Source organism: Opisthocomus hoazin, chromosome 1 (assembly GCF_030867145.1).
Source record: "Opisthocomus hoazin isolate bOpiHoa1 chromosome 1, bOpiHoa1.hap1, whole genome shotgun sequence".
In the NCBI taxonomy this organism is placed as follows: domain Eukaryota; kingdom Metazoa; phylum Chordata; class Aves; order Opisthocomiformes; family Opisthocomidae; genus Opisthocomus; species Opisthocomus hoazin.
The window spans coordinates 108,908,214-109,018,562 of NC_134414.1; the positions used below are offsets into that span (position 1 = coordinate 108,908,214).

Sequence of the window (110,349 nt, forward strand, 5' to 3'; positions counted from 1 at the left end):
CTCCGCCTGAATAGGAGAAGAGCTCGAGTCCAGGCTCCATATGTATGCCTAGCTCTTGTTTACATACAGCAAAGGCAAGAGCACGATTGCATCTGCAGATACAAATGCATTCAGACTCAAGGGAAATTCAGGGTTCAGACTTGCTGCTGGCCCCTCTTTCCTACTGTAAGCTGAAGGGAAATCCACACGCCCCACGGAGCAGCTCTGGCTCTGGGTCTGGATCTCACATCTGGCTGTATTTAAGACACGCCTAGAAGTAACCGAATCCCGTTGTGCGACTAAGATGATCGTGACGATAACAGGAACATGCTCCACTTTTCCTGAGCAGTCAAGTTCATAGCTCTGCGTGGGATGCAGCAGTTTCACAAGAGAAAATACAATTTATGAGCTGTACGTTGTATGTCTACGAGGGTAAGACTTCATAAACAATTTTAACAATTTAAATCAACATAATCACAAGTTTTCCTTTCTAGGGTGAGTAGCTGCTTCTTCAGATGGCAATAAACACCCTCTGCACAGTAGACCTTAGTAATCAGGCAAAAGGAGGCCCTCAGAGAGTGTCACCAGTGCGAGGAAACTCCTTTTGGGTTTAACCACCAAGTATCTCAGTTTTATGGATAACTCTAATGTTGGCTATTAAAAAATTTGCTGGTGAATGAAAGCTTTAACCAAGACTGGTTATGAGCGTAGTAAAGAAAACAATATTAATGAGGACCACGCTCAGCTTCCTGCTATGCTTGGTGGCTTCCCACCCAGACTGTTTAATGTCCTTCCCTGCAGTGGTCATGAAGCAACTGGAGGGCAGTGAGCCAGCCACTGAAGTCAGCAGGAGCTTTCCTCCGGCCTTCTGTAGAGCAAGGCACTTGGGAATTTGCCTGGACTTCCCAATAACAAAATCACAGAGCCACAAACAGGACCTTGGTATGAAATATTGAAGTGTTTTTGGTAAACAAGGGAGCATAAAGCCACCTGGCACATTCACCAGGTTTGCTCTACGTACTTCTAAGGGCTCTCTGAGGACAATGCCAACATGATCTCTTTGAAGTTGTGCAATAGCTGTAGGCAAATCTGAACCACCAGCTTGCTGCAGGAAAGCCATGGGAGCACCTCACCAGTGCTCACCCTTGCTTCCCCCCTTCACGCCTGCCAGATGCCTGTCCAGGCTGGACAGCCCTGCACGACGTGCGGTGCGGCTCCAGGCCGGTACGCTCTATCTTGGCTGTACCTCGTGCTGCCAAAAGGCACTGGAAAGCGTCCAGCCGCCTCACGAGCTCCCTTCCCCACGAATTACCACAGCACCGATGACGCAGCCAGGTGGACAGTATGTTGCTCCTTGTTTTTGGGAGGCGAACAAAGGACTTGACTGACTTCCAGCTAGCGCTGCAGCACATCAGTTATGTTGGTGTGTGGAGTATTTGGCAGGAGGAATCCCCCATAGCGAGAGTACAAACGCACTGGCCCGAAGCCCCAGTATTTATCAGAACCAGGCGGGAGCGGCTGCAAGGCCGTCCTCCATGGGGGAACCGCAAGCCCCAGCCTCGGTGGAGGGGCAGCCCTGAGCGGGGCTGGGAGGAGGCTAATCCTGCCCGATGGTTTCTAGAAAAGACTCGTGCAATTTTGGTAGCCTGTAGTCACGGGGGGATCACGGCAGACGGGAACAGCACGGGAATGCTGCTTCAGCTGTTTAATAAGGAAGGAGATTTTGCTGTGCGTATAAAACTAATCAGAGCGTGTTTGTCTCCGGTTTCTGTAACATCTGTGGGGGAGCTGGGCTCCCGGGTGAGGGAATTGCACTCGTATCTGCAGTGCTGGGGATGTTTTCTGAGCAAGAGTCGTGCCCTGCCAGAAGCAGGTGAGACGATGGGGAACGGGCCGGTGGCAGCTTTGGCAGTTGCTGTGCTGTTCGTCAGGGAGATGAGCGGTGTCTGGCCCCACTGAAAGCTTCCCCTGTGTTACCCGTCCTGCGACAAAGCGTCCTGCGCCAGTGACAGCGAGAGGATAATGGACTGCTTTGCCTATTCACTGGACTAGTTACCCTCGCCTGGGGGTAACTTCTCCCTCTTCGTTAGTGACAAAGTTGGAAAGAAAAGTGGAAGCATGTTCGTAAGTGAATGAACAGAAGGGAAGGAAAGCTGAAAGCCAGCTCTCCCAACAAGATTTCCAGTATCATACAAACCACGATAAAATGTGAAATCATTCTCTATTTGTCTGTCCAGGGAGCTCAGTGAGTGAGCCAGGACTGGGGGAGCAGGACTGGGCACAGGCGACCTGCAAGGCAGCATCAGACAGGCCTTGGAGGCTGCAATGGGGGTCCCCTGGGCACGGGGATGCACGGGGGTCCCAAGGGAGCCTGCTCAGGGCCATCCGGGACTGTGCACCCAAGGCCCCAGTTATGGCTGAGTCAGCTTTTGTACCAAGGAAAGTTAAAGGTGAGAAGACCAGGGAAGACAGGTTGCAAGTGTGAGTCCTGAGCCTCCAAAGGGAGGTCTGCATCCCCGGGGGGGAGGGGGGAGCTGAGACGCTGGCAATGCGCCTGGGGACGGAGATGGACAGGACATCTCATAGCTCAAGCACGTGCTACAAATGTCCAAAGGCAGAGATCTTTCTGCCCTGTGCTTATCCTCTGATGGCATTGGACATGCCTCCATGAAGGCTTCAGCAGCCCGGGAAATGGCAGGGGAAGCTTGTGGGGTCAGTGGGGTGGCCGTGGTAACCAGGGAAGTGCAGCTCACCTCTTCTTACAGCAAGGTCTGCTCCCATTGACGCGTGGGACTGACCTCTGACTGGGAATGCTCTGCAGCTGAGTGTATTAACGTGACTGTCACCATCACTCTCTCTTTGTGACCAGATTAAGTTGATTTTAAGGCATTTTCAAAGCAGTAACCACAGGATATTTTTAACTGACTTGTGCCTGCAGGAAAAATATATTCACTTCTATTTAAATACAACCTGAAATTACTCAGCCCACGTTCATAGGGCAAGTCAAGTGGGATGTGTAACGCCAGCATGTCCTACAATCGTCATCACATACCTATATCTGGTGGACCTTCAATTTTATATAAAAATTCCTGTGCTAAGTGCGATGGGAATGGCTTTTCCACAGCTGATGCTTATACGAGGAACACCATAAAATCAGCTGGTAAAAAGGCTTCTGTTCATTTTGCTGCCATAATGTGGTGTCCAAAACAACACTCTCCCTCTGCATGCAGCAGTTCAATGTCTCCTTGTCGTGGAGGTGATGTCTTGCACAACACAGAGGGCCTTCTGCATGGATGCTTTGGGAAAGAAAGTTGTAGCAGCATTACCTACTGATGAACAGGGCTGCCTCCGGCCAGGCCCTGGTCATCTGTGCTGGGACCATCTAAAAGTTTGTCTCCCTTCGTCTGGCTGTCACTGGAAGTTGTGGCCCCTGTGGCAAGGGTAACGGAGGAGGTGTTGTGCCATTGGGTCTGATGGCAACTCACGTCACTGAGTGGTGGCTGAGAGGTGGCATGCCTCCCAGCCCACAGTCCCTGCTCAGAGGGGTTTAGCAGGCAAACAGGGATGCAAGCTGAGGCAGTAAATCAACTCAGGCTGGCTTATGGGGGCTCAGCTGGACACGTCTCTGTGACTAGACTCCCTCACAGCGATTCATTCCTTATGCTTGTACAAGGAAACTTGCTCTCATGTGCCAAATGGGAACAGCAGAGCCCCCGTGGACTCAGCAGATAAGCACCTTGCAGGCTGAGGGTCATCCTAGAACCACCTGGCACCTGGGCCATGTCCCCGCTCAATGCCAGCCACACTGACTCTGCTGTGGTGGTTTATATGAGTCTTGGGTCTCGCCCTCAGTCTTCACACAAGCCTCCCGGTGATTTTAACAAGATCACCGCACGTGGCATGTTGCAGTTTTCTCCATGGAGATTTTGCATTATCCTCTGTTGCCAAATCAGGAAGGCTCCATCCTGTTTAGTCATCCCATTGGCGCTGAGCTGCTCCACAGACAAAACTGTAAATGAATAGGAACTTGGCCTTTAAAAATAGGATGGTGCAGCACCCCTCACCTTCATTTATGATATTAAAAAAAAAAAGAATTATAATATGCCATTGGAATTGTCATCCTTCTTCCTCCAAGGAAAAAGTTACCATTATAAATAAATAAAAACCAGCCAACATTGAGAAATATTGCATGCTCCTGTCAAGTGCAGAATTAACAGAAGATATCATTATGCCTGTATTATACCTATCAAACTCAGGAAAACATGAGGATCTGAAACAAAAATAATAAACAGATAGGAGCAATCAGCCAGAGGCACATAGAGACACGATGTACCATGGGGGGATTTTTTTCAGGCTCTGGTGACAGAAGACGTTTGGATTCAGAAACATTTGCCAGGGGCCATCACTTGCTGGGAAAGCTGAGACCATAACGCCTTTCAGTTCTCTTCCAAGGCAGCCTGGCGTGTGTGGGGCCGTGCAAGTCTAACACAAGTTAATGAAACAAGTGGAAGCATTTTATAATCCATGCAATCGCTGAAATTATTTTTCTAGTGTATCCTTTGTTGATGTATTATTGCTCTATGGACTCTTTTACACTAGGGTGGATCTGGACCTACTGCATCATCATCTACGAAGACAGCACGTTCATCTGGCCGTAGGAATTTTTACTGTATGAATGCCAGTTTAATAAATGAATGTTTGTTGATAAAGAAAAAAAGCCCAAGGCGATGGGGGGGAAGAATGGCTCAGTCTTTCATCTGCTGTGAAGGTTACTGTGGGACAGCGGAGGAGCCACGGGTGCCGAGCCGTGTGACGTGACAGCCTGCAGACCCTCTGACAAATGGCCTTTGACAAGAGCAATTGACAAAAGCAAGAGCCGGTGCCTGAATTTTAAGGACTCTCTTGCCTGCTTTTTTTTTTCTTGCTTTCAGGAAGACTGTTGTCAGACAGCTGTTTGATGCAAAGCAGACTGATGTATTATAGGGTCCCTGTGGGGACCTGAGGGAGATGAACGTATGATCTAGCCCACTCTCTGGTCACCCATCTTCACCACGTCACACGCAAGCTGCCCGGTGGCCCCTACCCAGCCTCCCACCTCCCTTCAGTGTCAGTGGGTCATCTCCCACCTCTGAGGGGCCCGTGAGGAGAGCTACACGCATTGCATTAACAAACAGGCCCTGCCTGATTTCCCCATGGTACCTGAGGGGAAATTCCCTCTAAGCATCTGTAAAACTAATTTAGTCTTTTCCTCCTAAGCCCCACATAAATGCTCCTTTTTGCAGGGCCTGCAAAAAATAGCCACCACTTCTAGATGTGGAGAAGAGAGTTTATCACACTAACCAAAATCAACTCTTTGTTACCCTGTCCTTCTCCATTTGTTTGCTGCAGGCTGCCCTATCGCTGGGAGAGGAACCATCTGCATCATAGGTATTTGCACAGCACTTAGCGTAAATTCCTTGCTGGTCCTTGAGGAAGTCTTCCAGGCATTCCAGCTACCCACATAACATATTAAAGCAACAAGTAGCTCTCTCACAGGGCTTTGGCTGGGACAGGCATGCACTGTTTGTTCCTCTAAAATCCTGTTCTCTTTGTTTCCTTCCAAATATTTAAACAAATAGTATTTTCATTTCAGGCTCTTTAACTCTTCCCCACACCTTGTGCGATCTTCTGAAAGTGCCAGCATTCCCAAATCTTGATGATCCTGGTTAGCAGATATGTAGATGTGGAGAAGAGCTCTATAAAATCTTACCTCTGCCTCTGTTTTCCCAGCAGATATTTATCCCCTGTCTCTGTTTTCACAGCAGACGCAAGCAACGAGCTTGGAAGACAATCAACACTTGTCGACTACGCCAGCTTCAGGGTTGCTTTACACACGTGGAGTTGCATGGAGGAAAAATAAATCCTATCATTTCAGTTCAGTGGTTTCACCTTAAAACAGAATTTCTAGCTTTGCCTTGAAAAATTAGCAGCATAAAACTTCATCACCAGCTGGTGACTGATACACATTTCAGTCAAAATACTGGAAACTCAGAAAGGGAAGGGACGGGTTGGGCCAAGGTGCCCACACCCTCAGTGGTGTGGACAACCAAACACTACTTGAGAGTTCAGGAAGGCAGGCAGAGAGTTCAACTTTCGTGTGAGACTGTGCTTCAGCATGTATGAAAAAAATAAACATCAGGAGTAAAAGTTCCCAAAGCCATCACTGCAGTGTGCCACATGGAGAAAACAACATGGGTCAGGGAGAAAACCAAGCCCTTACTAAAGCTGGAGAGGCAAAGAAAGCCTGGAGGTTCAGCTGAAGAGAAAGTAAGGGAACTGTGGGCTGCAAAAAGGGCTTGTCTATGCGGCATCTAGGCTGTGCCTGGAGGGCCTTGTGCAAAGTCTGTCCATCAATTATAGTTAGAGTTTGGATAAGGTTTGGAGTTTAGACAGGCTGATGGAAAAAGACTGGAGGTGCAGTTAGCACATGGATGGAAAGGGAAGTTGGGTTGACAGGAGAGGTTGACTGTGAGGTATTTTTCAACTTGGGCAAAGCCCTTGTCTAGAGCTTGATTGTCAGTTAGGACTACACATGAGAGAGCAAGAAATAAAATTCTGCAGTTGGAATTAGGATGGAAAGAGGCTGGCCATGGATATTATGGGTTGCTCAGAAAGCTTGGCTGTGAGATATTTTTCCTTAGGGTGATACCTAGATGACCTGGTTTGAAGGTAAAGCTTCATGTTACCATTAGGGTGGCCATTAACAATGTGGTCGAAAGAGGGAGAGTGCTTGGATGTTCAGCTTTCATGTGGGTGGAAGGGAGATGCCCAAGGCAACTGATGGCTGCCAAGAGAGCTCGGCTGCAAGATCTTTTCTTTGGGCTATGTCTGGGTGACTTGTCCAAAGGTCAGCCTTCATGGACAGTTACAGTTAGAGTCAAGGTTGAGGGATGGATGTAGCATGGAAGTACAGTCATTGTGTCCAACAGGAAAGGTGTCTGCAAGACAGCTTGGCTATGAGATATTTTTTTGTATGGGATATCTGGAGGGCCACACCCGAATGTTGTCCGTCAAGTAAGGTTTGGGGTAGGGCTAAGGTGGAGGAAGAAAGGCAGCCTGCAGTTGCAGTTGACTTGGGGATGAAAATGGACTGTCCAGAAGAAGTGTGGTATGAACAGAACTTGGCTGTGAGTTATTTTTCAATTTGGGCAATGTCTAGGACACCTTGTCCAAACATTGATCATCCATTAGTGTTGAGTTTGGGGTTTGGGTTTGGGTTAAGAAAGGAAGATGGCTGGAATTGCTATTGTCTTGGGGTGGAGAAGGCATCTGTGAAAGGGAAGTATGCGCTGCCAAAAGAGCTTGGACACAAGATATTTTTTATTTGGCCAATGACTGGGGCTCCTTGCCCAAAAGTCAGTTGTCAGCGTTAGGGTTATGTCTAGAGAGGGAGTAATCATGGAGCTGCATTTGACACCAAGATGGAAAGGGAAGCGTGGGTTGCTGAGAGAGCCTGGCAGTGAGATACGTTTTGTCTGGTTACCCTCTCCAAAGGTTGGCCATCCGTTGCTGTTTAGGTGAGGCTAGGATTAGGAATAGGGTTCAGAGTGAGCCTGTGGTTGCTGTTGGAGAGGGGCTTGAAGGGGACTGCCAAAGGGAAGGGGGGGCTGTGGAGAGAGCTTGGCTGTGAAACAGATCTATCTGGGATATATCTGCGGGACGTCGTCTAGCAGTCTGCCTTCCACCAGGGCTGTAGCGGAGAGAGCAAGCCTAGTGCTGCTTTTGGAAAGGGGCCACCTGAGGAAAGTCTTGGCTGCAAGTCAAAGGCAAATAGTTCAGGTCCTCCCGTTCAGGTGCTCCTTACTTGTCTACAGCATAGTCCAGACCCCACACTGAGTGACTGATGCAAACCTGGAGCAATACTGAACTAGTTTGGGTCTACTGGTTTTTGTCCATATGTACAGAATAACAGAAAATGCTAATGTAAGCTTGAGGTTTTTTTCTCTGTTTAACCTCCTCCTAGTGTCCCAGATATGAATTTGTTTCTGAGTGTTGCACAGCGCCCTTATCTGGATTGCAGGGCTGGTTTGAAAATAAGCATTATTTCTCTCAGTCATTATTCACAAGTGAAGATGTGGAAGCTTTTTTATCACAGATTGGCCCAACTGCCAAGTTTTAAACAATTCTGTCTAAGATCAGCTTGTTCCTCCTCCCTCCTGCTACACCCCATTCCCAGATCTAATGCTTTTGCAGGGCTATTTGGCCCTGTCCCCTCTGACAGCTCACTAGAGAGCTCAGGGGCTGGGCCTGGTCCATGGAACTTGGTCATGGGGTCCCAGCATAGTACTGCTGCTCGGGACAAGCCTTTCTGAACAGAGTGCTCTGGGAACCTTGTAATAAGGTAGTTTTCCAGCTGCAGCTTGAGAGATGGTCTCTTCCCCATCACACTCCATGGGCGATGTGGAGTGTGGGGTGCAACGGTGTGCAACAAAACTGGGAGCTCGAGAGTCAGGAGAGCTGCTGGGAGAAGTGCCTGCTGTGTCTCACCAAATTCATTGATTAAAATGCTACCTACTTAACTCTTGCTGCTGGTATCCTCTTCATGGGGACAAGTCCCTGAAGCTTGGGGGAGAAAGAGAGGATGTGGCTCACTGAAGACACCACATCTGGTTGCAGCTGCTCTCTGTTATCACCTGAAGAGGAGGAGCACAGGGGACATTTCAGAGTTCCCTAAGCAGAGCTAGCTTCACCCATCCATTTGGCATCTCCATCTTTTGGAAGGAGTTAATGATGTGCAGAGCTTCCAGGCTCCCCTGCAAGTCAGGCTCAAGCACAAGATGAAGTCTAAGGGCAGTGCTTACACTGTGTTATGGGTTTGCATGGCAAGGTTTTGGTCGTGGGGGGGCTATAGGGGTGGCTTCTGTGAGAAGCTGTGAGAAGCTTCCCCCATGTCTGATAAAGCCAGTGCCAGCTGGCTCTAAGACGGATCCGCTGCTGGCCAAGGACGAGCCCATCAGTGATGGTGGTAGCACCTCTGATAACATATTTAAGAAGGGGCAGAGTGTGAGGAGCCCTCCCCCTGAGGCGGAAGGAGCGGCAGAGACAATGTGTGATGAACTGACCGCAACCCCCATTCCCTGGCCCCCTCAACTGCTCGGGGGGAGGAGGGAGAGAAAGGGGAGTGAAGCTGAGCCCAGGAAGAAGGGAGGGGTGGGGGGAAGGTGTTTTAAGATCTGGATTTATTTCTCACTATCCTCCTCTGATTTGATTGGTGATGAATTAAACTCCCTTTTCTCCCCAAGTTCAGTCTGTTTTGTCCGTGACGGTAATCGGTGAGTGATCTCTCCCTGTCCTTGTCTCGACCCTCGAGCCTTTCATCACATTTCCTCTCCCCTGTCCAGCTGAGGAGGGGAGTGAGGGAGCAGTTTTGGTGGGCACCTGGCATTTATCCAGGCCAAACCAAAACACACTGTAAGTGCTGTGAGGCTGCCAATACGGTCTTCCTTAGCTGGCTTTACCCCACTCCACTGCACCTAATATCCCTGCTTGTTCAGCGTGTGCATTCACTTAAAAAAGTGCCAGTTCACATTTTTGGGTTTTTGGTGTTTTGGTATTTTTTTCCCCCATAAAAACGTAAAACAGTCCCACTCCAGTAAAGCACATGCTAGCCTTAAATTCATGTCTATAACACATGTTTTGCTGGACTACGGCTAACGTAGACTTATTCTTAGCTAGTTAGTGGCAGCCTTACATCAGTTAGGAGGATGTAGCAGTCCAGTAGGATCTATTTTACAGACATGCCCTGAGGTTTTATATTGTATTGGTCTTTTACATAATTTGAACAAAAACCGCAAAGCTGCTGTGTGGCTCTTGCACTTCAGTTGCTTTGGGGCTGTGTCCTCCTGTGCTGAAATATGTGAGACAGAAAACTTGCCAAGACTCTGAGAGGTAGAAAAAACAGGAGAGAAGAGTCATTAAAACGCTTAGCACCTACCGCGAATGCAATTTGTGACTCTGTTGTATTGTAGAAAGACTAGCTAAACCTTCACAGTGACGGTCAGAGATAAATGAGATGCGTCCCCATTTTACACATAAAGAAAAGGAAATAAAGATTGTAAAGGCCCAGTTTTCATGCCTACAAGGGGCCCAGCACTCCTCTTAGAGACAGTGGGAGCTGCTGGGTTTGTGCCTTTGGAAGAACCATAGGAAACACCTGGTGGAATATACATGCAGCCCAGACCCCCGAGGGAACGATGACTCAGAGGAAAACTGCTCATGTAGGCATCCCCCCTGTGTTCCCACCCTGCTGTCCTCACTAGACTACATCAACTCATCCAGAAATTGCAGGCTGCTCCTCATCATCACAGAAACTGTTCTTCAAATGGAAATCAGAAATGCTATTTTCCTACAAACGCTAGAATTTAAGCTCACTTGTGTTTCCCTCACGATCTCTAACGGGAAACAAAGACAGAAGAAATTATGCCTGACTCATGCCTTTAGTGAATCATGCCTGAGGAGCCCTGGTGTTGGGGAGAGCCGTGCAGACAGTCAGGGAGAGCTGTTATTCGGTGGGTTGAGGAACATCAGCCTTTCTCTTCACACAGCCTCATGGCATTTCACGGGCTGCGATGCGGATAACTGCCTTACATGAAGTCGTGGGGGACAACCTAGAAGCCCTTCACCCTGAAGACACACAGCTGCTGTCAGTGAGGAGCCCCTGGAGTCTTCCTGGTCAGAGTATCCAGCAGAAACAGGTGCTTAGCACAGCTTGTTGTCCTAAGTCAGCAAGCAAGGGCCAGCAAGCCAGTACCATCTTATGTGGAGCTTTCAGGCCCATCACAAAATTTTGCTCCCAAGGGAAAGAGGACAGGAAAGTGCCAGACTTATAGGACTTCTAACCCTATGTCTCAGGCAAAAGCAACCCTGTTCTTGGGGCAGCTCAATATCTTGGCAGATACCAGACCTGCCACCAGCAGATACCAACTCACGCCTTGCAAGGAGAGACAGTACCAGAGTAGGGGTTCAGGGAGGCTGTGCCCACAGCTGCTTCTGCTGGATCCACAGCCCAAGACCACAGCCCAGCCAGGGCCATCCTATATTTCACACCTGCTATGTCCAGCTGGGCCCTGCACTTTCTTCTTGTTAATACAGCCCCAAGACAGCACAGCTTGGCCCATGCGTTTGCTCAGCCCTTCGCAACCCGTGGTAAGCTACGCTCCGGGGCCAGAAGAGCTTGTAATCTAAACAGGATGCAAAACACAAACAAGACAGGAGGATGTCCCCTCAGGAGAGAGGGACTTGGGGGTGATTGATGAGGGGAGGGGGGAGGGACTGATTGCGGAGAAAGGTTTTATGGCAATCATTGGCCTAATAGAACTAAAATAGGGCAATTTCTTATTCTGAAATCCATCAGTGCTGCTTTGGGTGACCTTTGGCAAACCAATTCATCTCTGTCTGTGCCTCTGGTAAATGGGAATAATACAGCCTCACTGTCTGGAGAACCCTTGGTAATTCTCAGATGAAAGATGCTTTATTGGTACCAGTATCATCCTTTATTGCCATTAGCATGATAACAGATCTATCACCTAGCAACAGAGCAGCAACTCTCCCTGCTCTGGTTGTCCATGTATTTTTCTTAAATTTTGGCTCTCTAGCAGTCTGCTTTTCATTTGGAGAGACTTTACAGCCTGTGACTGTTCTTCCCTTCATTTTGCCTGCTGCAGACAAGCACAGTTGCAAAGTCCCAAGTCTCCCCCACCTCCTTTCACCCCTGGCTTTTACCTCTTCACGGGCCCTGCTGTACATAGGAGTGGTGAGAGAGTATCACCATCAGCTGACACAACAAATGACATTTGCTTCTCTTAGCTAAGGCACCCCAGAAGAAGTCTTGAACTTTATAAGTGTAAACTTTAAGTAAACTTTAAAATACAGTTATTTATCAGATTAGCACAAATTACAGGGAGAAAAATGGTAATTGGGAAACTTTCTAAAATCTTGCAGAAACAATAATTTTCACAGGTATTCCAGGTAGCAGTTTCAAGGACAAAGATGCATGTAAATAACACCAATTACTGAAGACCTGGAGTCCTGCCAAGTCCTGCTTATGCCTCAGTCCTTCCATCCTCAAGTGGATAGACCAACTTAAACCATTAAGTCCAAGAAGAGTCATTCTTACTGTTTGTTTAAGCTAGTTTTTATATCATTATTTCAGTGAAACAGTTAGGAACAAAGCCACAACCAAAATCTCTGATGCTTGAGCCTGGATCAGAACCTGAATCCAAGACCAGATCTGTTGGTTCATTAATGTGGAGAGCCATAAATTACCTTACCTCCGCTGAGTTCAGTGAAGCATCATTGGTTTCCTTCAGGTGAGCATTTGGGCTAAAACCTGTTTTATTTATTTTTCTACTTTCTCTCTATTTTTTTTTAAAGTGCCCATCTCTCTGATTTGAGGGAGGATGCTCCTGTAGCCTAAAACATGAAGATGCACCAGTTCTGCTTGTAGTGCAAGATACTTCAAGGACTGGTATCCCACTACCCTTTGGGGGTGAAAGATCTGGTAGATTTGGCTTCTCTCGTTGGGACTGACGGCCATAAAACAGCTCTGTCCCTGGGTCACCCGTCTGACACTTCGCAGGAGGACAATGCACCAGCGGGATGTTTATTGCCCAGTAAACCCCACGCTGTTCCCTTCGGTTGTTGCTGTAAGGCAGTGATTGCTGGCATTCAATGCATATGCAGCTCCTTCCAAGGGGAAGGGGCAGGAGGGAGTCTGGGCTTCAGATGTTTCTGGGCGCCAGTGCTGTCGGAAAAACCCACCCTTTCTGCCTCCGAAGATGCTTATCAGGAGGAGCACAGATGTTCACTCATGGAGCTGACGCATCCATCATCATTAGGTTTCCTTTTAGAGAAAACTCTCTTAGGGACATTGCTTTTTCCATACTGTTTGTGCTTTTGAGTGAGTTTTTTGTGTGTATTTCTTTCTCAAAGGCACTCTGGTCTCACGTGTGAAAAGAAATGATGTTTTTGGTGTCTCAGTTGGCTGTCAGGATCCATTTCCTCGACCTTGGCTTCCCCCACTCTCTGTGGGTTGCTGCTCCGAGTCCTGGCCACTTTCTTCCCTTTCTCCATTGCCAAAGAAGTGAGGAAAAAAAACTACTAGAAGAAAAGCAACGTGGAATAAACAAAAATGTCTTCCCTCTGCCCTTCCCGTTGCCCTCTATTCAAGCATGGCAGCTTTGGAAAGGCTCCTCGCTGGAAGTCAGGCTATTTTTGTACTACTTATGCAGCAGCAGATTGAGGAACAAAGGAGGAATAAAACCGCAGGAGACCAGGCTCTTTGAATGGGAGCCTGAGTACACTCGACTCAACATTTCTAAAGAAGCAGATTTTACTAGAAGCTGCAACTTCTCCAAAGATACATACGCAGACACTCCGCCGCCTCCCTCAGTCAGCAGAGACAGGTCGTCTCCTTCCCAGGACCAAGGCAGATCCTTCAGCTGTACTCCTCCATCAGCTGAGCTGGAATGGAAGCTGCGCTGCCGCATGGAAGGAGCTCAGCTCAAGGCAGGAGTGCCTCAGCGCAGGGTTTCTGAGCATCTCCTGCAGCCTGTGCCCGTCAGCATCAGCACACACGCCTGGGCTATGGGCCTGATGAGCGACAGAGAAGGCTTTGGTCAAATTTGATCTGATCTCCCTTTCCATGGCTGTCAGGAGCACGGCTCTCCCTCACTGGAAAAACCACCTCCTTGGGATGCAACTTACAGCCCCACAGCTACTTGCCCCCTGAGTAACAGCTTATACCATAAACATAGACTAGAGGGAAATATGGAGAAGTTGTGCACAAGGATTTTTAGAACCTGAATATAAAAAGAAAAAGAAAAGCCCTTGGTGCTTGTTGGGGATATGAGCTGGATTGAGAAGGATTGAGATGGCAAATTTAATAGGCAGTTGGAAGTAGCTGGCTGCATTTTGAAGGGGGAGGGAGGGGAGCATCGCTGCATAACAAAAAGACTAGTTCCATGAGCGCAGGGAGTAGTTAAGCCAAGCCTTCCACGGATCAGTCCTAGGGCTGGGGTCTGTGGAGCCCGTGGAGGACATCGGTTTTGACTGACCCTTTCCCATGCTGCGGTGGTCACAGCACCTACGGCCTGAGCAGGCCCTTCAGCTTCTGTTGCAAGCCAAGTGCAGCCTACAGCCCGTCCTCTGCAGGAGTACAAGCTCCAGCTTCTCTGTCTCCCTGTGTATTCTCATGAAACTTCTAGGAACAACGTGATTTCTGCCACCGCTGCATCCCTGTGAACTGCAGCTGAGCTTGGCCAGCAGTGCGGCAATGAGCGGGGAAGACAGGCGTACACACCGAGGGAGAAAACAACTGATAACGTTGCAAACTGGCCTGCTCTCACTTACCTTGTGTGTGAATCAGGTAACAGACGTTCATCTGCGAGTTACAGATTCATGTACAATAATATACCTGTATAGTAAAAATGCACGAATACATGACTGTAACCCTCAGCTTATGTTACTGGTTATTAAAAAATACTGTATTAAAAAAGTAGCTCTTTAAAACCCTGAAGGCACAGCAGCTGCTTCAACGGATCAATTACTTTTTCTTTCAAAGATGACAACAAGCCCGCACAGAGCTGTATCATGTTTCCAGGTCAGTACCTGGGCCTAAGCAGTGCCGTCACCATGGTGCTGCCCGGGACCTGAGACCCAGAATGAGAAGGGTAATTGCAAGTGATTTGCCTTTCTTTTCCCTAATCACCTGAGCACAAAATACAAACCACAATGGTTTTAAGAAACCGAATTTTAAGATTTCATTTAACATGCCTGAAAGGATTTGAGGTAAGGATGCTCAGTGTAAAATGCTTGTAAAAACTGTTTCCAAGGTGCCAGCATCCCTTTAAATAGGCTGAGGCTGATCCTCTGTAATTGCTCTATAATCCTATCCTTCTAACATGGGATGCACAGGTAACTCTTCGTTTTTCTAACCTGGCTGTGAGCTAGGGATTTGGTGTCTTCATTCAGAGAGGACTGCAGGTAACTGAACAAAGATGAGGCAGAACTCTCCGAAGATGACACTGTCCATGCAAGCTGCTCTCTTGGCAACCGCAATTTGAGAAGCAGAAAATATCCAGAGAAAATGATGAGCTGGAAAGAGGAGCAGTTGCCTGAGTACACAGATGCTAGGCTTTCCCAGAATGCATCTGCAAAGACAGAAAAAGTGGAGGATATTTGTTTTATGACATCCTTTCTTCCCTGTAATGTTTGACCACCCTTAAATCATTCATCGTAAGAAGTTTGCACAGGCGGTGAGTGGGCTCAGGTGGATGCCACATCCCTGTTCCTGGAAGGCTCGTTCAGCACAGGCATCAGCGAACGCTGTGAGGATTTTCATCCTCCGGTGCTGCCAGCCTGCGCCTTCTCATCACTTATGCTTTTGGATCAGGTGCAGTAGGCAGGGAAGTGTCGTCTTCCATGAAATCCCTCGTGTGGGTTACAGGGGGAATTCTCCGTCTCCGACCCAGCCCCATGCTGCCACCTGAGCACCTTCTGCAGACCTGGAGAGGCTGAGGAGCAGCGGTGGTAACACAGAGCAGGTCCGCTGAATAAAATGTGTCTCTCCCCTGTTTATTACAAGCAAGGAGCCCTTCTGCTTCTGCACCCGATTTCCCCTGCTAAGTCACGATGCCCTGTCTGCGAAGGTACAATTAATCACTATGGCGACTGTTGCAAAGTCACCAATTCGGGCTTAGCGCTTCAGCTGAGCACTAAGCAACAGGTGCTGGGCGCCTTTTAGGAAAGAGCTTTTTTTTCTGCTGGTGTGCAGTGCCTGAAGGCAAAGAGAGTTTTTTTTCCCTCCCAGCTAGCAGTAAGTGCTCTAGACCAGGTGCTTAGGTGGGATTTCTTGTAGCGGGAGAGTCCATATGACATGGATCAGACCCCTGTCACTGGTGGAGGTGGTGGGAGTGGGGGCTTGTTCGTCTGAGGAACTGTTGGATTCATATTTGTTTGGAGGGTCTCCCATTCTTCACGCTACGGAGGGCTTTAACCCTGCGGAAGACCCTGCGCTGTCTGTAAAGCCTTGCAACGGCTTGCTCAGGGAGTCACCTCAAAAGGCCGAGTAATCACAGAATCACAGAATGTTTGGGGTTGGAAGGGACCTCTGTGGGTCGTCTAGTCCAACCCTCCTGCCGAAGCAGGGTCACCTACAGCAGGCTGCACAGGACCTTGTCCAGGCGGGTCCTGAATAATCAGTGGGAGCTGCAGGTACGCATGGTCCCCAGGTAGGTCTGTGGGGGTGGGTGCAGGCAGACCTCATGTTTCCACGCCAGGGCTCCCAGTCATGTCTGGACCAGAGGACAGACAGCTATAATAGCCCAGGAACATAAAACCTGCCACGGCATCTTTTGGCAGCTATGGCCCATCAGGGTGTGCAGCCCCTGGGGAGCAGCACGTCCTCCCTGGTCGCAGCGCACAATCTGAAATGCAAGAACACAACCCGGGAAAAACCTGGGCTGGGGGTGGGGAAGGGAGCATTTTGCTGTCTCTTGGAGACACAGTAGGTGCATTACAGGCTCTAACCACAGTCCCAGGCCATCTGCCAGCCCGGTTCCTCGCTCAGAGGCTGGAGCACAAGCATCTCTCATCGCTCTACCAATAGCTGCGGGCAGGAGCGGTGCAGTGGTCAGACGCCGCTCGGCCAAGCCAGGCACGAACAGGTCTTGGAGCTGAGACTAGCACGTACCTTAGACACGTGAGTCCTTTCCTGGTACCTCGGCACAGGCAAACTGGGGGACTGCACTCAGCTGTAGGTAGTTTAAAGCTTCCTTCTGGAGAGCAGACCTAAATATGTCATCTTTTCCATTTGGAAAGAGAGCATAGCTCTGTGAAAAAAGAAAATGCGGAGCATCCATGGGATCTGCCAGATTAGAGACGAACTGCACTAAAGCACCGGCAGCTCCTCGCTGAATTCGCACAGGCGGCTCTGCCCCATCCCTGCCCCCTCAGCAAGTCAGCGTGACATTGGACCCGGAGAAGGAGGGCAGCGACAACCGTGGCTAACAACTGCATGGATTTATGCAGCGAATGCTTTGTGCATTCCAGCAGCCTTGGAGGAGCTGAATCTACAGCCTGACAGGCACCCTGTGAAAGAGCAGTGAGGAGTAACTGCATCCAGAGGCACCCCAGGACAGCAAGGCAAGCAGTCTTCAATCAGGTGCTGCTGATGCAAAGCCGTCAGCACAGCTCCACACAAAACTCCCAGCGCCGTCGAGGCTCACATCCTTACCCAGCTGCTGGGAAAGGACAGAGGGGTCACATCCAGATGCATCCATGGATGAAATATTGAAATGAAATGCTGTGAAAGGGGCCCTTTGGGCATGGTAATATATTGTCCTTGTGATGCACAAGACAACCCGCCCTACTCTGGGGCTCTGCTTCACCCCAGTTCTATTGCTACAGACGTAAAGACAGCCGATGTACACCCTGAATAACTGCCCTCCTTCCCTTTCCCAGTGGTTTCTTGATAGCACAGACACACTGAAATACCTGTCCACAGTGCCACAGTGCAGTTTTGGCTTTGAGGTGTACATCCCAAAGGAGATGCTGCGGACCCCACCCTCTCCTGCTTGCACCCAGATGCACCTAAGCCCTTAGGGACACACAGGTCTACGTGCATCTCTGCAGCTGTTCTGCCTGGGCTAGGCCTGAAACAGTCTCCAGGCAGCCCTGCCTGCAGAGGACCCTCTACTTCAGCTCCCTGTCCACCCTTCAGATGCTGCACCAGCCCCTGAAACTGCAGTGGAGATACTCCAGCCAAACTGAGCATTGTGGAGCAAGTATTCAAATGCTTGCTGGTTCAGCAGAGAAACCCAAAACACAGCTGCGGGAGAGGATAATGCATGCCTTTAAAAGCACCAGTTCCAGCTATTTTCCGAGCTCAGGAAGGGGAAATGTTAGAACTGGTTTCATTTTTGGGAAAAGCACCAGGTGCATTCTCATTTTCACAGAATCACAGAATGGTTGGGGTTGGAAGGGACCTCTGTGGGTCATCTAGTCCAACCCTCATGCCGAAGCAGGGTCACCTACAGCAGGCTGCACAGGACCTTGTCCAGGCGGGTCTTGAATATCTCCAGAGAAGGACACTCCACAGCCTCCCTGGGCAGCCTGTTCCAGGGCTCCATCACCCTCAGAGGGAAGAAGTTCTTCCTCATGTTCAGACGGAACTTCCTGTGCTTCAGTTTGTGCCCATTGCCCCTTGTCCTGTCGCTGGGCACCACTGAAAAGAGTCTTTTATCTCACTTTGTGTTCTCAGGCTTGGGCTGTATGTCACTGGTGCTGTGGTAGCCTCAGAAGACCACAGGGCTTTGCCCTGCTACATGTCCCTTCGAAATCATGAAGTTAGGCTGTTGTCAAAACTGGCCTAGCAGCGGTCTGTGACAGCAAGCACCACTGGTGAGGCAGGAGTTATCTTTCTTTAATGCCGCAATCAGCAAAACCCTTATGGTTTCCCCTATTTCTGTGCAGCTCGTACTCAGTTTAAAAATGTTTATTTTCTGAGGTTTCATTCCTTTATTACAGGGAAAAATAATTAAACTATAATTATTTGGCCCTACTTCTGCACATGAAATTCTCTTAGCTACAGAGCATCATCCAGGACACGTTGCTTTGGCAGCTTCATATCCCTAAACACCCTCACAGCCCCACCAGCATCAACATCTTTTCACCTGGGGCTTCGCACCCAGCCATCCAGCCTACCTGCAGCGTAGCCTCTGGCGGAGTCTCAAGGCTGCAGATATTTTAAGAGCAGATTAAAACTGTTCAGATTTGCTTGCAACAGATTCGGGCCAGAAGTCTTGGTAACCTGTCATGGTTATCACTGCACGCTGATGGAGCGTGGCCCCGTTCCTGGCGACTGCGATGACACCTCTGCCCGAGCTCGCTGTGTCCTCATTCTCCCACGCAGGAGAAAGAGAGATTCTCCTGCCTCTGGGGCCGTGGACGTGAAAGGTTGAGCAGCTTTTGCTACAAAAGGCTGAGGCAGACCTGTCGCTGAAGCAAACATGTGCAGATCAGTGCACTTTCACATCTGAAATTTGCCTTCACATTTAAATGAAGAAACAGACATTTGATTTCTGTTTATGAGCTGTGAGGAGAGGTCCCGCCTGGGAGCAGAGCACCGGAGGGTGCAGTTCTGCAGGGCCAGGGGCATAGACTTGCCGCGGGGTCGGCTGACAGGCACCCCCACCCCATCCGTGTGCTCCCGTCCACTCTTCAACGCGAGAAGGAACGTTGGCTTGGAGGAGCTGAAAACCAGCCCAGCAAATAAGTTAATTATTTTTCAGCTGGGTCATCTCCTGAGGTCACTCTTTGTGAAGTGTTGGAAAGCCAGCCCCAGGCTGGGAGAGGGAAGAAACAGTTTAGCAATGCTGGAGGAGGCTGGCGGGCACTAGAAGAAAGGGCTGGATGGTCCAGCTGCAGCCTTGGTTCCGTGAGGTTCCAGCTGCAGGAGAGCTGCCCCTCACCTACTCGTGGTCTTCTATCTGTCTGCCCTCCGGTTTTGTTGGAGTTAATAATTAGTGCGGTGACTCTCGGAAGAAGCAAAACACAACTGTCCTTTCTGAGATGCTTTCCGCCATGCCGTTGCTGTGCCTAACCACGAGCAGAGGCATGGGACTTGCCCATGAACACCAGTATGTAGCACAGTACAGGCTAAAGTTATATTTCCCCACCTAATCTACAAAACAACCCCATATAAAGGAGCTCTGCCCTGCTCTGTGCTAACAAAGCAAGCATCCAGCAGCACTTTCAGAGCCACAGATTTTATCCTGACGTCATCTGTGCTCAGCTGTAAATGAAATCTTTCCTCCCTCCCCTTCAGGACACCCATCTCTGAGGGAAGTGTCACTTATTAACTTTTCCTTCGGCATTTGCCTGGCTCCGTTTGCCTCCAGTTCCCCAGAGCAGCACCGATCGGCTCCGCATCCTGGTTAAGCCTGGCTGAGCTGCTCCTACGCCCCGCGCACATCCCAGCCAGCTGCCACGCACCACCCACCACTCTGGAAAACAGCTGGCAGCAGCAGCGCCTTCCCACCCAGAAGATACCCTCCTTCGCGCACCCCAAGACACATCAACCTTGGTGGCCTAAGCTGCTGCCTTGTTTTCTTCCGAAATCACACTCGCTGAGGCATATTGCACGTGTCGCCTTGCTTGTGGGCTCAGGCCAGCAACGGGGAGAAGGAACTCCTCTACGAGTCAGGCACCTGAAGGACCCAGCCCAAAGGCCACCTTCTGCAGTGACCGCCTGCTGAGCAGCAGGACAGAGGCTTGTTTGCTCTCCCTTCTCTCCTTTTCAGAGGTGCTTGACAACACAGCAGTGCGCGCTCAAATGTTGGCTCCAACACCCTCTGCACCGTCGTTCTCATAAATAAAGACCAGTTTTGTAACTTGCAATTTTGCCACGTGCTTAAGTAACTAAATGAGAAGGTTTGCATTGTGCGTGGTTGTTAAGAAGGTAAGCCTTAAACTCACCCATAAAAAGCCTGAAGTTTTTATCAATAGCCCTGAGGTTCAAAGTAAAATCTAATTAATCCATAAACCATCACAAATTGGTGGTCTCTGCAGGGACTGGAGAGTTAAGCACCGATTTAAGCCATTTTCCGTTGGGATAGCTAACTCCTCCGTTCAGAAGGCACGCTGTGAGAATGGACTTTTTCACCCCTCTAGAATTGTTTCGCACTAACTAACATTTTACATAAGTGATCTTTGGAAAGTGATAATCGATAAATGTGAGAGGAACTTTTGCTGGGGGAGTTCCAGCAAGTGCCCCGATTCAAATGTTAGGGCAGAAAATCCCCCCAGTTTTACAGACGTCATCTCTGGGGGGGCTTCTGCTCTGCATCACCTTTGAGGGTGGCTTCCCATTTCCCCGCTCCCAAACTGTGATGGTGGTCTTTTGGAGGATGAGCCTCAAGGCCTGCGGGTGCTGCTTCGAGGACATCCCACTGATGCCACTGGGTGCTGATCACACGCAGCAAGGTCACATCATCAACTTGTCTCATCATTCAAAACCTTCAGCAGCTCCTTATCCCACCCCCAGCTTTCACTTAGTGGTGGGGGGGGGGGGTGGGTCTGCCACCTGCCCCCCGAAATCCTTTGCTCCTGCAGTGCCAGGGTCTTCAGGGCAGGGTCTTTGGGGAATCTTGCTGTTCAAACAACCCAGCCTCCTCTCAAAAAATCTGCCCACCACAATTTTTCAAAGACTTATGGTCTGGTCCAATGTGGGTGGCTCTCATGGGGAAGGACAGACTTCTTTCCAGCACAAAGACCACCCGCAGGCGCTTTGAAGGTTTTCTGGAGAAGGGTTTGTATTGGGAGAACTGCTCAAAGACAGAAGCCACAAGAACTTGTGAACCTAGCAACTGCAAGTCTGTATTCCCTCCCTTCCCGTCGCCCTGTCACGAAGTCCAAGTCCACGCATGGGCAAGTCGGAAACAAATTGTCTGGGGACAGGTGGAGATCGCAGGAAAAGAAAACATTTTATCTAACAGCCACCCCTGTGCTATAAGCACAAGGCAACACCTCTGTTTCCTTCTGTGAAACAGAAAGAGGGGAGCTATTTTGAAATAAAGCCTCTGGTGGCTTTTCTTTGTTTTAGATTGAGTCTATCTTTTCTGGTTGCAGGAGATTCAATAAATTGGGGCATTTTTACACTTACAGGTAGAAAAGTGCTAGTCATACAAACATTAGTAAATATACTTCTTTATGATCTGTATCTCAAAAATCTAGTAGTCCTGTTTTTAGATATTAACTGAAATTTTAAAACTAGTTTAGCACCTCACCCTTCATCAATAAACCTCCTATTTGTTCTCTCTCGGGCATTTCACTGCCCGGGTATCAGCAGGCAGACAGCAGAGATGCTCAGGTGAACTCCAAACCCTACTCCCAGCTCTATCCTGACGCCCTTTGTTTCTAACAGCAGCAAATTGCTTGTACCTCAGTAACAGAAAGCATCATATTACAGGCTTCTTTTGATATTAAACATGGAGAAGACCCCAAATTTTTCACCTGTTTCCTCCTACATACACCTGCAAGCCATCGTTGTGAAAGACAATCACAGGCAATGAAAACGCGTCCTGGGAAACACATGCCAACATACATGGCTTAGGAATCGATGCTCAAGCAGCTTCCTTGATGGAAAGCCTGCTGCAAATAAGACACTCATTTCTGAGGGAGCACGTTTCTCCAAATGAGAAGCGATGACATGAAGTTGAACCCTCTCCCGGTATTCCCCCACGCTATTCCTGCTTGAGGCCGCCTCCGACGCAAACAAGTCGCATAACCAGGAGGCAGGGAGCTTGCTGAAAGACTGTAGGAGTCACACCTAGTAATGAATTTGCCACACGGCTGCATTTCTGCACGTCAGTGATTTGTAGCTCTCAGTCCACAGAGCTGTGAGAACTTCTTAACAGGAAAAACAGGCCCCAGTGCTGTACCCAGCAGTTTGTTATGCTCCAGGGAAGCTATGTGGAGGGGGAAACAAAAGAGAAGATTGGCCACCGAGTATTAAAAAAAGCAGGGAATTGGCAAGTAAACTCCAAACTACTGCTCGCAGCAACAGCGTCCCTGAGATTTCCGCATACTTCTTGAGAAGCAAGGCCCTTACGAGCTTGGGGTGCTTCAAACACTAAAGTTTAAAGCTTAATTACAAACGAACAGATCAAGGATCACCTTCCTCTTGAGTTGGAGGTTTTTGTCACACCAGCTGTGGAGGGGGTGCACCCGTACCACCCTAAAACCCCTTTGCCACAAGCAGCAGCCGTAGCCCCAGCAACGTGCTGAGAGTGCCCACCAGCCTCAGGCTCTGCCGTCGGCACATCTCGCCCCGCAGAAGCACAGCAAAGCTGTACTGACCACGGAGCCTTGTCCCGCTCCTTTCCTGTCCTCCGTATGTTAACCACAGCCACATGGCCAGGCTGGGCAGATCTGTGCTGGGCTGTCCCCGGGGAGCGGCCGACGAACCATCTTACTGGTACACTGGAGACTTCAGTATCCTGACCCAGCAGTTTTGCAGCTACGCGCTACGGCATTTTGTTGCAAAGATCAACTGATCTCAAGTGCAAAAGTGTGAAAATAACTGTTATTTCTTTTTAGGATTTGTAAACCTAGATACTCGGGAATTGCAATATTTATCAGCCCATTTACAGGACGAGTACAAAGACCAACACCTTTAGCAACAGACTCTGATGTATGTTCTTTGTCTTGCTGAATACATTTGACACCTATTTTTCCAGGCAGAAGAGCCTGAACAAAATCACTTTGTCACCATGGATCCTGAACTGCTTTCTAGTGATCAGTTAGTCTGCATAACCCTCTTCAAGTGCTTCACAGCTGCTCCATTGATTCCACTGGGTTCCTCATGTAAACAGCACCTCAGAAAGGCCCTGTAAAGCCACGGTGTTTCCATGTTGCATCCAAAGCCCTGCAGTGCTCTCTTCCCCAGCGCACAACCTGTAGCATAAGGCGTGTTTTCCCATCTATCACACAGGTTCACTATGGGCTCAGTGCCGAGCCTACTGCGAATACCAGAAAAAGACCTCAGCTGATTTTGGAGGTCTTTGGATCAGTTGTTCTAGGAAACAGATCTGTACAAAGGTAGGGGGAGGAAGAAACAGTACTTACAAGAATTGTTGGATCAACAACAGAAATGCTCCAACTGAACCTGCAAGGTTGTTTTTTTTTGCTTGGCAAAGGTAGGACTAGTCCCTACAACTTGAAGACGTTAACTCCAGAGGTGCAGAAAGCTGACGGCAAATGCTTTTGTTTATATCGGGGTGACTTCCTATGGTTGTCTAAAAGCTGAGTTATTATCTGAACATCTCTATTCCCTCCCTCATATCTGGATACAGCTATGAATTGCTGAGGAGCAATTTGTTCCCATCACTTTGGACCTCTGTTTTAAGGTGGGAAGACCTGGAGATATCTATCAGCCTCCACTGCTGACAAACAGAGCTCAGATAATGACCAGAGACTAGGTGCACAACTTGCAGAGGGCTAATATTAAGCAAGGTAAATCCCACCTTGTCCCTTTTAGCTCTCTCAGGGTTTACAGGCAAGTCAGTAGCTGGATTCAAAGTGATAATCTTTGATGGGTAAAGGTAAAGGTGCTGGCAATCCTCTTGTCACCTCACCATTTTGCTGGTTGTTTTTGTACTTAGATAATCCTTGCTACATAGTGACCTGTCAAACAAAGTCAGTAGTCCATTGCAATCTTGTTCAAAAAGTACATGTATTTAATAATGATAACAAATACAATTTCCCCCCCCCCCCCGGAATTTCCACTACTTTATTTCAGTAAGTCCCTTCTATGGTCACTGCAGTTTGACTGTACATAGCTACTATCTAAGCTGGATACATGGTTATGTTTTAGCAGTGTAGTACTCATATACTCTCTATAAATATATAATAAAAGATTTAACATTTCTGTTTGCATTCTGATTCTTACACATATTTACTGGGTTTTCACAAAAAATACATGTCTCTTTCCTGCCTCCCCCAACCTTTTATTGGGTTCCAAATAAACCTGAGTTTGTAATTCAAGTCAGAATCTGCCATCCGTTCAGGTACGCCAGTCCGACGCACACAAGACAGGATTTCAGTGGTCCCCGCTCGCTAGCTTTGGAGGACAAACATGTTCTTAGCACAAAGCAAAAGAAAATGCTTTGATGTTTTTAAACAAAATGAAGAGCTAAAATGGACTCCTGGGATGCACAGGTGCTCTGTACAAACAGAAGATGACATTTTTGGATCTGAAAATGAGTAAAATTGTTTCAGGGCTGCCTTTCTTACTATATTGGGATTTTTAAGTACATTATTTTACACATAGCTTAACTACCCCAGAGGCGGGTGCCCTCACTACACTGAAGAGTACAACAAGACGCATATGGACTCCCCCGTACCGAACTGACAGGTGGCTTCAGTGTCGAGGTGAAGGTGCCATCTGCAGGGATGAGAAGGGTGCTCTGGGCATTCACGCCCTGCTGGTTTTGCCAGCAAGCATTCAAAATACTGAACAGTCCAGTTGTCTCTTCCGTCAGGGGCAATGGGCACAAACTGAAGCACAGGAAGTTCCGTCTGAACATGAGGAAGAACTTCTTCCCTCTGAGGGTGACAGAGCACTGGAACAGGCTGCCCAGGGAGGTTGTGGAGTCTCCTTCTTTGGAGATATTCAAGACCCGCCTGGACAAGGTCCTGTGCAGCCTGCTGTAGGTGACCTTGCTTCGGCAGGGGGGTTGGACTAGATGACCCACAGAGGTCCCTTCCAACCCCTACCATTCTGTGATTCTCTGATTCTGTGAGTATTTGGATTAATGTCCAATTTTTTAATTGCAGATTTTGGTGTAAGACTGAGAATTGGGAACATGCACTCAGCTGTGGACCTTCTCCCCTGCCTCTGCTGGCCCTCCTCGCCCAGTCCCTCTGTATCTCTCTCACGAAACTGGAAGGAAAGCTGCTCAAACAGGTAAAATTCTCAGCATTTGCACAGACACCAAAGCAATGGGGCCATAAAATAATTTGCAAAAATATTGATGAAAATAGGGCTTGGATTCCTACTGATGGCCTGCATGCAAAATCCCCATCTTTTAAAAACAACCCCAAGAAGAAGACAACGCCTCTGCTGCCCAGGTTTTGAAATGACATTAATTGGGTGGGCCGCAGTGGGGCATAGGCTGGGACAAGGTCTGTTGAGACGTCCTGTGCACACAAACACATACACAAGCGCAGTGCAGACGAAAGAAAAGAGTAGTCTTTGGCTAAGCCTTCTACTTTATAGGAAATGGTTTGAAGACAAAAACAGAACCCAAAAAATTTTGCCAACCTCTCAGATGTATCATTTACTTAGAAAAACAAGACGGGTATGCAGAACATGGTGCCTTTTAAGAAAGGTAATCTTCACCGCTCATAACAATACCAAATTTTTGGTAACCACTGCATTACCAATCTCGCAGTATAAAATAGCATTGGTACAGGTTCATGTGTCCTTTAATAGTCTTTCTAACTCACTGCAGTCTCTCAGAAAAGCCTTCAGGTTTGTCCAGTGCTGCCTTGCTGTAACGGAGGCTAACGCAGTCCTGCACGTAGGTGCACCATGGAACTAGTACGGCTGCAAAAATCGGAGGTGACTGGATTGTTTAAACACAGCGTGTTGCAATCTGGATTACTATTTGAAGCAACCACTGGCAGACCCATCATATAAAAGGAACAGGCCTCTAGTGTGGTGACCTTCCACGTGATGAAACTTGGTCTTAAATAATCATGTTTCTTCTGAGTGGCATCACTAAATCATCATTTTCTTTAGGAAAAGATTTCGTTATTAGCTACTGTATGTAGTTAACGGTAAAATCTGCTCTGACTTCCAATAATCCCACTTTTTCTGAATGTTTAGATCACTCATGTCTTTATTCAGGCTTCTACCAACTTCATCTTCTTGGCAGTGCCTGTTAGCAAGTTGACTTTGGACACAGTATCTTGAGTTTTTCCACTTGTCTAGCCATGTGAACAACGCCTGCAGCAGTATCATGTACTGTGTGGCACAGGCCGACAGAGCACGGACAGTCTTACCACAGACCCTGGATGGGACCGGCATTCATGGCACCACGCAGATTACTGTGATGAATCAAACCTGTAGCGCTTGCTGCTCTTCCAACCAACCTTGCTGCAATATTAGATGAGAGCAGTGAAAATACGCATTCACGTAGCTCTTTCAAGACATGTTTTACTGTACAGTCAGATGCCAAATGTTAGTATTTCTTAACAGCACAAGCAGCGCCCTTTTCTTTCAACTTCAATATCTAGGACTATGCCTTCCTTACAAGCAGACCTCTGATTTTCTGCGTTGGACCACTGTAGTGTATTACGTAGTGACAGTAACATGCCTGTGGCTTTCCCTTCTTGTTAAAAGTAAAAAAGGTTAGGTCCCAGAGAACAGCAGTGCAAATTCCGGGATGTCAGACTAACACTGGCCGCTGACAGCGTCTGCTGCGTTGAAGGAAATCTGCGTGGGGCTCATCTGCTGCAGCTGAGGCATCCTCGCCTCCAGCGGCTTGTCGCTCGCCGACTGCATCGTCTGGTTCCTCTTCCGCAGCATCTGTCCAATCCCCATCATGGGGAATCTGCCTCTGCTTTTAACACAGTTAGGGCTGCCCAAGGGGTTGTTTGGAACCAGCTGAGTAGGGGACACTGCTTCTTCCTTTGCTGGATACGCTTTTTCTTCATACGTGAAAGAGACTTGGGTGGCATGGACGGGGGATGTACTCCCCGGCTGAAAAAGCGGGGACAGTGTCCTTTCACTTGAGCTTTTGTAAGGGAAATTCATTGGCGAGCCTAAAATCCTGTACTGATGAGAGGGGGAAACCTGGTCTATTTGGTCCTCTCTGTCAACCGACTCGAAGGAATGCACAATATTCAGGATGAGAGGCGAGTCCTTTGCCCGGCCCCCGACCCGGGCCGGCTCCTGCGGCGGAGACTCCTGCCTCTTGAGGAGCTGAGGGGTTCTGGGGGGTGGCTGCTGGACTTCGAGGTACTCCAGGGAGCTGGAAGTGACGCAGCCTGTCTTGGTTGCCAGGGGTTCGTGGAAAGGGCTTACCCCACCGCTGGAGTCTGCAGAGAAAACAGAAGAGGAACGAGAAGAGTAGATTGTATTTAATAGCACTGCCTTCTCCGCCTCACGGCGGACAGCGTCCCACATCACCTTTAACAAATTTTGGAAGAGCGTGACAAAAGCACTAGCTGAAACAATTGGTCTTAGGAATATACTCAGAACCTAATTCCCCGAGTCTCATTTGATACTTACGTTGTTGCTTCATGGGTAATTTATCTGCCACTTTCCTCAAAGGCAGGAAGAGTGCTTAAACTGAGTAAGACAAGGACATGAAATGGAAAACCACAGACGTCTTCAGCTGTTCGCATTAATTATACCCTCTAAGGCCATGTCTGAGAAATCTCACATTTATCCTTTCTTAGCACAGCTTTGCACGGTTCTAACTGGGTCTGCATACTGTATTCACTGACATACCCAGAGACACAGGGGACAACAGTGAGTTAATCCCTAATGCCTTTCCTTGCATTTTGGAACAAAATCTGTTCTTGGTTTCACACATGTAAACATGGAGTAGCTGCACCGACCAGATTCAGGCTGTTGCAGTTGGAACAGATTTGCTGTATCGACTTCAGCAAGAATCTTCCCCTAGCAAGGACCAAATATAAATGGAACAATCTTTGCAGGATTGGGTCCAGTAAAACAAAACAGCTCGTGGAGAAGATCTGCTCGGTTTCTACAGGATGCTGGCACTTGCTCATGCCAGGCTAGTCGCCAGAAAACATGCTTTGCTGCCTTTATGGAAAGCTGCCCAAGGAGCTTGCTTTGCCAGGTTCCCCCTAATTGAAAGAACAGTGGACTGCCAGTTAATCACTGTCCATGGGTTCCCTCAGTCTCAAACCATCTAAAAGGGATATAAATGAATTTAGGTCTGCCAGCCCTCAGGTCACAGCCACAGATCTCACACGTATGTCTTTTGAAAGGGATGGTCTTGGGAGGGGTTGAGACCTGGATGGATGCATGGGATGAAATCACTCACATTGAGAGCTGTTTGGGAAAAGCAGACCAGGTTTAATCTGATTAGTTTCTTTGCAAAACTGGCCAAAAGTATTTGACCACTTCATTTAAGAAGTGTCAAAACTTGGTTTCCATAAGCAGGGAAATGCTTTAGCTGAGGTCTGAATGATTTTCAGGTTTCAGTTCAAAAAAGCAGGGAGAAACCTAAAGAAAAACAATGAACTAGGTTTACTTCTCTCTGTGCCTCCCTCCCAAATGGAATGACAAGTTCTGTACAAAATGAGCATTTTCTAATGTTTTTTACGTTTTTCACAAAAAGTATGTTCCATTTCTGACCAGCTCTGCGGACTACTGCTACCTTGCAGCAGAGGTGCCTGTGCTGCCAGATGCACACCATTTTGACATTTTTTCTAGACTCAGATGTTTAGGTTTTTTTAGAAAACATCAAATGATAAACTATCAAGCCACCACTCTAAACAACCCCCTGACACCACAGTAAACATTTTACATCGCCGTACTTTCCCCCTCTGCTCTGTAGTGACCTCCCCTCGTTTACTTCCCTCATTTAACAGCTGGCTACACCACCCTCCTGCTCCTCAGTGTCTCCCATCCACATGTGCACTACTGGCACCCTGTTTTCCCCGCTGACTCCCCTTTCCCTCCTTTCCTTTCTTCCACCTCCTTTTGCGAGCAGCTCTCACCCATCCCTCCCAGGCTGCCTCCTACCCCGTGTGATTTACGCTCTGCTCTCCTCTGGCTGTCTCATCTTTTCTTTTCCCTGTTAATGCTTTTCCCCTTCCTTTTGCTGCCTGAAGATTGCTGGGCTTGGCAATCTCACCACTTTTCCTCTTGGCTGCCTATTTTCCCCTTCCTCCACCATCAGCGGCTGCCCGCTGCTTCTCCCAGGGATGTCCCCGTTACCAGCACTCTCCTCAGGGTCAGGGATTTCTTCCCATGCTGCCCCTTTTCCCCCTTCGAGCAAAACACATTGCTGGGTAGGTAGAAGCACCTCTGCTGGCTTTGGTTTGCCAGTGATCTGGGGTGGGTGTTGACGCTTTCAAAGCGCCGGTGTGAAGCGCAGATGATTTTGTGTAAGTAAGTATAAATAGGGAGAGAAAGTTTTTTTTAAAACACGGTGGGAATTCTGTCAAATAAAAAGAAGTAAAAGTGAGGATTCATGACTGCTGAACATCATCATGGTTTCCTCAGGATGTTTCGTTCAATGTTTGGCTGCGTTATCCAGTCCTCTTTCACATATCACCTCCAGAGCAGACAGCGAACACGAGCCCACGACTCTTTACTAACAAACACACAAGACACTGTCATTAACGCCACGCGTGCCCACGCATCCACATGTGCACAGGGACACACCACTGGTGTTTCTCCCACTGACCTTTCTCCGGACCTCCAGCCTTGGTGACTTTCCGGTCCTTCAGCAGAGCCTTGGTGTTCTGTATCTGTGAGATAAGACAGGAAGAAGGCTGTCTATATGAAACTGGACTTTTCTCAGTTTTCTTTGGGAGCTGACGGTGAAGAATCTCCCCTTTCTTTTCTTGTTCTTTGAGTTTTTTGTCCTTTAAGTTGTAAAACAAACAAGAACAATTTGGTTTACTTAAGGGAAGTTTAAATAATCCCCAGACTTACAAGCACACCGCTTACTGAAGCCGAATTAAAACCTACACATTTAACAAGGAATTTGTCCTGGCTACTTGAAATAACTAAATCTTCCATGTCTCATTCTCCTCTGATCTGTTTGACATGATTTCATGGTTCCCATCTGCTCTGACACTCATAGAGTACGAAAGCTGGTTTTGCAAAACTAAAGGAAAAGGCAAGCTTTCATTTCAGAGGCCATTTGTCCTAGGACACCTTGTTGGAGCAAGTAGATGCAGGTTCGTGCTCATTCATACCTGAAATTTGCCTCCCTAGTTAAACACTGAAATAAGGTCTTTGACTTCTCTTTATTGCACTTCCTCTGACATTTCAAAAGGTGACCTGCAGAGCTTTAAAGAAGTTTAAACTCTTTCAGTCATTTATCTTCTGTCCAAACAAGATCCGGAGGAATACAGCCCTTGTTTTTACAGCATCTCTGCAACTGCACAAGATATTAGGGGGCAGAAAATTACCGGCCCAACCCTTTAGTGAACCCTAACTCCTTATCGTGACAGGGAAGGCAGCTGAGGGTGGGATTACAAGCGCATATGTCCTAAAAGATAGGTTTAATCTCCAGTAGTGACAGAGGAAAAATAGAACCTGGCAGTGGGACTCTGAAGAGGAATTCAATTTTCCAAGTACCGTTTCATAGTGAAAATTCATCGTATCTTCTTTCAACACAAATCACTAGATTCTGCAAGCTGTGTAACACTCTTTACCAGCTACTGATTTCAGGCAGAGCCAGAAGTCTTATTTCACTTCCAAAAATGAGGCTTCAGATTTGTAGCCCATATTTTGCTATCCCTCAGAGACTTCAAGAATCTCTCACCTTTCTGGAACAAATCTGTGTGGTCTGGCTTTAGATATCAATCTCAAAGAAGTGGGGTTTTTGTTTTGGCTGCTTTGGGGCTGTTTCCTTAGAGGGGCATCTATGTGACATTCTTTGTGTGGTTGTAATCCTCATTTAAGCAATGTTTCACTGTTTCTTATTGAAAAGTCACTGCAATTACAAGTCTTTTTTTAAAAATACAGGAAAGTTACTTCACCCAATTATGTGCCGAGGCCTGTATTTTGTCCGATAATTGCGCACTGCCAAAAGCCTGGCTCTTTTGATGATTTTTTATTGAAAGTTCATTCACATGAAGTCTATTGAAACCCTCAAATGCAAAATAACGTGCACACATGTGCAAGAGGGAAAGAAAAATGCAGAAGACAACTTGGGTTGTTTTGGGCCACTACACAGCTCTGGAAACATATTCAGACACCTAATTGGAAAATAACCGGATTGCACTCGTCATGATGATTCCCAGCTCAGACAGAGTCCAGCCCCCTGCACAGAGGGTGTCTGGGCACCACTGGGCTCATTAACCTTTGAATTTTCAGAAGTTATGGAGTCGGAAGGAAGAGCTTCAGTGAATCACAAAATGGGGTTTTTAGTTTTATTACAGCAGTGGTTAGGTGACTCGGGAAAGCGAGAACCAGAGACCCTCTCTGAGCTCTTCACCGTCTTCACCTCAGTCTCCCTTTCCACATGTGTTTTTTGTCCCCAGCCTTCTCTCCATCTGTCCCTTATCCCCTCCAATTTCTTTCACTTTACCTACCTAAAGCTGGCTAACCCTTCCACAGAAATACACCAATGCATTATGGAGCCGTCATCACTTTGCTTGCATGATACCTCTTTGTTCACTCGATGTCTTTCCCCTTGCCTTCAGAGCCTGTAAAGACCTCCGGCACTGAGCATTTATTCCTCCCTGCCCATGCTGTGCTTGGAACAACACAACATCTGATCGGTCCCAGGCACTACCTTGGCAAGCACAGTCAGTACTGACAGTGATGAAGTAAGAACAACAATAATAACAACAATAGCAATAATAATAGCAATAATAATAATAATAATAATAATAATAATAATAATAATAATAATAATAATAATGATGCTGTGTGAATAACACCTGGTTGCAATAGAGTCAGTGGGAGCCCACCACACTACTTTTCCTCTCAAGGCTCTGAAACTCTGCTGCCAAGTTCAGCAGAGACTGGGCTTTATCGAGTATCTTTTTTTAAAGGTACTTGTGAGAATGAGACCAAGTGGTAACTATATTAAGCCTAAAGGAGCTGATCAAGACTGTTAGCAGCTTTTGGCTATTTTGGATAGGTGAGGAAAGAATTTGCATGTTGGTTGCTGCAGCATCTGTCAGGATGCAGGACATTTCAATGCTGCAATATTTTTAGCCTAAAGGTGCAAGAGCCAAGCTGCAGCTCCTTACCTGCCAAGTGCTCCTGACTTTGCCTTCACACTGCTGTGATGTTTTCTAAGCAGCAGTAACGCAGTCATACCATACAATTAAAGCTCCCAAAAAAAAGAAAATTCACATATCCTGTGTTACCAATTAATTACTTCACCCTGGATGAACGTTGCAACTAGTCTTTTAAGAATTTTAAAAATTTACTGAGATTGCTTCTCTTAGACGATGGTTGTTAAAGGGGAAACAACCAAAACCCTAAACTCCCAAGGTGCCACATACTGTTCTGTTTTAAAAGGAAAGGAAGATTTCCTTCAGAGGAGTTATAAAAGTTCGCTCTTCACTGTACTGTGCACAGCCATGTAACGGCATCCTGTTGCACAATGCAGGAGTTGTACCGGTATGTTATACTTGAATAGGTTTGGCATTACATCATCCTCCGCTATTTCCTGTCCTGACCTCGACCCGAAAACCTACTCTTAGTCCCAGCAACGGATTTGAAAGAAAGATAAAGGGTATTTGCCTTGGCCATGTCTAAAATAGTGATACGACAGTGACACAAGTTCTTAAAAACTGTGAATTCCCCGAGTCTGAGCCTGCTGGCTACGCTGCGGCAGGCAGGTATCGCCTGGATTCGCTGGCGAGACAGCTGCCCGTCACCTGAGGCCTCTCCAACAAAAAGAGAGAGATGGAGAGAGAGGGACTGACTGCTGCCGCCCTCCCTCCTCCTGCGCTGCCCATCTGCCCCGAGCACTGAAACAAACTCAGCCTGGTTACTCAGCACCGGCAGCAGCTCTCGGCACCCTCAGCCCTGGCGCAACCATCCCACCACCCCAGGTTAGGAAAGCTAACGGCGCAGAGGGGCTGGGCACGACTACTGCCCCAGCAATCCCCCCAGCAACCCCACCTGAGGCAAAATCCTCATGTCACATCGCTGGAGTGAGGTGGAAGAAATCCAGGCGGCTGCCGAAGCTGAAGCTGACCAGCTCTCTCCCTGCTATTCCCATGGCAACGCATGGCTATGCTCTCTGTGCAGGGTCTGCCTAGGGACCAGTGCATCCCAGTTCCCCTCTGGAAATGGGGGGTGACTCTATCTGCAGCTCACGAACCTGCCTGAGCTTACAAAATCCTGACCCCCGAGTCTTGGTGGCACCCACTGATCCCAGCGGCATGAGCTAGACACTACCAGGGCTGCGTTCCAATCCACACAAACGCATTTTATGAGAGACGTCTGCCACAGTTACAAACAGCAGTAGCTTCCCAGGGTCTGTATTCCCACGTGTGCTGCTTCAGCTGTCCTGGTACAGCCAGGGTAATACAATCCCCTTGTGTAAACACAGCTGAAGCGATGTAAAACGTGCTTTATACTCCACTATGCCCATGCAGAAAGAGAATATACTGTATTATACTGACAGGGCAGAGAGTACTGACTTTAAACGAACGGAGGGTAGATTTAGACTGGATATAAGGACAAAATTTTTTATAATGAGAGTGGTGAGGGACTGGAACAGGTTGCTCAGAGAGGCAGTGGAGGCCTCATTCCTAGAAACATTCAACGCCAGGTTGGACGGGGCTTTGAGCAACCTGGTCTAGTTGAAGATGTCCCTGCTCACTGTTGGACCAGATGACCTCTAAAGGTCGCTTCCAACCCTAAGCATTCTGTGATTCTACAATTATGATGGTGTTTGCAATGTGATTGCATCAAGGTAACCATTACAAGAAAGAAATGACACCCCCTCACCCTCTAAATAGCTACAATGGGACTCACTCTGAGTGCAGGAGAGGCTTTGGAGGGAGCCGTTGTCCCTACGCACGCCTACAAACCAAACTGGGGTTATACAGCAGCACTCCTGTTAGCTTTCAGTCATTCTGACGGGAGCCAAACACCAGTTCCCTTCCAGGGGTGCGGGGACTTCAGGACCACCAGCAAACCAGACCATGCATTTCTCGCTTGGCTCTGCACAGGCACCCAGGCAGGCCTTGCTGCAGGCTTCTCGGCACAGGGTAGGTAGGCAGCAGCTGTAAGCTCATGCCTGGGTGGCAGAGTCATCCATGGCTCTCTGTCACCGCAGGGGGAAGTGACGCCAGCAGCTGGAGGAAGCTGACCCAGAAAGCATCAGGATGCACCATGCAACATCTGCAGTGTTCACCTCCAGGCACCTGCCTATGTTTCCAGGGGAAGGTTGCCCTGCAACAGCTTGAAGTAAGCTGTCAAAGAGCGTTTTGAAATATTATATTCATTGAGTCTACCCACTGCTGACACTTTCTAAGTAAGGTGGTTTTTGATTTATATAAGAAAAGAATAAGTACTTTGCCCTGATATTTCCATCTGGCTCGCAGTTCCGCTTGTCTTGCAAGCAGTCTTTAAAATAAACAAAACCAGCCATGATACAAACCTGCCCCTGCAATTAGATCATCAATCCAGCTCTGAAGAGTAGCTTTTGAAATAGGTAGACTCTTCAAAAATACTGCTCTTTGTGTTGGTAGGTAAGACTTGAACAGCTTATACTACTCTTGTAATTTTAGTACTTGGCAAAGAATCAGCCAGGGAAGAAAAATCCAGCCATGAGAAAACTCTTATTATCTGATATGTATTCTTTTAACACAAAACACCTCCTTTATTTGCAAGCAAAAAGACTGGAGACCGACAGCAAAAGGCAACCCGGTTAAACCTTTCTCTGGCCAAGGGAAGTCCCTCACGATGCAGTTCTGATGCTAGTTCTGTGTCACTTCTGCTAAGAAGCAAAAAATACAAGCCTGGGCAGAGTTCTGTGCTAATACAGTTTCATCATTTCTGGCAGTCAAGCTAGGGCTGGCCCAGGATATCAGGAATGCCAGGTGACCAGAAGGGTCACCCTGGCTGTCACTCAGCTCTCTGCCCTACACCACCAAGGTCTTCAGACTCAAGGAAACACAGTTATGGTCCTCTCACAACACCAGCAACTTGCACCCCAGAATAAAACTACAGCGCCGCTTGAAGAAGTTTGCATTATTTTGCTAAACAGAGCATTTAAAACTTTTATTTTCTTCATAAAAGCTGAAAGCCACTTTTGTACTTCCACCCTAGAGTTGCTCTTTGTTGCTTCAAAAAGAAATGGAGGGAATTATTTGTCCTGCACAGACAAGACCACAGGTCTTTTTTTCTCCATCGGTCCAGAAACCCATCACCTTAATCACAATCACCAAGAATCCTCAAATTCAGTCTGCTTTTAAAGTACCTTAAAGAGCTTTAATGAGCTTTACCTCATAGGAATCTTTATTTGCCTTGTATTTTTCCATCTGGTATAGTTGGTTCTTGTGGCAAATATTGTCCTGGCCTTCGGACTTCTGTGGAGAGAGAAGCACAGAGAAGTAAAGTATGTAAAATAATTAGAGAAAACTAACATTCAATTATTGCTTACGGGACTGTATTCACTCTTGGCATTCAGTGGAGGTGCACCAACTTACAGAGGTGGTGAATTTGGTCCCTTACATTTTAAATATCATTGATGGCATCATCATTAAAACAAGCTTGCTAAAAGAACTGAGAAAAGAAAAAAACTAAGAAGATGTTGTCAGATCGGAAGGCTGACGGGGATAATTTTTCTGAGCAGCAAACACATCAAGAAGAAAACTGCACACAACCCACCTTCCTGCCTGTGCAGTCACGTAGGAGCCTACAGACCCTCAAGAGTAGTTAAGACTCCTCGCCAAACCACAGGCAGCTGTGTGGAGAGGCCAAGGGAAGAGAGCGTGCAGCTTGTCTTTGTGGCTGTGCTCGTCCTGGCACTCCAGCAAGCACCATGCAAAACCTGGCCTGGGAGCTCAGCTCCCCGGGATGCACAAGGAAGGGTGACACGTGGCAGCAGACTCCTGCCCTAGAGAAAACTGCCGTGCAAACCCAGCAGCAGGGTTTCTGACCCCCAACTCAGGGGCCAGGAATATTCACGTTATTTCTCATGTGAAACTTTCACCTTTCACTTGAAAACTAAATAAAACCTTAACGGCTCTTAAGCTTCCTCTTGATTTCCTGAATCAAATTACGTTGTGTTATTGGTATTTCAAGTGGCAGAATTATCTCACCATACGAGACAAAAAAAACCCCTAAACCCTCGGGTGAAGCCTTGAGATCAAATGCCAGCAAGCAGAGAAACTTTTAGCACTATTTTCACCCTCCTCGCCCACTCGTCCAAAGAATCGGCGTCAAACAGTACTTACCCTAAGGCTTGCCAAGTAGCGCTCCAGCTTCTTATTAAGAAGAAAGTAGATGGCAAGCGTGTGACTTGCCCTGTTTGAGAGCACAGTGTTGATGACGTCGCTGTTCTTGTAGCCAAGCTTCTCGGTCATGTGGAGCAGCACGCTCTGGCTGAGGTCCTCAAGGTGAATCCTGCACAGGGGGAAAGGCAGAGCATGCCATTCGTGCCGTCCTCCCAGCAGCAGAGCCTTGCCAGCCACGGAGGACATGGCAGAGCATAAAGAAGAGGCCTGAAAGGCTCAGTAAGATTGGAGTGATTAGCTCTCTCCTCCCATGAGCAGGTACAAAAAGGGCAGACTCTCCAGGAGCCATGGACACCATGGGAAGCCATGATAGCCGAATGAACAGCACTCTCCCCACCATGTCCTACCTCGATGCAAGATGGCACCACGATGCTCAGGATGCCACCGTTTGTTACCCTGCACCTGACCAGTGACGACCCCAAGATCACCTGGCTGGTTTGGAAGGAAAAGAGGTAAAACCCAACTCAGGTAGCTACATTACGATTTCCAAAATGACCCTTTCCTTGCAGTCAAACTCCACAGTGTTCAGCTTCACCCCTTACGTGCTGCACAACAGCTCAGAAATTTCACCCCGGAGACAGGATGCAGGGAGGGCTACTGCAGCAGCTCTCAAATGGTAAAACGGCTGCCATAGTCACGTTACACATGTTTATGTATGTGCTCCTCTGTAAAGTCTGTAACAGACTCAGCCAAGGCGAGAAATGGAGTACGGCAGCCTTGTAGAAATGGCAAAATATCTTCTCAGCGTAAGTTAAAAACAGATTTTCCAAAGATCTCTGCTCCTATTTAGACCTCTAAATGCGCTGGCCAGCTTCCCAGATGTACCCGTCAACTCCCATCCATCTCCAAAGAAATGCTCGGTTTCACTTGGTTGCTAAAGGATATTCCTTGCCCCTAATATCAAGCCTAGTGTCTGGCTAAGGCATCTTACAGGAGCTTAGGGTGTGGGCTTTTTTTAGAACCTGACTTGCCCCTTCAGAAGGACCACTGCCCCCCTTTCTCACTCCTGCCCTGCTGCCCCCTGTCCTGTGCACCTGTGACGCGAGGAATGCCCGGACAGCAGTCTGTGTCTGACATAGAGGACTTCCACAAGATGTAAAACAAGTCTGGCAAATCTCAAACAACTCTTTTCCTTTATTTGGCATGCCTATTAACATTTGTTCTGCGGCTAAGGAATGCTTGGGTTTCGGGTTTTTTGGAGTTCAAAAGCAAGACTTATCTTGGCCATTGCACATTAAAGCATCTGGACAGCAAAAGAAATTCAAGCAATTTCTACTTGAAGTGCTCAGCAAAATGGGAAATTTTTGCTCGCCTTCAGGGAATTTCTTTAATAAAAGCAAGCTTATAAAAAGCCTGAGAGAAAATTGCCCTGAAAATGCAGTTTCTGCTGTTCTTCCACCTTACCTCCATGCTATCCCCTTTCCTACCAAGTTCTTGTCTTGGGAACAATGGGTGTTACCTCCAAAACGGTGGAAGAGCACTGCAAGAGCATAACACAGCTTCTTGCTTGTGTTATAAAAAGCATGATTAAGAGTGGATTTTTCAGAACTATTTTGACACATCTTACCCACTTCTGCACACTAAGGAAAACCTGGATAAACTCTGTCAAAGCTGACTCCAGTGGTACTTTCCAAGGCAAGCTCAAAAGGAGTCTAGCCTTGTCTTTAAATATTACAAACTTCACAGAGTACTTTCTTATAAGGCTCCAGTATAACGAATTCTAGGTAGATCAAGCTTGGGGCATCAAATAATTAAACTAAAGAAATACTGTCCAAAAAAAGAAGTGAGGGAAAGAATTTGTATTGCTTTTATCCTTTACAGTTTCACATAAAACCTGGGTTTGGATAGGAGAATCTACTTTTCTCTGGTTTTCAGACCAAATGATGACAAAAGCAGTGCAATGAGAAAGAAAGAAAAAAGTAACTGATTTTTTTCAATAGCAACGCATAGCATGTTGCCTTTAAAAGTGCTTATAATAGGAAAGGATTATTATCATCACCATATACACATATACACATGAGCAAACTTAGGCCCTCTCTGTAGTTCGGCACTGCATTTTCTGTTCTTCCATTTGATTTGCTTGCCTTTAGGAGACAATGATTAATCGGGCACTCCATAAATAAAGAGCATTGCACAGCTATTCTATCTAATAGAGGCTGGCCTCTTCTGTAAGTCAGTCACCTACCTAACTGCACCAAAGAGCAGACTCTAGAAGGGACACTTCCGCCACAACCTGACTAAATCCTGACAACTGCAAGTTAAGAAGTCAAAAACAGAGGCATGAAATGTACCTATAAATGCAAAAGAATAGCAAAAGCACATTCAAACCCTATTTGTCTTTTTTCCTCTTTTCTACAGATAAGTTCCACACAGCAAGAGAATTAAATTACCCATACAGCTCTCAGTTACCCTTACATTCACTTAACAGATGCCACGTTTAGTAGATTGATTAGACTCATTATGACAGTGATTTCATTAGCTTAATGACTCATTCAGTTTACACTTGTTTCCCCTTTCTTTACCATACAATGTTCATATGTGCCATACTTCAGTACAGTGCAATGCACCACGGAAACTCATCTTTCCTTTTGTTGGACAGTATACTATGCATATTGACTCAACTGCCCTTAAATTTGGGGTAGTAACGTCAAGATAATGTGTCTGCCTGTTCCCACTCTTATTCCTTGTGAAACAATTGTTTGTAGGTGCCATCTTTATATGCTGTCCATGTAGATCTAAGGATTACAGGCAGTTGGCCTCACATTTGCCCTCCCTGTTTCAGTGGTTGGCTCTAGTGATGCCTCCAGGCATCCAAGCTGCTCAACATCTACCCAACCATACTTTGAGAACAGGAAACCTGTTATTGTTCTCAGGTCAAAGAATGGCATAGTCACAGTGATTCTCCGCAATGCAGCACTTAAAACTTAAGACACTGCCTCTGGAAGGGAAAGGCTTGCTGCTAAATTAGGGCACTTCCCTTCCCTGTCAATGCAGAGGGAACAGGGAGGTGACTCAGGTAGGAGCCAGGACCGTGCGGGCTGCAACCTATAAGCCAGCCAACAGCAACGTCCAAGGCAAAGGTCTCCAAAAATTCCTAAAGGCTATCCCAAGATTCAGGGCTCAAATCGATTTCTTGTGTCCAGGTCTCGGCAGGATCAAACAGTGGCAGCACTCGTCACCTGCTTCAGCAGTATGAGATGGGGGCTGCAGGTGCCTCAGCCCCACAGGGGCTGGACTCATGGCTGTGAAACATAGCCTGTTCATCTGGCTAGCGGTGGAGCAGAGGGGAAAACGGATGAGAGGTACTCTTAACAGCAAAGCTGTGAGCTGGGCTGAATGCTGAATGCTGGCTCTGTGCATGGCTTGAGCGTGCCTCTGGGACTGAGTCCTTCAGGGCACCGAGACAAAGAGATGGCCTGGTTGGTGAACACCAAGCCATTTTTGGGTGGACGACAGTGGTTCAGATGTTCAGACAAATGTAGGTCATCACATCCCTAGGCACACACTATATATGGTATCTGGCAACTGAGTAAACTGTAGGGGAGAAGTCAGGATCTTCACTTAGAGACTCTCCTCTTAGCAAGTTAGGACAGAAATTTTGGGGCACTATCAAATTTTAAGCGCCAAAATTAGGCTCTAAGTTGCCATCTTTGCCTCAGTGTTACTTAGGATCTTGGCCTGCGAGCTAGGAATGCCTACAGTGAATCCTCTGCAGGTACTGGATTGTGTATGAGACACAGCTGCAGGGCTTTGATACTGCAAGGAGGGTTTATCTGATCAAATACAGACATATATTTCTAAGTGAGTTGCCTGAGGCTCCATTTACAGTCACTGGAGAGGAACTTGGATCTCCTAGGCACAAAGTCATCGTACTGCAGAATCAAAAAGAATTCAGATGAATCGTTCCACAAAATGTGCCCTTATTTCCCTCCATTGACTGTAACGAGAGCCGAGGCTGGCTGGCTCATGTGTTGACTCTACACAAGTCAAGCAAGTCTAGTGAAAGCGAAGAAGTGAAGTGGACCACAACTATCTTTCTTTTTCCCCAGATGGATGTATGACTGGCCTTGAGATTTGTTCCCTGTTTTAATTTAGTCATGCATTCAGCACTACACAGATATTCAAGATCAACAAGCAACAAAGCAAGATCATTTAACTCGGACCTTTCTCACCGCGGTTTGCGTATTTACCTAATCCACAGAACCTCATGGACGTATCACCAATAAGCATGGCCTCTACTGGAAAATACTGACAAACAAGGAGAAGATGAGAACTATCTGTCACACATACCCATTCCAAGGTCTGGAGTCAATTAGTCATATGATCTGCACCCCAGACCACCCTGCAAATAACGCATCGTATGCCAGCTTCTAATTTATGGTATTGTATTTGGCCATTTCAAACAGCGGATATTCAATGGCCTATCTTAAGAACTTGTAGGATGGAGTCACAAAAGCAACCCTGGAAAATGCACTAGGATGTTGCCACACAAATGGAACTGAAACACAGGAGTTGTTCATGTTTTAACATACATAATGTATATACACCCTGGCAGGCTCTCTCCACTCTTTCGCACAGTACCTGTTTGGATATGTGACATTGGGTGGTGCTCTCCCAGGGTAATTCTCATTAAGCCAGCGATTTGCAAGTGCCTGCTGGATGTTTGGTCTCTTTGCAGGATCTGGCTCCAGTAGAGACCGCAGAAAGTTTATGGCCGCTGTGAAGAAATCAAGAAAAACAACAGCTATGTCTTTTGCTTTATGACTTAACATGGTAGTTGAGTTACTACAGGTGTGTAGCCTGACCAAGAGTATACTAAAAAGGAATTTTTCCTTACGGTATGCTCTAACGTCCTTGAGAAAAAACACAACATGATAAGGGATTAGTAAGCAAAATAAACAATGACTTATAGTCACAATGATTTATAGAGTCATAAAGGAGAGGAGAAAAAGCGCCTTTTGTTTCAGAGCTTGTTTGAAGTTTCTGAGCAGGTTAGCCAAAACTTAATTTTTTGTATGAGGACAAGAGGCTGGACTCAGGTCAGAGGCAAATCACTCAATCTGTGTTTAAAGTAGAAGGAGATGGACTGGAGGTGAGTGGAGGGAAGGGATGCAGAGCTGCGAGGGAAGACATGGAGAACTGGGCTCCCTTTGACGTTGTAAGGACAAATTCTCTCCTGGCTTCAATCCAAGCTACAACCAGTTGCAGGAGGTTTTAGCCAAATTAAAAGAGTACAGTAAAATTAATGGGCCTAGTTCTGTTTTCAGATACTGAACCTTTAACTTTCAGTGACATTCAACCATCCCTCGGGAGTTTCTGGCAAAAAACCCTCAAAAGTACTTTTCTGATATTTTTAAGTCATGTGCTTCTTATATAGTTAGGAGCAATGAAATCAAGTGATTTGCATAAAGACTCACAAGAAGAGCATATCTGAGCTGAAAAGAAACTCTGTTTTAACTAGGACTGGCCTTTATTCCTCAAATTATCATGCCTAGATACAGTCTATCGGCTACAAGACAGTAAAGAGTTAACTACGTTCTCTACAATTCCCAGCACGAAAGATAAAGAAACTTAATTCTGGGAAAACCAAGATTGGAATGATTTTGTAGAGGAGACACAGTCAAGTGAGATGATGCCAAATGAGGCTCAAATGAAGTCAACAGCAAGCAAGAGGCAGAAGCGACAGCTGCGGCACAGTTTTCTCCAGGTCAGACGGCCAGGACTTTGAGGGTTTTTTCACACCCTCTCCCACAGCAGAGCTGTGGTTCCCCTCCTAGGCTCTCCCGAGCGTGTCGTGTCTACTCGTCTCCTCATTAGCGCAACCACCCTGGGCAGGGCTGGCAGAGGACCACTGGCACAGAATGGTGTCCTCTGGGATGTGTCTTCTGGGTAAGCTGCAGTACAGCCCTGCCAACACAGCTCAGTGCAGGCCAACCAAACCCCTCAAAGGCTTGTGTTACCAAGCAGATCAAACTGGATACGCTAACGCCTCGATGTTGGAAAACTGCAAAATTACGACCCAGTCCTCCTGTTTGGCTTTACAGGCGTTTGGTCTCACCACCACAGCATGCTCGCTCAGCACTACGCCGTCACCTCTTTTGAGGCAGAGCAGCCATGACGTGTCTTCTCCACCAGCAAACACAGAGAAACCCTTATGAATCACCATTCCCACATCCAGCTTAAGGAGAATAAAATGCCCACCCATGAGGCCACGATGTCCTCATCTGGAAAGGGCGTAAGGGTTTACCTAGGCACAGTGCTGATGCCCTTCACAGATTCTCCTCTACAAGACTGCTGCCCTCTTTCACCTATGCCTGGCCGTCCCCTTGATCATTTTTATTTCCCCAAGCCCGCCCGTAGTATGGGATGGGACAGCTGGGCTGACGTGCCAACGGGGGAGGGCTTCTCCTCAAATAAATCAGGGTTAGACCTGATGGGTGCCAACTCCTATCAGCATGGGTAACCTTGGTGTTCAACATCCTGCAAAAATCAAGTATCAGCTGGAGAGGGCCCTGAGAGGCTAACTGTGTCAATGCAGGCCTACCGTCAAAAAGAAGAGGGAGAGTGACTTGGAAGAGAGAGTTACGATCATGTATTTACCGGTTCAGCTAGGCATTGGCTGGGTTTTTTCTAAGCTCTCTCTTCACAAATTGCTGATTTATGTGAGATACTTAAATCTTTCCCAGCATCTTTGTTGTTTTCCTACAACAGCAATATTGTGGAAGCAGCAGGAAAACCCCACATCCAAGTTCGTAAAACTCCTGGAAGCTGATGCTACGACTGCTCTCTGCGTGCCCTGAGTGCCCCTCGGGTGCAGAACCCCTCATCACGGCAAACAACAAACCCCTTGTTCTTTCATTTCGTCTCCTCTCTCTCCAGTACTTCCACCATCTCTGTGTTAGAAACCACAGGCATCCCATGGGTTCAGAGAAAAATAAATAACCCCTCCCCAAACCAACACCACCCCGCTCCATCACCACCTTCAGTCCCCAAATCAGCTAAAATCTCCTTAAAAAATCTTAATCCCCCCCTGCCCCGGCAAAAGACAGAGTATTTAAGTTAGGCTTGTGAAGCAGCACAGAAATAACAGATCCAGACTGGGGAGAAACATTCTGGAGAGAAGATCCACCCCCCAACCCCAGAAGGCTCCCTGTCCAGCCAGACCTGGGCAATGCAGAGGAGATGGGTAACAGCACCTTTGCTGATCTGAGCTGTCGGATTGTACGAGGAGGAGAGAAGCCTTTTCCAGTTAGCCCTGTGGCTGCGGGACAGCAAAATAAATCCCCCAGGAAGCAAAGATGAAGCTGCTTGATCGATTTTTGGACCCACTGCACCTGAAGTAATTTTTCCTGCTGCACCAAGTGGGCTGGCGAACAAAGGGCGCTGTGAAGCACCCCACCAGGGCCTCATTATGTGAGGCCTCGTTAATGACGAGCTCAAGGACAGCACTGATCTAATTAGCCAGTGACCTGTGCTCAGCGGAGTTTTGTTCCCACGCTATAATTTTGGGGTAAATGTTGTTCTCTTGACAAATGAGAGATCAGCGTCACAAGAAGCTACATTTCTCTTTAACTTCCCTTGACGTACAGAGCTCAGCAACGAACAGAAACGGAGGGCGCTTCAGTGGGGACTTCAAGACCTCTGCTGTCTTCACGTTCCTCATCATGACTGAAACCAGCTCCGTGTCTTGCTCACGCTTAGGGTGTGCCTGGTTAAAATGTGGCGCACGGGTGTTGCTTACAAAACCGGACAGAGAAAATGCAACGAGGTCATTTCACAAGCCACCAGTGAGGTCCACCTAATAAAATCCTTCATCTAAACTACAGGCATGGGTAGACAACGGCTCTTCTCATCTCTGCTTCATTTCTCAGCTCCAGAAGGAAGACCATGAACACACAGAAGCGGTAAATTGAGGATAACCAGGGAATGTGTGCAAGGTGTACACCAACTTCCTGGACAACTGAACTCTGCTCACCAAAATCAATAATCAGATAGCTGTTTTGTTTAAGAAGCTTAATGAAAAACAGTTTCCTAAATGGGAAAATCAAACACTAACTCCAAATATTCCCTGTTGCTACACAGTTGCTCTGGGCACTCAGTCACTCAATGTTTTAACTAATACAAATAAAATACACTCCCGCTAGTGATAAGACTGGCTACTATTACAATGGGACTGTGTGTTCAGTAACTGTGAAATGAAATATTGAAAGACAACATACTGAACAAGCAAAACGGACTCCTGCAAAAATTCTCTGTATATGAATTTACAGAAAAAGAAAGCCTGATTAAAGAAAAAGATCCATAAGCCTAAGAAGTTAACGAACACAACAACTGGCAGAGGAGCAGAATTCCTACCTACTGACCCAAAGCCTAACCATGGCTAGAACAAATATAATCTTAAATCACAGTTTGCCATGTCAGTGAATGCGCAAGGTCACTGACTTAGATCAAGAACTGATGTGTACCTTTGTTCACAGTGAGTAAAAGTTGACACATTAAAATCTATTCCATTAATTCGCCATCATTTCTGAAAGTTCAAGCTGCTATAGTTCTCACAGGATAAACATCTCCATTTTCACTGGAGACCACCGTGTCAGTGAGCTACAAGTGATAGAGAGACACATCTGTGAGAAAATTTGATCTCCATGATGAAATGGTAGGATGAATGAAACAGTAATATGCAACCTGCCAAAAGTGATGTTATTTTTTTGCTACCCAAGGTCTGTCTACCCGCCTTCTACAGGCTTTTCGCGGGTGATTCAGCCTTTAACACATGAGTTGTCCCAGTGAAGTCAGTGAAATCTCCCACTTAAAGACAACTGAAAGAAAATGATTGGGGAAAGAGTCTATTGGTTCAAAGACACTACACAGGCATCATATAACTGCTCTTTACTGGTAAAAGCCTCACTCTGGGAGGTAAGATTGGTAATTTTTTTGCCAAAATTGGTAGATGTTTACTATGACACACAAGTCCCTGAATTCAAGAGTAACTTTGCAATTGATGCAGGATTTGGCATCTAGATCAGTACAGCACGAAACAGTCAGTATAATCTTTCTCTTAATTTACTCAGTGGGGCTTTAGGCCACGTGCTAGAACATTAAAATAGCCATTTTGTGCAACAGAATCCTAACAGGAACTCTCCAGAATGGAAATACCAAACACTCTAATTGCATTGAATGGACTACGAGACTTGCAGCATCCCAGCTCTCTTGTAAACCTACCACTCTAAAATACACCAGCAATAGGAGCTGCTGGCAGGAAAAGTTTGTTTCATACAGATGCTGAGGGAACAAGGAACAACATACTCTTCTTCATCCACAGATGACCTGCGTGAGAAAATCCTTAACGAGCTACCTCTTTCGTATGCAGGTAAATCCATACTTGGAGAATTCAACTTGTGCTACAATTTCCAAGGGTTTTCTATTCTCCCCCATAACAATGGTTGCCATTCTTAGTGTACTGAGTGAAAATGTATGCTCTGTTACCCTTTTTCTATTTGCAATCTTTTAATTTTATTGAATGCCCCTTGTAAACAGGCTGCCAGATAATGAGAACAGAAGCTCTCCATGAACAATAAATTTAGCATACAAAAATAAAACCCAACTACAAAACAGACTTTGTTCCAAATGCTGACAACGGTCTTGCTATAAGCTGAAAAATGATTTTGTTGCCTAGTGATGTGACTTTGAAGTGGGAATTAATATTTCTAATACAAATACATGAGCAATTTTGCATTTTGTGAACACACAAAGGTTATCACAGGCCACTGTCCCAAAATAACTTTATGTGTGCATGTCATTATTCCACAATAAATGTGAGGTCATTCAAGGTAGCTTATCACTCAGCCCTAGCCATGATAATGCCCAGGAATTTGTTACTGCAAAATAATGTGTTCATGCATCCATACCCTACACTAAAATCTTCTGAACATGCAAAACTGACCAACTACTCTACAAAAGCAGTTTCACAGATTTTCACAGGTTTGTACCTCTCATATTCAGCACAGGTTGGCACTTCTCCAGCTTACATACAGAAATCAAAGCAAAAGGAGTTATACTACAGCAACTCCCGCAGACCTTTTGGAGGCTAAAATGAAAAAAAGGCTATTTTTCACAATTAGCGTGCCATGTCGGCAGCATGACTCACAATCCAGAATTCAACATAATGGTTCTGACCAACTGGATTTGAACAGGTCCCAGCACACACCCTTGATTACCTGTAGAGAGCTGGGTTGGAAAAGGGTTCATTTCCTTGTCCACCATTTTCTGGTATAAAGCTCTCAGGCTGAATGGCTCCACGGTAAAAGGTAATGTTCCAGTCAACATTGCATACATGTTCACCCCACTAAAACAAAGCATAGAGAAGAAGAAACCAAAATGATCAGGAACAAGAAAAAACTCAAGCTTATGTTTTAGTGACTGTACTTCATCTTTAATGTCTGACAGCTATTAAAAAAGACTGAAAAAAAAGCTCTCTCTTCCATTGCACACAACAATTTGGGCAAGAATTCCCAGAGGTTTGCTCATGGAGGGTGACACAATGTGTAGGACATAAGCTGGGAGCCACAGAACTGAGCCCAGCTCTTAGGCAACTCCTCGGCTTAACACCACGCCACAACTAAGTCTCTCTTCAGGCTACATAAACATCCTGCTTTTGGAGGCCTTGTCCTGGTGCTGCCGTGGGTGTGGAATGACTGCCCGCACCAATGGGGACATCACTGGTCTCGGTTCAGTGCCCAAAGGTTTCCACTGACCTCCGTGGCCTCTGGTGCAGCCCAAAGACAAGGTGTGAACAATTACATTTTTCAGAGCAGAAAACTTACTGATTACTTCTGCCCAGCAAAACTAGCAGTGACAAGTGGGTGGGGCAGTCTTCTTCTTTTTCATCTTAAGAGGGCTTTAAACCCAATTTAAGTGGAATTTCTCCCTTTTGGGAATTTGTTTCCCCAGACTACTGAATGCACGTATGTGAACAGAAGGAAAATAAACTGGTGTGGTGTCACAAACCGTGATCACAGAGATAATTTGTTCAGACATGAGGAAGGAGTGGAGTTAACCACACTTTCTTTTTTTTTAATTAAAAACAGAGCAGGACATTATTACTGAAGAATTTTAAATGGTTTACAAGAATGACCGTGCTATTTGCCTGGGTTCCTCAGGGCTGGTACTCTCACCCTTGATGTGGACGGATGGCCCACGGGTGGAGTAAGAAATTCAGTAGTCATGCAATGATCAACCTGTGGGTCTCCTTGGAGGACAGACTGCAAAGTAGGCTTCAGCAGAGGAAGTTCTAAAGAGCCTTGAGGTGCAACAGGAGACCCACAGTGTCAAACTGAGATGAATTTAAGCCAGGTCCTAGTCTCACATACAAACTATGGCCAATCTCTCTTAGCAATAGTAGTGCTTATACGGTACACTACATTTTCCAAGCATTCCAAATACTTCAGCTTGGGAATTACCATAATTCTGTTATTTCATTGACATTTATACAAATGTTATTATCCCCACTTGGTGAGGGAAAAATCTATCGATACTGAAACTAAAGCTAAAACTCAAGTGATTTCAGCTAATTCCTCTCCAGGATTGACAAGGATAACCGACACCATGTCCATGGCCAACAAGAGGGTAGTGGGAGTTGCACAGTCTACAACAGTACTGCAGACAAATTCACTGACTTCAAAACAACTTTGTAGCTTCCTCTGCCTCTGGCACCAGGGAATTCTGTGTGTTCTTTTGCCTGAACACTAGTAAGCTCACTAAGGCTCACAAGTTTTCTGGCCATTTTTATTTCCTCTTTAACGACTGTGCTTTCAGTGATGACCTGACTCGATTTCACATTTCTTGTTAAAGCTGACTGCGGATAGTGCTCAAAGCCCATGTGAATGCTTGAGCATCCTTTGCAGAAAACTTAAAAAGGTATTGGTCCTCTTGTGCCAGGGCCATGTCTTCTACTATGTCTGAACATCACTGATCAACAGTTGTGCTTTACTGAAATCTCTCCATGCTATATGCTCTAGCGATCTATATACAGGTACATATAGATTATTTCAAAACAAGACATCTGTGCAATTTAGTTCCCAGAGTCATACTAATTAAACAGATTTTATTGCTTGGAGTAACCAAATACACGAATAATGTTTCTTATTTAAGCAATGGATAACGATGACAGTAATAACAATTATAAATTAGGAAAGTAACTCACATGGACCAAACGTCTATTTTGGGCCCATATTTTTTCCTTGCCAGAAGTTCAGGGGCTGCATATGCTGGGCTCCCACACTGGGTGCTGAATGGATCAGAATAACCCAAGATGCCTGCACAGTTGCTCAATCCAAAGTCTGTGAAAGGCACAGATAGAGTTATGAAAGAGACAGATACAGTAAAACTGCACTAGAACACAAGGAAAAAAACCCACATTTTTTTCCAAAAGCTAAGCAACGAACTGCCTAAGAAAAAAAATCATCTACATGCAATAATTTTATACAATTCGTTCCTCTGAGGTGCTAAATAACAAGAGATTTCCACGAGCAATAACAAAAAAGTCTTAGAATGTGTACGATTATCAATATGTCATACACAAAGCAACTACATTTCACTGGTAATTGGATGGCAACAACCAGACCTGAGCTTGTCCCAGGCATGACGTGATGGGCATAGAGCAGAAAGCCACCTCGGGCTGTCGTGGATTCCGTACTGCTGCAGTGTGCTACTGAGAGAGCAAGTTTAAGTGGGACTTCTTCAACATTTTCCTCTAAATCGTGTAAATGAGCTGTAAGACGTAAGGTGGGGGCGGGGGTTGCTTTCTGGGACTACTGTGGCAATGCACAGGGTTGCAGAGTCAGCATTTCGGCTCTGAAATAACACAGGGAGATCTTGGAGCAAGAAGGGGAATGTGTTGATTCGATTCCCCCCCTCCCCGACTTCTGCCTTGAGTTATGATTTCTGACCCCTGGCTGGATCAGACTCTCTTTTGCTGGCGATAATAACAAGGGACTGGCAAAGGCTGGCACTGTGAGCAGACCAGAGGCAAGAGGCAGCCCCCTGCACGGAAGAGGGCTGTGGTTTCCCAAGGGCTCTCAGCAGACCCTAGACCAGGCTGGCGCTGAGAAGGGTCTTCCCAAAAGCTCCCCCGTCTGCTCCAGCACTGCTACGGCTGCGGGCTCAGCTGGGTTTAGGGAAGGAGCTTAAAAATTAAACCACTGAGCAAGGGAAGAAAGGCAGACAGAGCCGCACCAGCAGCAGAAGCGGCTGGGGGCAATGTGCAGCGAGGGGAGCGCGAGCCCACCCTGCCTAGTGGCAGCCCACGCTTGGCGAGGAAGCAATTATGAAACCAGAGCTGACGTAGCAGGCGAGGAGAGGTTGCAAAGGGTATTGAAGGTGAAGTCAAACAACTCCACGTGATAAGGGGAAGAAGCAAGACAAGCTTGCAAGGAGGAGGATGACATGGGCAAAGCTGACAGGCTGGGCTAACGGCCTTCGCCGCAGGGCAACACATCCAGGAGCAGCGGATCTAGTGAGGTCACAAAGATGATCGCGTTTATTAATAACTTGTTATTGATGGCAGCTGCAACAACAAAACCACCGCTATGAAGAACACTGACATCTGTTTTGTTCCTTTTTTTTTCCGATCCAGTCTTTTTTAAAAATTCCCAGAAAGCATGCGTGTTTAAAATGAAAGCTGCCTTATACAGAAATGAGGCGGTCAGGAGAAGCAGACCGCTGGATCCTCTGCCAACAGGCTTGTGTCTTGCATCCGCGTGTCTCGGAAGACAGCAGCTTTCTGGGCGTGCTACCCACCGGCCTGGCTGGGCTAACGGCATCACAGCTGGCCGGCCGAACGCAGCAGGCAACTGCTGAGGCCACGCAACACTCTCTCTCCACAGAGTCATTTATCTGGGTCTCTCTCCTCTATCTGCCTACTGATTTGCGTAAGACTTGAAGTAATGGTCTGTCCTTTAGCTTTTACCCCACGTTAAATTTGGCTGAAACCAGACAGGAGTTCCTGAAGATATCAGAAGTGCCCTGACAGGGCGGTCACATAAGCCTTGCTCCCTTACAAAAGCAGGCAAAAAACCAATAATGCTTACAAAAAAATGCAATTATAAAGATGACTATGTGAGCTGGAGTGCCCAAATGACCGCACAGTGCTTTCCACTTGACTGGTTGCATTTCTGAGAGTGAGACAAGCAGAGGAGAGAGCAAGTATCACCATATTTAACATCTAACGAGGCTCAAAGGGGTTTGCTGGAGAACATTGTCAAATCTGAAGCGAGGATCAAGACAATTTCCTTACCTCTGATGGGAAACAATTGTCTCTGAACGCTGCTTAATCGTCTCTGCTACATATGTGTTATCCCTGGGGCTTAAACAAATACTTTCGAGGATCCATTTACTTAATTAACATATTTATTATCTATGGCCCAAGATGAGTTAATGTAACTGTAAAATACTTTTAAAAACTCCTAGAAATAATGTCTCCACACAGTATTATCCATGGTCTTTACCCTACTGTGTCAGACCACCTCAAAATTACTTGACTGTAATATAATGTTTCATAATTGAAGTATAGAAGTGCTATATTCTGAGATGGTGTAAATCAGCATCCCTTTATCATTATCAATGGAGGTATACTCGAGTGGAGGCTGTCATTATTTTATCTGCTTAAACTTTAAACACCTTATTCACTCATTCATTCTTTTTTTTTCAGCTCATTCATTTAATCTAGGCTGGTATACTCTTCTTTCTTTCCTAGTGCCTGTTGACATGCAGAATGTGTGCAAACACGTGCATATTTGGGACAGGGACTTCGCTGCAAAAGAATTGGGAATGTTGTTATTAACACCGTGGCAGCACATCATGATCGCAGTGTGACCTTTACTAAGGATGCACTGCTGATCTTGATAAGAAGGGTATTACCAACAGCACTGATAATTTCACTGCCATTCCTGCCTGTCTTGGGTTTCCTTTCAATAAGCCGAACTAATTACAGAATTTAGATCAAAGGCCACACTTGGTTTTCCAAAGTAAATATTATGACATGGAAACTCCACCACCCCCACTGCTCCTACTATCGAAGCACCGCATTACACTACTACTCTTTTAACGCCTCCAGGAAATCAACATTAAGCTATGGTTATATGGCTATCTCTAAAGCTGTGACAGTTGGAATGGGGAAAGAGTTATTTAATAACAGAAGACTTAGCACCAAGCTCGTGGAGAAGTTTGACCAGCAGAGCTCCACAGAGCTCAGCAGAGCTGCGTGTTGGCAGTGTCCTTTTGGTGCCATTGCTCCTCAAGCAGGACGCCAAGGACTTTGCATGGCCCCTGAGTGGCTTTTCACGGCACCCTTATCAGACACCTACCACCATGGGCTGGCAGATGGAAAGAGGTGAATTACTTTCAGCATTTCCAGCTCTGATGTTCTTAGATTTGAGACTTAACAGACAGCTAAGTCCACATAACACAGCAAAGAGAATTTTTCTAATAATACTATCTAAGAACATATTCTAAACCACCTTGTCACGTAGCTGAAAAGAGTAACAAAAGCAAGGTGCCATTAAGCAGCTGGGTGAAGAAAGGGACTCAAGGGATTCAGTTCTCATTGAAACGCAGGAATGAGCAGGGACTTTGATTTTTTAATCTTCATTCCACCTTTTCTTTTTCCTTTATGGTGCTTTTTCTTTATTTCACAGGTATTACAAAAGCAACATTTTTATCAGGTATTAGTGTGTTTGTTGCTGCACAAGAAATGGAGACCAAGCGCCTGCTCCAAAGCAGTTAATATGAGCTGGGCTTAGAGTCTCTTCTCCCAAGCATGAAAAGCAGCACATAATTTCTCAAAACCTGTTCTTCACTCCTCAAGAACCTTCCTGGGCAGGACTATGTGATGACACAACTGATCCACCAGTTTCTTGAAAGACAGACTACATAAAACATTGTACTAAGCACTGAATGAGCTGAGTGAGGGAACATACGGGGAAGAGGAAGAGGTGTAAAATATCTGGTCTATTCCACCAGCCACAGATGGGTGCTAGAAAGTTTTCCTTGTCCTGGGAAAACCTGGTGGCAATGGAAAGCTGCGCAGCAGCTCAAGCACTACTTCTGCAACCACCTGGAGAAGATGTGTCAGTGAGGAGAGGTTTTCCAGGGACCTGAGGCTGGTTCCTGCAGCCCCCACTCCAGCTTTCCCCGCAAGCACAGCAGACAGAGCATGAACAACGGAGGCACTGCTTCTTCAGGGTGAACAACCAGAGATCACCAGCATCGCTAGCAAGATACAGCATGAGCTGACTGTGACATTAAATCTGGTTTTACTTACAACAAAATTATTACTAATAAAGCAACCTTAATGTTTCTATAACTTACCCAGCTGGACGGTGGGATTTAATTGCTTTGTTTTAAAATACATACTGTGTACAATCTGCTTTGCTTAAAACATCAGGCTGCAGACCCGAGGACAATTTATTTAAACGCCAGTGAGGCTACGGAAGATCGAACTGTCTCTTTTCTCTATTCTTCCCACGCCACCCACTGCGAGGAGACCTTTCTATGTAACTGAAGCAAATGAAACTGCAGGAACAGTTCTGAAGTCATTTTTTGGCATGTAAGTTTTAATTGCAGATGTATCATCTGATTAGGTCGGGGTTTGGATGTCAAGTTCACATACTGTTGTGTAATCAAACACCCAATAACAGGAAAGTTATAGAAATTTTTCAAATTTATCAGATGTTCATACAGCACTGTTGCAAACCATCTGGTCTCACTTATCTGCTAAATCAAGATAATGGGTGGTATCCGTCATTACTGATGAATGATTCATGGCAACATATCGGTATCCTCTTGACCCGTAGCTGAGGTAATGCACAGTTCTCTTTTGCTATTATTTTCCCAGTCAGTTGATTTGCTACAGAGGAATGACTAAAACTCAGGGTAATGTTTCCAAAGGCTGAATTCCCTAAGTAAATTTTGATTATTTCAGATTTCATTAACCATCCTCCTCTTGTTTGTTTAGAGATGCACGTGCTTCATGTGTTACAGTGAGTGCCCATTTGACCCGAATGTTAAGTGTTTTTCATCACTTTTCAGATCATGAAACCTTTTGAAGAAAGTCAGTCAGTTGAGTTTTCAAGTCTGCAATGACAGACACTGCTGTTGGCAAAAGTGTAGGAATGGAGATAAATACAAACAGATGTTTGGGGTTTTTTTGTGAAGGGCATATTTGCTTTTCAATGCCCACATTAACATTAATGGGAGTTGCGCAGAGGCAGTGAGAGACTATACCCACTGATGATTAATCTAAAATGTCTGCACAACTTGAATGAGTCAAGCGCTGCATACAACTGATACCCGAATACAATCAAGACTCTATCATTGATCTTTTTTATTTTTTAACAGTCCTCTAAACCAAATTCGTCTTGGGTGCTGGAAGCAAATTTAACGAATATAAATATAAGACCAAATTTTGCCAGCTGCTAAAAATGTGTGCAACTCCCACTGACTTCAGTGGAAGCATATGCATATGGGGGCAGAATCCAATCCTTAGTAAATATGAAATAATCAAGATAATAAAATAAATTACTTCTGTGGTGTCAATTCTTTAATTCTTTACAAAGTTCCCGATCTAAATATGAAAGCTGTTTGTTAAAAGATGAAGAATTATTCCCATACCCAGTTAAAGCTGAATTATTTGGAACATTTCTTTCACAAGATGCTGTCAGGAACAGCTTGATTGCTATCTATACTCTCTCGGCTCCTCTCTGCAGCAACATTAGCAGTTGTCACATGAAGGATTATGAAGTCTCAAAAACTCTCTTTATAAAACTAGCAATTTTAATTACTGGAATTGCCAAACTGGTTTCATACCAATAAGCTTGATATTGTTGTCTTCATCTAGCAACAGATTTTCTATCTTCAAGTCTCTGAAAGAAATAAAATATTTTGAGTGAGCCTCCAAAATAATGAAGCAGCTTCCCATCACTCTCATCAGTGTATATAAAAGATTCAGCTATAATAATGTGTAAAATGAAAGCAGTGCACACAGTTCCATATTGAAAGCAGAAAGCCCCATGCATTGTCTCCTCTGCAAAATTACCAGTGCTTTCACACACAGTTTCACACCTATTCTTCAGGCACAAAATGACTTTATAAACATTTGTCAGTACATCCTATAATTAATCAGGTTCTTCAAATTTCTCATGTACTTAAAAGTTTGCAGAAATCTTATACACTGGAACCATTTCAAAGATACGTTTTTGGAATCAGAGGTCACTTTCTCATTACTCTTCACAACCAAAGGCTCTTCACTGGCCACAGCTGAAGGATAAACCTTCTTCTGCAGAGATCTGAGGAGTCAAACGTCTGTCCTCTGCTACTGTCTACAAAGGAGACCAGAATCAACCTTCCCTGGGGATGAAGCATCCAAACTCCTTACACGGGCAGTCAGCATTGCTACTCCCATACACTAGACGTGAAAACTGGGGCTGAAGGATTGAAACGATTTGCCCAATGCCAGCCAGAAGGCCAGTAACAAAGCCGACACAAGAAGCCACACACAATTTCCAAGGGTCATGTTAGTGTTTTCTCTACCATGTCACCCTGACCGACCCCACAGAGCCACTGCACAGATCAGAGCCGGGACCAGTTTCAGGAGAGAGAGGATAAAATGAAAGTGGTCTCCTACTACAAGACGACCAACCCTTCTGATATGTACATCAGCGCATTGTTCACTTTACATGTGCCCTTTCATCACCTAAGAACATGGTTGTGCTTTCCTAAGCCATGTTCTACTTCAGCAAATAATCCCAGAGATCACCCCTCAAAAAAACCCCACTGCAAAACCCCAAACTGTACAGACTAAGCATTAAGTATAACATGAAAAAAATCATTAAGTTGCTACACAACTTGTCCATGACTTCTAGCAGTTGGCTGTGTCTTTATCACAAGGATTTTTCCTCCAGCCAGACATAATATATTGCTAACAATCCGCATGCCGGGATATCAATAGTTCAGATGGGCAGCGATGCTTCTCCCAGCATGCTTTGGAAAAATCCGGATAATCAAACCATCAGCTATAATTATGGGAAGTCAGTGACATCCATGGTATTTTGCCTTTGTAAGGCAAAGGGAATAATGAAGGATGCCTCTATTATGGATGAAGCTGTAAGGCTTAATAAAATAAGACAAGTAAATGAATCACACCAAACAAAGTACTTCCACAAGAAAGGATCTGGAAAAGAAAGAAAAACAGCTGTGACCAACTCCAAGCCTTTTTTTAAATGTTTCTCTCCATTTTATTTTATTCCCATACTGTGTTTCAAATAAATCTGAGGCAGAAAAGTACTTGCACGTAGAATGCCACTCACTTCATCAATATGACCACTAGGACCTTCTCCAAACAGATATTTCTACACCCCAGAGAGCATTACTTGCAGATTTTCCTTGCTTCATGTGTGAACAGAAGTAGGGAGAATACTACATAAATCTATCAAAGGACAGTATTTTGCAAATTGCAGGTATTCAGGGGCAATATCCAGGCTTTTCTAGAGTGTCCAGACAAATACCTCCCGAGGAGAGGACTGCCTTCTGCAGCAGTCCTCTTCTTGGAGGAGCAACGTAACTCAGTCAATAAAGCACCAGCCCGAGAGACAGGAGGAGGGGATTATGTTCCCTCCACTGGCAATAACCCAGTGTGTTAACTTGAGAAAACCAGCCATATTAAAAGTGACAGCTAATTTCAAACACCATGGCAGAGATGTAACCACATTTGGCCGTGTTTTGACCATGACCCAGCCTACAAAGAGCCCACTCTCCAGCGCCCCTCCTGCTCCGAGGGCAAGCACCGGCTCCGGGCCGTGCACCCCATGAGCCCGGCTGGCATCCACGGCATCCCTCGCCTCATCCGCAGGAGCCTCCATGTGCCCTGTGTCCTCCGAAAGGAGCTTCCCTCGTAGGGCAACCGCTGCCGCCAAGAAATGGCCTGATACAAGGAGGACGTGCCATGGCAGATGGATCTGGACCAACCCACTTCTGCTCCCCTCTGCTGCCAAAAAAGGGCTTATTTCTTCCTGTCTCGCATCTTTATTGCTTGCAGGTGGAGGGTTTCACAGACAGCATGATTAGCAGAAAGATATCGGGGCGGGGAATGTAACGGCAGACACTGCCATAAAAGCAGTATGGAAAAAAGGGAAAAAACAAACAAAAAATCCCAAACCCAAAGTTTAACTGAAATCAACACGTGGAGCTTTGGATCACACACTGCAATGCACAGTACGGTATCTCAAAGTAAGGAGAAAGACCATTTGGAAGATCTGAGTATACTAAACATTAGCCAAGAAGAGGTTAAACTGCAAAAATAAAGGCAAGGGAAGAGATAGATGAAAGCGGTTAGTTGAGAAAAAAAGACATGCAGGCAATTAGAACAATAAATGATGACAGGAGGGCTAAAAATAAACACAAGAACAGATATTTAAAAGGATTCAAGGTTACAAAAATAAAACTAAAGGTAAATATTACAGGCCATTTTAAAGCTATTAGAGGAAAAAGAAAAAATTAAATATAGCCTCAGTATAGAGTGCAATCAGACCTGGTTAATTAAAGTTGTTTAGCCATATGTCTATTCTCAGCAGATTTGCTGGTGAGCGGTAACTGATCTAATAGCCCATATGCACCACATTTTTGTCAACCCATGTCAATATGAAAGCAGTTTTTTTGGTGTGACACCGGGAGCTAGTACAACAGTGTTTTATTCCTTGATACAACCTAACGAGAAGATTCCACATGAACCAGCCTTAGAAATGCGAAGCAAAAGCCGCACAAAACCAAACCAAAAATCTCCAGACTGAGCCATATCTGGCGAGCCGCTGCCAGACAAACGTGGACATGCGGGTGGGCACCAGGCAGGACCCTCGGGCAGCCCGAGCCCCTGCAGCAGGCTGGCAGTGGGGCACCGAGGTGGCAGGTACCCGCAGCCAGGACAGCAGACGGGCAAACAGAGCCTGCGTGTCTGGGCAAGATCTGCACCTGTCAGGACAGAAGGGTTATTCAGCGAATACTTTAGGTGACTTCTAACAACGCACCAGATTACCCGCTATTTCTTTTTGACAAAAAGTGCAGTGGTACAATCCAATCGCGCATCTGCCTTAGGCTCATCCTGCAGGCAGGACCAATTCCCCCCAACTTCCTAAATGCATTACTATGTTGGTTCTGTCTGATTCAAACTTTCATTATTTTTTACAAAGAGAGCCTTACCTTAGTTGCTGCTTTGTTTGAATGTTTACACTAATTCATTGCAATGGAAAAAGTAGCACCATTGCACCCAAAAATGCTAGGGAACCCTGAATTTCATGCACTATATTATAAATAGCTTAACAAATAAATGCAAACATACCACCTTATTTATCTTAGTCTGTGGAGTTTTTTGCACGTTTCTAATAGCTGCATACTGCAAGTGAGAATGCGAGTTTCCTCAACTTACGATACACCCAGCAAGTGAAGCCCTTGCTGAAGTCAATGGGAAGGCCCAGAGCATTGAACCTCAGGTACCCATGCAGGTCCCTGCAGACTCAAAGGTCCTCATAGTTTTGCACGTGGCTTGCACTTCTTGGTGGGTTCCTAGAGCTGGACACAGCTGCTTTGCAACTGGAAGGGCTGGGCAAGCACTCCCTTATACCAGCAGCATGTGCTAGGCTGCGTGGGGTTGAGGTGGGGAGAAGAAACGCAGCTGCTGGAGACCTTCAGTTTCCCTGCTCGAAGTAAACGTGATCTTGCTCCTTACTGTCTCAGCTCCTCAAAAAATAGGACTCAAGGATTTTTATTTTTTTTTCCCCTTCAGCAAATTTTCAGCATTCATTGCTGAAAATCTTCAAAACACCCTCAGTGATTAAATACTAAAGGAACAAAAAATGTTTCCTTTTCCTGAGGGGTTAGTTCCAGGATGATGAGAGCATCTAACTGTGGTACAAGTTCGTCAATTCTAGGAATTACAAAGACAAAAAAGATCAAGCTACCACAATCTGGAGAATCAGCATATGTTTATTCCTTGTCAGCTTGTGAAGCCAGCAGCGTACAATCGGCGTTCCCTGTATTTCAAAACACGCCTTCTTCATGGCATGGCGTGTTTGGGAGTTTGTTCTGCTGTTGATGCGGCTGATTTTTCTCTGATGTTGCTCCGAGCTTCACAGACCACTTTGGAAACCCCAACTCCAGCCAGTGACTCCACTGAGCAGCACATGAGCCTGCTTCACTGAGCGAGCTACCCCAGGCTTCAGCTGTCAGCTCAGTGTGCTTTTGAAAGCAGCTTATTCAGTGCCGTTGCAGGCATCAGACAGCAAAATTGAAGTTTTTGCATTTCACACTTTATCTCTTGTCTGGGGGAGGAGGGATGAGAAGGAAGGTTTCACCAGCAAGCAGCTGCAAAGAAGCAGTGGTTGGCTGCTGTCTCCTGCATCTTCTTTTTAATCAGAACAATCACCACAAAAAAAATCACTCCTTAACTACCATACTGCAAGCCCACTTTCTATCCCCATGCAAGAGCCGGAGGTGAGCTGGAAAGGTTGCAGAGATTTGGGTCCCTCACCAGTTCAATCTACATTTCAAAGGCTTTGTTATCAAAATATTATTTATGGAGCTTGGTTCTTCTGTCAGTCACGTCGTCACTGAATTCAATGCAGTTGTCTCTGTAAAAGAGGAATTCAGCCTATTGTCTTCGCTAAAACAATGTTTAGTTTGTTTACAACAGACTACTCCAGAAGAGAATGCCCAAAGGTAATTCTGAAATCTGACACAAAATAGAAAGACAAATCAGCTTTGCACTTCAAAAGGAGACTCTGTTCTGTAGTGCAGGATCTGTCATAAATATTGCATCAGCAGCCAGACTACTGGCACTTAAAATTAATAGGATGGTAGTTATCAAAGCCCACACGTCAAAGTAGCAGGTACCAAAGCAGGGTCCTGTAGCACCCTGAGCAACTGGATTGTATGGCACCACCTTACTCTTCTAGGGGAAGAGATCGTGGAAAAATATACGAACTCTGCCCAAAACCTCAGGGTTTTTGTGTGTCTTTCAAACTCCTGATCTGCTCTTAATTACAAAATGGCAGTGGAAGGTACGAATATGCTGCCACGAAGACAGAAAAAGGGGGAATACAGAAAGCTATCTTTGCTACCAATCTGTTATTAAATTCTTTGACATCCTGACAGTAATTGCACTGAATGGGTCTGAATTTTGTTAAAATTACTTTAAAAGGGTTGTTGAGAATTTCCTGTGGGATGCAGTGGCAAGCACCAAGGCTTTCACTTCATTTTCTCTGTTGTCCTTACACTCCCAAGGGGCTTATTGTTCATCCTGCTTTTTGACAGCATGAAGGCCTATGTAAACACCCTCTGAAAAGAGAAAGCTTCACCAGATACTGCCATTTGGGTTTGTTTTCCTCTGTCAGAGGGAAAGATAAATATTCCTACCTGATTCACAGCTGAGCTTGTTGCAAGTATATTTTTAGCAACCAGTCAGCTCTTCTGACAGAAGGAATGAAACACAAATGATTACATGAAATTATATATAGAACAGCGGCTTTTTTTTTTTTTTTCAGCGAGTGGCCATGGAATTCTGAACCCCGGACACCCTCACCGAAGATGTAGCTCCTGCACTCAGGAACTTGCAGTCTTCAGCCACTGTAGTAGATGAAATATTTATAACTTAAAACACATCTCTACAGTCCAGTGTGAGTTTTGTGGTTTTTTAGCCTCTAAATAAAACGAGGTTTCTTGAGTTTTTTTAATTTTAGGCTGTTCACAAAGTGCCTCTTAACAGAAGCATTTCCTCTGAGTTCTGGGTCCCAGCTCTTGTCCAAAGATCAGAGTGCTTTCCTGCCACGCCAAGTCTTGACTGTAAGTCATGAAGCTTACCAAGTAATATTCATCAAATAATGTAAGCAAATTTCACACAACTTATTCCATCTGGGTTTTTTTCATCCTGAGTTCTAAAACAGGGAAAGTCATCTCTATTATTCCCTGAATAATGCAGCAAAACCAATGTTTTTTCGTAATAAAACAGTCAGTGAACACTCTCCAATATCCTGCCTCATTCAATGTGAACAACGAAAGCATTTGGAGAGAGACAAACTGTAGACCGCTTTCTGGCCTAGGATGCTGTGTTTTGTTTCACACGCAGTGAATGTGAACACCCACAGATCACCACATAGATGAAAGTGCTGTTATTTTTACCTGCTTTAAAAATAACAACAATAACAACAACAGAACATTGCCATTTCATCCAGGGTGAGAATGAATCAGACTTCTGCACTATTTTTCCCCCTCTTCAGCTGCTGATTCAGTAGTCTGTTTTTAGAGTTCCTACGGTCATAAGACCAAGACGCTGAAGGACAACTACTATTCTTTCTCCCTCTCTTGCTCCCAGAGAGCCAGGAGAATAAATCTAGATCACGCCATCTGTGTTTTTCCTGCACCTCTATGCTGCTCTACGTACTTTGTTTGCAGAATAAGTCATTGAATGGTTAAGCCACAGAAAATACTTGCAGATATACTGCCTGTGATTCTGTCAAATTTTATCAGTTTAAGCTGAACTGGACCCGCTCATTACCCCGACGGAAGACTCCCAAGAATAAGCTCTGTGCCGCACTGTGATTTGAGAAATAGAGCGGATGGACTACGCTGCCTTTGGGGTAAGGATTAATCCAACGCCACGGGGCTGGATGGACAGAGCTCAGCTGCCAGATGCAGCAGAGCATGTCAGTACTTCAGGGCTGCTTCCTCCCTCTGCTCATGGAGGTCCCTCACGCTTCAGTCTCTGTGAGCTGCACTTCTGTTCACAGAGACAGCAGAGAAAAAGAGGGGGTGAGGGCCAAAACTACTGCGAGCACGCAGCATCCGCGTGGGAACTCGGGCTCCTCAGGCTCACATTCTCTCTGGACCCCAAAGCCTTCCCTTCTTGCCACCGCAGTGGCCTGTTGATTCTAGCTTGCACCTAGTGAATGAGCTATTTTTGTACAAAATGTGGGTTTGAATCCTCTCTGAACAAGAAGGGAATCAAAGCCAAGCCTACCAACCCCCCCATAAGCACTTCAGCCACTATGCAGAGGGTAAATGATTGAGTGAGAGGAACTGCTGCTGCTGAACTCAATACTGCTGTTAAAATGTAAACTTCTTCTCTTGTTCCTGACGGGTTTTCCTTTGCCCACCTCAGAAGCTTTGACCTTTTTCCTTCCTCTTTCTCCATATGGTATATCCAGGTAAATGGATATCGATTGATCCCTTAAAGCAGTAAGTAGACTTCTTCCTTTTCCATGCTCCAAACTGTGGGGTTAATAATTTAAAGAGGTCAGCAGTTTAGCTGCTGATAGAGAACCTGCAGAACAGACCTGGTGGCTGCTCAAATAATTATATTACAGGGGTACCAGATATTTAGCTCGAGATAAGACCTCAGTACACCCGAGGCTGTACATGCACGTAGCACCTATCCCTAATGGATCACAGGGAACATGCAGAGAGATTCAAAACAAAAAAAGCAGTTTTCTGAGCGCACGGAGTTCCAACAAGCCAGATGCACCCAGCAGCGTTGCACAGCGGTAGGCAGCTCAGCACACAGCTGGGCACAGCTGGAGGAGCTGGCTGTGGGCTGTCTTCAGGCAGTTTGCCAGCTGCCTGCACAGCAGGCCTGTGGACGGGTGTATATAACAGCTCTCCATCTTCTACACAGTCATTGCAGCCAAGGAAATTAAGATCCAGACCCTCAAAAGTATTCCAGTGTCTAGCTCCTGTGACGTGCCTACATAACCTAAGAGGATGGGGCCTACACAACTTGCTCAGCATTATATGGGAAGTATGTGGGAGTCCAGACTTAACACCAGTTGGCCCAAAATTTAGAAAGCAGAGCCTCCTTCTTAGACAATACCCTATAAATACACCCAAGAACAGAAGAAGAGATGTACCGGCTCAGACCAAAGGTCCACCCTGGCCATTGTCTTCCCAGCTCCACAGCAGCCAAGAGCACATAAGCGGACAAACATACAGGGACAGGCAATCGCGTGTGACACCTCCACCTGCACCCTCCCAGCCTCTACCCCTCGCTGCTCAGGGGCTTCAGGCAGAGGCAGCTACCCCTTATTCAGCAGCCCTCTTGCAGACTTCTCTCTGATGAACTCATCCCGTTTCCCCTGGAGCCCAGGTAAACTTTTAACTCCACAGCATACGCCTGCAAGGAGATACACATTCTGCTTATACACGATTGAACAAAGGTCCTAAAGAAAGAAAGCAGCTGTATTGCAACAGCTCTGGATCTCTCCTGAGAAGACACTGTGAGATGAACTGAACAGTTGCATACTCTGCAAGTATGCAAACTTGCAGAGAGTCTCATACAGTCTTCAACCCTGTGATGTCCTGTCAAGACAAGGTAACAAATGGGAAGAGCGGAGAAGCAGAAGCAAGGGACCTCTGTGGTCCCATGCAGGCTTCATCCTAGCTGTGTCACTGACAGGCTTTGGGCAAATCAGTTCATCTCCCCATACCGCTGTATTTCCACCAGTGAAACAACAGACACAACCACCTCCTCAAAGAAGCAGTGAAATGATTCAGTGGTTAATGTTGGTACAGAGCGCTGAAGAGGCAAAATAGTGCTGCTTGCAGGGAAAGACAAAGCGCAGGCTTATCTTTAAGGACACGGAGTCAGCACGGCTCCCGTGTGCTCAACTGAAGCTACGCACTTAAGTGCTTTCTGTAGACACTTTCTAATGTCTGCAGTACGAGCATCTAAACAGTATCATGACGATCAGCCAAAAAAGCTGTCAGGAATATGTTTTTATAAGGAACACTCCGTACTATACAAATAAATGCCAAAATACCACTTAGAGGCTCCGAGATAAATTTTAACCAGAGGGGGTTTTTCAGATTACCTGTGAACTACTCCTGCTCGGTGAAGATGTTCAACTGCCAGCATAAGCTGCCGGATATATTTGCGCGCTTCATGCTCCTCCAGCCTTTTTTTCTCATAGATCTTGTGCATCAAGTTGCCACCGGGGCACAGCTCCATGACAAGGTAGTAGCTGTTCTCAGTTTCCAGTATATCCAGCAGCTGAGCAATATTCGGGTGGCGGATCATTTGCTGGATCTGCCCTTCCCGTCGCAGATTCTTGGTGACATAGGTGTCCTTTTTAGCTCTTTTCTTGTCAATTACTTTCACTGCCACCTAAAGAAAGAACAGAGGAGAGCGGGTTGTTAGCAGTCACATCGATGATTTATTGCTTTAACCTTGTATAAACAACCTCAAAAAAAAAAATCAGAAGGATGGCAGTCTCAACTGATACACCATGGTTTCAGGCACAACTGCTCAGGTCAGAGAAATGGGTGTTTTTCCAACCCCACTGACAATTTCTTTCTTTATTCCCGTGTATGATAACAGTCAAAAGTTATTGCAAGGAAACAGGTAACAAAGGAGAGAAGAAAATCTCATTAACCATGCCCAAACACTCAGCACACTTAATGCTGGGCATTTATGTTATCTGTTTTCCCAGAAACTCTTCAGGCTGGTGTTTACAAGTTTTAAGTGTCATTTTTGGCTTTTCCTGCCTTTGGATATACGACTTGAGATGATATGCTTCCATGACAAGTTTCTTAAACTATGACCAAGTGTTATTTTTGCATGATTAAACAGAACAAAAAACGTACTACGAAAAACAAAATAATTTTGGTACCACCCTCTTGGCGCATCTCTTTTCCCTCTTTTAAAATGTACATGAAAGATGATCCCCTCGTGAATTCTAGAACCCAGCAACTCTGCAAAATCCAAGACGGCAAAAATTGGGGGTTTTTTATTAATGCAAATTCTCAGTGGCACACCAGCTCACAGCTGTCCAAGTCAACTGAAGACCATGATGAAAGTACACCGTAAAACTAAGGAGTCTCTGTACCACAATCTGCGACACAGCACGTGTCGGCGCCTATCCAAGGGCTTTCTGTCTCGTTGCTGGTGCAGGACACCACATGAGAACAAAAGGACAGGACCGTTCTTTCCTATGCTTAAAGAATCTCGTTCCTTTTATTCTTTTAATGGATTCACTAAATAGCCATGATAAAAGTATCTGCTTTTTTCTGCCTCAAATTTCTAGACATTTATTTATTTATTGAGATTTCTTATTTAGTTTGGGTGCTGCAGACTTCCAGGTCATCTGCACCAGACAAAGATTTAACAGCTCATGCCAGGCTGAGCAACAACAGGCACTGCGAAATCCAGCACTCCCGGGCTCCTCCTCTCCTCAGAGCTCTGCAGCGAAGGAAGCCCTTCACCACACGCACCCGGACCCCGCAGCTCACCCGTCACTTCCCAAGTGACAGCTGCTTGTCTGCCCGGATGAGAGGGGGGAAACACGGTGCTTGGCATTCCTGCCTGACACTGAATGTTACTCGATGCAGAAGAGTCTGGTTTGCATGGGTACAAGTCCAATGAAGCACTCGGAAAATGCCACATCTCCCCCCCTAGATGGAGGCACAAAGCTGCTGCACCCGCATCTTTGCTGTCTGCCTTGATTTGGCCTTGGAGGATTTCCTGCACTGCCTTACTCCTACAGCGAGAGGGAAGAACAAGTGTGGGGAAAACCTCAGAGTTTTATTTACCCCAGCCTTAACACCCAGGCAACAGCACCAGCCCAAGAGGCTTCCCTCCAGCTCGTACAACATCCCTCCTCACGGCTGACGAACTAACTAATCACAGCAAACTCACTTGCAACTACATCGTTGCAATTCACAGCACTGCGGGCTGGTGGGCTTCGGCAACAGAGAGACAAACTTCTTCAAAGCGTTATCTGGCTGCCCTCCTAGCTTGAGAAAGAGCCAAGCACACATCAAGCACATGACAGCTCCCCGTCTGACTAGCCTTACCTTTATTTTTTTCTGCAAGCAAACGAAAGGTTAAATTAGTGAATATTTTGGTTTTCCTTAAGAGAACAAAAGCCACAAAATATATGGGCTGGAAATACGACAACAAAAACAGATCCAGACCCTTTGACACTAACTCCTTGAATCAAAGTCAAGTTTTATCGGCAGAGGAATTGAAGAACAAAACTACAGGAGTTTGGGCTTCGCAGCCTGTCCTAAGAGCCAGAAGCCAGCATCACTGAGCGTGTTATTAGCTGGATACATTTCTGCTGCTAAAAGATCACTCTGGTGAAATACTCTTGATAAAGAGATAAGACTGAACACCACACACAAGATAGCTGCCATTAACACCTGTAAGCTACATTCCTGACTAGTCACATTAGAGAAAGATCATTTAGTTGTAAGATAAAACAACAGGTAAATTGGAGCTTAACTTCACCATTTTTTAAAGCCTCAGGTGATTCATCAAGGAAACAGTCTTAAATTAGTACGTTCTTCCATCTAATGAGATAGAACGGAGAACACAGAGGCTTGCATGGTTTATTTAGCCAGCAAACCACAGAAGTTATTCTGGTGAGGACAAACAAATTCATGGGTTACAGAAACATGAGATGCCAGATTGTTTGCTGGCAGCACACCACAATCTGCAAAAATTAAAAAAAAAAAAAAAAAGGCAAGCTGATATTTTCCACAGCTGCAGGATACAAAACACAGACTCATAGGTTGGAAAAGACCTCTAAGATCATCAAGTCCAACCATCAACCCAACACCACCATGCCTACTAAACCATATCCTGAAGTGCCTCTTCTACACGTTTTTTAAACACCTCCAGGGATGGGGATTCCATCACCTCCCTGGGCAGCCTGTTCCAATGCCTGACTGCTCTTTCAGTAAAGAAATTCTTCCTAACATCCAATCTAAACCTCCCCTGATGCAACTTGAGGCCATTGCCTCTCGTCCTATCACTGGTTACTTGGGAGAAGAGACCAACACCTGCCTCACTACAGCCTCCTTTCAGGCAGTTGTAGAGAGCAATAAGGTCTCCTCTCCCCTCAGTCTCCTCTTCTCCAGACTAAACATCCCCAGCTCCCTCAGCTGCTCCTCATCAGACTTGTTCTCCAGACCCCTCACCAGCCTCGTTGCCCTTCTCTGGACACGCTCCAGCCCCTCAATGTCCTTCTTGTAGTGAGGGGCCCAAAACTGAACACAGCACTCCAGGTGTAGCCTCACCAGTGCCGAGTACAGGGGCACCATCACCTCCCTGCTCCTGCTGGCCACACTATTCCTGATACAAGCCAGGATGCCATTGGCCTTCTTGGCCACCTGGGCACACTGCTGGCTCATGTTCAGCTGGCTGTTGACCACCACCCCAATGTCCTTTCCCACCATGCAGCTTTCCAGCCACTCCTCCCCAAGCCTGTAGCGTTGCATGGGGTTGTTGTGACCAAAGTGCAGGACTCGTCACTTGGCCTTGTTGAACCTCATACAGTTGGCCTCGGCTCATCAATCCAGTCTGTCCAAATCCCTCTGCAGAGCCTTCCTACCCTCCAGCAGATCGACACTCCCGCCCAGCAGCTTGGTGTCTTCTGCAAACTTACTGAGGGAGCACTCAATCCCCTCATCCAGATCATTGATGAAGATGTTAAACAAGACCAGACCCAAAACTGAGCCCTGGGGAACACCACTCGTGACCGGCCGCCAGCTGGATTTAAATCCATTCACCACCACCCTCTGCACTCGGCCATTCAGCCAATTCTTTATCCAGTAAAGAGTACACCCATCCAAATCATGGGCAGCCAGTTTCTCCAGGAGGATGCTGTGGGGAACAGTGTCAAAGGCCTTACTAAAGTCCAGGTAGGTGACATCCACAGCCTTTCCTTCATCCACTAGGTGGGTCACCTGGTCATAGAAGGAGATTAGGTTGCTCAAGCAGGACGTGCCTTTCATGAATACCCATGCTGGCTGGGCCTGATACCCTGGTTGTCCTTCACACGCCCTGTGAGCGCACTCAGGATGAATCAGTCCATAATCTTGCCCGGCACCAACACGGAGTATTAACAGTATGGAGCAGTAATCCATTGTCCATATTGGTAAGTCATCCCCATTTCATCGACCAGAAAAAAAGACATTACTGCTACATGTGTGCACATCTGCTGCCCAGGGCGAGCATGACTGTGGGGAACAGAGGCAACCACCTGAACCCAGGAGATAGCCAACTATGGGACTACTTGGTGGCTTCACTATCACAGAGAATTAGCTTTCCTTGTCTTAAAGGCAATTTCTCTCCTTGATTTTGACAGATCCTTGGTCAGGCACCCTACCTATCCCAGCAGAAAAGCAAAGCTGCTTTCAGAGCCACCCTTGACTCCAAGCTACCTTCCTCAAGGCCCCTCACATCCGATCCGAGAGATCCACCAGCACAGCTGACCGAGCTGACAAAGGTGGAAACAAGAGTTTTGTTTTGGCAACAGCTTTGAATAGCAGAAAGAGAAGAGTAAAAGACCAGGTAAGGCTGTGGAAGACTTGCATCTCCCACACCATGCAGGAAACTAGGGACATTGCTTGCTCCTGGGACAGACGTGCGTGGGACCTTGAGCCCTCTCCTAGGCAGCCTCTCCTGCAGCTCAGGGCACCCTGGGAATATCTCAGACAGATCCCCCCCGGCCACCTCCATCTCAGGGACTATTCAAAAGCCAGGGTCTTTAAAGAAACCTCTATGTTTCTAAAGAAAAAAAAGAAAATAGTTGCCCCAAACACACAAGCAGCCTACCAACTTTCATATGAACATTCTCCAGAACAGCTTCTAGCTTTTGTTCCTCTCTGTTCCTCCTGGGTCTTCCTCCTTACCACTCCTTTCACTTATTCTACTGTTCTCCTAGTCAATGCCATTTGCCTTGCACCGCAGTTCTTTTTGTTTTTGTTTTCTTGAAGGATCACTTTGCTTTCCTAAATGAAGTACATCTCATGTTACAAGGGCTGTGCAAAGGGGTCAGCATTCACGGGCAGAGCTCCTGTGGGTTTTTTTGCTTGTTTGGGTTTCCTGGATTTTCCTCTTATTTACAATTTACTCTGAAGCATACATAGGAAATCTAGGGATCAGACTCTGCAGTCAGCTACTCCAGGGCTGACCTAGCTAAATATCCCTGATTTTGAGATCATCCAGAGTTAGGCAAAGGTAAGTGAAGACCGAATGTGCCCCAATGCATTTAATATACACAGCCTCCTGTACGGTGTAGATGTGTGTGCGTACACCTGAAAATTTCAATCACGCAGAAGGAAAAAGCATTCAGCAGAGAAAATACTGTAGATGTCAGGTAACCCTACAATAAACAGATTCGAGGTTTCATAGCCTACTCAAGACATGTCAATTATTCAGTTTTGCTCTCCCAAGTTTAAAGTAGGGGCTCTTTGTCTCTGCTTCACGTCTATCTTCTGACTTGAATTCTTGGCCAACAGTGGCACAGGAATAAAAAACTAAATGATAAAACGAGTAATTACTCTGAATTTGTAGCAACAGTGGCTGTTGACATTCAACACTTTGCTTTTGGCTAAACCTTTGCTGTGTAAATAAATAAACGGTTTATGTTATGCTGTGTTATGAGATACAAAGATGAGTAATAGGCCATATTTTTGGTACCCGAGTCCTAGAATTACACCGTTGGAATGAATTACCTTCCTGAAGTTTATGGTGTGACACATCATATGAGCAATTGCTGCTTCACTCAACCGTCTCACTAAAATAGTTCAGGCTGGGCTGAAGCATACTGAAGCGGAGGTGAGGGGGAAGCGCAAGCACCACTCTTCTCCACAGATCCATGGAGGAGACGGTGACATTGCTTACAGAACCAAGCAGCTAAAACACCATCAGCAAATACAGGCACGTGTCATCACCCAAACAAAGGCACGTGTTTGACACACACGGGAGGAAGATTTTTGCCAGCTAGTGTTTTAGGAGGGTTGGTGAATCTGCAAGAGGGAGGTGGGGCGGTGGGGGGATGGAGCTGACTGGCACCAAACCGCACAAAAACAGTCACAGCAAGGCCCTGAGAAAAAGCAAGAAGAGACAGTTTAAGGAACCAAACGTTGCCTGGGGAAATCTGGGAGACAGGGCTTCGGTTGTTAGATCACTGCTGCATCCAGAGGAACCACATTTTGCATCCTCTCTGTAAACAGCCATGCCTCCACACATGAAACACCAACAAAGCACGGAAGGTGGCTCACACACACCCTCAGTGTGCCCCAGCGTAGCGTCCGTATGTCCGTGCGAGTGGCATGTTTCGCGTGGGGCAGCTCCCCCAGAGCTGCGCCCCAACAGCACGCCGAGCCCACAGGGCCAGTGATGGCTCTGCTGCGCCTGGCAGGAGGGACCTCTGGGTGCTTGGCGGGCAGAAGTCAAAGTCATCTTCTCCCCCTCCCCTTCTGCCGGCTATTTATAACCCCACCAGCGACACCTGGAAAAATCACAGGTCAAGAAGTGGTGCTTTTGTTAGCAAGAGAAAGCTGTTTGCTTACCCAGCAGACATGCAAAGGTCTGTTCAGAGCACGCCTGACTGCTCCGCAGCAGCGCTCCTGTGTCAGAGTGCGGCTCAGTCTCACTGAGACTCTTTTCTTTTCCTTTGCACCAACCCTTTGTAAATACTCCTCGGTGCTGGAAACCTGCTTTGAAAACCTGTATTTTTCAGCTTCTGTTGTGCTTCGATAAGAAATTCAAGGCATGGCATGCCTGCAGTGTCCTGCTGATGGGAAACCAAATGTTGGGATACTGGGATGAAGCTGAACACAAGAACAATAATACTGGGGCGGGGGGGGCTCCAAGCCTGCTATAGAACCTATTTTCAACTACATACAAAATTGATGGAAGGCCACTGGGTTTGTAGTTTTTGGGTGATTGTTCCCCAACCCCCAAGCTGCAAGGAGCTTTATTCAGGACATGGGTTTACAGTAAAAACATCTGTCCCTCTACCTAGCTTTCCCTGGTGAATCTCAAGCTTCGACCAGTTGTGCCATCACTCCACCTGAATAAAACCCGAGGAACAACCACATGACCAGCAGTGACTTCAGTCACGCGGCACTTCAGCACTCAGGGAACCCAGGTCTGAGTTCAGCCTCGGGTTTCCCGCCTGCCAGATCGGATGTCTCCGCGCAGGCTGTCTCCCGGCAGAAGGACGCACCCCAACGGCAGCAAGCCTTCCTGTTTGCCAGAGAGCGGGTGCCCTCGGTGGCCTGTTTGCCAAGTCAAAAGTCAAGAGGTCTTGAACCATACTCACTTCAGACAGTTGCAATAACATCCAGAACAGTTCCATAGTAATGCCCCCAGCCTGGCAAATAATGTCATAACATGTTTAACTTTACAAAGAACAGAAAGTTGCAGGTGACCTTGCAAAATCAGGGTATGACATTTTGAGGACTTTTTAAGAGTTTTCCCCGCTTACCCAACCACTTGAATTGTTTCCTTCTGCAAACTCTCTCCTAACTTTAAATGAGAGGAAGGCAGTTCCTGCAGACCTCTGCCAAATGGAGCTCCAGCTGAATTGAGAGGAAACTGGTTTGAATAAGAATCCAGCAAGCGCTGTGGGATTTGGCCAGGAGACCGACATAGCACAAGAGAAGAAACTTCAGCTATCAGAGGGACTATTCAACTACCGGAGGGACACCCTCCCTCCCTCCCGCCTTTTCTTTTTCCCTCCCTCCTCAGAGCCTATTTCTGGCAGGCCTGCTGCAGACAATGCCAAACCAGGCAGCAGTGCTGACTCAGCAGTGTCCCGGGCCACGGGCCATGGGACTCCTGGTGCACCCTGACCACTGGGATGAAGTTCCCAGCTGCAGGCTAGGGGGTGCAGCTGGGGAGACAGTCAATGGGAAGGCCTGAGACCTGGACTCCTGCATCTAAACCCACAAAACTTCATTGTCTGGTTTAAGCTTAGCCAGGAGAATGCAACAGAGAGCCAGACCACGTAGATGTTTTACAGCCATCGTTAGCGCAAGCCCATCTCCAGCTCTTTTTTGAAATGCCCAAGAAGGCTCATGCAATGAATTCATTTTCTTTTCTTCCTTCCTTTCTGTGATAGCTGTCTGGCATCACTTGTAGCTTGCTTTGTGTTTTACCACTGTTCTCACCACAAAAATCTGAGCTTAATTTTCAAAACCGGCTGGTGATTTTGGGTGGCAAATTCAAATCGTATTAAACAGACCTAACTTTGAAGCCTACACAGTTGTCAGCACAGTCCTGAAAGCAATCCCTTCAAGGGTATCTCAGCTTGGGCAACCAACCAGCTTTTCACAACCGAATCCAAGGATTAGAAAATGCCAACCTCATTCACTGGGTAGCGTTTATTCTTTCCTTTAGCTGTTACAGCTTAGCAAACTCTACAAGTACAGCAAAGGATTAATTTTTTTATATAGGAAGTTCCAATATCTTAAGAAATACAGCATTAAAGAAAACGATCATGCAAGCAAATGCATACCAGAAATCAACAAACCTTCAGAAAGGACCACACATGTCCCACTCAGGACAGAGAGAAATCACAGCTCTTATCTGAGGACTGTCAGACACGGATGAGTCCAGACAATGTCACCGAAACACAAACTTAACTCTCACCATGGGACTAAACACAATGAAACTGTAAGAAAGGTAACACAGTAACATGCTTGATGTTAGTCATTTGCCAAATTACCTTGCAGCCCACACCACCCAAGTCAGAGAATCTGTCTGAAGAGGCTCCAGGGGTGGTATTTTTGGTGGGACTCCCTCCGGCTATCCTTTTTGGTTTCCCAGTTCCCTAACAAATTCCAGCATCCTATTCACCTTTCAAGAACTGCTTTCAAAGAAAACCACAGAGCATTTCTGAAAGTATCACAAGAAGGTAACCACTTGCTAACCATTCTGCTTACAGCTTAGCCATTCCCTCCAAGGAAGCCAGTGACTGTCCAAACCCACAGCAATGTGTAAAGGCAGACTCACCCACAAGAATAAAGCCCGTCCTATTTACCAAGGACAGAGAACGACAACCATTCAGTGATGGCCATCTGATACCTTTTATATCTGCCTTGTATGCTTGCCATGAATGGAACAGGGGGGACAGAGGTTCAAGTTAAACATCTGCATGCATGTACACATGTATGCACTGTGAGAAGGCTGCTCAGCTATACAATTAGAGCTGGATCGAGGGTTTACGTTAAATAAGCAGTATCATCTCTTTGCTTCACACCTGAGTGGCAATGTTCAGACATTGATACTCTTTGTATCTGCTCTTTGTAGGACAGCTGCATACATAGCTTTTCTTTCGTATTTGCTTTGACATTAGTAAAATCAGCAATCAAAAAAGGTAGAGCGGAGTCACTTAAAGTATTCTCTTTTCTTCTGCACCTCTGACAGCATAAGCCAGGAGTTTTGAGCTTAGCAATATATAAAACCAGCTGCTGTAGAGACGAGTACAGGATAAATGCCTCAGTAGGCAGGAGGCCACTCTCTCTGTTGGCAGACTAGATACAGTCAAGAAAGCTTGAAATCAGCCCTGAAGAAATATAAACTCTTCCAAATAAGAAAGTAGTTCCGAGTATGCTCACTCCTATGCTTCAGATTCAAGGTAGCTTCAACGGAAAGAATCAAATCGCCAGGGGATAAAAAGAAAATCTCACCATTACCTACAACCCAAAGACGACAGTATCCAGCAATGCAGAAAAGGATTCAGAAGTACTTTAGATAAGCAAGTGAACATAAGCCCTCTTGATGCCACAGCCAACTTAAAACATAATCCCTAAAAGCATAAGCAGGATGTATTTGTTGAAGTAAGAAAAGGTGTTAATTACACCTGTCCAAGGCACTGGGGCCTATTATTAGATTACTGTATCCAGTTCTGGTGCCAGTAATTAAAAAATGATGTTAAAAATTTGGAAAGAGTTCTGAAAAGAGCTTCAGGAACAGCCTGAGGTCCAAGAACTGTTTGTTGTAGTAACTGACTGAAGCTCAAAATGTTTAATTAGCAGAATGTTAAGAACTGACTTGATGATTTTCTGCAAGTACCTACACGAGGAAAAGATTTCTAATGACAGAAAGCACTTTAACCGAATAAAATAAAAATTAACTTCCCAAAAGGTAAATTGGGCAAACTCAGGCTATAAACCCTATCCATGTTTTTTTAGGTGCAGTGAAGTAATGATAGAAACACCTTATCCTACAGAGATGAATACAGATCTTGAATTTTTCCCCCACCTCATAAAAGTATGCAATAGCTCAACAAAACATTGATACAGATACTCCTGGTGAGAATACCGGGGCTGGCCTTCTGCAGGACGTCAGGCTGGATGATTGCTGTGATCCCTTTGGGCTTCAGTGCCTGTAAATATGCAAAGAGTCTCGGGTCCCCGCAGAGGGATGGCGGGTGCCAAGGCACGGCACAGGAGGATGGGGGTTGACCAAGGCAAGGCGCTGTGGGAGCCGTCAGCAGTCACATCAAGGGATGCAAATTTTGCAAGCTCTGACACCCTTGCTGGAGCTCCCCAGCACAGAAGACACGAAATGTCACGAGGAGTCATGCAAATATTGATGCTGCTGCAGACAGCCCAACTCACCCACAGCTCTGCTGCCGACTGTATCGGCACAGTCAAATTAGTGTTTCCACGGGGAGGCAGAGTTCTGACGTGTCGAGGCGCTGGTGTTTGTAAGGACATACTACGGGGTTGCTCCCGCTATGGTAAGAGCAACTGCAGCCCACACAAAGGTTTTAAGACTGTCAGTGTTGCAAGGCTGTGTGCATGGACTCCTCAGGGCTTCCTCACGCCCTGCCTTCGTGTCCTTCCACACAGTATGGCATCCTCCACCTTTCTGCAGCTCTTCCTCCCTCCTCCTCTTACTTCAGTCAGGAAGGAAGGAAACAGAGCGGAGGCAACTGCTGATTTAACACACGGCTAATGCCTTGTCCGATGTCGTCCACTCCCATAGAGCGGCTCAGCTTCACTGGAGGAGAGCCTTTCTTGGCTGTATCTCTCTTCAACATGCTTTTTACTTCACATCGTATTTACGGGTAACTTCACGCCACACCTCACAGGCAACTATTGTTATCCTTCCCTGGACGTACTTCTGCTCCGCTGCTTCCATAAAGCCAGCTGCCCCCTTCCCTCTCCTCTTCTGCTTCACTCCCTTGTCAAACAGCTGAAGGAAAGACATATTCCCATCTCCTAGCATCTCTGCCACCTGAAATGGCCAGACCTTCCGAGCACGGTGACCAGCAGGAGATGGTTTTGAGGCAAGGGGGGTGACGCAATTCTGCCCCTACCCAGCCGCTCTGAACAGAAACTCCCACAAATCACATTTTTCCTTGGTGCAGTGTGTCCAAAGCAGCAGAATTCGTACAACACACGGTGCCACGGGGTCAGAGCACAGCTCGGGAGCCTGGGAGGGAGGAACCTGAGCGGCAACGGTACAGCCCCATCCACAGGGAGGAACACATGGCTTGTCTTGAGTGGGTCATGGAGGGCATCTGTCTCGCCTCTGGCAGAAAGAAACTAATTCCAGTGACCTTTCACTGCTCTCCTGGTCAACTAATTAATGGGGTAGCCCTAACTGCATCCCCCCCGCGCACATTTTTACCTCCCTGGCCTCTAAAGATATCTACACAAGTCAAGAGAGATTACACAGAGACTGATGGAAGTAGTGGCGGCAGAAAGCCAGACACAGAAATACATGCGGATGCATTAAAGCAGTTCCAAAAGAAAACCTCACGAGCTTGTCAGAAACCAGCCTCCAGGCCGGAGACAGCCCCTGCAAGGAGCAAGCGTGTCTCTGAATGCCTGGGACAGCTGGGTTTGGCTTGCCATTGACACGTAGAACACTCATCGAGCACCACTTCCCAAATATTAGCTGTTTTTCAGAAAAGGGCTTTTTGACCCCTGTTCATAAGGTAAGACCGATGTGCTGAAACACCGCCCAGCCCTTCACATGAAAACCCTTTATGCTCAAGGTCCGACCAGCTAGCGGGAACGACATTTTTCATGGCTTGCCACACAAGCGCCGCACGGGGAGCCTGACGGGCAGCCACCACGGCAGTCGGAAAGCCCGTTCAGACCAGGGAGGCCCTTATTTCACATCAACAGGCGCTGATGGCTGCCCACAACCCCTCACGACGGAGGCCAGCGTGCCAGCTGCTGGAGAACAGAGGTCCCCTCCACCCAGACATCGCCCTGATGGGCTGTCAGGATGAGAGGCGGCCCCGAGAGCTGAGGCACGGCGAAGCACAGTCAACGCTTCCATCGCAAGCGAACCGTATCCCATCCAGCTGTTTCTGATAAACCAGAACCTGCCTTCCTGACGCTGAAAACTGCCGTCACCATGAGATGGATGAAGATCTCAGGCTACACGCGGGGAAGCAAAGAGAGAGGAGCGACGCCAAATGCCGTTCCTCCAACACCCATCCCTACAGGAGAAACCCGGCGGCTTGTGCCGCCTCCCATTTTCCTGATCACGGACTCGTAATGTGTTTTGTATTAAATAGTCCCTGTTTCACATTTCAGTGATCAAATGCAGGACTGGACTTATGGAAGACTAAGCATCCCTGATTTAAAGTGCTTTAATACCAACATAGCTTTACGGCTTTAAGGAGGAAAAAAAAAAAAACCCAAACAAAAACCCAAGAGCTGCTGCTTTTGAGGCCCAGGTAATACCCTCTTTTGTAGTGATTTAAAACACAGCAGATAAAACATTTACAACTGTTGGGAGCCAAGAAAAAGGTGTCTCCAATAAAGTTTTTATATATAAATAATATGCTCTCTCCCTTAGCTCTGTGGACATTATTCACAGAAAATAAATTTATTCTCCGAAAAAAATGTTTCCATGACAATCTTCCACAACAGGCAGAGAGCAAAGGAAATTTATTATATATATCTTCTCTTTTTTTAGTTCTCTTTGTTGCAATGACTTTTCTCTTTGCATTAGTAGCACTGATCTCATACTGCAAACCAGGAGAGCCCTGTTTGGCCTAGCATTAAAGGTGTTGGACCTTGAGCTCAGCAGTGCAATCGCGGAGCAAAGCATTGGCAGAAGAGGAGACCTTGGTCAGGGCACCATTAGCATTCTGTTCATTTTCTGCAGGTGGTCACCTTGTGAGGCCACGGTAACTTCTCCCAGACTCTTTCCACGAGTCCCAGAGCCGTGCTTGTGGTGGTGGCTTCTCTCTTACTCCGGTTAAGCTTACTGGAAAAACCTACCCCATTGTCTTCATCAGCACAACCTCCACCAGCCCATCGAAACTACTAGCCCCACTAAGTCCGTACCCTCGAGGCGCTCAGCCAACAGACAGCCCATTGGGGAAGCACAACAGAAGCAGTTTTACAGAGCCACAGAATTGAGAGGTTCAGGCTTTTGCTCTTCAGCTTATCTGAAAATAACAGCTAAGCCAATCTGGAGATGAAGTAAAGCAAAGTGTGGCCACACAGCAAGCAGCAGAGTACTCAACGTGGTCTGAATCTAGCCAGTACTGGTTTGCTTTGGTTTGGTTGTACATCCCATGCTCCTAGGTGAGCACTAACACAGCATACCACCTAATTCTTCTTCTGGCTGGTACCTACTAAATCATTGGCTTTGGACAGTTTTTGATGCTTCTCCATAACCTTGAAGAGTACCATAGCCAGCACGTAAACTCTCAGCTCATTTTTATATTGTTGTTCATACAACACAACAGCTCAGGTTTTAGGCAGACTATTACAATTCAGCTGTCAGGCTTGTCGCACCATCTCAGGACTGCTTTCCTTCTGCGGTTGTACCCCTGTGAAGAGTGAGTGCTGCTCATTAATAACCTCGATTTTCCCAAGTGCAGGCTAACAAATAACTCATGAGGGCAGAGGGGCAAAGATGCCTCGTGTTGCGTCCGCTGAAAAGCATGAAGCTATGGTAGCATTCTAAACCTCATTGGTGTAAAAGGAGATATGGTGAACTGCAAGATGTAGAAAGCAAGACATATTTTAATTACCAAGACATTTATAGGTAACACATGCCTACAAAAACAGGTATACAGTTTTACATATTAAATATTAAAAATACAAGACTTGCAAGAACAAGTACACGGATCCAGATGTGAGCGTAGCATAAGAACCACACCTGGTGCCAATTCAACCTAAACACTCGGCTTCCCTCAATCCTGCATATGTCATTAAAATTATATCAGTCTATACGAAGACCAGCACATTGCTGACACGCACTGTTAGTGACATCCTTAAAACTGCTGAATGTAAACTTGAAAGCAGATTATCTCAAGAGGATAAGCAACTGCCACATATGCATCAGTTCAGCTCATTGCAGAACAAGTTGCAAGCTACAGCTGAAAAATATTAAAGCAATCTTCCCGGAAGACAGACTGCACTAATGAACAGGCTCTCTTGCCTATTAAAGCCTATTCTCACTCATGCCAAATATGCAACATAGAAAAGGGCTGGAGGGAAGAGTGTGGCTTTATAACAAGTGCCTGATACAACTGGTTACTCTCCAGATGAGCAAAGAGGTGATCTTACAGCAAACTGAGCAGGTAGGTGCACATCAGCAGTTTGGCGTTCATGCTGCCTTCTGCTTGAGTTCTTGCACACTCCATAAAACGTACCAGGAAACCCTGTGCTGACACAGCAACCAACCTGCTGGTTCTGCTTCCAGCCAAGCCCTCATCGACGCCACTGCAACCATGACACTGTCCTTCAAGTCATTTTCTGAAGTGTATTAACAAAAGTGCATGTTTAGTAACTTCAATACAAATTATGCATCTGCGCACACACACACAAACCTCTGCGAAAAGAATAGTGTCAAACCTGTGAAAGCAAACAGAAGCAAGGAAATGTCAAAATTCAGGCTGCAGAAACACCCTCATTTAATTCTCTCGGTGCATATAATTAAGAGTGGCACATCACCCAGGTGCAACAGTTGGCAGCTGCTAATAACAGTGAACAGCATCCTGGGAGAGAGCCACCCTGCAGATCTGCAGCCAGCACTTTCCAAAAACAAGCGCTTTTTTTTTTTTTTTGCATAGAGGTAAAATTTAAAAATATGTAGAGAAACAGGTAAGAAGAGAACTACTAATTAAATACCTGCAGTGAGAGAACAAACACATCTACGAAACTGATATACAAGTATCACCGGAGGAAGAACGTAAAATAACAGATCAAATTTCAAATTAAAATCCTGTGGCTTTACCATCCGAGCCGCTGAAAGCAATGAAGGCATTCCAAGTTTCGCAGTTTTACCTGCAACCTCACAATACTTGGGGGAGAAAAAAGGAAAGGGTTTCACTGAGAGACCAGCGACCACCTTAGAAACTCTACTTCAGTTTGCAATGAAGTAACTTCCCAGCCTATTTGGTTGGCAAGATGGTTTGAAAGTGACCGCATACACGCACATACTCATGGCCCCCAAAACTCAAAAATCAGACAAAGGTAAAGATCTTAGAACTATATATGAGTATATACCAAATCTCCCAGGTTTTAAGCCAGTACTACTACTTGGGCAACCCTGGATCTTGAGATATGGACGAGGTTGGCAACGGCAAGTCCCGGCACAGAAGCCCTCAGTGGGAAGCCCCCACCAGTGCTGGTTTCCCAGATGTAGAGCAGCGATGTGGCAGGGGGAGGCATGGTTACCAAGGGCATTAACGGGGCAAGATCTCACCCACCAACACATCCAAAGGCCTTTGGCTACCAAGTCTCCATTCCCTGAAGTCTACGGTGGAAGACACAGGAAAACAGTGAATTTACTCAAGGCAAAGTTAACCCCACGACACGTGAAAGCGTATATGGCATCGTAACATCTGCTGTTGTCTCCTGGCACCACTTATGTCCATATTTCTCTGCGTCCCTTTGCCTATGTTCTCTCGAACGGTTGCTAGAAGATGGACATGAATTGCTCCAGCCGTTGCTTCAGGTAAGAGGTCCTGACGGGCTGAGACGGGAGCTGCCTCCTCCGTCCTGCCCGGGAAGGGGACAGAGGTCGGCAGCGGGAGGGGACACAGGTCGGCAGCGGGAGGGGGCTTGCAGTGTGGAAGGTGATGTGCAGGGCCAGGGACCCATGCCACCGCTCTACACTCTCGCTTACGTAAACGCCGATTAAAGGGACAGCCTGTGCCCAGCCACGGGAAGCATTTTCGGAGACGGCTGCCTTGGCTGATGGAGCAGCCACATCGCCTGCGCCTCACACGGACTCCCTGGCAGGCAGCCCCGGCCTCAAGGGACTCCACACCTACCAAAAAGGCTGGGGGCCGCACCACTCTCCCCTGCGCTCCTCAAAAAGCGCTTCGGAAGGCGAAGGCAGGACACAAAGTTCGCACAGGAACGCGCCGGTGTGTAATTCTGCATCACGCAGGCAGCGCCCTTCGGAAACAGCCCCCCTCCTTCGAGGGGGGCCCGCCGGGGCCAAAGAGCACTGCCAGCTCTCTGCAGGGAGGCTGCTCTGCCCACCCACCCACCCACCCACCCCAGCACCCCCTGGGTCCCTAAATACACCCCTCCCTTCCTTTTTGTTGGTTTTTTTTTTTTCACCTCTTTAATACAGAAGCGCATTCTGAACATGAGCCCTCCAGTGAAAAGGCCACTTTTAATACTAATTGCTGTGCCTTCATAGAAGAAACTGGTACTGTATTCTCAGCCGCCACTTCCCACTGTTGCAGAAAGCCACTTGACTAACTGTAACTAAAAATGTACCTTCTGCGAGCTTAACAATAGCGCCAAAGAAAATGATAAACAAATTTTCAGGTGGATGAGAAATCAAATGATTCAATTTGCCTCAATGACTCTTTTTTGTAGTGCTAAAGATTACACCTAAAAGGACTTAAATGTAATCTCGGTTCAAGTTTGTTTATAAGAACCTTGGCTCGATATATTGTCACTACATCGTCACTCCACAACGCTATGGGGAGTTATTCGGACATTTCACTGGGGGCCACAGCAGATAACACAATCTATTCGGCCTACTTACAGAGCCTCACACCACCCCCACCACAGTGACAGCAACACCATCTCAGCTGTCTAAAAATGCAAAAAAAAAATCATCATCTTGCAGTATCTGCCTTTGCCCGATTCCCGACGCCCAGCAATTGACCCTTCTGAGCCCCAGGCAGAAGGCTTGAAACAATCTGAGAGTATATTGTGCCCAGGCTCCCAAAGTTAGCTGAATAACAATACAGCTAACTCAGCGGGGTTTCAGAGCCACAATTTAAAGCTAAATTGGCTTGCTCTTCATAGGGGAACTACGTTTCCTTAGGATTAGCAATAAAGACTGCCTGAGCTGATCTGACAAATCAGCCTTTTACCCAAAAATGTCAGATTATAGGCTGCGATATTTTTATTCAAAAGCAATGGAAAGAATAATCTGTTCAACATTCTCCTGCGCTCAGCTAAAATACATGTAATTGCATCAGGCACCACTGAACAGTTTTCAAGCCCAGAAAATAATAACATGCCTGACATTACGGCAACACAAACCGCAAGAGGTACCGTCAAAGATTTGTTTGAAAGTCCAACGCTGAAGACATTCGTAGGGAAGGTTTAAAAAAATAAAAAAAACAACCCTCACCTTAGCTCACCCTCTCGTGCTTCGGTGCCCGTGGGAGCTGCTGGTTCCCGTCCCATCCAGGTCACTCAAAACGCATCGTCCACCAAACCGCCCTCAAAGTGCCTGGTAAAGTAACTAGCGTTTGGCCCGCAGGATACAACATCTCATGCTCTCTTGAAGACCTCTTTAGCTTCTAGCAATTTCAGGGTGAGGTAATGGCAGATTTTTGGCACCCGTTCCGCACTGCCTTGATTCTGTACAATGCATTGTGTCAGTGAGATGGATTCAAGCCTAGCTGGGGACTCATTAATCCGCAGTTTTCATCTCTAAACACACAATTTTCTGAAACAATAATGCGCATTAACTCCTCCGGAGTTGCTGAAGTCTGCTGCAAATCAAAACCTGTTTGGGCCCCCCCCTTACTGAAGTTAGGTATTTTGGTGACCATAATGGCTGGACTCTGCCAAAACAGCTACCAGACGTTAGCAGTAAGACCCTCACTTTATACCATTACGGCAATTTTATTGAAATTCAGGCAATGCCCTTGCTCAACAATGGCTTTACAAGACAAAAATCAGATGCAAATTATTTTTTTTGCCCTACAAAATGCATGCAGGCACTAATCCTGGAATAACAGGCTCATAAAACATCAGCTTAGAAACACGCAGCAATTACACCGATCCAGCGAGCTGTCCACGGGAGACAGTTTTGTTTCCACATTTTGCTTCACTGAACTCCACTTGCGAGCGTATGAAGTATACACTCCCGCAGATTAACTTTTCCTCTCCGCGGTAACGGGCTGGAGGACTGCACACGGCCAGTTTCTGGCTTACCCCATGGAAGGAGGGATAGCATCAGGCCCTTACGGAGCAACCTTTTCTTCCAGCCCCTGGAGGAGCACGGTGTCATTCTCGGGGGATTTTCCCCCTGGTGGAAGTCAAGTTTAGGGATGGAGGTGGGTAGGGAGGGATGACAGAAGGCACCACTGTCACGTGCAGCTACTGACGCCACGTCTCAGGCAGCTCTGTTAACTCCAGCCCTACTTTGGCCACCTGATGTCTGGAAGAGGAGGTCTGCGCTAAGCGTCGGTATCACCTGGGCTCAGACGCTGACACTGTCGCACCCAGCTCTCCGGCGCCTGGCCCGCTGTTCACCGAGTTTTCTCAGAAGGTACAAATACAGCTCAACCAGTGGACCTGGCCCTTTGTGTATCAGGATGCTCTTGTGGAAGGACTTTGCCACAGAGATCAATGGTGGGATGTCCTCTTCCCACAGAAGCCCCTCCTGTGACCTGCTGCCGCCGGTCACCACCCTCACACCTTTGCTCCTGGTCCCATTTCCACCCTTGCCAGCCTCAGCCTCCTCTCCAATGCAGCCTTGTGCTCTGAAAGCAAGGAGTCTGGGTGAGCAGATGTTTTTCTTCTCTTTGCTGTATCAGAGGCAGAGCTCAGTCGCCTGTGGTGGGCTCCATGTGGGCAGAGCTGCCAGCAGCTGTGAGGCAGAGCCAGTCTGGGCACGTTTCAGCTGCCTTTGGCTGAAGGCCACGCAAAAGCTGGGGAGAGGAACATGCCCAGAAGAGCCGAGTGTCCATCAGCTCTCTGCTCGGGGTGAAATTCTCACGTGGGGTTACGCTTGGGATGGAAAGCATTCGCCCCTCCGGTTAGAGGGAGGAACCTCCTGAGATAGGACCTCACCTGAAGCAAATCATTAATTACTCTTATCGCCTACCATGAACTCAAGCTGCTTATCCATAAATACCTGGAATTAAATAGGTGGATTTTCTGTGAAGACGGACCTTTGATTAGTCAGTTTGAAACTATGCAACCGATCTTTCACCCACTGAAGTCGACAGCGAGAGCTTCCTTTGATCCCGTGGTGCAAGACCAGGTCAGACGGCGCTGGGAGATCATCATCCCCGTCCACAAACGCGGACACGGTGGCTCAGCAGGAAGGAAGTGCGATTCCCCTGGAGTTTCTGCTTGTCACAGTGTGTGTTATTCAAGACATCAAGGGGGAAAAAAAAAAAGCAGCAGCAGGCCTGGGAGCTGAGACATAGGGGCGTGTGGTGGGTCTTTTTTATTTTTTTCCCCCCCTCTTACCAGACTGAGATAAATGTAGCAACCCAAAAACGTGGAGGTGGGAAGGACGTGTGCGTGCATGTGCCTTTTATCAGCTGGAGGATCATTGGATGTATCTGTTACCAAGGAGAAGCACACGCTTGGTAACAGAAGAGAGCAAAATTATTTTTTTCTTGCATTCCTATATGATAATCATCACTAACCTTATCATTTTCCTCCTGATGAAATGCAGAGCCCTATATTAAATTTCACTCCGTGACGAATTTACCGGAATGAAAAAAGAAGAAGGAAGGAAAAAAAAAAAAAAGAAATCTCCAAGAGTGCAGGAACGCAAGCTACCCAGGCGCAGCCTTCACAGCGGCACGCTCGCAGCGCTGCCGGAGCGGGAGGAAATTGCGCCGCGCTCGGCTCCCGCGGTCCAGGAGCTCCCGGTAACGACGAGGCGTCCGGCTCTGGGCAGCCCTCTGTCGCGGGCCTGGTAAACCGGAGGCAGAAGTCGGATAGCTCAAAGGAGAGCGGCACAACTCTTCACCGGGGGGACCCTCGCAGGCTTGTCCTTGCTCCGCTGACCGCCCAGCCAAGCCCCCGCTACTCCTCACAGCCTTGTGACATGTCCTGATCGATGGGTACCAGCCTCCGCCGAAGGGTGCCGGGAAACGACACGCAAAGCAGGGAGTCCCTCCGCGGACTGTTCTCAGAAAAACCACCCAGGGCGCACCCCGCACCTCTCGCCCTGTAGCGACTGTCCCCAACTTCTCAGCGCCGCACTGCACCTCCAGCCCCCCGCGGCATCACCTCCCATCGCCGCGACGACGGGTAAGCGGGCACCCGCGCGCACCGACACGCTCCGTGTCGCGACAGCGACCGGCCCTGCGCAGCCTGCTCTGGGTGCCCCTGCTTCGGCGCGGGGGGGGTGAGCCGGGTGACCCACAGAGGTCCCTTCCGAACCCCGACCAGTCTGTGGTCCTGTGGTACGGGTCCGACCGTTAAAAACACATTTCTGACCAAAATAAAATTAAATAAAACGAAGAAACTGGGGGAAGAGGGGAGCGAAGGGGAAGCGCCCGTTTTCACGCCGCGGGGGTCTCCACACCCCCTCCCCCCCACCGGCAGAGCCCCGGCGCGCTCCTCTCGACCGACACGCAGACCGACGGCCGTCCCGGTGCCGGTACCTTCTCTCCGGTGAGCACATGCAGCCCCTCCCGGACCTTGGCGAAGGAGCCCTCGCCCAGCTTCCTCCCGATCAGGTAGCTGCCGACCCTCTTGGTGTGCTGGAAGTCGCGGAGCCGCTCCCGGGGCGCCGCCGCCGCCGCGCTCAGCCAGGCGGCCAGGAAGCTGCCCTCGGCGCCCGCCGCCCCGCCGCCGCCCGCCGCCGCCGCCCGCTCGCTCAGGAGCCCGTCGCCCGCCGCCGCCGGCATGCCCGGCCCTGGCGCTGCCGCCGCCGCTCGCCGGGCAGGCGGGAAAGTTGCCGAGGGGGAGATCCGCCGCCGGCCGGGCTGGGGCGGAGGGGCCCGGGGCGGGGCGAGGCGGCGGGGCTGCCGCCCCTCCTGGGATCCGGCACCTCCCCTCCGCCCGCCCCCCCGCCGCGGCTCTGCCCGGCGCCGGCTGCGGGGCTGAGGGGGGGCGGCGGAGGCAGGGAGGGGGAGCGGGCTCCTTCGGTTTGAATTCGCCGTAATTTAATCCGCTCGCTCGCGGAGGGAGCCGACGCGAGCCAAACCCGGCAGCCGGGGGGGGATTTCAAACCGGCCGACCCCCCCCTCACCCCTCACACCCCCGGGGGGGTAGCCCAAACCGGGAGGTGGCGGCGCGTCCCTCTCCGGAACCGAACCGGGGTTCCGGCTCCAGCCCAGCGCCCGGACCCTCCCTGCCCGCGGCTCTGATTTGTTGCTGCCCGGGAAGGGCTTTTGTGCCGCTCTTCCCCGCCTTCCTTCCCGAGCACGCCTGAGCCCGCTTCACCCCCGCCCCGTGTCGGGGAAACGTGCGATCGCGACAGCACCCCCCACTCCCCTCCCCGCTGCGCCGGCGGGCTCCGGTCCCGCTCCCCGCCGCGCGCATCACCCGCTTCTCCATCTTCTCCCTCCCGGCGCCCGGCTGTCCCCTGCCGGCCTCCCCCTCCTCCTCCGGCGGCTTCTCCGAGCGGGGGGCTCCTGGCCGAGCACACCCCGCACCTCTGCGTCCCCCTAAACGCTCCCCGGGGCTCGGCGGACCGGGAGAGAGGAGGCGAGCTGGGCACCCACCGCCCGCGGGCTGCGGCCCGGGGGAGCAGCCCCTTCCCCACCGGCCTCCCCCACCTCGGGGGCTGGGGGGGGACGGGAGAAGGAGCGGGTGCGTCGCCGTTTGCACCGAGCCGGCGGCCGGACCGGCGAGCGGGAGGCGGACGGAGAGGGGGTCAGGGATGCTCGGCCCTGCTCCCAGCTCCCGGCGGTCGGCGGTGCTGGCAACCTCCAGCTCAGGGTGCGGAATGTCTGGCAGAACAGTTAATTGGTCGAAATGCCTCGTGGCACGGAGGATTTTTAACTCAAAGACTATCTTCAGCGCGGTGTCTGCAAGAAAGGGATCGAGGAGCCCTATTTCTCTTGAAGCTCAATCTGCGTTTTCAAGTTTTGCCCGTGTTAGCTGCATTAGTTAGCGCTCAGGGAAAAAAGAAATCACGCGCACGCTAGCAGACGCGAGCTATGTCAGCAAAACCTCCCCTGAAGGTGCGGCTGTGTCTGATAGAAACCAGCTCAGAGCGTTGCTGCCACCCCACTCCGGCCCCGTGTGCAGCTGCTTTTCCCACTGCAGGGCTGGCCTGGCACCGCTCTCCCGCCACACGCCGCTGCCGCTTGTCGAGCTCTTCTCGCTCTCCTTAAATTTTAATTTCTGTCATGCCAGATTTTACACCGTGCCGCTGCCCGTCGGCCTTTGCTGCCATCTCCACTCCGCTTCTGTCACTTCTCTGGGAGAACTGTGCCCCTCTGGTCCCTTCTGCTGGAGCAGGCTGGCTGCGCCGCTAATCGGATTCTGGCTGGCATGGGTGCTGATTAGCCATGTGCTCCTTCCACGCCACCTTCCCTTGAGATCGCCACTGTGGTAAAACTCCCTAATTTAAGCCAGAGCTGAGCAACGTCATGATTTTACCTTGCCAATTGTAACAGATAACAATTCATAGTCTCCCCCGTGTCAGTCCAGGCTTCCCAAGCCACGGTTAATCAGATTAAAACATACCCAGGTCTGGCTTTAGGCAGAAAGGTGGGCAGCTGCCCAGGAAGGCTGGTGGCAAGGAGCTCCGGGCTGGCTGTGCAGGACGAGGCGTTGCTGCCGAGCCCTGCCACCTCCCGATGACGCCACGGCTGGGGCTGCTCGGGGTGCAGCTGGGGTACAGGCCCTCTCCCCCCACCGCGCAGCAGCAAGCCAAGCGCCCTTTGTCAGCCCGCTTGGCCCGGCCACATCAGGAACCATGACGGTCTCCTCCCACACTTTGGAGCAGTCCTTATCCAGACCCCTTCTCTTTCCTCGCAACGGTAAGAAAGCATCTAGCCTGCTGGGAAGAGGAGGAGGTGGAGGGAGCGGGTGCCCACCACGCTGTGTGGAGACAGCGGTGACGGCAGTGTGGGACGCAGGCCCCTCACTGCAAAGCGGAGGTGTACAGGGAAGGAGAACTGCGGAAGCAGACTCGCACCACGGATTTCTGGAGCTCAGCTGGCCACCTTCCACCATCCGACTTTGGGTTCCCTGAAACTTTTACTGACCCCTCCAAAATGTATTCCCCATGGCTAAATGCAGGGCGGTTCCATTGCTGAGAACCCTGGAACTGGCTCCGCACCACCACGCTCAGTGAATTATATGTTTTTGTGTGAAATTTCAAACAAACCAGAAATCCAGCACTGTCCCAGTAGGCAGAGACCGGAGCAGGGAAAGCTCCAAAGCCAATAAATAATATTTTGGGTTTAAAACATGCACTCATTCCATACTCTGGACACATTTACAAATATTACAGTGCACAGCCACCTAAAACAAAAGTCTGCACGTTCTCTGGCCTGCCGCTGTCCCTGGAGCCGTTCAGTTCCCTGTGGGAAGGAGCAGTGACACAGGACCGTGACACGCTGCCTGAACGGATGGCTTCTGTGCTGAAGTTGCGCTCCTCGTAGCTGGGGTGCGCTTCGACGTGACACGTCCCCAACAGCAAAACTGGTCCTGACCCCGCTCTCCCCCAGGGTGCGATGCTGTGGCAGCGTGTTTGTGCTGCTGTGCTATAAACAGGGTCGGTGAGGCGATCCAGGGTTCTTAAAAGTGCCAGGAAGTTTGCGACAACTCCTCTACTGACCTGGTCACCAGAGAAATGTAAGTGGAACTGCACAGTGAGGCAGTGCAGGTAACCTTGTACCACACTGTGCCATGCCAATGCCATCCTCAGACAAATTACCCCTGCCATCAGACCTCCCTCGCTCTCCTCAGTCAACTGGGGCTGATAAAGCTCCCTCCCACCAAATCCGAACAGCCCAGAAGAGAATTTTATTGCTGTTTCCTAAATCAAAGCTGGAAGTGGGAAGGTGCCTGGAGCATCCCTGAGTGTTGGCAAGGAATGCAACCCAATCCCTGCACAGGTCAGGACAGTGGCAAGGCTGGATCATTCAGTGGTGAGCCTGAGTCTACGTCACAGACTTCTCCAGTCAGCGTGGTATGTGTGAGGTTTTTAACAATGTTGTTGTATGGGGTGGGGGGGGAAGAAAAAGCTGTGCTGCAGACAGTTACATTGGAAGAATACAAAGTACATATTGTTTTTGAGTTGTGGAGAGGCTACGCTAAGAGGGTTTGCAACTATATTTGCTATATAGCTGTTCTTGTAACGGACCAAATACGTGTTTCAGAAGACAATGCAAGAATTCCCAAGTGTCTCCTATGCAGGGAACTGGAACAAGGAAATAGGAAACATGGCTGCCCAAGAAAATGCTGGAAGACACGCCTGGATGCAGCTTCTGGCTAACCCTCATACGCAGCGACGGAGCGCAGAGGAAAGGCGTAGCCCTCTTTCAACAGTGACAGCGTGCCCTTGGGCAGGAAGAGCTGCAAGGTAAAGAACGCGTTCGTTAGCAGCAGGAGACCACCTCATAGCTCAAATGACAATACGTGCAAGAGATGCTCAGCGTGCACAGGCCCGCACCCTCCGCTCTGTGGCTGTAGGGCTCGCCTCAGCCACCCCACGCTGGCCCCAGCGTCTGTAAGTGCGGATGCCCGGGAAGGGACGCACATCAGCGTCGGTAAATCCTTACTGGCACAGGGGAGGTGAGCTGAGACCATGCGCCTTCATCGTCTGCTTCCCCGCTGGTGCCACCCGGGGAAGGGGGGACCCTCACGCACTGCAGAACAAGCTGGACCCTTCCCTCGCCCAAAGGAATGCGCTTTCAGCCAGCCAGCCAGCGGTACGTGCCTTTGTTTAGGCTCACGGCTCCCACTCAGCTAACAGAAACACAGCTTCGGCCACCGTGATGATTAAACAGATGTTAACGGTGAGTTTTTCAGTCAAACATCCGAAAATCAACCCCTTTTAAAAATAAAACTGGCAAGAAATGGCCATTGCAGCAAACTTTAGGAGAGCTCTGAAAGAGCCCAGTGAATATTTTTTTTTAATTGACTCGAGGACTTAATGAGTTGACGGTATCCTCTTAAACAGGCGAGACTGCTGTCTTCTCACGATTTCTATCCTGTCCAGCTGTGCCCATCAGGGTGCAGTCTGGATGGAAGGGGGATCAAAGGCTGCATTCATTTCTGTCCATGCTTTAATTTAAATTTAACTCCAGTGTGCTTTATTTTGAGCTGCAGTCTTGCTAGGTAATGACATTTTCTGATTAACCGTTGAAATTACTAATGAATTAAAGGCACTAGTCTGTCTTCAGGTTGCAAAAGCTGTAATAACAAGCTACTAAAAATAATTTAGAGCTTGATTTAAACCCATGAAAGCAAAGAAATTCAGAGTTACCCTGACGGTATTGTCCTTTGCCACCCTCAGCATTTTAAAATATCGTAGTAAAATGTATTACTGGCTTGCATACTGTGAGTTTTGCAGCCACGAGGAAGACTGAGGCCCCTGGGCCCAATCCCCAATGTCAAAGTCTACCTGGGCTGAATCCTTCAAGGGGTCAAACGCTACAGCCAAGTTCCCAGGCCACACTACCATGTCCAAGGAGGACGTGGCTGGGGACACGACTGGAAAACGCTGGTCCAGCTGCAGAACATGGCACTGCAAAGGGAACGTTGGTGAGCCTGAGAGCCCATGAGCAAAACTCTTCGCCTTACCGTGCTGTTGCCTCCTGTGGTGCAGCTGGCGGTGGCTTCTCATGGAAGCACAGGGCTGTTGCCTGGGATGCTCCAATTCTCCTTACGCCTCACCTGCATGTGGGAGTCACATTAGTTGCTCTCACTCGTCCTTCTGAAGAGATCCGAGGTCCTTGAGTGAAGGAACAATGAAATCTCAGCTTTTCTCAATGGTATGATGGCAAATGAAGAAGCAGGTAAACTCCTAAGTGTGCTGCATGGCTGCAACGAGTAAATTCTGTTTTGGTCAAGTTGAAAGCGGGTAATTTACCATTTACCTGCCACATCACCAGGGCTTTTGAAGTCAATGGTTAACTGCTGACTTCAGTCAGGTTGCAGGAGAAACCCTGACTTAGTACTGACATCTTTGGTTAAAAAAAGAAAAGTCATCCCGTTATTATTTATGCTCTCTTTGGTATTTCTTTCTGCTTTAAAACAACTGGGTTTTTTGCAGTTCGGATTTTTTTTGACAGCTGACTAGTTTCATAATATTTGGGTTTCAGATATTACAGGGATGTTAATTTAAATGAGTTGGGTTTATTATATTTTTTGAAGTGAGAATGTATTTGCATTTGTTCTGAAAGAATTTAGAAGACATGGCTTTTTACAGTGTTTAAATCCCTGTCTGAGTTCAGACTGACAAGAACCTCAGTTTACTGGGACTTCCACAGTAACAGATGGAGTACCCGGTTCAGCAAGGGTGCCCTTTCCCCCCTGTACTGCAACTCGGATAGCAGTGAAGAAGACAGCCCTTTCTGTATGACAGGGATGTCCAGTATCAACTGATAATGTTGTCACTGATGTGCCTGTGTATGGGTACCGCAGATACCATTCAGCTGACAGTAACAGTGCTATTTCTAAATCTATGTACTCTTGTAATCATAAAGGATAAACATACTTCACCTTTCAATGGTTGCAGGAACAGGACTTCCATAGTTCAGCTTTCGTAAGGTTAAAACTTGTATTTGAAAAGTATTGAAGAAATTTTTGTCATTCAGAATATATATATAAAATATGCAAAAGTATCTAAATGGAGCACTGAAGCTATTTATTTGATTACTTTTACAGAAATATGTTGGCAAGGGGGTTATCTGCCACTGTCTCTTCGAGCACCAAAAGATCTACTTGTCCTGTGCTCCCACCAAAATTTCCAGTTTGCTCTCTGCCCTGAGGCTTCCACAATGCCATTCTCTGCAGCCAATATAAAAACTAAGAGCACACGATGACTTGGAGGTGTCATAAACCAAATTGAATTTAATATCAAAGTAAATAGCAAGGGGTTGCTGTATTGATGTCGTTCTTTTCCACATTTCATTAATTAAGAAGTTCAATTTTTGAATTTAAACTGCCATGAAACCCTCCTTGTAGTTCATGGTGTCATAAAATTTAGAACCTTGAATTTAAGTTTCATTTACACATGAGAGAACACAAGAGTATTGTATAATTACGCCTATGTGAAATATCTTGTATTTTCAAAAGCCTTTAGATATCAGTGATGGGTGACGTGTAAATAAAAAGGAAGTCAGACTTCTGTGCATCTCTGGAACTAGTCTATCATGCAGAAAAAGGTGTTGAGGTACTACAGATGCTGACAAAGTCCCTTCGACTGTCTTCCTGGGTTGCTCCACGGTGTGACACAGGCACACTGTTACTGTGCTCTAGGAGTGATTTAAATGCGTAAGGAGTATGAAGAGGAGCATGTACTTGAAATAAAGCTTTACATTTGAGTAAGGACTGATGCTAGTCCAAACAATCCTGTCAAAGTCATGCCAGACAACATTCAAGCAAGCAACTTGTCCCAATGCAAATTCAGAATCAAGATGCCCTCAAGCCATAAGATAGTACCTCCTTACTCTTCTCCTTTTTCTGGGCAACAAGTTGGAAAATGTCACAGTACCACACAGTATAACATAGGACTGGTGGCTTTCCCATTGTTGCTGGAGGCTGAGCACCATCGGCACATGTCTGCAGCGCGCTTGGACCTACAGTAATCACTTTTTTTTCAGCTGAAGAAAGTCAACTATTTAAATGCTTTCTTGCAAGAAAAGCAATTCCAAACACCTTGTTTACATCCGTGCTAAAATGTGAACAAAGCAGTGATTCACTCCTGAACTAGATTTCTATGTTTCCTTTAAGCCTGAAATAATTGTTTATGACTGAATGAGTTGTTGGAAAGCAGAGTTTTACAGCGGTAGAAGTACGTGTTACACTCTCACAAAACTGTTGCAGATACGGACTCTATACATACGGGCTGTGGGAGGGCGACTGCTTAGGGACAGGATCTGAAGCGCTCCGGTCAAACTGCTCTCCGTCTTTGCTAGCTCTGCTTTAGCCCTGCGGCACGCTTCTCCGTGGACAGGAGCAGCGAGGTGCCTGTCCTCATCGGCCAGACGCGCCTGGGGACTGCGCCAGTCGTGGTCCTTCCAGCTCCTGCCTGACAACCTGAGCTCCTTCCTGTAGGGTACGTGAAGATTGCTGCACAGAGGCGTACAGCAGGAGCCGATACGCAGGGCGGCAGCGGCGGGTCTGCGTCGAAGCCCCGCTTACGGTTCGGCTCAGGCTGGCTTTAGCTTGAGTTACCTGGGTGTTACGTACAGCAGCTCCGCGCGTCTCGGCTCTAGCCCAGGCTTCCCCGGTGCTTAATAGCTGCAGAGTAACAACTCCTCTCCATAGTGTCACTAAATGGGTTCCCATAGCCTCATAATACACTAGGTACGTAGCCTGGTAACTTGGGGAACGCTTCAGCTATGAAAAACATAAAAGGAGCGATACATCTTCCAGACTGCAGAGTACGGCAAGGAAAAACAATAAAAGAGTTCAGCCAGCTGTCATTCTGACTGTTGCACACAAATCCCATCATAAAACTGCTACAAATACAAATCTTGTTAGTATATTTAGTGTTCATTAGAATTTGCAAACCCCTATATATTTAATCAGATTAAAAGTCTTGAAATGAATGCAGTCCTGTAGTAAGCTGTGAAAATTAATCTTGGTGGTTCAAAACTGAAAACATAAATTTTCCAAGTGTCTTCCTTTATATACTGGTAGACTTGCTGCATGATTATTGAAAATCTCATTTGCAAATCATTGTTAACTTGCTGCAGTCATATTTGTGAATGCAACTTCCTTAACTATTGAAATCACATAAAAAAAATCAGAGCTGAGAAACCCAGCTACAAAGTGCACAGTTTTTTTACAGGTGAATACTCTGGCATACATTCAGAACCTAGCATAGTCCTGCAACATTTCTACAGTCACATTAGCTTAATAATAAATGAATTAAATTCAAAATTATCAATCCTGCTAGTGTGATTTTACCTAAGTGGGACTTAGTATCAAAGATCTCTAACAATTCACAATTAGCATAAAAATATATATGGGACTATTCTTAACTTGCAAAACGAAAGGGGTGCACAGCGTTCTGCAGACATCAAAGTATGGGACCAATTCCCAATTTCTGTATTTATGAGATTCATGTTTTAATAGGGCAGCTCACACAAGTAAAAAGGCAAAGATCTGACTTATGCTCCTTGCTTCCAGAGCTCTGCAAGCTTTGAAAGGCTGAAGCAGGTGTAGAGGACGAGCGGTGGAAGCAGAAACAACGCAAGGAAGGATGTGATGCTGCTGCACAGGAAGCAGGCACCCACGCTGAGCACAGGTGAACGGAGGGATGACTTGGGGGAACGCATCTGATTTCAAGCAGAATCATGATCACACCAAGTCAGAGCTTTTCAGCTGGAACATAGTACAATTCCTTTGTGACCTAGGGTACTTTCTAACAAGTTTTTTTACATCTTCTGATTCCCACCAGACTTTCTGTCTGTGGCAAAAGCATCTGTTAGTTAATTAGTACTTGTTTCCCACACTCCATTTACTCCATAGATATTTCAATCAACAGGTATTTAAGCTCGATGCCAGGCTTGCAGTCTTTTTCCTCTGGGCACTTAAAAGAAGGACTAACTGGACTGAAGTAAAAAAAAAAAAAAGAAAATAAATGTGTTCCTTTGTTACCTTAAAATTCTTTCAGTGTTAATAAGGGCGCTATGTCACATGGGCTTCTTCTGTTTAATGATTCAGTGCTGGTTTAATCCTGAGCATATAATATGTGTCAGTCTGTGGTCCTGGAGGTAGTTGTGATAACGCTTTCTTTACGAGAATGGACGGCCTGGGAGAGATCACTTTCTCACTCAAGCATGAAGCACCCTCATAGCACAGTTAGCATATCTGACAGGTTTATTTATTACAATAAATTTATTTATTGTAAAGTGCCTGTAAGGTAAAATGATTGTTTTATTTCCCCATAAAAGTCTGGACACATATACATTGTTTAAAAAAAGATACATACCAGGCTGGCCACTGTTGATCTCACACAGACTCCCACAGGACAAGTTAACTGTGAGCCTCCCTGCCAGAGCCTCAGGCAAAAATGTGAGCAAACAGATGGGCCTTACATTGTGCCCTGAAGGTCAATGGATGTCGGCTCTGCTACGCCACTGGGAGAAGTAAATTCCTGAGCTGAGGATGTTTCACAAAGAAAGCAGAGCTTACACTCTCCAGATGTTCAAATTCAGGGTGTGTCAGCAAAAGCTCTCTGGCTGGTCTCAGCTGTCAAGATAGCGCTCAGAAGAGGGGAAGAGGAAATTCCTCAGGCAGCCTCAGTCCAAGCTACACTGTTTCATGGGTCCAAACTGGTGGTCTTGGATGCACAGCATCAGAATTGACACAGCAACCAATGCCTGGAAACAAACATGGTGTGCAGGCACCGTCTATTTCATAAGGAACCTCTCTCTCGATAGTGTAGCTCATACACAATATTCTTGTGTGATTTTGTAAATTACCTGAAAGTTTCCTGCAGTACAACTTTTTTTTTCTGGTCAACCACTGTGTTTTGGTTTTCCTTCCAAAAGCTTGGGGACATGCTGTGCAAAGCCCTCCTTCCAAAGCTCGCTTGCATCCCACCTGTGTTTCAGACCACAACCAAATCTCTCGACGTTGCACGATTCCCTTTCCACACACCTACATGCTGCCCCCAAATCCCGGCTCCTAGCTTGGGTGTCTGAGACTGCCACGCCGTGGCTGCAAGCAGCAGCTCCTCCAGAAGCCACCCAAACTCCCTCACGGGGAACTTGGCCAAAACCAGCCTGTCTGAACGATTCTCACTGCGTACTCAAAGGGATGCTTGCTCCTATTTATTTTCTGTTTCCCTCCAGGTCATTTTTTATTTCTTGCTGATTTTTCAATGTCAGAAGTGTGAGAAACAAGCCCAAGTCCCCTATCTCCTCGGTTCAGAACATAAAACAATAGGAACTCTGGGACTACTGACGGCTGAGACCATTTGCCCTATCTCCAACTTCCCCCTCAAAATAAAATAAAAAAAAAAAGAAAAAGAAAAAAATAAGGTATGTTGGTAAAATCTTTTCCACAAGATTCTGTTGCCCTTTCTCTTACTGGTGTCCTCAGTACAGAGATGGGTTTCTTGCCCCCAACTCCCACTTCAGCTGCTGCTGCAGTCACCCAGGCTGTGGTCCCAGTGACGCCAGAGGAGGATTTGCTTCAAACACTGAGGATAGTAGTTGGCCAGTGTTAGCAGAATAAAAGTTGCCCAGACTGTTAAAGTGGCTGGCAGACCACCAAGCTTGGCAGAAAACAGTAGTTTCTTCAACAGTGGCCTGCCTGGCAGCCGTAACAGCAGCCAGTTCGGCAGGACACAGTGCAGTGCTCCCCTGCTGAAACTCTGGGATCTGGATAAAGCATCCAAGACGCCCTAGATCTGGCACCACCACCAGATCCATCTTTTCAAACCCCTCAACAACAGGCAGCTGGCTCCACCACCACACAGGGGATGTTCAAACCATCATCATAATCCTGGGCACCCCTGCTGCAGTCCTGAACTCCTGAACCTCAAGTGTACCAAGAGAACAGTTTTGCAGAGGGTTTTGTTTGGCTCCAGCCTGGTCTTCACATGATGATCCTGAAGCTGCAGACTAAAACCCGCCTCCCAACACCACTGGGAGGGCTGGCTTTTGCACTCCTGTCTAATTGCTCAGCCAGCTCACCTGCAGAGCCAGCACTAAGGAGGCCCTCATTCACTAATGCTAATCCAAGCATCTAAAAATCATTACTCACACCTCCAAAAATCATGAAGCTGGCTTGAAAACAAATCTTAGCTCTTTCTGTCTTTCCCTTCTGGTTTCTGGTTTTTTTAGGTTAGTGTTGTACAGGTCATTTAGTCTAGCCCTAAGCACATGTGGTCTCTCAAACATTTGTTTACATACATAATCCATGCTCAAATGACCACACCTGTTTAACAAAATCAAACTAGTCCTAGTGAAGAAGTTTTACAAATGATGTCCTAAATATGTACAGAATGATGAAATCCATTTTGGGTACAGTAAGTGCTGTCTACAAGTTTTCTGCAGAGAGGTTCCAGTCGACACATGCTCGTAAGTTATCCAATGGAAAACTGGAAGCCAGTTCCTGATGCGCCCAAATAAAGCTTTTACCTTTTTTAATGGCAGACTAGAGCAACAGAGAAAAAAGTTAGATAAAAACAGTTCTGGGTTTGTGTATTTACATGATTACAGCACCACTCAAAGATGTGGCTGAATAGGTCACAGCATCAGGCTGATTATTACAAAACCCAGTAGGTTATTAATTTCTGCACCTGTTCCTATAGCAAGCACATACTTTCTCCCTTGAATCAGCACTGCTTTACCCACCTGGCTGATGAACACCAAGTATCATGAAAGATTTGGCACGGAAGGGGAATTACTCAAGAAAACTTTGGCTTTGGTATCACTTTCAGACCCTACTACTCCCTGTCCGCTCTTAACTTCAACGACCAAAAGAGATAATGTGGCTGAGGCACTGAGTGGGTATTTCTGCCTACCAAAAATAACATCTTAGTCCTTCTAAAGCATGGCCCATCAATACATACACAAAGCAAAACAGAGAATGAGTAAAGAAAAAAGCTGCTAAATGATCAGAGTATTCTGCACGCCTGTAACCCCACCTGGAAAACTGCATCTGGCTCTGCTCTCCATAATTCAAGGAGTAAATCAGTAAACTGAAAAAACTTCAGGAAGGAGCTATGACAGTGAAGAAAGAAATAATATCCTTTACAGTGGAAGAACTTGGTCCTTTAAAGCCTAGCAAAAGGAGGGGATGATTGCTTGTAGTCTGTATGTCTACGTATGAACACAGGCTCACAGACAAAGCTATAATGAGATCCAGTGGTTGGGAGCTGAATCTAGACAAATGCAAGCTATAAGACACATATTTTTAACAGTGAGGGTAATTAACCACCACAGCAACCAAGGGAGGCATTATAGCAAAGTCTTTCTCTGGAATTCTTGAAATCAAAATCAGATGTTTTTCTAAAAGACACTATTTCAAATTGGAAGAAGCCTGATGCTGTGTGTCAAACAGGAAGGAGGGCTAGAGCATCCCAGTAGCCCATCTGGCATTATAAATCATAAACAAGAATTATTCTTTTGTAATGAACCAGATTCTCTGCAGAGAATAGAGATAATTTTGCCATCAGAATTGGAAGTTACATTGTTGGAACAGGGAAAGCGGAGCAGTGAAGCAAGGCATCATTCATAGGGAGACACACTATCTTTTATTCAATCAACTGATACAGTTTGATCAGCTTTCACTAGCTTGTCTGGAGTTTTTTCCAGATATATCCATTCATCTAATAAAATATTTTATTTCCTGACAAATCCAGCTTCACTTATTGTGGAAGATGATTGAAGGACTACTCACAAGCTCATCATCAGGAAATGCAAAGAGAGAGAAGCAGACTTACAATGAAGAGGAGAAGCAGCTGCAAAACGTAGAAGGGTGAAGGACAAATGGGGACAAAGTTGTGTTTATGTGATGAATCCAGGGATATATTTAAATACCTAGTGATTACGTACACATTCAAAATGCAGAAATTCTTGGTTTACTCATTACAATGATGCTGAGCTCCCAAGTGTGTGTGGAATTGGACACAAATATTAGAAAAGTGACAATGGCTCCATTACTTCATCTTCCCTTCAGTTGGGGATATCTGTCATTTATGGAAAATAAAAGATCTAACCTCTGATGACCTTATGCCCTTCTTTTTACTTACATATATTTTGTATAGCATTAGGAAGGGGCTGGCAAATCAGCTGCTCACCCTGTTGGTCAAGTAATTGAAATGCCATAAACCCTTAGATCCAGGGACTTCTGTAAAACAAACCATCAGAGCATGGAAAAGTGTCAGCTGAGCAGGCAGCACAGAGATAGATGATTTACAAAGAGAAAACTATGGATGGCTTCATACAACATAAGGCACACCCTGTTTTTCCGAGGCAGACCTTTCCCGTACCGACATTATACTGTGCGAAATTCCTAACCCTTCAGAATGGAGACTGTCACAGCTTACAATGCTGCTCTGGTACAAACCACCAGTAACAAGTCTGATATTGCAGGAATGTTCAATTGCAGGGCCCAGGGTGCTTCCAGCTGCTTGCTGGCCCCTAAAGGACCAGCAATGGAGCAGGAAAAGTAAGTGTGATGAGTGTCTAGTCAAACTTCTCATCATCAGCTTGCTTCTGATGTCAATTATCCCACGAGCCACTCACATAAACAGCAAAGTGTTTTACTGCACCAGACAAAGTGGGTATGAAGAACCAATCAACTGACTGACAGACAGTAAAGATTATGTAGCAAGGAGTTATAATGCAATACCTTGTTATTAAGTGTACTGTAGCATTCTGAATCACTTACAGTTATAAGTACTCCTTTAGTCTGTCCCTAAGGTACAATAATATGGGATAAGAAATAAGACAGAAAAGACAGATCTTTATCTTGAAACAAATAGAATAAATAGTTTTAAGCTGAGAAAAGCCATAAATATATTTAATATTCATAATTGCATAATATGCATAATATTCAAAGTTAGTCCATTCTTACGGAAGTTTATTTTTAAGAGTAACCCTAGCGATAAAACAGGATGATTCTCATACAATCATTACTGCTTGAGGTGGTTAAAGGTTTGGACTCAACAGCCTAACTAGGTTTTAGCCAATCAATTAATCAATAACAACATATATAAATATGTCATCTTGTGACCAGATTAAAGCCTAGTTTCCCCAAAACACAAAAATGTGTACAAAAAGCATAATTACATAAGTTTCATTTTCTTAGCATTCTAAATAAAATCCTAACAAACTTCAGGGTCATTCAAAGCATAATACACATATCTCCACAGTCCATGCCAGATGTATGTAATTTCCAGCTGGTTGATTTCCAAACAGTGTAATATCAAAAATGCAGAACTGTTCTAAGAATCTTCCCAAAATGTCAGAAATAATTACTTCTGAATTATGTCTCAATTACTACATTGGAGTAAAATATCTAACTAAAAATCTTATTTAGAACTACATGTTTCCAACATTAATATACGTTTCCAACTATAACTGTATGCTTATGACAAGATATTCTTCCTAGAAGCCACTATAAGCTTACTTACATTTCTACAACATCTCATACTTGTGGATATAGATTAACTACAGGAAAATAGAATAAAGTAATGAATATATTGGAAAATACCTTTGCAATGTATGTTTCTCATCACACAAATCCCCAGGCATGCAAACATTAGTAAAATTAAACACATGCACACACATGTGCAGGACAAGGATCATGCTAATGAATGTGCTGTGGCTGCAGCTAACTTATCAGCAGTGACCTCACAAATATATTAAAAGACAGAGTTATCAGTTTATTCTGGTTTAACTTCAGGATAACACATTTTACATATTATGCTTCTATTAATATACCCACTTACATGGTATGCCAACAGGAAACAACGCACTGATCTCAAGTAACTAACTCACTTCAGCTAAAGCATTAAGAAAACTCCTTACAGAAATCCCTTAGTGGTACCCTAGAGTACAAATGGCACCTCTAGGAGCACAAAGGATATTGAGAATGGCCTGAAAAGAGGTGCCACAAGCCAGAGCCCAGGTGACCCTGCTTCGGCAGGAGGGTTGGACTAAATGACCCACAGAGGTCCCTTCCAACCCCTGCCATTCTGTGATTCTGTGGAAATGCCAGTCAAAAGGTTTTGCTCAAGGAGGTGTGTGACAGTGCTGGGGAGGGAAAGTAGGTGGCCCACAGGGACTCAGTGGTGCCTGTCACTACAATACCAACCACTGCTTTCCAACAACACTGATCTGGTTTGGGAAAAAAAAAAAACAAAAACACACAACATAAAAACCAAGAAAAAAATCCCTCTGCTATGAAAGAGACTTTTCAAAGGCAGGTACAGCCATCAGGTATTAAATTGCCATTGACAGTCAACAGGAGTCAACTGCCTAAGTGCTACTTCTGCCTCTGAAAATCCACCCTGAGTATTGTGCTACCACCAAAAGGATGGCCAGAGTTTAACCTTTCCCTGGAAAGGTTTCCTTACAGGCCACAAAACCACACTTTGATTTCACAAGTGTTTGAATTGTCCATCTAGTGTCCTAAAATTATTTTTTTATGCAGCCTTCTAACTTCCAGTTGTGTGTAAGGGCTCATCACACAAACCTTTGGCCACACTCTTATTTTCTGTCCTGAATGTTCTAATGTTTTCAGTAACTGAGAAATATACATCCCCTTTCTGTCAATATTCAATCCTCACACGCTACCTAATACCAAACAACATACAGTAACTCACTTCAAGCAATACCAGCAGCAAGAGGCAGGCAAGGGGCAGAAGGCTGGTTGCAAATGGTCACATCACCTGCTATAGCTGGCACCAATTCCTGCATATTAGTATCATCCGAAGAAACGGTCATGCAAATTGCTGTTGGTGGTTGGTCGCATAGCAACTGCAGAACAAGTGCAGAAACCCAAATATTGTCAGACTATAGAGCCACAGCAAGCTCTCAGAAGGTAAGATAGTACAAATACTTAATCAGTCTGCAGAGGAACAGGACAAAATAGAGGAACGTTGCTCTTTTTAACAGGAAATTAGAAATTAAAGTCCTGAAAACCCAAAAAGACTTCTCTGCTTCCATGAGATGTGGGAAGGTTGGTGCTAAACACCGTGTGCACCCACAACCACGGCTGCACCCAGCCAGGAGGGCAATGGAGACACTCTGCAGCTGCTCCCCCACTTCCACACTGCACACAGAGCTGCTGGGGGTATTAGCAGGTGGGTGGCACTGGGACATGTGATAAGGGTTTCTCCCCTGGATGCCCATCTTGCCTCCCCATACACAAACCTGAGCACAGACACAGGGCATCACACGGCCATCTAGTTCCTGTGGACTTCCGTGGGACAGTCTTCCGAGTTCTTTTGTGGCTTTAGGAAATGCTTTTGCATTTCTAAGTCTCTGTTGCTTTCTGACCTGAGCTTTGAGACTACCCTCAAAAGTAAAGTTGGCCATCCTTGTGAACAGCAGGCACAGCTGAAGGACATCCTCCAAAGTTTCTAGCACCCTGCAGGCGTTATCATGCTTGAGAGTTAAATGTGCTACCACTCAGGCCTGGCACAGCTGCCTGTAGAACCTCCACAACATAATCACAGATCACTCTGCCTTCACAGTAAAATTTCAAGAGTGTTCTGCAAGCATTTTAGGAGCTTCAGCAACCACAAAACCACCTTCCAAACCTCCCAACCTTCCGGCTGTCCCAGCAAAGTACATAGGCTGAATTTCCCCCTCAGTCATGGTGACAGGACACCTAGGAGTGCTATGTGATACACTGGAATGAGTTTATGCTGACACCAAACAGTCTTGGTGTTTTTTGGCAAAAAAATACAGAACTTCCATCTGCAGACCTGATTGACAAGCACTCAGCATGAGCAAGCACTACCTTCACATGCACACAACAGCATGTTTTTGTGTAAGTTAAAACAACCTACATATGCTTTGTAGGAGGCTATGCAATTAGCTGAAAATTTCACCTCAAATGTCTATTACTATTTTGATAGACTTAATTTCAGTTAACAGGTTCAGAAGTTGTTCTTCTGTGCCCAATGAAGTGTAAATGTATCTCATGATATATTAAGCAGAATCAAATACAAACTAATACAGAATCACAGAACCACAGAACAGTTCAGGTTGGAAGGGACCTCTCATTTTGCAATAGAGTGCATAAAGTCCTTTTCTTGCTTCATAAACGCTAATCCACCTGGGACCTCAAAGTGAGCAGTGGCTTCTCCTGTGAGGCACCATCAGCTGCATCTTACAGAAAGGGTGCCACAGCCAAGTGGCTGAGCAGCAACACAAGCATGCTGTGGGACAGCTACAGAGGAGCCAGGTTTCTGACTCCCACAGTACCTTATGTCCAGATCTCAGTTATCTGCCACTCTGGCTCTTACAACACATTTCTCTTCACAGTACCCAAGGTTTGTGGTTGTGGGGTTTTTTTTGGTTTTTGTTTTTTTGTGTTTTTTTTTTTTTTTTTTTTTTTTTTGAGTAGCATATGAAACAATGTACCCGTCATACATCTTGTTTTCTCTCTTCAAGTCCGGGAGGATTCACACATGCAGAGTAACATTTATTTTGGCAGGGTCTGTTTACCTAATTGTTTATATTTGTAATGACTGCATTTCTACTTTGCCAGAAAAAAAACCCCAGTAAGTTTTGCAAATGAAGCGTTTAACAGTTGCGCTAACAGCTCATGGTCAAAGACGGCATGTTATTACACATGTGTTTAGTAGCAGGTATACTCTCACTGCCAAGAGCTGCTTGAAGCCTATGACCCGCGCAGTCAGACAGTGCAAAACAGCACCAGAAGGCTTGCATCTCACTGCCAAGCACCTGCAGCCATCCAGTCAAAGAACTACCGAGACCTGGTTTCCACACATGAAACAATAAAGGAAAGCATGTCGCCTGGATGACAACTGTGCCTCGATCCAGCCAAGACCCTGTTCTGGGCCATCAGTGAGCCAGGACTCCAGCACTTACACTGTAGCCTCCCCAAGGCTGGTTTGGACACAGCCAGCCAGCCCACTCCTAGTGCTTCTTGCAGTCTTTCCTTCTTTCACAGCTCATGGTCTTTTATCTTCTGCCAGTGGTCAAGTATTTAACATTGGCATACAATCAACACCAGAGGTCTCTTCCAACTGCTTTCCCTTCCCAGACTGCTGATTGCAGTCTTCAGGCTTTGTAAGGCTTGGGAGCCCTTTCAGTTGCTTAGGGGCTTAGCACTTGGACATGGATCTTCAAAGATCAGGCTGGGGTTTCATTTGGTTTCATGTGGTCTTAAATCACAAGAAAAACTACCACCAGAGCCAGGGGATGAACCACCTTGTGCAAGAATCCTTCAGCATGCAACACAAAAAAACCCTGTTAGAGGCCATGGTGCAATACACATACGTGTAGATACATAAAAAATACATATATATAATGATTTTCCTACCAAGAAACATCTGCTGAAAACACAAATGAGGTATGTCTTCAAATTGTTCTCATAGTTTGTTTTCTGACTGAAACAGGACTCACAGACTGAGAAAGTTTGGATGCAGGCTGGCACTCTCCACTACAAGGCTCACTGCTTTTACAGAGAGCAAAATCAAAGGTCTGGAAGTAAATCCCAAAAATAAATCAGTCAAAAAAGGTAGCAGGAAAAAAATTGTGGGCAACAGCAGGTGAAAGGGATACAAGGTCATGAAGGGTCAGTGACTACAGCTGTTGGTGTGATGAACTGATGCCATCAAACCCCTGGCAGACCCTGATAAAAGGTTTATTTGAAAAGCAGGGCCATATGCAGGCTGGATCCCAATCCCAGAGTGCCACAAGTACAAGTCCAGCGATTTTAGGCAGCATCACCCCATGCACACCAGGCCAGACAAACCACTCTTGTTTCTGCTCCGATTTAGCTGGGCCCCATGCTTTGCACACAAATATGCTGACAGCCTTGGGAAACTGCCTAGATGAGTTGCAGCCTCTTTACATACTCCCCCTACAACCTCCTATGTGCAAAGTCAGTGGTTCGTCCCTTCAAACTTCGCTACACAGAAGAGCTGTGTTGTTTTAACAAGACCAATTTTAGAGTAATGTCCATGATGTTTGACAAAGTTATACTAGGATAAGAGTTCATGTTGGAATGGCTTATCACAAATGGGTATGGGAAGTTCATTATGCCAGAGAACAGTACAACTCAGTCTCCATGAAGGATATAAACACCATAAATTGGGGAGAAAGGGCAAGTAGAAGTACAAAAAATCATCAGTGATAAAGCTATTTCAGCAGAAAATCTTTAGACCAGGCCTTAACATGCAGCACAATCTCAGCTGGACTAGAAAAAATTGCTGGAAACTGCTTTTAGATTAATCTGTTAAACAAAAAACCACCAACATACAGGATCTTTGTTTGATGGTTGCCTTCTGAATTGAGGCATATCAGATCCTTATTACTGAATAAGGAAATTAAGAGTTTCTATGCAGAGTAACAAGTTCCTGGACTTTGTTCTTGAATGTGCCCCTCATACGGCGCGAGATCAAAGTGATCTTTTATCCTATGATATCCTCCTTTGCCCAAACACAATCAATTGTATTAGCCTCATTTACCCCTTCTTAGTGCGTGCATAAGTGCCATCTTCTGGCCACAACAGGGACTGTAACAGAAATGGTAAAAAAAACCCTCCAAGTTCACTAAGTAAAGCCTGTGAATAATTATTTGCTCTAGAGATAATAATGGACAGAGTGCCTACAGATTTAATGTGAAGGAATTTCATGTGGAAGGTGAAATCTTGTACCTAAATTCCAGAGCCACATTTGCAAACATCTTTCTATTGTTGGTAGAGTAGGGAAGGATAGACAAAGCTCTGCTTTTAGATGCATCTTAATCACGTAATGTTAATTTGTCTCAGTTGGAAGCAACTGCAACTAGCAGCCCAGAAATTCCTTCTTATCCAACGTTCCCAAAATCAACATGCTGAGACCTGAAAAGCTGATTAGGTGTCACAAACAAGGATTGTGCCATCAGTACTTCTGAACAGTATCAATGCAAAGCATTCAAAGCCCTCTCAGGGCACTTCAGCAGAATTTCTGAGAACTCGACATTTTCCACCCCTGCACTGGGTTGTTACACTGCAGCAGCGACACAGAACCCTACTGCAAGTATGCACCTGAATGAAGTAAATGTCAGCAATCTGTCCACACATCTCCCACGAAGACCGAGACACCTACCTATTGCCACATTTTATAAACTTAGGCAAGAACAGTTGTGTCTTGCACAGGTTTTCTTTCTCCTCCCTCAAGTATAATCTGATTAGAAATTTTTACCAGTATATTGCAAAAAAAATATGCTTAAAAGTTAATTAGCTCCATATTCCCCCTTAGTCTTCAATACTTTGTGGTTACATCCCATAGCAAATCAGGTATCACTGCTGGTACCCAGAATTTTCCTGCACCCATGACACTTAACTGCCTTAAAATCCCATCTTCTGAATAGCTATTACATTAACATCTTGACATTAAAACAATAATCTCTCATCAGTGTGAGGAAGAAAAACTAAAAAGCCAACTTTCAAAAGCTAAAAAGCAAACAATTATTGAACACTTTATTGTTCTTGGCAATATTAAAGTCTCATTCATTACAGGGGAGGACAAAAAGGACTGAACTTTTTTGAATGCCTGACAGATGATATAAAATAAGGCACTTCAGGTTCAACAGAACGGGTTACTGTAAACACAGATTATAAAATGCACTGCAAACAGATTATACACAAATATAAATCACTTTAAAATCCACAACTCTTTTTGCCCTGGATAATCTGGGAAGGTGAGAGGCTAAAAGGAACAATAGGGAGCTATTTGTTTCCATCCAAAATGTTTGGCACAAACTTTTCTGAGACCTAATGTGAGCTTGACAGGTTTTGCGATAACCACGAAGGACAAAGCCCCAAATGCTTCTGATCTACTGATGCCAGCAGGAGGTTAAGTATGTTGTGAAAGAACTGGGTACAAAGTACAGAGCAAAGGAACCGAGGCCTGCAATAGCCTATCACCATAACTCACTGAAATCTGTGGGAGCTTTATCTCAGTGAAATTCAGAAGCACAAAGCTTAATTCAGGACATCAGGGTTTAATCCTACTTAGAACTGATGTTGCAAGATAGATCTCGGTGCTGGAAGAGGTGACTGTTCCTAAGCTTTACTCAAGAAACACAGTAAGCTGAAAGCTGGTTTCATAAAGACAACCCTTTCTGCTTCTGTTGACAGTGTAATCTGATTTTTCATCTCCTAAATAAACAAACCAACACAGAAAACAAGAAATACAATTCCTACCCAGTTGGATACAAATACTTTATGTGCTTCTTCTCACCTCACTTATGGAAGGGGTGGGGAAAAAACCCTAAAGTCAAATTTCATTGAATCCAAAATTAAATGCTTTGTTTTACAATACCTAACAAGAAAGGCAATAAAGAACTAGGACTACAAAGTTACCAGAAAGACTGAAGTTGTACAAGTGGTAAACAGTTTCACATTTCTCAAGTTTTTATGGCTATTGGCTTACACCCACACCTAGAAACAGACTCAAACTCAGAATGGTGACTGCCTTGGAATGCAGGCTTTTTTTCAAAAAAATGATTACCTAAAAATGTCATTTGTGATTCCTAACTAAAAATACAACTTTCTTCTTGTTGTTTCCTAAAGCACTGATTAATTTTAATGTGACAACGTGAACACATCCATTATGTTTGTTCTTATAAACCCCCAAATGTGCTAGACAATTAACCAACACATAAGTCTTATTTCTGTATCTGATTCCTTGCTCTGTCTCCTAAATTCCCTATGTTCACATCATCTCTTAAGCCACAGTTAAACACTGAATTTTTCAAAATAATTAGTGTTTGTTGAATGGCTGTTAGCTCTCAGCAGTCTCTGTGGCTCTGATGGACAGGAAGAACAGCAGTACCACAGTATTATCAGAGAAGGAAGTAATTTCTGACATACTTTGATCCTCAGTCTTGCACCTACAATAAAACCTTGTCTAGTCTTGTAATCTTACCAGCCTCCACTTCAGACCAGGAGAGGTTGGTGAGACTATGGAAGAGCAAAGTGGGAAGTATGTTCTCACGTGTCTATTGGCAAAAGCAAGTCTAGATTGGACAGAAAACCTAAATGGCTGTTTGCCTTCTACCAAGTTCATACTCTGTCCTATAAGCTTTCAAGTGCAAAACCTCCATTCACTTAACAAGGAGTTGCACAGGGATCTTGCAAAGTGACCTCCTTACTATCTTCCTGTATGATCTGGAATCTCTGTAAATACTGGGGTAATATTCAAGATCCATTGGAGGCAGGGGATTAGCAGGCAGGCCCATTTCCATATGATTATCCAAGATACTTGGTTAAAGGCAGAGGCTTCCTCCTGTCTGCAAAACATTAGAATGCTTCCACTAAGCATCAGATAGAGACAAGCCACACCCTCGGTGGTTAGATATCCATCAACAGCAGTTTCAGATACTGTCTCAGCAGAAGCAGAGGAAAACCCTACAAGTACTTTTTTAACACTAAAGTCTACAGTAGTAACATCATGGCAGAGCATAAAAGTCTAAATGCTTACAACAGACAAAACACATAAATTCTCCCTTTTCCAACCTGCCTCAGTAAGTAGTGCAAAAGTAACCCTGTGGCCAGAAAGAAGTATTTTACCAGAGGCTCAAATCTTGGCATTCACTGAGAACACCGGAAAAAGCCCCATAGATACAGTATCTTAAGTGCAAACATCAGATCCAGTTGTCTGCATCAGAAAGGTACCTGCAGAATTGCTTTGTTTCACTCTGGTCACTTGTATCACTCCAACAGTGCAAAGCAAGAAAGACAACCTCTGAGGTGACCAGCTGTTACACTTTACAAAGCTTTCTAGGTTAGAACCCAGGTCCTTAAACTATACCTGTGTACTTACAGTGAAACTTAAAAAAAAAAAATCATCTAACTGAGAGCTAACTCTCTCCAAAGCTTCTGCACACTGATTCACTCCACTAAGCAGGCAGGCAAAATATTCCCTGTCCTATGAAGTTTCCAAAAGGGTTTCAAAGCACAGTTCTACTACAGTCTGCCAGTCAGTAATAACCAAGTTTACAAACAGTAAGAGAACAGATCAGCATCCCCAAGTATTAGTTTAACTCAAAAACAGAATCACAGTGCCAGATCTACAAGTTTAATCCTGGAAGAGTACAAACAGTGAGGGAAAGACAAACTCTTCCCTCAAAGACCTACTGATTTCAGCGATCTGATATTAGCATGGCCTGTATTTGATGCCAACATTTAATGAACAATAACTAAATCCCTTCCCACAACATGAGGTAGAGCTACCCAGAGTGCAAGCCACATTGCAAATAGTTATAAATCACGGTAAACATGCACAGTATTATGTTAATAAAGAATACAAAGCCATGGCAATATATTTAATATGCAGTTTTGCTTTCTATAGAACACAGGAATCAAAAAAATTCTAGTAAAAAAGTTGCCCCATAAGTCAAATTACACCGGTAAATTGGATAGTAATAACATGCAAAGGGTAACTTATCCTTACCGAATCAGTCAGAGAAATATTGATAGGAAGACACAGACAAAGAACAGGGAATATTACATTTTTATGTATGATCATTGTGAATCATTTTCTTTGTCAATAATTATGTACAATGCTAATAATAATTTAGGAGACCACACAAAATTTAGGATTCTTAACATCTTCAAAGATCAAGACTTTATGTTATTGCAAAAACGAATGACAGACAGATCTTTATGTAAAAGTCTAAATGCTTAAGCTAAGTGAAATTCAGCTAAACTTGTATTTTGTTACATATAAAGTGACAAGGACTATACTGAACTCAAAAACATTTCAGCTTTCAACAAGCTTCAGTAAGACTTGCACATGTATTTCATCAGCCGGTACAACAACAACAAGAATCAAGCAACCATAACTGGTTCTCAACAACAGTTTCCACACATTGGTGCGCCCATTTATTGCCCATCTATCAGAAACCAAAGCAAGCAAGCTGAACAAATTACACCCTGCATCAAGTCAAAACTTAAAGCATAAGACATACGGAATAATATGGAACAAGATTTTAATACGTACATTACATGAACAGTAAGAATGATATTAAATGCTCTATCAGCCACACTGGATTGCACGGCCTTTGAGGCAAGGACTATCCTTTATATTGCACAAATATATAACAATGCTAGGCATTGTACACCATATATTTATACAATGCCTAATGTTGCTATAAAAGCAACAATAAACCTGTTGAAAGCTCAAGCACCTGCAAATGTAAAATTGACAAAAGTATGATGAAAAGAACATGCTTTTTATTAAGAAGTTATACAATATTCTCCTCTCTATATAGGTAGTCATAATACAATACAAGCAACAGCAAATTTTACTTCAACATTACCAAGCCTAATATCTTGATGAAGCAGATCTGCTTTGAATAGCAAAGCCATAGCCTTGTAAAACCCAGACTTCAGTCTGAGGCTGCACTAATTAACCCTACTTCACACTTTCTTTTCCCCCAAATCTTAATATTCAGCCCCTGAGGAATCAGTATTTAATTCTCAATGAACTGAAGTTGCCAAGGATAATTCTACAGACCCTACGGATTTTTCTATCCTGCAGGCAGAACCAGGACCATATTATAGCACAGACACACCAAGTTTGGTTGATAAATAGGCACAGAGCTTGGCACAGCAAGGTAAGCACTGACACAGCTAGCTCATCAAGCACCAAGGCACTGTAGCTACAAGCACTTGGCATTAGACAGTTTTGAAACATACCTGCGTATACCTACATTATTTTTCCCCTCTGCAGGTTACACAAAATCCAATTATGCACAAAGTCTGATTACAAACATGCTACAAAAGCAGTTTTAAAAAATAAGACTCCTAATAAAACAATACATAAATAGCAATGAGGAAAACAAAGTACTTAACACTCCACTGTTAAGACAAGTCACCTCTAGAACCTGTAGTGACACTCTATGGAAAGCAAATATATAATATAAAAAAAATTAAGAAGTTTTAATAGGCAAAAGAACTCCCAAATTTAACATAAATTTCCAGGACCACTGGAAGACTTTCCCATCCTGGGAAGGCTTAGTTTTTTTGTACTCTGTGTAAACTACTAACAGTGTATTGAGAGTTGCATTTGTGCTATCAAGTATGCACTGAAATATAAGTGAGGTACCCAACGTTACAGAAACAGCTGTCACCATTTAACAGCTAGGTTTCAAGCCTGAAAATTAATCACCAATACAGGAAGTCCATTCTCACTCATTCTCTCTCTCCAAGTCAAGAGCCCCCAAAGAAATTCTTACTTCTCAGAAAGCTTTTAGCTGATGCAAGAACTGGACAGAGATAATTTCTGCTTTTCCAACCTCTCACCACATACTCTAGTTCTACCTTTGTTCATATTTTTCAGGTGGCAGAACAAGCAACCTTTTGTGAGTTTCTGGACAGTGACACGAACAAGGACAGTAGTAAAAGCTACGTACGAAGTAACCTGCCATGCTGGAACTGGCAAAAATCACAGAAAGCAAAGACACTGACACTAAATGGGCAGTACGATTCCCCCTGCCTCTAGCTTGGCAGCTTTCTTTGAAAAAGAACAATGAAATCTTCTATTTTCTCCCTGATAAAATATCAACTTATAGAAATTCATGACACCTGAAAGAGCTTTCCCTTTGCCACTAAAACCTATTTATTTTAAAAATTTCTCTGAATATCAGCCATATAACCATACACAAATTCTTCCTTATGCATTTCATAATCCGAGTAGAACAATAGTTCTTATTACTCTGTCAACTTTATTTGAATTTCAAAACATTTGCCTTTAAGGAGGGCTAACTGCTGGACAGCCATATA

General features: G+C 46.1%; 1 protein-coding gene and 1 long non-coding RNA gene across 3 annotated transcripts; one reads left to right on the forward strand and one right to left on the reverse strand.

Moving 5' to 3' along the window:
- Positions 1–24,296: 24,296 nt before the first annotated feature.
- HUNK (hormonally up-regulated Neu-associated kinase) lies at positions 24,297–84,709 on the reverse strand. Of its 2 annotated transcripts, none has more exons than XM_075432968.1 (10): positions 84,381–84,709; positions 63,633–63,925; positions 54,592–54,647; positions 48,932–49,067; positions 46,947–47,074; positions 41,311–41,446; positions 36,670–36,838; positions 35,716–35,799; positions 29,970–30,150; positions 24,297–27,621 (listed from the first exon to the last, which is right to left on the reverse strand). In XM_075432968.1, exons 1-10 carry the CDS (start codon positions 84,624–84,626, stop codon positions 26,975–26,977), a joined length of 2,076 nt encoding a protein of 691 aa, XP_075289083.1. In that variant the 5' UTR covers positions 84,627–84,709; the 3' UTR covers positions 24,297–26,974. The 2 variants fall into 2 exon arrangements, with proteins under 2 accessions (XP_075289083.1, XP_075289093.1); XM_075432978.1 differs by having other exon boundaries at positions 29,970–30,033; positions 84,381–84,708.
- A 70-nt stretch (positions 84,710–84,779) lies between these two features.
- On the forward strand, positions 84,780–97,513 carry LOC142362747 (uncharacterized). The gene is made up of 3 exons (XR_012765263.1): positions 84,780–88,697; positions 93,043–93,160; positions 97,232–97,513. It is a non-coding gene; the product is annotated as an uncharacterized LOC142362747 (long non-coding RNA).
- Positions 97,514–110,349: the final 12,836 nt, after the last annotated feature.

Excerpts from the sequence above, each read along its gene's own strand:
- HUNK (XM_075432968.1), bottom strand. The coding sequence starts at position 84,626 with ATGCCGGCGGCGGCGGGCGACGGGCTCCTGAGCGAGCGGGCGGCGGCG. Across the intron at positions 54,648-63,632 it reads CGAGCAGGAGTAGTTCACAG|AGACTTGAAGATAGAAAATC; the intron begins GTAATCTGAAAA and ends TATTTCTTTCAG. Across the intron at positions 36,839-41,310 it reads AATGTCACATATCCAAACAG|GATTCACCTTGAGGACCTCA; the intron begins GTACTGTGCGAA and ends CCCCCTGTGCAG.